Genomic DNA, 140,545 nt, shown 5'->3' with positions numbered 1-140,545 from the left:
TGCCCGGCGGCCACCAACACCTTCCTCCCTGGGCGTCCCGGCCGCGGCCCCGGGTCCGAGGGGTCCCGGGGAGACCTGTAGTGGGTCAAGCGGCCTTTGGGTTCCCCGGGATGGGCTGAGGCTTATCCCGGCCTTAGTGCCTAGCGCCTGGGGGTGCTGGGAAACCCCGCCCTGCTGCGTGCGCACCCCCAATCAGCGCTCCCCATCTAGCCGCCCAGCTGTGTGACTCCGGCTGTCCCTGCCCCTCTCTGGGCCTCGCTGGAGCCTAGCGGCTGGACTGAGGCTCTCAGGGGGGTCAACTGGGTCCAGCCCCCTTCCTGGAGCGTCCCAGCCTTGGTTTCCCCTACTCAGGTCTGGACCCTCTTTTAAGCCCAGGTTGGGGGTCGTAGGTGCTGGGTCGCGGCCCCAGCCCCGGCTAGGGCCTGGGAATCCCCCGGGGGCTCGGAAAGGGCAGCTCCGATTGGCTGAGGCTGCCTGTGACGTCAGGGCCTCCTCGACGCCCCCTCCCCTCAAGGCACGTGGGGGTGGCCGCCGCAGGGGAGGGGCTCGGGGTCCGGGCGGATTCGGGGTGTCCCCCTAGTCTGAGCCGGCAGCTGGGCAGCGCAGACGCGATTCTCCTCGGACAGATTTTTCACTCGTCCCAAATCCCCCTCCAGCCCCCCCCAGAACGGCAGCTGTTCCGGCGGCAGATGCGCTGGCTAAATCCGCCCAGCTGGTCCTTCCGCAGACCTAACCAACCTAGAGCCCGTGAGGGGGTAGGGGTGTGCGTGTGCGTGTGCGTGTGCGTGTGTGTGTGGCATGGCCTTGACCTATCCCTGCCCCTTGCCCTTTGACCCCTGCCCGCTGCAGGCATTTTGGGGGACTCCTGTCCTCAGATTCAAAAGCACTCCTGGGGCCCTGGGGCACCTGGTGCCCAGAGTGTGGCTCTTTCCCGAAATGACATAGCCACCCCTAGGCCTGCTGCCTGAAAATGACCCATATGATGCATATAGTAATTATTATAATGAAGAGTTAAGTGCTTACTGAGCACTTACTATAAGTAGCCCCCTGATTCTAGAGCCTGACTACGTTTTTTTATCCCATTTTCAGGTGTGGAAACTGAGACCCAGAGAGAAACGACTTGGCCACTCACATAGCCGGGAAATAAAGCTGGAATTTGAACCCCAAGCTTTAAAAAATTTTTTAATTAAATTAATTTCTTTCTTTATGGCCATGCTGGGTTTTTCTTAGAGCACAGGAGCTTTTCTCTAGTTGCCGCCAGTGGGGGCTACTCTCTCATTGAGGTGCTCATGCTTCCCATTGCCTTGGCTTCTCTTGTGGAGCACAGGCTCTAGGGCACGTGGGCTTCAGTAGTTATGGCTCACAGGCTTAGCTGCCCTGTGGCATGTGGAATCTTTGTTCTGGATCAGGGATCGAACCCGTGTCCCCTGCATTGGCAGGCGGATTCTTAACCACTGGGCCACCAGGAAGGTCCTGAACCTCATGCTTTTAATCATTTACAAGGACTCAGGGACCTCCTAGCTTGGAAGTTTCTTAAGGCAAGTGACTTAGGGTCCCTCATTTGAGGTGATCCCAAAGAGGGTCTTGATGACTTCCTCCTCACCCTCTGCCTGCGCACTGCTGAGCCTGACTTTGTTGCACCATGCAGCATGTGGGATCTTAGTTCCCCAACCAGGGATTGAACCAGTGCCTCCTGCACTGGGAGCATTGGGAACATGAAGTTCTAACCACTGGACTGCCCAGGAACTCCCATGGGTGCCTCCGTCATCTGGAAACACTGAGGATCCTGAGGGGCCACCTGGAAGAGGAAACTCCACTCTGAAATGCTGGGGCATAACTGTTAAGGGCTTGATGGTGTCTCTGAATGGGTTTCCCTGGTGGCTCAGGTGGTAAAGAATCTGCCTGCAATGCGGGAGACGTCGGTTTGATCCCTGGGTTGGGAAGATTCCCTGGAGAAGAGAATAGAAATGCACTCCAGTGTCCTTGCTGGGAAATCCCACAGACAGAGGAGCTGAGTCGGGCACGACTGAGGGACTAACACTTTGACTGAAAGTAATTTTTGTTCTGAGCTTGACCTGCCCCAGGGCCTTTGCACTTTCTCTTCTTCACCTGGAGTGGTTTCCCCTCTCCCACAGATATCCATGTGGCCTCTCTGCTCTTCCAAGTCTCAGATCTCAAATGTTACCTCCAAAGCAAGGCCACCCTGACCTTGCACCTCCTGCAACACATTGTCCCTTTCTATCTTCTTACCCTGCTCTGGTTTTCTTCATCCTATTTTTCACAACCAAACATTGTTTATCATCTCCCCCACAGCATTGTTTTATGCCCCGATGAATCCCCATTGACTAGAACAACACCTAGCACTCAGTTGTTGTTCGGCCCCTAAGTGGTGTCCCAACTCTTTGCGACCCCACAGACTGCAGCACGCCAGGCTTCCCCATCCTTCACTATCTCCCAGAGTTTGCTCAAACCCATGTCCATTGAGCCGATGATGCCATCCAACCATCTCAGCCTCTGTTGTCGCCTTCTGCTCCTGCCTTCAATCCTTCCCAGCATCAGGTTCTTTTCCACTGAGTTGGCTCTTCACATCAGGCGGCCAAAGTATTGGAGCTTCAGCTTCAGCATCAGTCCTTCCAATGAATATTCAGGGTTGATTTCCTTTAGGATTGACTAGTTTGATCTCCCCGCAGTCCAAGGGACTCTCAAGAGTCTTCTCCAGCACCAGAGTTCAAAGGCATCAATTATTCAGTGCTTAGCCTTCTTTATGGTCCCACTCTCAGGGTACTTAACAATTGCTTGTTATACAGAAATCTTAGGGATGTAGATGTGAATGGGGGCTGGAGGGCAGAAGGCAGCCCTCAGGAAGGCCCATACAGTAGTTCTTTCTTTTTTTCTTTTTTAGTATTTATTTATTTATTTGTGGCACACAGGATCTTTTAGTTGTGGTGTGTGAACTCTTAGTCGTGGCCTGTGGGATCTAGTTCCCTGACCAAGGATTGAACCCAGGCCCCCTCCACTGAGAGCACGGAGTCTTAGCCACTGGACCACCAGGGAAGTCCCTGGTAGTTCTGGCTTGCTGTGTGCCTAGGAGCCTCAATCATGACCCTGTCTTGTGCCCCTTTCATCCAATTCTCGCCAGGACCCCCTCCATCACTCTGCTTTCAGCCACACTGAATTCCTTATTCCTCAGGGCCTTTGCACTGGCTGTCCCTGCCCCCAGTAGAGTCATTTTTTCCTCAGATATCTAAACGGCTCCCAGTCTCAGCTCAATGTTCCCCTAATCTACCCTCTGTCTAAACAATCACTCCCTTTTCTCTGTTTGGATTCCTTTGCTGTACAATTTTTTAAATTTAATCTTTGATTATTTTTTTTCAGCCACATGGTGTAGCACATGACATTCGTTCCCCAACCAGGGATTGAACCCATGCTCCCTACAGTGGGAGCACAGAGTCTTAACCCCTGGACCGCCAGGGAAGTCCCTGCTCTGCTGTACTTTTTTACCAAGAGTATTTCTTTTATCTATTACTTGTTTCTCTTCCCATTTCCCCCTCCCCACACCCCTGCCCCCAGTCAGCTCTACCAGGTCAGGGCCAGAGTTTCCCTTGGTCATGGCTGTGTCCCTGGGGTCTAGGGTCTGGCACACAGTAAGCATTCAACAAATGTGTTGAACAAATGAGTGAATGAATGAATGGGAGCCTGAAAGCTCTACCTTCATTGTTCAGATGGGGAAAGTGAGCCCATCTGGGCAGGAGCTCTGGGTCCCTCAGTTCCCTAGGCAGCAAAATGGGGCAATGAGGCCAACTCTTCAGGCTTGGGGAGGGGCATCCAGTGAACCAATAACTTCAGGAGCACTTATTAAGTGTGTGCACTGCACAGCTCCAGGTACAATACACATTTTGAGCCAGAGCAAGGATTTCAACCCAGCATGCCTGGCCCCAGAGTTTGCCCAAGTCCCCCTCCAGTGTAAGGGAGAGGGTATGTGGTAGTCAGGCCAGCCTGTATGCATAGCAGGCCTTCAGCCAGGCAGCCAGCCGGGATGGCTGGGGGTTGCCCAGCCTGAGACCCTCTCTCCAGCCCCTTGGACTCAAGGCTGTGGCCTGAACTGACTGTGTGTCTGGCTGGAGCTCCAAGTGCCACACGTACGTCCCAGGAAACAGTAGAGAGAGAAGTGGCAGAAGCCACCGCCTGATTTGTGAGTAAAACTTCAAGCAATTACAGTGCTTTCTTCCTGTCAGAATCAGCAAGCAACATCCCCAGAAAGGCCTGAGTGTGTCCAGGGTCCTCTCAGAAGCCCGTGCTCCAAGGCCTTATCTGCATATGCAAATGAGGCAAGGGGTATCCTGGTCTTCAGAGGAGGAAGTGACACGGGCCTAGGGACCATTGAGTTTCCTGGGGTCTGTCCTGGGGGTGGGTAGGAAACTGAGACACAGAGCGGGCAGTGTCACTTGGGGGAGGGGGAAAAGGTGTCACATTCTCCCTGTTCAAAATCCACCCTCTACTGGGCTTCCCTTTCCAGCCGAGATGACACATGGAGATCCGCCTCATACCAGGGCCTTTGCACTTGCTGTTTCCGCTTCTTGGGAAATCCTCATGTGTTTGGTCAATGTCCTCCTCTCTGAGAGGCCTTTTGTTAATTCATTTTTTTAATCCACAATGGAGTGGTGAGCTGCCCTTCATCAGGAGCAAGCAAACTGGAGGTAGAATGAGCGTGGACTCTGCAGGAAATCTGACAACTCCTGCAACATGGATGAACCTTGAGGAGTGATGCTCAGTGAGAGAAGGCAGACACAGAAGGACACACATTGTCTGATTCCACTCACAGGAGGTCCCTAGAGGAGTCAGATCCACAGAGATGGTGGGGCCAGGGGGTGGGGGACGGGATGGGGAGTCAGTGTTTCACGGGGACAGAGTTTCCATTTGGGAAGATGGAAAAGTTCTGGGCCGAGGTAGTGGTGATGGCTGAACAACAGTGAGGAGGTATTTCATGTAACTGAATTGAACTCTTACAAATGGTTAAAATAATGTATTTTTAGGTATATTATCCCACAATTAAAAAAAAAAACGAAAATCAGAACTGTTATGGAGGGAAAAAAAAAACAGCCAGCGACAGTAAGGGTGTGTGTGAATGACCTCAGCTGGTAGCGGCTTCGTCATTGCCACCAAGGCTCTCGACTCAAGTGATGCTGATGTCAGTGTGGAGGTGCAATTTGTGGGCTCTGAGCTCACCCTCCACACCCAGGCTCCTTCGGCCCCACCTGGCACGAGCTCAGCTCCAGCTACAAACCCTCCAATGCCTTCAGGAGGCAAAGCCGAGTCCTGAGGTCTTGACCCTCGTTGGTCTATTTATTCAGCTGACTTTATTGAGCACCTACTGTGTGCCAGGTTCTGCTGGGTGGTGCTGGCGACACAGTGGTGACCAAGACAGAGCCAGGTCCTGTCCTGGCCTGCTCACAGCTCAGGGCAGGAGTAGATAGACTTATTTAACAAGTATTGATTATCTGTTGGATGCCCGGCTAGTTCTGGTCACTGGGGACCCAGCAGCGAACAGAAGAGACAGAAGTCTCTGGCCATGTGGAGCTGACATCCCAATGGGATTGACAAACAAGAAGCAACATAAATGAGTGAGATCTATTCTGGGCCGGAGGGTAAGGTGAAAAAACTGAGCAAGGAAAGAAGATGAGGGGACTTCCCTGGTGGTCCAGTGGCTATGACTCCAGCTTCCAGTGCAGGGGTGTGGGTTCAATCCCTAATCAGGGAACCAAGGTCCCACATGCTGGGGTATGTGGCAAAACAAGCTTTTTTAAATTAAAAAAAGAAGAAGATAGGGGGCATGCCTAAAGTGGGGGAGATATTTAGCAGGTGGTAGGCAGTGAAGGCCTCATGGAGGAGATGACATCTGAACAGAGACCTGAAGGAGATAATGGAGAAAATCATGGAGGTATGTGGGGGAAGTCAGCTTTGGATCTAGGGAACAGCCAGTGCAAAGGCCCTGGGACAGGACCATTCTTGATCTGTTAGGGGAGGCCTCTGTGGCAGGAGCACCCTGATCCAGGAGGAGAGAGGGAGGAGGTGAAGGTGAGAAAGTGACAAGATGCTGGGGGCAGACCATGCAGGGTCTTATGGGCCGTGGAGACCACTTTGGAATTTATCTGGCTTCTCAACTGCCCCCAGCTTTCATAGACAAGGCACTTGGTCTTGGCCCCAACACTGCCCAGCACAGGCCTGGAACACAGTAGACACTCAGTAAAAACAATGGAGTATTGGCTAAGGTCCAAGTGAGCATCAAGGAAGTTTCCTGGCCCCCAGGGTCCCATGGAGGGATGGGCCAGTCCTCATCCAAGACCTGCTCTGGAATAGCCAGTGAGGCCAGTGGTTCCCCTTGTCCTGCCTCAGTTTCCCCTTCCAGAAGATTCCAGTGCATGATGATCAGAGTGAAGGCGGGAGGTAACTCTACTGATCCAAATGTGTAGTGGGGATCCGGTATGTCCCCAGCATGCCCTGCGGTGGCAGGGGGCCCCTACCCAACCCTCCAACCTCATCCCTCCCAGTCTCCCTCTCTTTCTGTCTCCTCTCCTCTCTGTGTTTCTCCATCTTCCCACCCTCTTCATCTCCCCATCTTGCTCTTTTACTGTCTTGGTCTCAGTTTTCCCCCGGGTCTCCAGATTTATATTCTTCACCCCCATTCCTGCCCTTTTCCTACCTGCCCCCCTACCCCCAAAGATCCCCAAGGGACGGGGGCTGAGACAGCTACCCACCCTCAGCTTCTGGGTCCCTTAGGCCCATAGGGAATTTGTGTGGGGCGGGGAAGGAGAAGGAGAAATAAATACTCATGTTATTTACATAAATCTGCATCAATTAGCATATCGATTACAAGCAGTTTGTAAGGGAAACAGTGACTTTAATAGCAAATAAAGCAGACAGCTTGCCCAAGGGAATGACTTGTCACAGATCAGATCAGATCAGATCAGTCGCTCTGTCATGTCCGACTCTTTGCGACCCCATGAATCGCAGCATGCCAGGCTTCCCTGTCCATCACCAACTCCCGGAGTTCACTCAGACTCATGTCCATAGAGTCAGTGATGCCATCCAGCCTCTCATCCTCTGTCATCCCCTTCTCCTCCTGCCCCCAATCCCTCCCAGCATCAGTCTTTTCCAATGAGTCAAGTCTTCACATGAGGTGGCCAAAGTACTGAAGTTTCAGCTTTAGCATCATTCCGTCCAAAGAAATCCCAGGGCTGATCTCCTTCAGAATGGACTGGTTGGATCTCCTTGCAGTCCAAGGGACTCTCAAGAGTCTTCTCCAATACCACAGTTCAAAAGCATCAATTCTTTGGTGCTCAGCCTTCTTCACAGTCCAACTCTCACATCCATACATGACCACTGGAAAAACCATAGCCTTGACTAGACAAAACTTTGTTGGCAAAGTAATGTCTCTGCTTTTGAATATGCTATCTAGGTTGGTCATAACTTTCCTTCCAAGGAGTAAGCGTCTTTTAATTTCATGGCTGCAGTCACCATCTGCAGTGATTTTGGAGCCCAGAAAAAGAAAGTCTGACACTGTTTCCACTGTTTCCCCATCTATTTGCCATGAAGTGATGGGACTGGATGCCATGATCTTCGTTTTCTGAATGTTGAGCTTTAAGCCAATTTTTCACTCTCCATTTTCACCTTCATCAAGAGGCTTTTTAGTTCCTCTTGACTTTCTGCCATAAGGGTGGTGTCATCTGCATATCTGAGGTTATTGATATTTCTCCCGGCAATCTTGATTCCAGCTTGTGTTTCTTCCACAAGCCCACCTATTGTACAGACAGGGGAAGCCCACGGAGGTGAGGTCTCTGGCAGGATCTCTGTCCTCTTGGGATACCCATGGACAGACCACAAAGAAACAAGTGAATGATTAAAAAATAATTTCAGATCATTATGAAGCCCAGGAAGAAATGAAGGTGAAGAGCAGCAGCTGACTGGAGGCATCAGGGAGGGCTTCTATGAGGAAGTGACTTTTGAGCTGAAACCTGAAGAACTAGGAGCCAGTCTGAGGAAAAAGAAATAGGGGAAGGGTGGAGAGAACAACATGTGCAAAGACCCTGGGACAGGATCATGTTGGAGGAAAAGTGAATAGGTCCCTGTGGCTGGAGCAGAGTGAGGGAGGGGGGAAGAGGGAGGAGGGGGAGCAGTGGGTGTTGGGGACATGGGGAAAAGTTTGGATTTTATTTCAAGGGCACTAGGAAGCCATAGGAGAGTTTATAGTGAGCGACTGAGATGATCTGATTTGACTTTTTAAAAGGTCCCTCTAGTTTGACTTTTTAAAAGCCAGCCTGGCAGAGAACGATGTACCCAGGACACGAATGGGCCCCAGGGGAGGAGGGACTAGTCTAGGGGAGCAACATGGTCTAGGGGAGCAACATGGGGACCTAGACCAGGGTAGGGAGTGAGGAGGTAAAGAGAAATAGGCAGGTTTGAGAGGCATTTTAGATGTAAAGTCACAGGACTTAGGGAACCAGGAAGTGGGAATAATCCAGGAAGACTCTGAATTCCTTTCTGTGTAACCTCCTCCTCTGTCTCACTCTTCTCTTCCCATCTCTCCCATCTTCCATGGGGTTCAGCTTATGCCACCTCCTCCAGGAAGCCCTCCCGACTGCCTTGGCCAAGTCGAAACTATGTACCAGAAGTTGGTCCTGCCAGCTTTCCAGCACCCAACACAGCACAGAAACCCTACATGTTCCCTGAGAAAGAGAGAAGATTCTAGGGTCCTGGAATTTGAAGATTTCTACAAACCACTAACATTCGTCTCTGGGTTTAGCATCTCATGTGGCCCTCCCAGGGGCAGGCTCAGTGATGTCCTTTTTTTCTTAGTCCCCTGGCAGGGGAAGGGGAGAGCAGAAGAGGTTTGATTTCACTGGGGGAAACTGAAGCATTGCCAGCTTCTTCTCTCACTGTTTTCCTGTAGTGGTCCCTGTGGCTGGGGGCTTCAACCCTGCTACTGCAATATGAATGAGCCTAGCTGGGAAGGAGCTGGAGTGGGAGAGAGGAAAGGCCGGGAGGGGCTAGAAAAATGTCTATTTTTCCTCCTGCAGCTGTATTTATAGATTCCCTTTGATGTCCCAGCGGTTCGTTGACCTGGTTCTCTGCCACTGCGGGAAGACAGGTTCTCGGAGCTGCTTCTGGGAGCTGTGCGGGGGGTGCCTGAATGTGGAGAGCCAGGTGTATAATGACTGGGCCCCTGGGCTCGGGATGGGGGAGGCAGGGAGCTGGCCTCAGTTTCCCTCTTTGCAAAATAGGGCTGTCACGGTACTGTTCTCAGAAAGTTGAAAATGTAACTCATTTCAATGTAAATTCTGGTCAATGATTAATTGACTCATTATTCAGGGAACCAATTAAATGGTCAAGTTGGTTCTGAGAGCATTTAAGGGACTGGATATTTGTCAGGATCTTCCTTCCTTCCTTCCTTTTTTCTTTTTTTGATGCAGCATACAGGATCTTAGTTCCCTGACCAAGGCTTGAACTGGTGCCTCTTGCACTGGAAGCACGGAGTCTTAACCACTGGACCACCAGGGCAGTCCCCAGGATATTTCTTTCTTAAGAAACTTAGAATAAGATTAGGCTGGATACAAACTAGTGAATGGCCTACATGCAACAAAACCATAATTGGAGGTTTCTTTTTCCTACCAGCCAGAAATCTACAAGTTAACTGTAACTTACCAGGGACTGGGCTCCTAACAGACAACAGAGAGCAAAGTCAAATAGAAGCATTTGCTCATAGAGCAATGCTCATCAATAGAACTTTCTATGATGATGTGTGTTCAAAGTTATACAGCTCTGTGGGTTTGGGCAAATTGTTTATTGTCTCTGGGCCTCAGTTTCTACATCTGTAAAAAGGGACTTGTGTTAGTGGTCCCATGACCTCATTTGGTTTTGGGGAGAATTAAATGAGCTAATCCATATAAAGCAGGCACCCAGGCACCCAGTGAGCACGCAATATGTGCTATTGTATTGTTGCTCAGTTGCTAAGTCATGTCCAGCTCTTTGCGATGACCCCATGGATTACAACACGCCAGGCTTTCCTGTCCTTCACCATCTCCCGGAGTTTGCTCAAATTCATGTCCGTTGAGTTGGTGATGCCATCCAACCATCTCGTCCTCTGTCACTCACTTCTCCTCCTGCCCTCAATCTCTCCCAGCATCAGTCTTTTTCAGTGAGTCAGCTCTTCATATCAGGTGCCCAAAGAACTGGAACTTCAGCTTCAGCATCAGTCCTTCCAATGAATATTTAGGGTTGATTTCCTTTAGGACTGACTGATTTGATTTCCTTGCTGTTCAAGTGACTCTCAAGAGTCTTCTCCAGCACCAGTGTTATTGTACTGGGTTAGCCGAAAAGTTCTCTCTGGTTTTTCTTTAAGATTGTGCAGAAAAACCCAACCAAACTTTTGGCCAACCCAACAGTGATTACTCATTGGATCATTTCACCCTGTGAGTCATATAACCTTACTCTGTGCCTCAGTTTTCAATCTTTAAAAGGGGGTCAACAATACTTGGGAACTCAGAATCCTGCTAGAAGGCAGAGTTCATTCACAGAAAGGCTCTAAACATGGCCTCAGGCACATCATATGCACTGAAGATGTGTCAGCTCTTATTATTATTGGTGGTGGCAGTAACCAGAGAGGTTGACTGACATTCCCAAAGCCACACAGCTGAGCAACGCCAGAGCTAGGAGTTGAAGTGGGGTCTTTCTAGCTAAGGTTGGGAGCGCTGCCAGAGCTTTCTACGGAGTCAAGAGGGATGATGTTGGGCCTCTGAAGACCCGGCGCCCAGGCTCCAGGGTTAAGCCCCCATGGCAGCTGAACTTCCGTGCATCTACCCCTCTGAAATCCCTGGGAAGCAAGGCATCAGGTGTTCCGGAACAGGCGCCTGCTCTTGACAGGCGGGCGCACACATGGAGAGACAGCTGGTGGAGGACGGGTGGGCCTGGGGGAGGGGCCCAGCGGACAGGGGCACCTTGGCCAGACAAAGAGGTCACAAACTGCCCCAACCCACCCATCCCCAGGCAGGGGCCGTGAAGCCTTCTCTTTCATGACAACCCTCTAGAACTGCAGTTCCTTCATCAACATTTGGCAAATATTTATGGAGCATCTCTTGTGTATCGGGTGCCCAGCTGAGCCCTTCCGTTGAGCGCTGGTAACAATGAGAAAGAAATAGTCACTTGTCCAGGTCACACAGCAAATAAACAGCAAAGCTGGGACTGAAAGCCAGGGGCTCTTGCTCCCGCCTCAGGGCCTTTGCACTTGTGGTTCTCTGCTAGGTACACCCTCTCTTGGGCCCTAATATCTTTAGCCTTCAGTTTAGATGACACCTCCTGTGGGAAGCCTTCCCTCTGGGACCCATCACCTCCCTGACCCCTATTGCCCCCCCATCACAGCCCTCTAACCTCCAACACCCCACTATCTTCCCCACTGGTCAATGAGCTATATCCCCAACCCCCAGCACAGGTTTGCAGGCGGTAGGTGCTCATTCAATGTTTGTTGAAGAATATGAATGAAAAAATTAATGAAGTTAGGATTTCTACCCATCACCCATTTCAGAAATTGGCTCCTGGGTCTGGGAAGCAAGGGAGAGGTCTAAGGCAGGGACTTGAAGGGGGTGTGCCTGCATGAAGTTCTTTCTGGTCGTTTCTGATAGGGAGCCTAGCCCCGGACTGGGTGTTGGAGGTAGGAGATAATCGGGCACGAGGAGCTATCGGGGAGGGCAGAACCCCAAAAGCTCCGGCTGTTCTAGTCACAGAATATGAGGGTGATACTGCAGATGAGGAGGAGCCAGGGTAGCCCCTGCCAGCCAAGGAGTCAAGTTTCTACCTGGAACAGCCGGAAGGGGCTGTCCCAGGACACCTCTCCCCACTAGGAGCTGAAAGGTGGCAGGGGGTGCTTAGAAAGGGGGAGCTGAGAGAGGAGGGGCTGAGACAGAAGAGGAGACTCAGCGAGGGGAGGGGGCTAAAGATGAGGAGAGGGCGACGGAAGGGGAGGGGCTGAGAGAGTGCAGTGGGCTCAGACCCGGAGGCGGCTCGGCGAGGGGGCGGAGCTCGGCGAGGGGCGGTGCTTATATAGGTTATGGACACGCCCAGTTCTGCCCACCCCTGGGCCCCCAGGACGCCAGGGTCCGGAAAGTAGCACGTCACCGGGTTTCGCATCCTCCCAGAAGCTTGGCCGCGTCCCCAAGCTCAGGGTCGCCCGCCATCCCGCACCCTACGTCCCACTTCTCGGGTCCTTCAGGTCCCCTCCCCCTAGTCAGCTGTGACCGTATTTATAGCGGTGCGGGGCCCCGATGCCGCTTCACTTCCGAAAGGGATTGTGCCCCTTCGTCCTGCCTTCAGAACCCCCGACACCTGTTCCCCGCACGAGCCCAGTGGCTGGGGGGGAGTAGGCGGCCCCTCCTCCCGGAGCCACCGTTGGGGAGGGGGCTAAGCTCCCCGGCCTCCGCGAGCTCCCTCCTGGTTGGGTGCGCCTCACTCCCCGCCACCCGCCCCGAGCTCCCACTCCTCCGGGAGCCTCTGTCTGATCGCAGGACCCCCCTCCCTGCACACCGACCCCGAGCCGCTCGGTTCCCAGGCCCCCCGAGGCCCCAGCCCCGCCTGTCTCCCCTCCTCCCCTCGGCCTGCCTATTGTTCTGGATCCGGGGTCCTGGGGCCTGGGCGGGCAGGGTTCTGCGTGCCGGGGGCGAGGGCCAGCCGACAGCCCACCCGTCTCTGGGCAACGCTGAGAAACCTGGAGAGACGCTGGCCCCGCGCCGGACACAGAGGCGGCGCTGTCCCTGCGAGGGGCCGGAGGGCACTTAAGTGACCGCCAGGGAAGGGGATCTCAGGCCGGGGGGTGGGGATTGGGAGCGGAGGGCGGGGGAGGGTGGCAGATTTAACTGTCCCAGGTTGGAGAGAGGTTGACTGACGGGGGCCATGGGAAAATTTTTCCCAGCCTCCGTCCCTATTGTGTCCTCAACTCACCCAAATCAGACCCTCCTGTTTGGCCAGACCCCACAAGGGGCTCTTTACAAGCCTGCTGGCACGTGGTCCTCATAACCTGGGTTCTGCAATGAACCCCACCTAAAGGATGCTGAAATAGTGCCCGGGAGAACCTTTGGTGACTGGAGTGGTTAAGAGACCAGGTTCTGGGTACCCGACTTGGGACTGGAGCCCCAGTCATGCTGTCTCCTTCCTAGCACAGCCCAGCAGCCCGTCTGAGCCTCAGTTTCCTCATCTGCACCACTAGTGGATAATAGAACCCACCTGGTGGATGGTTCTGTGGATCCCACTGTCCCTGCATGGGAAATAAGATATTTAGCACAGGCAGGCCTCTCAACTCAAAGAGTGCCTACATGCCAAGTCACTCAGTCGTGTCTGACTCTTTGTGACCCCATGAACTGTAGCCCACCAGACCCCTCTGTTCATGGGGATTCTCTAGGCAAGAATACTGGAGTGGGTTGCTACACTGTCCTCCAGGAAATCTTCCCCACCCAGGAACTGAACCCCTGTCTCTTATGTCTCCTGCATTGGCAGGCGGGTTTTCTTTTTTTCACCACTAGTGCCACCTGGGAAGCCCCAACTCAGAGAGAGAAGGGTTCAAACTCAGGTTGCCACGTACTAGCTGTGTGACTAGCCCGGCGACGGCGTCTCTCTTTGCCTCCGTTTCCCCAGTTGCTCTTAAAATTGAAGCAGTTATGATACAAACTCACTAGTATGGAATACACCTTTCGTAAGTGTTAGCTGGCTCTCCAATTTTCCCTCTTATCCTGTGTTCTTCATGAGAGAGGCTGGGTGTGCCTGTGTTTGTGTGTGAGGGGTGGAGGGGGGGAGGGTGTGGTCATATGCCCAGGGCTTCCCAGGCCCCAGACTTGGAGTCAGGGGTTGAGGTAGGTGAGTCTGAGACTGGGCCTGCTGCCTGGCAAGTGGTCCCCTATCCCAGAACCCTCCAGGGCAGCCTCCCCCCGCCAGCAATCTTCTTATGGGGCAGCTGCTGTTTCCTCCTGCCAGGCAGTCACCAGGGTGGGTGCCCCTGGCCAGGGGCATCTTTTCGAGAATGCAGATTCCTGGTGTGGGGGCCCTTAGTGGGGAGGAGATCCTGAAGGGGATGGGAGGAAGATGAGTGTAGACAGCGGACTCTCAGAAACCGGGTGGTCAATGGAGAGGAATGTGGGATCAAGAAAAGGGTTTTAGGACTTCCCTGGAAGTCCAGTGGCTAAGACACCATGTTCCCAGTGGAAGGGGTTCGACCCCTGGTTGGAATGAGATCCCACATGCTGCAACTAAGAGGTCTCATGTCACAATGAAGATGCAACTAAGACCCGGCACAGCCAGATAAATAAACAAATATTAAAAAAAGAAGAAGAAAGGGTTTTAGGGACTTCCCTGGCAGTCCAGGGGTTAGTACTCTGTACCTCCACAGCAAGGGGGTATAGGATTGATCCCTGGTCAGGGAATGAAGATCCTGCAAGCAAGGTGCAAGCAATAAAAAAAATTTTAAGTGATGGAAAACAAAAGTGGGTAAAAAAAGAGAAGCTTTTATAAAGTGCCTTGAAGGAATTCCCTGGTTGAGAGGTTAGGACTCTGCACTTTCCCTGCCAAGGGTGCAGGTTCGATCCCTGGTGTGGCCGAAAAAAGAAAGTGCCCCAAACCGTGTAAACGCTCACAAAAGGGATGCTGCTAAATATACTTTTATTAGATAATAATTAAAATCATTATCCGAATGACAGTGATTACCAGTTCCCGAGGCTCTGAGCTCCAAAGTCTGTCATCCCCTTCAGCTCACAAAGGAGGGGCTAGAAGCTACAGCAGGCGGCCAGAGGCCTGCAGCCCAAGGTTAGGCCCCAGGTTGTCCATGTGGCGGCATCGATTTCTATTTTCATGTATTGATTTGAAAGCCCAGGAGGCTGCAGATTCCTGTCTCTTGGGCTGGGAGTGGTAATGAGGCCTCTCCAGGGAGGATGAAAAGCTAGGAACAGGTTCTAGAAGCGTGGTGGTGGTGGCTGAGGAGGGGACTGCCCAGATCAAAGCTGGGAGGTGGGAGGGACGCCCCCAGCTTGAACTCCCCCAGCTGCCAGTTTGCAAGTTCTCAGGAGCGGGGCTGAGCCCCAGGGCCAGTGTGCATTCATAGAGCACCCACTGTGTGCTGGGCTCTGGGAACTCAGAGGCAGCTATGACAGATATTAATGAAAGAAGCTCCCTAGTCAAACGCAGCCGTAGCTAGGCGAGTTTCAAGGAGTCAGGGGAGAGAGGGACTCCAAAGGCTACCTGAGGAAGTGACACTTGAGCTGAGGACAGAAGAATGAGGACCTGGAGGGGTGCCTGGAAGTGGGACAACAGGGCAAAGGCCCTGGGGCCATGTGAAGTGTTGACTGTTTCAGAAACTGCATGGCCCCAAATTAAACCCGTTTTTCTTCTGTCTCTGAGCCTCATTTATTCCCTTTGTGAAATGGAAATAGTCACAGAAACTCAGAGAGTGTCTCTCCAGGTGTGTGTGTGTGTGTGTCCACCTGTGTCCTCCCAGCACACTCCAACAATTACTCTCTTATTAGACTCACTCTCCCCCTCCCCAGATTCCATGCTCCCCAGGACAGCGTGTGTGCATGTCAGGTCCAACTCTGTGTGACCCCATGGACTGTAGCCTGCCAGATTCCTCTGTCCATGGATTTCGTGGGCAAAAATACTGGAGTGGGTTGCCATTTCGTACTTCAAGGGATCTTCCCAACCCTGTGATTGAGCCTGCATTTCTTGTATCTCCTACACTGGCAGGCAGATTTTTTTTTTTTTTTTACCACTGGCATCACCTGGGAAGGAACTTATGTGAATCTTGTTCACCGCTGTAATTGCTAGGCCTGGCATGCATTAAGTGCTCCATCAATACCTGTCAAATGCATACATAATAAGCCCTATAGAACCACGTCCTGGGTTAAGCATTTTCTAACTATTAACCTATTTATTTCTCCCCGAAGCCCCATGAATGTGTGTGTGTCGGGGTTGGGGGGGGAGGGGGACCCCATGAATGTGTGTGTGTCGGGGGTGGGGGGAGGGGGACCACTGTAAACCCATTTTACAGGTGGAAAGGCTGAGTCACAGACAGGTTATGCTCCCACATGTCTCACCACCATGTCACACCACCTCTCGGTCTGGATCTGTGGGTTGTGGGTTTGCGCATGTTTGCATGTCTCTGTACATCTAGGTGTGTTCTCAGTGTTACCAAGTATCTGAAGAGCAAACTTACCAAGGGCTTGCACAAGCTGTGAGGGCACCCTGAGCCTGAGGACAGTGGGTGCCACAGGGTCGGAGGCCAGTGAGGGAGGGCGGGTGGGCAGCCTCCAGTGAGACCGAAGGTCCAGCCTTCAGGCCTTGTTTCCCATCCTGGAGCTGGGCTCCTTCCCACCTGCCGTGGTCTGGCCCTGGCCCAACTGCCGACCTCGGGAACTTGAGTCCCCCCAGGGATGCAGGCAGTCAATTAGAACTGGCAGCGCCTGCCTAAGTAAAAGGCCTGCTTTAATGAGGAGGCCGGGAGGGGTGCTTGGAGCGGCAGGCACCAGGCTCAGCCAGGCCTGGCCAGGAATATGGGGTCCTGCAGCCACCAGTGCCCACCCGCCTGCCAAATCTGTGGGTCCCTGTGTATGCTAGTATTACATTTATCCTCACCAGGCTGGAGCTATTTACAGACCTGAGTGGAGCAGCCTCCAACTCATGCAGGCTACACATTTATTGGGTGTCGACTGTGTGCTAAGTCCTATGCTAGATGTGAGGATACAGCAGGGACAAGAGACACTTCCTAATGATCTAGTGGGAGTGACAGACATCACTAGGTAACCCACAGAGTGGTAAGAGCTATGATTATGATACAGGTGGCATTGGGGACTAAAGGAAGCATCAAGGTGGGCTTCCTGGAGGAGGTGATCCATAAACTGTAATCTGAGGCATAAACAGAAGCAAGTTCCAAAGGAAGGCAGGGAAGAGGAATACCATGGCATGGTTAGGAATAATCTCCATGTGTCCTGGGAGATTAAAGCTACATAACCAGTTGTGTTAGGCAAAATAATGCTCCCCAAAGAAGGCTGAGCACCGAAGAATGGATGCTTTCAAATTGTGGGGCTGGAGAAGACTCTTGAGAATCCCTTGGACAGCAGGGAGATCAAACCAGTCAATCCTAAAGGAAATCAACCCTGAATATTCATTGGAAGGACTGATGCTGAAGCTGAAGCTCCAATACTTCGGCCACCTGGTGCGAAGAACCGACTCATTGGAGAAGACTATGAAGATGGAAAGATTGAGGGCAGGAAAAGAAGGGGGTGGCAGAGGATGATATGCTTGGATAGCATCACTGACTCAATGGACATGAATCTTAGCAAACTCCAGGAGATAGTGAAGGACAGGGAAGCCTGGCATGGTGTAGTCCATGGGGTCACCGAGTCGGACACGACTTAATGACTGAAGAACAACAAAGATGTCCTCATCTGAATCCCTGGAATCTGTGAATATTAAACCTGGAATGGCAAAGGGGAATTAAAGTTGCAAATGGAATTAAAGTTGCTAAATCAGTTGACAGTTAAATTAAAGAGATTATCTTGGATTATCCCAGTGAGCCCGGTGTAATAGCTATGACGAACATAGACAGCACATTAAAAACCAGAGACATCACTTTGCTGACAAAGGTCTGTCTAGGCAAAGCTATGATTTTTCCAGTAGTCATGTACAGATGTGAGAACTGGACCGTTAAAGAAAGTTGAGTGCCAAAGAATTGATGCTGTTGAACTATGGTATTGGAGAAGACTCTCGACAGTCCCTCGAGCTGCATGAAGATCAAATCAGTCAATCCTAAAGGAAATCAACCCTGAATATTAATTGGAAGGACTGATGCTGAAGTTGAAGCTCCAATACTTTAGCCACCTAATGCAAAGAGCTGATTGATTGGAAAATATCCTCATGCTGGGACAGATTGGAGGGAAAAGGAGAAGGGGGTGGCAGAGGATGAGATGATTAGAAAGTGTCGCGGACTCGATGGACATGAGTTTGAGCAAACTCCAAAAGATAGTAAAAGATAGGGGAGCCTGGCATACTGCAATCCATGGGTGGCAAAGAGTTCCACACAACTTAGCAACGTACAACAACAACCAGTGTAACCACAGGGACCCTTATCAGAGGGATGTAATGGGAGGAAGACTGCACTAGCTGTGAAGATGAAGGAAGGACTCCCCTCCCTTGCCCCTCCCCCCTAACTGTTACTTGAGCCGAGGAATGCAGAAGGCCTCAAGAAGTTGAAAAAGGCTAGGAAACAATTCTCCCCGGAACTGCCCTGCCCACACCAGGATTTTAGCTCCAGAAGTTTAAAAATAATAAATTCAGGCTGTTTCAAGCCAGTACTTTTGAGGCAGCCTTGGTATTCTTTGGCTGATAGCCACATCACCCCGGTCTCTGCCTCCATCATTTTTCATGACTCTCTTCCCTGTGTGTCCAGATCAGCCTCTCCTTTCTCATAAACACACTGATCAGTGAATTTATGTGCTTAGTTGCTCAGTCATGTCTGACTCTTTTCAGCCTCATGGACTGTAGCCCGCCAGCCAGGCTCTTCTGTCCCTGGGGATTCTCCAGGCAAGAATACTGGAGTGGATTGCCACGCCCTCCTCTAGGGGATCTTCCCAATCCAGGGATCAAACCCAGGTCTGCTGCATCACTGCTGCTGCTGCTGCTGCTAAGTCGCTTCAGTCGTGTCTGACTCTGTGCGACCCCATAAGCGGCAGCCCATCAGGGTCCCCCATCCCTGGGATTCTCCAGGCAAGAACACTGGAGTGGGTTGCCATTTCCTTCTCCAATGCATGAAAGTGAAAAGTGAAAGTGAAGTCGCTCAGTCGTGTCCGACTCTTAGCGACCCCATGAACTGCAGCCTACCAGGCTCCCTTGTCCATAGCATTTGCCAGGCAAGAGTACTGGAGTGGGGAGCCATTGCCTTCTCCCTCCTGCATCGCAGGCAGATTCTTTACCGTCTGAGCCACCAGGGAAGCACAGTGGATTTAGGCCCCACCCTAAGTCTGGATCAGAGAAGGCAATGGGACCCCATTCTAGTACTCTTGCCTGGGAAATCCCGTGGACGGAGGAGCCTGGAAGGCTGCAGTCCAAGGGGTCGCTAAGAGTCGGACACGACTGAGCGACTTCACTTTCACTTTTCACTTTCATGCGTTGGAGAAGGAAATGGCAACCCACTCCAGTGTTCTTGCCTGGAGAATCCCAGGGATGGGGGAGCCTGGTGGGCTGCCGTCTCTGGGGTTGCACAGAGTCGGACACGACTGAAGCGACTTAGCAGCAACAGCAGCAGCTAAGTCTGGATGATTCCATCTCAAGATCCTTAATTACATCTGTAAGGACCCCAGTGGCAAATAAAATCCCATTCTGAGGTTCCAAGCAGTCTTGAATTTGTCCAGGAGCAGTGGGAGTGGCAGGGCAGACAGGCACTATTCAATCAGTACCGTGTGTGTGTGTGTGTGTGTTTAAACAACATCAAAAATATGTATTTATTTGGCTGTTGTTGGGTCTTAGTGCAGCAGGCAGATTCTCTGTTGCTCCACGCGGGATTTTTTGGCGTGGCACAGGCAGTGTATAGTTGTCGCAGGATCAGTGGCTCTGGCACATGGGAATCTTTGTTCTCTGACTAGGGATTGAACCTGCACCCCTGAACTGCAAGGTGGATTCTTAAGTACTGGACCCCCAGGGAAGTCCCTACAATGTGTGCCTGATTTTGGTTTCTCTGCTTTAACTCCTGGAGGGCAAGAATTCAGCCCATCTTGGAGAGGACACTGAGGCCTGAAGATGGGGGGGAGTTGTTGAGGGGTACAGATTCATTTGGGCTTCCCTGTTAGCTCAGTTGGTAAAGAATCACCACCCGTGCAGAGGTGAGCCTGGTTTATTATTCTGGGGGCTCTTTAGGGAGTTCATATTTCCCTAGTAAATTCTTTTCTATTCTTTAATTTTTAAGCTTATCTGCATCATTCTTTTTTTTAATATAAAAACATTTTATGATGGGAAATTTTAAACATATAAAAGTAGAGATTAATGCAATGAAGCCTATGTAAGCATTGTCAATGTGAAAACTTATCAATTCATCACTGATCTTGTTTCATCTTCATTAGTATTATTTTGAAGACAATTCTGGAATCATATAATGTAGACATACACAGATCAGTTTGTATCTTTAAAAGATAAGGATTCATGGTTAAAATATTAATATTTCCATAATATCGTCCAGCAATCCATCAGCCTTTAAACTTCCAGTTGCATAAAGTCATAATTTTTTTTTTAGCCATGCTGTGTGGCATGTGGGATCTTAGTTCCCCAACCAGGGATCAAATGCTCGCCCCCTGCACTGGAAACGCTGAGTCTTAACCAGTAGACCACAAAGGAAGTCTAAAAAAAGTTAAAAAAAACAATTCCTACACTTTGAAGTGGATCCAGACAAGATCCACACACATAATTGTTTGATTTCTCTTTATGTTTCTTTATGTCTTTTTTTCCTTGCAATTTATTTGCTGATGATCAGCATTCTGTTTTAGGTGTGTGTCCTCAAAAGAACACAGTGATGGATTTTGTTTCTTTGTTGCTGTTTTTATGTGTCTAATTTGAGAGTCTATGTCTTTCCAGTAGTGAGTTTAATCCATTTATATTTGTTGAGTTTAATCCACTTATATTTGTTGAATTTGCAGATGTATTTGGATATATTTCCATCGCTTTCTATTATAGTGTTTTATGGTCAACACCATTTTTTCCCATTACTTCCTTTTTACCTTCTCTTCAACCTCCTGCTGAACTTGTGGGATTTTCTCTATTTCCTTTTATTATTCTCTCTAGTGGCTTGAAAATCATTCACTCTATTTCTGTCCTCTAAGTAGTCATTCTTATCATACTTAAAAAAAAATCAGGCATACTTAGCTTACCGCAGCAGAAAGTCAATCAGTGTCTCTTTGTCTCTCTCAATAAGACAAGATCTTAGGATTCATGAACACTACAGCCTCCCCTACCCACCACCCGACACACACCCCCACACACACACGCTCTGAATGTCACTCCTGCTGGTATTTGAGTCCTGCCTTGGCACATCCAAGGATGGAAGTGAGCTGGGAGATGCCCATGTGGGTTGTCAGTGTCTGCAGCCGTGGTTGAAGAGGTGCAGATGGATTCCAGAGGCCCTAACTTTCTGTGTGACACGTCCTATTTTGGGCCTTAATTTCCCCATCTGTAGGAAAGTGTTGAGTCCCTCCTATGCTAACATCTGAAGATTCTACCCTCACCTCCACATCTTTATTCCCACCACTCAAAAGACCATGCAGAAAATGAATACAAGACTGAAGTGGGGGACGGGGGCTCCAGGAACTCGCAGGAGATGCTAATGTCATTATTTACTTCACTGAGCTAAATAATCTCGGGAATTGCTCATCAGGGCCTGATAACTCGATTGGATTTACGCACAATTAGGCCTTCAGAGCTGAGGAATTCGTCAAGTTCAGGGAAGAAGCTAGGCTCCCTGCCAGAAAGACTAAGGTGCGTGGGCAGTGACACGGGTGCCCAGCCCCAGGAAATGGCCAACTGTGCCAGAGGGAGGCCTTGGATGTCCCGGTTAGTGGCTCCAGCTGGGGCTGGAGGTGAAGGCCCACCAATCAAATTCAACTTGTCGTTGTTCGTGTATTATTAATAGTTGGTTTATATTTGGGGACTTTTTTTTTCTCTCTTTTTAAACATAAAGTCCAGAGAATACTATTGCATAAGAACCGACCTCAATTAAGGATCGCAGTTACTGTTTCGTCACTTTTCTTTTTCACCTATTATTTTGCTTTTGTTGTGTTCAGTCACTAATCCATGTCTAACTCTTTGCAACCCTGTGGACTGTAGCACGCCAGGCTCCTCCGTCCTCCGCTATCTCCTAGAGTTTGATCAAATTCTATGTTCACTGAGTCAGTATTTTTTTATTGGAGTATAACTGTTTTACAATGTTGTGTTAGGCTCTGTTGTGGATCATGGTGAATCAGCTATTATGTATGTACACATAGATCCTCTTCCTCTTGAATCTCCCTTCCCCACCCTATTTTTCCCCTCTAGGTCGTCACAGAGCCCTGAGCTGAGCTTCCTGAGCTATGCAGCAGGTCTCCACTATTTCACACGTAGTAGAGTACATATGAACCCACTCCAGTGTTCTTTCCTGGAGAATCCCAGGGATGGGGGAGCCTGGTGGGCTGCTGTCTATGGGGTCGCACAGAGTCGGACATGACTGAAACAACTTAGCAGCAGCAGCAGCAGAGTACATATGTCAATATTACTCTCCCAGTTTGTTACTTTTGCCTGAGATTTTTGTTTTTCTTCTCTGAAATAATTCAGAATGATCAATTTAAAATCTAAGTCAGATCCATCCTCCCTCTGCCCACAGCCCTTCAGGGCTCCCACCTCCCTTGAGATAAAAAACCCAAGTCTTCTCCATGGCCCACAGGGCCCTGGGTGACCTGCCCCATCCCCTCCCTCCCCTCTTCCCTCTCTCCTTTCTCTCACTTTGCTCCAGCCACACAGGTCTCCTCCCTGTTCCTCCAACACACCAGGCAGGGTCCGGCCCCAGGGCCTTTGCACCTGCTGTGCTGTCTGCTAGGATGCCTGTCCCCCAAAATCTTTTCTTCCTAGTGATTGGTCACCAATTTATCTTTTAGTGCCCCTGTTCCAAGTCCCTCTTTGGTGCAGCCTTAATTTTCCCACCTAAACCAGAGCCTCCTCTCTCCTCACTGCCTGGCTAGGAGTCGGGGTGGGGGACAAGAAAGGGAAAGAGACCTCCCCAAGGTCACACAGTACCTCGCCTGGGACCCCCTGAAGCCTCAGATGTGAGTCCCACTGGTTCTTGCTTGCTGTGCCCCCTCTTTGACAGTTCAGCTCTCTCATCTGTATGGGGGAAGATGAGGGTGATGATTAAGATCAGTGGGTGATGATTAAGCAAATCTGCGCAGAGAAAGCGCTTAGAACACATGAAAGATGGAGTCAGAGGGATCACTATAGACTTGGATGATCCTGGGAAAGTGGAGAGAGATGAGGAAGGGCTGGTTTGCATTGGGACCCTCATTCAGAAGCCGATTTGATTCAGAAAGGGTGGCCAGGGGTCTAGGGGCTAGTGGGGAGGAGGTGGGCTGGTGGGACAAGCTAGTCTGTTCTATTCCAAGAAAAGAATGTGGATTAAGGGGCTGGGGGTGGGGAAGTCAAGAGCATTGGGTTGCCTAGCAACAAAGATGAAGCTGACAGACAGGATCAAGACCACTGATGTCCCAGAGTCTGAGGCTGGGGGTGGAGGTGGCATATAAGAAAAGAGTTGACATTCAGGATTTTCATCAGGGAGAAGACATTAAGCAAAGAATCTGTGGGGAGGGGGCATGTTTGTCTAAATTCATTTGTTCAGTCCATTTTTATTGAGCACCTACTGTGTGCCCAGGTGATGGGAATTCAGCAGTGACAGAACAGACAGAAGTCCCCGCTTCTGTGGAGCCGATATTCCAGTGGGAAGTGGAGAACTAACAAGATAAATATGTAAAGTCAAATGGTGAGCTGAGCTGTGGACTGAACAAATTAGGGGGGATAGGGGATGGAACGGTGCTATTTTAACAGAGGGTGATCAGGGAGGGCCTCTCCAAGTTTGAGCACAGATCTGAAAGAGATAAAGGAGGGAGCCATACAAAGATATGAAGGAGAGGGCATTCCAGGGAGAGGGCATAGCACTTGCAAAGGCCCTGAGGCAGGACCATTACTAGATTATGAGGGATAGTAACAGGGTAATAGTAACAGGGTAATATTCCTTTTTCCTTCTTTTTTACAGATTTCTCACCTCCCTTCTCTTCTCTCTAGTTTTATTTATTTATTTTCGGTTGTGCCGGGTCTTCACTGCTGCACACAGGCTTTCTCTAGTCGCTGACAGCGAGGGCTGCTTTTCATTGTGGGGCACAGGCTTCTCACTGCAGCGGTTTCTCTTGTTGCAGAGCATGGAATCTAGGTGCATAGGCTCCAGTAGTTACGGCACCTGGGCTTAGCTGCCTGGCAGCATGTGGGATCTTCCTGGACCAGGGATCGAACCTGTGTCCCCTGAATTGGCAGGCAGATTCTTATCCATTGTACCACTAGGAAAGTCCAACAGAATAACATTCTAACTCAAAACTCCCCTATCACTTTCAACAGCTGTGTAGGGTTCCACAGCATGAGCCTGAAGTGATACCCTTAATGAAGCCCCAGTTCTAGAATGGCCCTCCAAGGATCCCCACCTCCTCCTTTATCACACTTTGTTCAATTCCCTCCAACTGGGTGTTAACGGGGTCTCTGACACTTCTTTTTTTATAATTAATTAATTAGGCTGTGCTGGGTCTTAACTGTAGCACGCAGGATCTTTTTTGGCTGCATGCAAACTCTTAGTTGTAGCACGCGGGATCTAGTTCCCTGATCAGGGATCAAACCTGGGTCCCCTGCATTGGGAGAGTGGGAGTCTTAGCCACTGGGCCACCAAAGAAGTCCCTCAGACTCACTTCTAAACAACAGAGTATAGCAAAATATGATGGGATGGTACTTCTGAAGTCCATTAAATTACATGAGATTGTAACTTCAGCTTTGTTATTTCTTTCTGTCTCCCCACAAGCCTGCCCCGATGGAGAAGGCCACCTGGCAGGACTCCAAGCGCCACTAACAGCTTGCAGCCAGTCTGTAGGGCTGAGCCTGCCCCAGTTGTGCTGCGGATGAGATGGGGTCCTCAGGTGTCTCCTTGAATGAAGTCTCACCAGACCCTGAAGAAAGGCATCTGGCTAAGCCGAGCTGGGTTCCTGACCCACAGAAACGATGGGCAGTGACGTGCGTTGCTTACAGTCTTTACATTTGGGGTCATTTCTTGGTCGCCAGCGTGTGTGGTTTCTTTAGGCTGGAAGGCGGTTTTCCCAACCCGGGCAGGAACACAGCGCGGGGCAAGGAGAGAGTCTGTGTCTTGCTGGCAGGGCAGTGGGGACCCATGGGCGTTTGGGGGCAGCGTGGGATGGGACGGAGCTGGATTTTAACTTGGCCATTCTCATTACTCGTTATGTCTGTGCAGGGACAGAGCTGTCGGGGGGCAGCACTGGAGAAAGTGGGGAACCCAGGATGGGACCCCAGAAGCCTTCTGTCCCAGCAGGCCATATCGTGTAGCTGCTCTGGGAGTTTTACCTCTTCCTCATCCTCCACCCCACCCCACCCCCATCTCTCCCTGCTCCACTCCCTCTGCTGCTGCCCATGACGGAAAATGGAATTATATTTTTGTAACTCCTTGTTTTTCCCCTGAACTGCGTTCCATGTGCACTGGGCTAAATTTAAAATCAGATGGATATAGGGTGATCGTGTTCACGCTTGCTCTCCTTTGGGGGAAAAAAAATAAGCGCTTCTATTCAGGTGCTGTTTCTCTCAAGGCTGTGGGGAAGTGGGAGGGGGCATTTTTGCTGTGGTGGGCTGAATTGCCACCCCTAGAGACCCCCAGAACAGCCCTGCTCACCCTGTGCTGCAAACCACCTGTTTATATGTTTGTTGCTCCCCCAGGGCCTCCACCCTTTCTGTTCCCTCTGCCTGGCACACATTTCCCACACACCTCCAGGGCCAGCTCCCCCTTCAGGTCTCAGCTCAAGAGTCACCTCCTCCGAGAAGCTCTTCCTGACCAGCTGGCTCAAAAGGCTGCTTGGCTGCTTCCTATCGCATCATCTTCTTGCATTTTCTTTATTTCTTTTGTCAAACAATTTAACAAGAACAATTTATTATTTAAAATGTTATCAACAGACACCGAAGAAGATATAATTAATTTCATTATTATCTGCATTTTCTTTACAGCACTTGTTATCACCTGGGATTCTCTTAGGCTGATGATGGCCTCTCCCAAGTCCAAATGACAGGCTGGCAGAGGCCTATCCATCCCCCTCAGCTTCTCTATGACTCTCAGCAAACAGGTGTTAAGTGGCTACTGCACTAGACTGTGTATTCAATGGTTCCTGACAATGTGCGCATGCTAGAATCACCTGGGACATATTAAACCCTGCCACTGTCCTCCACCCTGTCCCTGCTTGCCCTCAGGTTCTGAGTTAATTGGTCTGAAGTGGGGGCTGCATACATGACCCAAAGGTGCCACCAGGGTGTAGAATGAGAGGTTCTAGGTTTCCTCATTTCCCCAAAAGACCGAGCTCACCGCTGCCTTCAGGTCTTCACCAGCTTCAGCTGCTGCCTCTGCCTGGAACTTCCTCCCCTCCCATTTAAGTCCTCCACCACTAACTTTTTCTCTTCCTTATAATCATTTATTTCTCATTTTGAGAAAAGTGCACAGATGAACATAGCAAACACCTGTGTGTCTCCCAGCCAGGGCTGACAATGAATGGTTAACCTTTGTCATATCTGCTTCAGGTCGTTTTTCATTTTTTAAGAAACAAACAAAATGTGGGAGTGCTTATATCTGTATGTTCTCTCAAGCACATTTATATCCAGGAACAGTGAATAGGATTATTTTGTGCATTAAAAAATGCAGGGAATTCCCTGGTGGTCCAGTGGTTAGGGCTCTGCATTTTCACTGCCAAGGGCCTGGGTTCAGTCTTTGGCTGAAACTAAGATCCCACAAATTGTGCAGTGCTGCAGAAAAAAAAAAAAGACATTAATGTACTCATGGCATATATAATTGTGCAACTTATTATTATGATTTTACTAACATTGTATTTTTGACTGCCTGGGTTCGAATTCAAGCTCTGCCATGTAAGAATCTGTGACTTTGGGAAAGTTCCTTAACCTCTCTGTGTCTCAGTTTCCTCACCATCTATTGCAGAATAACGAAATATTCTGAAACATAACAGTTTAAAACAATGAACACTTATTATTGTCTCATTTCTAAGGGTCAGAAATCTGAAAGTGGTATAGCCAGATGGTTCTGGGTTGGGGTCCCTCATGAGGTTGCAAAGACACTGATTGGGGCTGGATCATCTGAAGGCTCAACTGGGGCTGAAGGAGCCACTTTCAAGGCAGTCCATGCACCCCGCTGCTGGCAGGAGGCCTCAGTTCCTCTCCCTTGCTATAGTGCTGCTTGAGCATCCTCACAGTATGGTGGCTGGCTCCTCACTCCCTGCCCCCATCAACTGAGTGATCCAAGAAAGACACCAAGAAGGAAGCCAGAGAGCCTTTTACATTCTAGTCACTCCTGCCTTATTTTATGCGTGAAAAACCAGTTGCTGAGTCCACTCACCCTCAGAAAGAGGAGAACTGGGCTCCACCTGTTGAATAAACTGTCAAAGAATTCAGGGACTTCTTTTAAAATTGCCACATTTGGGAAAATACAGATACTGATACTCTCTCCTTTTCAGTGGGTACTCTTTAGTAGTCATTTTAGGATTGCTTTCTAAGAGTTGCTGTGTGTTATTACACATAGAGTGCTTAGCACAGTACCTGGTACATAGTAGGTGCTCAATAAATGTTAGAAATCATTATTTTTTAAAAATTCTTTTTGGAGAAGGCAATGGCAAGCCACTCCAGTACTCTTGCCTGGAAAATCCCATGGATGGAGGAGCCTGGTAGGCTGCAGTCCATGGGGTCGCTATGAATGGGACGCGGCTGAGCGACTTCACTTTCACTTTTCGCTTGCATGCAATGGAGAAGGAAATGGCAATCCACTCCAGTGTTCTTGCCTGGAGAATCCCAGGGACGGGGGAGCCTGGTGGGCTGCCATCTATGGGGTTGCACAGAGTCGGACACGACTGATTCGACTTAGCAGCAGCAGCAGCAGCAGCCGCAGCAGGAGTATTTATACCAGAGAAATCTGCAATTGCTAAAAGGCAGGATTACTTCCAAAGAGCTGCTTTCCCGGAATATTACTGTGTATTTTGAACCTCCCTCTCTACTGTTTGACTTAAAGTTTGAGAAGAGGAATTGACTTCTGTATTCAACACTCAAAATACCAAATACTGAGATCTTTTTATCTAATAAATATCAAATGAAACACTAAAAAAAAAAATTCTTTTTATTTATTTAATGAATTTATTTGGCTATGCCAGGTCTTTGCTGTGCCATATGGGCTCTTAGTTTCCTGACCGGGGATTGAACCCAGGCCCCCTGCACTGGAAGCATGGAGTCTTAGCCATTGGACCACCAGGGAAGTCCCTAGAAATCATTATTGTATGGATTTAATTATGTCCTTTTTGACTATTCTACACTATTGCATTGTTAGAATATGCCCTAATTTACACTATGGATTTTTTTAGGTCAATTCCTGCTTTTCTGTTGTTGTTGTTTTAATTATATGAAGTTCCTTTATTGTTATTATTATTAAACCTTTTATTTTTCTATTGGAGTATAGCTGATTAATGGAGAAGGAAATGGCAACCCACTCCAGTATTCTTGCCTGGAGAATCCCATGGACAGAGGAGCCTGGTGGGCTACAGTCCACAGAGTTGCAGAGAGTCAGTCACAACTGAAATGACTTAGCACACACACATCTCTTTATGTATTAGGCAAAGTGTTTCCCTGAGGACTATGATTAAATATGGAATCAGTGGGTCATTGGGTGGATGCACTCGGCAACATCAACTCTCCTCCATCATTTCCCAAATCCACAGTTCTCTAGAGTTAATGCCTCAGGGCCTTTGCACATGTGTTGACTGCCCAGATATCTACACAGCTTCCTCCTCACTTCCTTTAGGTCTCTGCTCAAATGTCATCTCCTCAGAGAAGCCTTCCATAATCACCCTGTCCCTCCAGCAATTGGCTTCATGTTTGATGAAAGAATTTGCCATTGTATTATGCGTTTTATTGAACTGTTGATTATACGTCTTCCCCACTGAAAGGTCAGCCCTTTGAGGGCAGGGATTTATCTGTTTCCTCCACTGCTGCAGCCCCAGCATCCAGAACAACGCCTGGGAGTAAACACTGGCTGAGTGGACACCAGATCTGGGTGGCGCTCTCCCCGGTCCTGACTCCTCTTATCTTTCCACTGGGATCCATCCTGAGCTCCCCTGAGCTGAAATTAAGGATTTTACTCCTTCTGGAGGCTCTAGGAAAGAACCCACTTTCTGGCTCTCCCAACTTCTAGAGACTGCCTGCATTCCTTGGCCCATGGCCTCATTCTCCATCTTCAAAGCCAGCCAAGACTGATCACGTCTCTCTCAAACTATTGCTCTCTTTCTCACTTTGCCTTTGTTGCTTTGTTATCACATCTCATTCTGAGACTCTGGCATTTCTGCCTCTCTCCTGGGGTGACACTGAGCTCACCCAGGTAATCCTGGATCACCTCCCCATCTCAAGATTCTTAACTTAATTGCATCTGCAAAAAGTCACTTTTGCCACATAAGTTGATATATGCAGAGGCTGTGGGGATTAAGATGGGGACCTCTTTTTTTGAGGGGGAGTTATTATCCTGCCAACCACAAAGAGATGCAGATGTGGATACATTCATTACTTCCGCCAACATTATTGAGCACCTACTGTATGCCAAGCTGTCTTAGGTACTGAAGACAGCAGGCAACAAGGCAGACAACCATTCTGGCCTTCATGAAACATAAGCTCACTGAGAGAGACAGAAAACACAGTCAAGGAAGCAGACAGAATATCTGATGTTTGCTACCAGGATGAGTCTGCCCAAGGGAGTGATATCTTTGCACCTGACCCTAGAATGGGGAGTCAGTGTTGCCCAGAGCTGCATGCCCCTTGTTCGAGAACAACATGACTTCAGAGGGTGCTCAGCAGAAATAACCTCAAACTCCAGCTGCAAAGAGACTCTTCTTAAACGTCATTTCCATCTTCCCCAAGTCTTAGTTGGGTCCTGGGGGAGGGGGTGTCTGTTACACATTTTCTACCTGCTAATCCCGTCACAGGATCAGTGCTCCTGCAGGCATCAGTAACCAATGAGATTCAGATTAAATTGGATTTTCAGTTACCTTCTAGATATGATGAGAAATGCTGATCTTTCTTTTATGTTTGTGATTAAGAGAAAAGGACTTTGAAAAACTCATACAGGGAATTTCTTGGCAGTCCCATGGTTAAAACTTTGCCTTTCAATGCAGGGAGTGCTGGTTCGATCCTTGGTCAGGGAGCTAAGATCCCACATGCCTCCTAGCCAAAAACCCAAAACATAAAATAGAAGTAATACTGTAACAAATTCAACAAACACATTTTTAAAAAAAGAAACCTTAAAAAAATCCATACAGGTATTGATGTTTCGATGTGAGCAGGTGTAAAGGAAAATCTTAATCAAACACTTATGGGTGTAGGGAAAATTGAATATGTAAGGAGTCATTGGCATAGGTTTGCGAAATGTTACCTGTCCATAGCTGCACTCAATATGCCAGCAAATTTGGAAAACTCAGCAGTGGCCACAGGACTAGAAAAGGTCAGTTTTCATTCCAATCCCAAAGAAAGGCAATGCCAAAGAATGCTCAAACTACCGCACAATTGCACTCATCTCACACGCTAGTAAAGTAATGCTCAAAATTCTCCAAGCCAGGCTTCAGCAATACGTGAACCATGAACTTCCAGATGTTCAAGCTGGTTTTAGAAAAGGCAGAGGAACCAGAGATCAAATTGCCAACATCCGCTGGATCATGGAAAAAGCAAGAGAGTTCCAGAAAAACATCTATTTCTGCTTTAGTGACTATGCCAAAGCCTTTGACTGTGTGGATCACAATCAACTGTGGAAAATTCTGAAAGAGATGGGAATACCAGACCACCTGACCTGCCTCTTGAGAAATCTGTATGCAGGTCAGGAAGCAACAGTTAGAACTGGACATGGAACAACAGACTGGTTCCAAATAGGAAAAGGAGTATGTCAAGGCTGTATATTGTCACCCTGCTTATTTAACTTCTATGCAGAGTACATCATGAGAAACGCTGGGCTGGAAGAAACACAAGCTGGAATCAAGAATGCCGGGAGAAATCTCAATAACCTCAGATATGCAGATGACACCACCCTTATGGCAGAAAGTGAAGAGGAACTCAAAAGCCTCTTGATGAAAGTGAAAGTGGAGAGTGAAAAAGTTGGCTTAAAGCTCAACATTCAGAAAACGAAGATCATGGCATCTGGTCCCATCACTTCATGGCAAATAGATGGGGAAACAGTGGAAACAGTGTCAGACTTTCTTTTTCTGGGCTCCAAAATCACTGCAGATGGTGACTGCAGCCATGAAATTAAAAGACGCTTACTCCTTGGAAGGAAAGTTATGACCAACCTAGATAGCATATTCAAAAGCAGAGACAATACTTTGCCAACAAAGGTTCGTCTAGTCAAGGCTATGGTTTTTCCTGTGGTCATGTATGGATGTGAGAGTTGGACTGTGAAGAAGGCTGAGCGCCAAAGAATTGATGCTTTTGAACTGTGGTGTTGAAGAAGACTCTTAAGAGTCCCTTGGACTGCAAGGAGATCCAACCAGTCCATTCTGAAGGAGATCAGCCCTGGGATTTCTTTGGACGGAATGATGCTAAAGCTGAAACTCCAGTACTTTGGCCACCTCATGCAAAGAGTTGACTTATTGGAAAAGACTCTGATGCTGGGAGGGATTGGGGGCAGGAGGAGAAGGGGATGACAAAGGATGAGATGGCTGGATGGCATCACTGACTCGATGGACGTGAGTCTGAGTGAACTCCGGGAGTTGGTGACAGACAGGGAGGCCTGGCGTGCTTCGATTCATGGGGTTGCAAAGAGTCGGACACTACTGAGCGACTGATCTGATCTGATTTGATAGTAGGGGTTCCCTGATAGCTCAGACAGTAAAGAGTCTGCCTGCAGTGCTGGAGACCCAGGTTGATCCCTGGCTCGGGAAGATGCCCTGGAGAAGGAAATGGCAACCCACTCCAGTATTCTTGCCTGGAAAATCCTATGGATGGAGGAAACTGACAGGCTACTTTCCATGGCGTCGCAAAGAGTTGGACACGACTGAGCGACTTCACTTTGCTTTAACCCTATCACAGATCTAATACTTTGGCCACTGGAAAAGACCCTGATGGTGGGAAAGACTGAAAGTAGGAAGAGAAGGGGATGACAGAGGGTGAGATGGTTGGATGACATCACTGACTCAATGGACATGAGTTTGAGCAAACTCCAGGAGATGGTGAAGGACAGGGAAGCCTGGTGTGCTGCAGTCTATGAGATAGCAATGAGTTGGACACAGCTGAGCGACTGAACAACAACCTGTCCATTTTACAGGTTGAAAAAGAGAGTCCTCAGAAAGAGGAAGGACTTCCTATGATCACAACCCACTGGTGGGCTGAAGGTCTTTTCTCCAGGAGGGGAGGGGTGAAGGAGCAGAAAGCTTGGGCTTTGATCTCTGGGAGGAGGAAGACCTGGAGGGCTGTGGGCAGAGGAGGGGCGCGGCCTCACTCAGGTGCTCATGGGCGCCCTCTAGCAGGCGCGGGGAAAATGCATTGAAAAGGGAGCGCAACGGCCGAGGGGAGACCAGTCCCAGCTTTGTCTCTCATTTGCTCTGTATCCCCAGGCGAGTGAAATCCCTCTCTGGGCTCAGTTTTTATCTGCTAACGATGGACCATAACAACTCCTCCTTCCTGGGGCTGCGGCAGGGACTCAGATAACGCGCAGAAGGTGCCTGTTGCCCCAGATTCTGGCTGGGTGTGCTGCCGCTGAGTTATTTTAGGGTGTCAAGGTTAGGCTCACACACCCTCTCGAAGGTGGGAGGATGAGGTCAGTGGCACCCCCAGCTCAGGCCCCGATGAAGTCACCAAGAGAGACGGGTGGGTGTAAGGACAGCGGCGGAAATAGATTCCCCACCTGCGCCCTGTGTCTGCTGGAGAGGTGAGGATGAGCAAACCAAGGGGAACATCACACTCCACAGGCTGTGAGATGCAACCCTCAGCACACTTCGCTGCCCAGGAGACCCCTCCTGCAGGAAGCCTTCCCAGTTGTCCTGACTCTCAGGGGTCTTGCAGGGAGCTGTTAGGGGGAGGATCTTAGAGAAACAGTAGGGACCCAGAGGCTGGTCAGATGGGGGAAAGGATAGTCAGAGGACCACGAGAAGTGTCCAGAATGTGCGGGAAAGCAGGATCGGAAGTTAGGTTTGAATTAGAATCCTAGTTCAGACTCATTCGCTTTGAAACTCTAGACCAGTCCTTTCTGGACTCTTGCTTTCTCAGCCACAAAGTGGAGAGAAAAGTCTCCTCAAGGAGCTTAACAAATATTTAGTGAGTGCCTACTGTGTACTAAGCCCTGTTTGGGGCACCAGGAACACAGCAGTGAACAAGATAGACCCAGCTCTGCCTTCCCAGGGCTCTCAGGCTGGCAGAGAGAGACATGTCACTGGGCTGCTAAGATACATGGGGACTATGGTTGTGGTGGGGGGCACCTAGGGTTCTGTGAAGCCCAGAGGAGGACCAGATTCAGCTTGGGAGGGAGATCAGGGGGGAAAGCTCCTTCTGAGACAACCTCTGGGGAGTGAACAGATCTCCAGGCCAAGGGGTGCAGAAGAGGGTATCTGGCAGCAGGCTCAGCATGGGCAAAGGCCTGGAGAAGAGAGAGAAGTTCTGCATGATGTGGTGATGTGAACGCACCTGGAAGAGAAGTGGATGAAGTTGTGCCTGGTCACGGACAGATTATATATATATATATATTTGGACTGTACTGGGTCTTCATTGGGGCACATCCCATGGCATGTGGGATCTTAGTTCCTTAGACCAGGAATCAAACCCACATCCTCTGGCTTGGAAGGTGGATTCTTGACCTCTGGATCACCAGGGAAGTCCTCACAGGGCAGATTAAACACGAAGATCATCCTCAAGTCCCCAGCTCACAGCAGCAGCCCTGGTTTCTAGGCTGTGAGCTTTCCAAGGGCAGGGACTGTCCCCAGCTCTGTCCCCAGAGACTATTTCCAGCCAATACCAGGCCTAGCACACTAAGTGCTCATTGTACAGATGACAAAATTGAGGCTCAGAGAGTACAAATGATTTGTCTGGAGTCATACAGCAAGTAGCTGGCAGAGCAGGGATTTGAACCCATCTAATGACGGTTTCCCCTCAGCTGCCCCTAAGCGTGGCCCAGAGGAGCTACCCCTCACCCAAGGTCAGGGGCGGCGGCTGAGAGGAGCTACCCCACGTCCAAGGAGGGGTGGCTGCACGGGTGCAGGAGGGCCGAGAGGAGCTACTCCACTTTCAAGGTCAGGAGGGGCGGCAGTGAGGAGATACCCCTCGTCCAAGGTAAGAGAAACCCAAGTAAGACGGTAGGTGTTGCGAGAGGCATCAGAGGGCAGACACACAAACCATAATCACAGAAAACTAGTCAATCTAATCACACGGACCACAGCCTTGTCTAACTCAATGAAACTAAGCCATGCCCTGTGGGGCCACCCAAGATGGGCGGGTCATGGTGGAGAGATCTGACAGAATGTGGTCCACTGGAGAAGGGAATGGCAAACCACTTCAGTATTCTTGCCTTGAGAACCCCATGAACAGTATGAAAAGGCAAAATGATAGGATACTGAAAGGGGAACTCCCCAGGTCAGTAGGTGCCCAATATGCTACTGGAGATCAGTGGAGAAATCTCCAAAAAGAATGAAGGGATGGAGCCAAAACAAAAACAATACCCAGTTGTGGATGTGACTGGTGATAGAAGCAAGGTCCAATGCTGTAAAGAGCAATATTGCATAGGAACCTGGAAAGTCAGGTCCATGAATCAAGGCAAATTGGAAGTGGTCAAACAGGAGATGGCAAGAGTGAACATCAACATTCTAGGAATCAGCGAACTGAAATGGACTGGAATAGGTGAACTTGACTCAGATGACCCTTATATCTACTATTGTGGGCAGGAATCCCTTAGAAGAAATGGAGTAGCCATCATGGTCAACAAAAGAGTCCGAAATGCAGTACTTGGATGCAATCTCAAAAATGACAGAATGATCTCTGTTCGTTTCCAAGGCAAACCATTCAATATCACAGTAATCCAAGTCTATGCCCTAACTGGTAATGCTGAAGAAGCTGAAGTTGAATGGTTCTATGAAGACCTCCAAGACCTTTTAGAACTACACCCCAAAAAGATGACCTTTTCATTATAGGGGACTGGAATGCAAAAGTAGGAAGTCAAGAAACACCTGGGGTAATAGGCAAATTTGGCCTTGGAATACGGAATGAAGCAGGGCAAAGGCTAATAGAGTTTTGCCAAGAGAACGCACTGGTCATAGCAAACACCCTCTTCCAACAACACAAGAGAAGACTCTACACATGGACATCACCAGATGGTCCACACTGAAATTAGATTGATTATATTCTTTGCAGCCAAAGATGGAGAAGCTCCATACAGTCAGCAAAAACAATACTGGGAGCTGACTGTGGCTCAGATCATGAACTCCTTATTGCCAAAATCAGACTTAAATTGAAGAAAATAGGGAAAACCACTAGACCATTCAGGTATGACCTAAATCAAATTCCTTATGATTATACAGTGGAAGTGAGAAATAGATTTAAGGGACTAGATCTGTTAGAGTGCCTGATGAATTATGGACGGAGGTTCGTGACATTGTACAGGAGACAGGTATCAAGACCATCCCCATGGAAAAGAAATGCAAAAAAGCAAAATGGCTGTCTGGGGAGGCCTTACAAATAGCTGTGAAAAGAAGAGAAGCAAAAAGCAAAGGAGAAAAGGAAAGATATAAGCATCTGAATGCAGAATTCCAAAGAATAGCAAGGAGAGATAAGAAAGCCTTCCTCAGCGATCAATGCAAAGAAATAGAGGAAAACAGAATGGGAAAGACTAGAGATCTCTTCAAGAAAATTAGAGACACCAAGGGAACATTTCATGCAAAGATGGGTTCGATAAAGGACAGAAATGGTATGGACTTAACAGAAGCAGAAAATATTAAGAAGAGGTGGCAAGAATACACAGAACTGTACAAAAAAGATCTTCATGACCAAGATAACCTCGATGGTGTGATCACTCACCTAGAGCCAGACATCCTGGAATGTGAAGTCAAGTGGGCTTTAGAAAGCATCACTACGAACAAAGCTAGTGGAGGTGATGGAACTCCAGTTAAGCTATTTCAAATCTCAAAAGATGATGCTGTGAAAGTGCTGCACTCAATATGCCAGCAAATTTGGAAAACTCAGCAGTGGCCACAGGACTGGAAAAGGTCAGTTTTCATTCCAATCCCAAAGAAAGGCAATGCCAAAGAATGCTCAAACTACCGCACAATTGCACTCATCTCACACGCTAGTAAAGTAATGCTCAAAATTCTCCAAGCCAGGCTTCAGCAATACGTGAACCATGAACTTCCAGATGTTCAAGCTGGTTTTAGAAAAGGCAGAGGAACCAGAGATCAAATTGCCAACATCCGCTGGATCATGGAAAAAGCAAGAGAGTTCCAGAAAAACATCTATTTCTGCTTTAGTGACTATGCCAAAGCCTTTGACTGTGTGGATCACAATCAACTGTGGAAAATTCTGAAAGAGATGGGAATACCAGACCACCTGACCTGCCTCTTGAGAAATCTGTATGCAGGTCAGGAAGCAACAGTTAGAACTGGACATGGAACAACAGACTGGTTCCAAATAGGAAAAGGAGCACGTCAAGGCTATATATATTGTCACCCTGCTTATTTAACTTCTATGCAGAGTACATCATGAGAAATGCTGGGCTGGAAGAAGCACAAGCTGGAATCAAGAATGCCGGGAGAAATCTCAATAACCTCAGATATGCAGATGACACCACCCTTATGGCAGAAAGTGAAGAGGAACTCAAAAGCCTCTTGATGAAAGTGAAGGTGGAGAGTGAAAAAGTTGGCTTAAAGCTCAACATTCAGAAAACAAAGATCATGGCATCCAGTCCCATCACTTCATGGCAAACAGATGGGGAAACAGTGGAAACAGTGTCAGACTTTATCTTTTTGGACCCCAAAATCACTGCAGATGGTGATTGCAGCCATGAAATTAAAAGACGCTTACTTCTTGGAAGCAAAGTTATGACCAACCTAGATAGCATATTCAAAAGCAGAGACATTACTTTGCCAACAAAGGTTCATCTAGTCAAGGCTATAATTTTCCAGTGGTCATGTATGGATGTGAGAGTTGGACTGTGAAGAAAGCTGAGCGCCAAAGAATTGATGCTTTTGAACTGTGGTGTTGAAGAAGACTCTTAAGAGTCCCTTGGACTGCAAGGAGATCCAACCAGTCCATTCTGAAGGAGATCAGTCCCGGGTGTTCTTTGGAAGGACTGATACTAAAGCTGAAACTCCAATACTTTGGCCACCACATGCGAAGATTTGACTCATTGGAAAAGAGTCTGATGCTGGGAGGGATTGGGGGAGGAGAAGGGGATGACAGAGGATGAGATAGCTGGATGGCATCACCGACTCGATGGATGTGAGTCTGAGTGAACTCCGGGATTTGGTGATGGACAGGGAGGCCTGGCGTGCTGTGATTCATGGGGTCGCAAAGAGTCGGACACGACTGAGCGACTGAACTGAACTGAACTGAATGACGGTTTGTTCAGTGAAGAATTGGCAATGAGTTCATGGTGATTATGGGCTGTACTTGATGTCCATTTAGAGCCCCTAAATGATTATGGGCTCTACTTTACTTGGAACTCCTTTGAGGCTCCCTTTTGTGTTAGAGAGTATGATAGGCAGTATATTGTCACTCTGCTTATTTAACTTATATGCAGAGTACATCATGCAAAATGCTGGACTGGATGAAGCACAAACTGGAATCAAGATTGCCAGGAGAAATATCAATAACCTCAGATATGCAGATGACACCACCCTTATGGCAGAAAGTGATGAGGAACTATAAAGCTACTGGATGAAGGTGAAATACGAGCATGAAAAAGCTAGCTTAAAACTCAGCATTCAAAAACCAAAGATCATGGCATCCAACCCCATCACTTCATGGCAAATAGATGGGGAAACAATGGAAACAGTGACAGACTGTATTTTCTTGGGCTCCAAAATCACTGCAGATGGTGACTGCAGCCATGAAATTAAAAGACACTTGCTCCTTGGAAGAAAAGCTATGACCAACCTAGACATCATTTTAAAAAGCAGAGACATTACTTTGCTGACAAAGGTCTATATAGTCAAAGCTATGGTTTTTCCAGTAGTCATGTATGGATGGGAGAGTTGAACTCTAAAGAAGGCTGAACACCGAAGCTTTGATGCTTTTGAACTGTGGTGTTGGAGAAGACTCTTGAGAGTCCCATGGACTGCAAGGAGATAAACCAGTCAATCCTAAAGCAAATCCATCCTGAATATTCATTGAAAGGTCTGATGCTGAAGCTCGAATGCTTTGGTCACCTAATGTGAAGATTAAATCTCAGGTCAAGATTTCTTTTTTTTTTTCTGTCTCTATAGTTATGCCTATTCTGGGCATTTCATACAAATAGAATTATACAATATGTGCTCATTGTAACTGACTTCTTTATTATGTTTTTAAGTTATGTTCTCATAGCATATATTTGTATCTCATTCCTCTTTATTGCCAAGTGATATCACTTTGTATGGATATACCTACACACTTTTATTTATCCACACATTGGATATTCTTTGACTATTATGAATAAACCTGCCATGAGCATCTGTATGTCACTTTTTAATTATATCATATGCCAAACATAAGTTTTAATTTTGAAGAAGTTCAATTTTTCCAGTTTTTCTATTTTTTTGCGTATAGTTTTGTGTTGTATCTAAGAAACCATTGTCTTACTCAAGATCTTAAAATTTTACTCTTCTGTTTTCTTTTGTTTTCATTCTGTTTCTGGAGTTTTATAGCTTTAGGTCATACATTTATGTTTGAGTTCCAGTTTGAGTTAATTTTTACATATACCTTTGAGCATATAAATTTATTTTACATATAAATTTCAGCATATAATTTTTACATATAATAATAAGGCTGAGGTCCAACTTCAGCCTTTGGCAGGGGCATATCCAGTTGTTACACATTAGTTGTTGAATCTCAGGTCAAGATTTCTATGGTTCCTGTGGATCCTTTAACTCAACCATTGTGAGTGAATTGCTGTTTTCACACCTTTAAGCCTTTTTTCCTGGGATGGCCCCTCTTCCTGGAACACTCTCCTTTTCTGCTTCTATTTTATCTTCAAAAACTCCTATTCAACCATCAAAACCCTAGCTCCCATGCCCCTGCTTCCATGCAGCCCACTAGGACCTTCACAGGCAAACTCTTTCTCCCTTCTACTGCCTGAGCTCTGGAGCCTCCCTCTTCAGGAAGAGTCTGAGTAGAGCTCTGTTTTCCCCCAGAGTGGGGAATCTTTGAAGCCTATGTCTGGAGAATGAAGCCACTCTGGCTCTGTGATCTCCTAGTACAAGGCTGGGCACATAAAGAGAAAGGGAGTTTACAGTGTGAAAATGAAATGAATAAAGACAGTTTTAAGGTTTTCTTTTCTGGAGGTCTATAGTGCTATGAACTTTTCCCCTGATTCACAGCTCCTGCCCTCTACCCTATACATACATCCTATGAGGTGCCAAGAAGATGTCCTTGGCTGGATCTACAGGTTCTAGATGCTAGAAAGTCCAGGGGCTTCAGGCATAGTTGGAGCGAGAGCCTCAGAACTCAGTCTCCTTCTCTGCCTTGGTTCTGCTGTCCTCCATTGTCTTCTGTGTCCAGCAGACTGACCTCTCAGCTGATCTTTAGCAGCTCCCAGCTCTTGTTTCCCCAGTTTAGAGATTCCTGTCTTATAATTATCAATCACGTCCCAGGGCGGGTTCCCCTTGACTGATACTGAGCTGTGTGCTACAGCAGATGCCCTTGGGGCCCTGTGTCTCTGCAGCACTGGCAAATACTTATAAGGCTCATCTTGAAGTTTTCACTCTGCCCAGAGCCAACATTCCTGGGAGCAGCCTCAGGCAATGCTGGTTTAGGGCTGGAGGATGACTATCCCAGCTCCTTCACTGTTGGGGTGGAACAACTCTGTGGGGTAGTCTACACTGTCTTCCAGAAGCTCAGCACGACTGAACCTCAAGTGGGTCATGACAAATCATACATCAACTGACCTCTCTATCTAATTTTCTACTCTCCTACTAGTGCTGAGCAGACACCAAGACAAGGCTGCGGGTAGTTTATCTGGGAGATGGTGGTGTTTTAAAAATATGCCCACAAGGACTTCCCTGGTGATCCAGTGGCTAAGACTCCACACTCCCAGTGCAGGGGGTCCAGGGTCTATCCCTGGTGGGAGAACTAGATCCTGCAAGCCACATCTAAGAGTTTGCATGGCACAACTAAAGATCCCACATGCTGCAACTAAGACCCGGTGCAGCCAAATAAATAAATAAAAATATTAAAATACACAGTTACTTTTAAAATAAATTAAAAATGCCCCCGAATTCTTTAACACACCTCCCTTCAGAAAGGGAAGCCTAATTCCCCTCCTCTTGAGTGTAGGCTGCATTGAGTGACTCACTTCTAGAACATGGCAGAAGTGACAGTGTGACTTCTGAGATGAGGTCATACACACAGAAAGCCAGGGCTTTCTCTTGGCTCTCTCTTGCTCTCTTTCTGCTCATCCATTCTGGGGAAAGCCAGCTGCCATGTTGAAAGGACACTCAAGCAGCGCGTGATGATGGGCAAGTGGCAAAGAATTGAGGCCCTCCTGCCAACAGCCAAGTGCAGAAGTCAGCTTGGAGGCAGGGCACGGACACGGGGACATACACACCAGCTATGTGACACTCCCTCGTGTGTGCACACAGGCCACTTCCAGCCTCATATCCAGCCCTTTCCAGAGACATGTCAGGACATGGACTGGTCAGATCAGGGGATGTGGGGAGGCCCGGAGGTCCCAGAGGAGCAGCTGACATTGAAAGCTGAGGCTGTGCCAGGACAGGAGAGAGATCATCTGATTAATTTCAGAGTCACACCTACCTCTCCACCCCAACCACACCAGTGCTCTGCTAAAAGCACCCACGGCCCCCTGCTCTTTGCCTTTCTTTTTCTCTTTTGGCGTAATTTAGATTTACGGGAAAGTTGTAGTGATAGTACAGTTTCTGCTCTTCACTCAGCTTTCCCTAATGTTAAAACCTTAACATCTGTCCTAATGAACAAAGCAGCCTGGGCACGCTAAGATGCACAGATGCTCCTGATGTCCTTTGGATGTCTCCCTTTATTCCATGAGTGCCCTTTTTTCTGTTTCAGGTTCCAATCCAGGATACCACATTGCACTGAATGTTCACTCCCTTTTAGAATTGCACGATGCAGTTTTTTTGTTTAAGATATATTTATTTATTTATATTTTTGGCTGTGCTAGGTCTTCCTTATTGCCCACGGGCTTTCTCTAGTTGCAGAGATTGGGGACTATTTTCCGAGCAATGTGCAGGCTTCTCGTTGCAGTGGCTTCTCTTATTGTGGCACGGTATTAGTTGCACCAGCAAGTGGGATCTTCCCAGACCAGGGATTGAACCCGTGTCACCTACACTGGCAGGTGAATTCTTAAGCACTAGACCACCAGTGAAGCCTACAATTGCAGTTTTGAAATGATTTGCATTATCGCTGTTTCAAGCCCCTCTGGGAAGTCAGCTTTGTGAAGGCGGTGGATAAAAGAAACCGAGGTTGATGGGACTTCCCCAGGGGTCCAGTGGTTAAGACTCCACACTGCCAATGTAGGAAACACGGGTTCCATCCCTAGTCAGAGAAGTTCTCCATGGCCACCCTCCCCCTCCCCCCGCCACTGGAAAAAAAAGGAAAAGAAAGAAACTGAAGCTGGTCGACAGATAGACAGTCACTCCAGTCTGAGCCAGAAACAGCTGGGTCTGTGTGATGATTCAGGAGCTACACCTGCTCCCTTGCGGAGCTATCTCACCCGCTGAGAAGGGTGCGAGGAGGGTTCTGAAGGTGGAGAGAACCGCATGAGCACTGGCGTAGCAGTGTGTCCTCGACAAACCAGGAAAACACTATCAGGCGGCAGGGTGATGGGGTTGCGGGTGGGGGGAGGGGAGGCGATGCGCCGGGCACTCCGGGATAAGGTCTGTAGGACCCTGTTAGATCCGCTGCAGGTGATGGTCTGAACGAGGGCGGGGGATCTTGGGAGTTTCTTATCTTCTTGCTGATCAGGGCCAGTCTAGATCTGTGGGAGGAGGGGGTAAGGGGAGGGCGGGGAGGCAGATTCTTTGGATGTGGGGTTGACACAGCCCGGGGAGGGAAGTAGGTGGCCTGCGACAATCCGGAAGAGGTAAATCCTGGGGAGACTGTGGAATCTGGGATCCCTAGAGTCTGGGACCAGGAGTGCTGGGGGGCGGGGAGCGGAAATCATAGAGGAAACAGGCTGAGCCCTAAACTCCACTCTTTACCCACCTCTCTCTGCCTTTACCATATCCTCACCTCCAGTCATGTCCTCAAACATCTGGATTCCAAATCTTGCCAATGACCTCCCAACTGTCCCTCACCCCAACTATCTCTCCCAGGAGAGACAGCTCAGACTGGCCTCCGCACCCTGGTGCTGCCTGCCGGCTACCCTCCTCAAGATCTCCAACAGCTTCTCCTCCTCCTCTCTGGGGTGCAATGCGGGCAGGGCATCCCAGGGCTGCCCCCTCCTTCCCTACAGCCCCCTCCTCCCTGGCGTCCCAACTCCAGCCTTGCACACTGCTGTCTACCCACACTGGCCAGTGGAGAGATATTTCAATATTCTCATCTCATCCAAGCTCTGACATCTTCTGAGGCTCCCCATTGCCCTCAGGATGGATTCTGGATTCTTCTTATTATTTTTTATCTTTTGGCCACCCGCGTGGCATGTGGGATCTTAGTTTCCGGACCAGGGATCGAACATGTGCTCTCTGCCTTGGCAGCGAGGAGTCTTAACTACTGGACTGCCAGGGAAGACCTGAATTCTGGATTTTTATATCCAACGTTTGATGTCCTGAAGGTCTCTGTGGTCCCATCAGCACACACGCTTTTCCCTGTCAGCCCCTAGACCTTCCCAACCCCCTTGCCCTTGTTCACGCCTGGGGAGGTTTCCATCATCAGCACTTCAGCCCTTTCTACTGTCCTTATTCCTCCAGAGCCTGGGAGTTCCTGGGGGCAGATGATAATAACCCATCCTCACACTGGGTTGAGCACTTCCCTACATCCTCTCAGGAGTCTTTGCAACTGTCCTGCAAGGTGGGTATCATGAGTCTGATTCACAGATGAAGACACAGTGGCTCAGGGACTTCCATGGTGGTCCAGTGGTTAAGAATCTGCCTTGCAACGCGGGGGATGTTGGAGAACTAAGATCCTATGTGCAGAGGAACTAAGCCTGCGCACCACAATTACTAAGCCCTCAGGCCACAACTAGAGTCCTGTTCCGCAACAAAAGATCCTGCATGGGGCAATGAAGATCGCTCAGGCTGGGACTAAGAACCCAAGCAGCCAAATAAATGAATGAATAGTAAAACAAAAACAAAAACGGGGGTGGTGGGAAGAAAGTAAAAGAAACAGGCTCAGAGTGGACCTATGAGATGCCCAAAATCAGTAAGCCAAGAATAAAAGAGACCCTCCTTCCAGTTTCTTCCCTGTGACTGACTTCTGCTCTTTCTTTAAGTTTCAGCTCAGCGGTCACCTCCCCCTGGAAGCCACCCTGGTTGCCAGATGGGGTCAGGTACCTCCTCTAGGCCCCCAAAGCTGCCTGTGCTTTCCCCATCACAGCTCTGACATGATGGCCCGGTGCTGTGAATCTGTGCACCCATCTTCCAGATGGAGCAATTGAGACTCTGGTAAGAAGTGAAGCTTCCTCCAGCCGGGAGTAACGGAGGGAGGGTGGGGCTCACTACCCTCAGAAGCAGCAGCAGATCCGGCCCTCCCCTCCCCCACTACACGCGAACCCACAGACCCACACCTGACCGTTTATCTCCGCAGACGCCCGCCTCCCACACGCAGGCGGCCGACTGGCGTCTGCGCGGCGGACGCTTGTAAACACATTCTAGCGCTGGGACTGACTCGCTCCTGCGCTCCTTCACTGCCACGGGGAGGGAGATGTGGGGAATGCGGAGGGCGGGGAGGGGGGCTCGGGCGGGGTGGGCAGACGCAGGCAGAGGGCTGAAATATTGGCTCTTAGGACCTTGCGGTCCCACTTTCCTTCTGCTTCCCTGATTGGGCGGGGAGGCGGGGGGATGGGTCGACGGGCCCTGAGCCCCCACTCCCTGCTGAGCCCGTGACCCTGGGATGAAGACAGCTCTCCACGCTCAGTGCCCTTGGAAAAGTTCCACAGGATTTCCTGGCCTGGCCAGGAGGCTCAAGTAAGGTCCGCCCCTCCTCCCGTCCTCCATCTGTGTCCAACCACCCACTCCCTTTCCTAAGTGGCCTTGGGAGGGGTCTTGCGGGACAGATTGATGGGCTGGGGACAGATGGATCGCGGCACGTGGGAGTTACGCCTGGACTTGGAGCGCGGGAGGGTGGCGCGCTGGTCACCGCCACCATCGGCGGTGGAGCGCTCCGGCTGCGAGGAAGCCGCCAGGAGGAGGAGAAGGGGCTCCCGGAGGTTCCTGGAGAACAGGCTTTCCTACCTCCCATCCTTCCATCACCCCCGCGGCCGCCACTACTGTGGTCCCATTGCGCAGGCGCGAGGAAGAGACCCAGAGAAGGGGGTCGGCCGTCGCGAGACACACAGCACCGCCGAGTGCGAGGTCTGACCTCGGGGTGCAGATGACGCTGGGTGGGTCTAGGATCTGGGGGGACTTAGACTTGGGTACCCTGTGTCGTGCATTGCATATCCCGCCCACCAGGGCGACCATTCCCAGGAAAGCCAGGGCTCAGCCGGCCCTGGCTGTGGGCAGAGCACGCCCCCTGCTGGGCACGGCCGGAATCCGCGCAGCTACGAACATTGGTACCCTGGATGGAATCCCCCACTCAAAATTGAACACCCACCCAGCTCCCCGCTCCCCGGCTGAAACTGACCCCTGATACAGAGCTCCCGAGGCTGCACTGAGCCCCAACTCTGAGCTAAGCTCTAGACCTCAAGTCACTGGTTTCAGGCTTAGCCTCCAACCCCGGATAGAGTCCCTCGTCTGTTCAGACCCTCACTCCCTAGCGAGACCCCTAAGGATGTCCGACCACCTAGAGGAGCTATATCCATTGCTCCCGCCTCACTAATCCCACCTCTGCCATGACCTGGCTGAGTGCCCTGAGACAAGTTACTTGTTTCCTCTGAGCCTCAGTTTCATCATCTGTGAAATGAGACACCTGTAGGGTGTCACAGCATTGTAGGGTTGCCTTGAGAATTTGGTGAGTTAATGTATGTAAAGTGCTTAGGGACTGGAACGTAGTAGGTACTCAGTAAATATTAACTATAGTAGTAATAGTGTCAGTCGCTCAGTCGTATCCGACTCTTTGCGACTCCATGGACTGTAGCCCACTAGACTCCTCTGTCTATGGAATTCTCCAGGCAAGAATACTGGAGTGGGTAGACATTCCCTTCTCCAGAAGATCTTCCTGATCCAGGGATCAAACTCAGGTATCCTTCGTGGCAGGCAGATTCTCCATGGTCTGAGCCACCATGGAAGTCATCAACTATAGTATTATTATTATTGCCAGATATACTGCTGGGCACTTTAAAAGAAAAATAATTTTGTCGAGACATAATTTATATACCACACAATTCACCCACTTACAGCATACAATTCAGTGGTTTGGTATGTTACAATATTCATTTTCTAAAATTATGGCAAATATATAATAAAAATTACCAATGTAAGTCTTTTTAAATGCACAGTTCAGTGGCATGAAGTACCTTCACAATGTCGTGAATCCCCACCATCATCTCCAGAACTTTTCCATCAACCCTGACACAAACTCTGTCCTCATGAAACACTAAGTCCCCATTCCTGTCCCCCCAGCCTCTGGCCACCTCTATTCTACTTTCTGTCTGTGGATTCTCTGATTTGAGGTCCCTCATATAAGTGGATCACACAATATTTATCATCTATTTTTTTTCTTATATTTTGACTGCACCTCATGGCATGCAGATCTTCCCTGACCAGGGATCGAACCTGTGCCCCATGTAGTGAAAGTGAGGAGTCTTAACCACTAGACCACCAAGGAAGTACCGAATGTTGATCATCTTATGATCGGCATCTTAAACCTATTTTTTTTTTTGTCTGAAATCTTTGTTATGGTAATATTTTTAATATTTCCAAACAAGAAAGAAATACAACATGTATTCAGTAGCAGATGTCCTTAAACCTATTTTTAAGGTTCAGAAGGCAATGGCACCCCATTCCAGTACTGTTGCCTGGAACATCCCATGGACGGAGGAGCCTAGTAGGCTGCAGTCCATGGGGTCGCTAAGAGTCGGACACGACTGAGCGACTTCACTTTCACTTTTCACTTTCATGCGCTGGAGAAGAAAATGGCAACCCACTCCAGTGTTCTTGCCTGGAGAATCCCAGGGATGGGGGAGCCTGGTGGGCTGCCGTCTCTGGGGTTGCACAGAGTCAGACACGACTGAAGTGACTTAGCAGCAGCAGCATGTTAGCATGAATAACTTCCTTCCTTTTTATGACTGAATTATATTTCACTGTTTGGAGAAGGAAATGACAACCCACTCCAGTATTCTTGCCTGGAGAATTCTATGGGCAGAGGAGCCTGGCTAGCTACAGTCCACGGGGTTGCTAGAGTTGGACACGACTTAGTGACTAAACCACCACCACCACATTTCACTGTATGGGTGGATTGGGTTTCCCAGGTGGCTCAGTGGTAAAGAAACTGCCTGCCAATGCAAAAAACGTGGGTTTGATCCCTGGGCAGGGAAGATCCCCTGGGGAAGGAAATGGCAACCCTCTCCAGCATTCTTCCCTGGGAAAGTCCATGGACAGAGGAGCTTGGTAAGCTATAGTCCATGGGGTCGCAAAGACTTAGCAACTGAACAATAACATATGGATGGATAACATTTTGTTACCCCTTCCTCTGTCGATGGACATTTGGGTTATTTTGTCTTTCAGTTCAGTTCAGTTCAGTCGCTCAGTCGTGTCCGACTCTTTGCAACCCCATGAATCTCAGCACGCCAGGCCTGCCTGTCCATCACCAACTCCCGGAGTTCACTCAGACTCACGTCCATCGAGTCAGTGATGCCATCCAGCCATCTCATCCTCTGTCGTCCCCTTCTCCTCCTGCCCCCAACCCCTCCCAGCATCAGAGTCTTTTCCAACGAGTCAACTCTTTGCATGAGGTGGCCAAAGTACTGGAGTTTCAGCTTTAGCATCATTCCTTCCAAAGAAATCCCAGGGCTGATCTCCTTCAGAATGGACTGGTTGGATCTCCTTGCAGTCCAAGGGACTCTCAAGAGTCTTCTCCAACACCACAGTTCAAAAGCGTCTTTAGGCTAGTGTAAATCATACTGCTATTAAAATTGTTATGAAAAAATATACTTGTTGAAGTCCTTCCTTTCAACTCCTTGGGGTATATACCTAGGAGTGGAGGCCTGGCGTGCTGCGATTCATGGGGTCGCAAAGAGTCGGACACGACTGAGCGACTGATCTGATCTGATCTGATCTGATGGTAATTCTAGGTTTAGTTTTCTGAGAAATGACCAAGCTATTTTCCACAGAAGTTTCACCATTTTGTATCCCTACCACAAAGTGTGAAGGTTCTAATTTCTTCATATCCTCCTGGACACTTTTCTTTTTTGGCTGCACTGCCCAGCATGTGGAATCTTAGTTTCCCAAGATCGAACCCATGCCCCCTGCAGTTAAAGTATGGAGTCTTAACGACTGTACCACCAGGGAAGTCCCTCCTGGGCACTTCTTATTCATTCTTTTACTTTTTGGCCTCGTGGCTTGTGGGATCCTAGTTTCCCGACCAGGGATTTAACCTGTGTCCACCCTGGTGAAAGCATGGAGTCCTAGTCACTGGACCACCAAGGAATTCCTTTTATTCATTCTTATTTGTGGGCTTGTAGGCTTTATTTTTTAAAATTTTATTGTTTTAAATTACAAAAGTATGATAACACATTTATAGGAGACTTGGAAAATGCAGAACAAGGTTACATATAGTTCCACTATATATTACAATTATTTTTTTAAGTAGATAAAGAATTTTAGTTGGAGTTTCAATATCAAACTCTCAAAAATTAATAGAATGAATATACAGAAGAGTAGAAGGATATGAAGTGAAGAAGTGAAGTTGCTCAGTCGTGTCCGACTCTTTGCGACCCCATGGACTGTAGCCTTCAAGGCTCCTCTGTCCATGGAATTTTCCAGGCAAGAGTACTGGAGTGGGTCACCATTTCCTTCTCCAGGGTATCTTCCCAATCCAGGGATCGAACCTGGGTCGCCCACATTGCAGGCAGATGCTTTACCATCTGAGCCACCAGGGAAGCCCCTGTAGAAGGATATAGTAGACCTGAAAATCACTATGAACCAATTCAACATAATTAAGATTTATACAATTTCCACACAACAGTATGTCAGTGCATAGGAATGCCAATACACAGTGTCCCGGATGAGAAACTAGTACCTGGCTGTGAATGGGAGGAGGTGGGACAAAAATTACTGGGTTAAAATCCTGGACCTGCCACTTTCGCTTGCAGGTCCTCAGGCAAGTCACTTCCACTCTCTGGGTCACAGTCCCCTGATTTAAAAAAAACAAACAACAACAAAAAAGGATGGGATAAAGAGACATTTCATCTCTTTTTGCCTCCTGAAGTCTGTGCCAGGGTTGTGTGTGCCCCACGTAGAGGATAGGACTCAACCTGCACAGGTTGTGCAGCCTGCTCTGGCTCCCCCTGGTCCTAGCTGCAACTGGGACTCAGGGTTGGAGATTCCGGGAGGAAATGGAGCGGCAGGGACTCTGGGAGCTGCTCCTGGGTCCGGTTCCCAGGACTCACAGCTGCATCCTCCGGGGGCCCCAGCTGGCCCCACCGCCCCACCCGCCAGCGGCCTGGAGGCTCCTGCAGATCTCCCTGGCTCATTCCCACGGACATCGTGCCTGGGTCTGGGAAGTCCCCTGGTGGGATCTCCAGGGTCCATCCGCGTAGCGACTGAATGAAACCTAACCTGGAGAATTTATCTGCAACCCAGAAAGATGTATCTTCAACCTTGGGTTAGATTCAGCTCGTCTGGAGGGTACAACAATCTACATTTTTAATGGGCTCCCTGGTCATTCTGTAGTTAAGGGTTCCCCGGGGCCGTTCTTTAAACGGAGTCCCAGTGGGAGAAAGGGGCAGTCCCAGAGCCACAGAGTTGTTCTGTTTTTCTTTTTGGCTCGCTTTGTCTCCATGGCCCTCATATCTCTGTTTTTGACTCAAGTCTCCTTCCTCTCCTTTCTTGGACTGGCCCGGGGTTGGCCTCTCCGCTGGCATCCGGCTCCTTTCGTGATTCCGGAGGAATCCCCCAAGCCGCCTGGCCCCGCCCCAGGCCCCACCCCTCCCGCGCGGCAACCTTCTCCCATTGGACTCTTCGTACACCGCCCGCGCTGCCATTGGCTGAGCCTAAGTCCTCGCTCGCCCCCACCTCCGTCGGCCCCACTGCGGCCCTTTTCGGGCGGGCGGGGGCGAGGCGGGGCCGCAGAGAAGGGCGGGGCAATTGGAGGGCGGGACCGAGCTTCCTGCCCCGCCCCGCCGGGTCCCAGTCCTCCGGCACGAGTCTCGCAGCCACAGCAACGGCCCCTCCGAGGCGGCCGGACAGAACCTCGACGGTCGAACCAACGACTGAATCCCAGAGAACAGGTAAGCGAGCGGTGCTGGGCCGCCCCGCATCTCAGCAGATCTCGGGGGCCACTTGGTCTCTCTGTTTCTCTCGCTCCCTCTGCCCTGACAATCCCCCTTCAATCAGTATTCCTGCCTCAGTTTCCATCTCCCTCTCTCTTCTCCCTTTCCCTCTGTCTCTCTTGCTCTGTGGGTCAGGGGAGGTATATCTGATCTGCCTCCTCCCCACCCCCCGCATGGGTAGTGCTCTGAGACCAGAGCACACCCAACAACAAGGACTCTGATGGACTCTGCCCGTTTCACAGTGCAGGGTGCCAGGTCCCAGGGCCAGAATCCAGAGCCAGGAGGGCATTCCAGGTGTGGGCAGCCAGGCCAAAGACGTGGAGGTGAGGATGTGTGTGACTTCTGGCTGATCCAGGCAGCTGAGGGAGTGCGGAGCCAGGCCCACCCAGACTGGCCACCTGGGAGTCCCCAGTAGCCTGAAGCCTTGGTCTCAGTTTTGTCAGCTGTGAACTGGGGCTTCGTCACTGAGGTAATTGGCAGTTGACCTGACCCAGATCTGTGTGCATCACCACTCCCTGTAGCTGGGGGGGCTCAGCTGGAGGAGGGGCAGCCCCATCTGTAAACAGGTCTCTGAGGTTACTTCCTGAGCAGGTCTCAGCCCAGCTGGGGGAGATGAACATCCTGGGTTTGAGGGTGGGTGGGTAGCATAGCAGGGTGAGGGCAGTTCAGCCCAGTGGTTGGGGAGCTCAGAATTTGGAATCAGACAAACCGGAGTTCCTGCTCTGCCACTCACCACCAGTACCTTGAACAAGTTGATTCCATTCTCCCAGCTTCAGTTTCCTGTCTGAGGGACATAATAACTCCCCCAGGGGTGAGGGCAGCTTGCAGGATTAAATACAGGAACATGGGCCCTGCATGTCTCTCCCCTGGTCCCCACCTCCTCCTCCTCACCCCCCTCACTCACTCTGCTCCAGCCACACAGCTGCCACACTCCACCAACGCACCAGGCACCCTCCTGCCTCAGGGCCTTTGCAGGAGCTGTTCCTTCTACCTGAATGCCAGGTGCCCAGGAGCCAGCTTTAAAACATAACAAGTTGCCTAGATGGGCCGGGCCACGGGCCGGCGGGGCCAAGGCTGGGCAGCTGGGTGGCTGGGAGGGGCGGAGGAGGAGCCGACCCAGGGACGCTGTACCTATGGAAACCAGAACAAAGAACTGTCGTCCCAGCCACAGGAACACCTGGGCTGAGCTTCTCCCACTTGGCAGGCCCAGTGGCCTGGGACGTCAGTGGTGGGTGAGTGCCCAGATCTCTTGAGGGGAGGCAAACTGGGGACTCGAACACCACTCTGATGGAGGGTGGGGGTCCCTAAGTTAAAAGACCAGTCAGGCAGGTACAGGTTGGAGGCCCTGTGGTATCCCTTTCTGCTGTGTGGCCTTGGGCAGGTCAGGGGCTGCCTGAGCCTGTTTCCTCATCTGAGGCCTGGGGAGGGGAGGAGCCTCTTGGTTGCTTGGTGATCTGATGTGATGGATTCAGAAGGTCTCAATGTCCCTGTCTGTCAAATGGGGCCACAACAGGGTGCCTAGGACAGAGCTCCTGCTATTGTCATGCAAATAGCTCCAAAGGCAGGTGCTGAAGAAATGACTCATGCTTGTGCAGGTTCAGCCCCAGGTGTTACAGACTGAGATGACCTAGAGACAGGCAGGACTTGGCCTTACAGAGAACTCGGGCTTTCACCCCAGAATCCCCCACATATACCCCTCCATCAGACGACTTCCTCCAGAATCTCACCACGTGAGGCATTCAGGAGGCACCTCTGGCCAAGTCCTTGGGATCTTCCAAGGCTCCATCCTCTTGGCCTCACTTTTCCCTTCTGTCCAAAGGGGCGGTGGAGGTTGGGGAGTGTCCACCTGGAAGAGACCCTTCCAGAAGTGTTCGTGTTTTGCTTCTATGTGACCTTAGGATATCTGTCTTTCTCTTTGCCTCAGTTTCCCTGGCTGGATAGTGGGGCCCTTGGACGACATCTCCGACTTCCTTTCTGGCACCGAAAGGCCATCTATTCATTCAACAAACTGGTTCTGGGTGCCTACTGTGAGCCAAGCCTGGTGCAGGGTGCCTAGGACCCAGCAATGACCCAGGTCCACGTGGTGCCCCCCTCCCTCCCACCCGGATTCAGCTCACAGACATTCATCCAGAGAAAGTCATTAGGCTTAGCTGTAACTGCATGAAGGACTGGAGAGACAGATGGATGGGGAAGTTAGTTGAGGTGGGGAATTTGGGAGGGACTCCTGAGAAAGTGAGATTTGAATTGAAGCTCAATGGCAAGAAAGAAATAGCCATGCAGAGACGAGGGGCAATCCAGGCAGAGGGCACAACCCATGCAAAGGCCCTGGGGCAGCACCAGGCTCCATGTGCTGGTGGAACAACCAGGAGGCCTGTGTGTCAGGAGCAAAGTGAATGAGGGGGAGAGAGGAAGGAGGGGAGCGCAGGGAAGGGATGGAGAAGGTCGTGCATGGCCTTGTGGGCCACGGGAGGACTTGGGATTTTACTTTGAGGGGGGTGGGAGCCCTGAAGGGCTGTGGGCAAAGGAGGGGGACTCGGGTGTTCACTAGCGCCCTCTGGCGGCTTCTCCGGAGAGGAACCCGGGACAGGGGACGGGGACCAGAGACAGGATGGAGGCTGCGGAGAGGTGAGAAGTGGGTGGAGCCGGACTCTAAAGGGCTGTGTCCACAGTCCTTCCTGGTGGGTGACCCTCGAACCTCTGCCACTTGCTGTTAAAAATCAGACTGAGTCCCAGCCTCTCCTGTCCTTCTCTGCAGTGGGGTGGGCTTCGGTCTCCCAACATTCATTTTTGCCCATCCATTCTTTACCCCCAACCCCCGTCCCTCGCCCAATCCTTGATCTTTCTTCAGTGGAGATCTGACCACTGTGGAAAGTGTCTCAGTTTTTGCCGCAGCCTGGCAGGCAGGCAGAGCCTGCCCATCCTTGGGGTGGCCCCCGAAGGCTCTGGGAAACCCGGTTTGAGAACCACTGGTATCCCCTCCCCAGCCCCCACCTCAAACAGGTAGCCCCCAGCCCCACTTTCTACATATCCAAATGGGCGCCAAATGTGAGGTCTGAGTGATGGTTGATAAAGGGCTGGAAGCAGCGGGTACCCTGGTGTTGGCTGGAAACAGCAGGTGCTCTGGTATTGGCGGAGGGTATGGAATGGGAACAAGGATCGTGGGGGCATTTACCATGGAGGGCGGAGGCCCGGAGCCCCCACCCCAACCCCAGGCTTCCCTAGGCCCCTGCAGCCGGGGCTGAGGGAGAGAGGTGGGGTGGTAGCCCTGGCCTCGCTGAGCAGGCCCATCAATTATTGATGCCCTTTGTTGGGACATGAAGAATTCATGTGGAGGGCAGGCTGCTCCGTGGACCTGTGGCATGCCGGAGCCAGCCTCACCCCAATCATTGGAGTCACTTGCTGTACTGTTAGGAATTTTGCCACCCAGTTGTTAATATCCCAATTTTGCCACCCAGTCGTTATTAAAAATGACAGACTATCAATAAAACTGGAAGAAAAAATAAATTTTAAATAATGACAGGCTGTGAACTTACAGTCAAATACATTATATTTAAAACAAAGGTATGGATGGGAATTCCCTGGCGGTCCAGTGGTTAGGACTCCCAGCTTTCACTGCAGGGGACCCAGGTTCCATCCCTGGTGGATAAATTAATGGCACAAGCTGCATGGCACTGCCAAAAAGAAGAAAAACACCCACAGAGCTACAGAATACTATCCAGCCATAAAAAGGAGTGAAGGCCTGACACTTGTTACAAGGCAGATAAACCTTGAAAATGGGATGCCCAGTGAGAGAAGCCAGACACAGACTGTGTGATTCCATTTATATGAAAAAATAGGCAAATTCATGGAGATGGAAAGTAAATTAGTGGTTGCCAGGGCCTGGAGGAGGGGATGGGGCGTGACTTCTGATGGGGATGGGATTTATTAAAAAAAAAAAAGGGACTTCCCTGGTGGTCCAGTGGTTAAGAATCTGCCTTGCAATGCAGAGGACACTGGTTTGATCTCTGGTCTAGGACGATCCATATGTCTCAGGGCAACTAAACCCGTGCACCACAGCTACTGAGCCTGCTCTCTAGAGCCTGTGAGCTGCGAATACTGAGCCCACGTGCTGCAACTACTGAAGCCCAAGCACCTAGAGCCTCTGTGCATCAACAAGAGAAGCCACTGCAATGAGAAACCCACACCCTGCAACCAAGGGTAGGCCCCACTTGGCGCAACTAAAGCCCAGGTGCAACAATGCAGATCCATCATTCCTTCTCCCAAGAAAGAATAATAAATAAAATATATAGATATAGATATATTTTATTTACTTGGTTGCACTGGGATCTTTGAACTTTGCTGTGGCTTACAAACTCTTATATGCCATGCATGCGGGATCCAGTTCCCTGAGCAGGGATTGAACTGGGTCCCATTCTTGGAATCTTAGCCACTGGACAACCAGGGAAGTTCAAGGGCTGGGGTTTCTTTCTGGAGGGATGAGAATGTTTCAGAATTAAATAGTGGTGATGGTTACCCAGGTCAGTGAATATATAAAACCCACTGAATTGTACACTTTAAAAGCATGGAGTTTATGGTATGTGACTTAAATACTTCAAAATAACTTATAAAAAAGCAAAGGTCATAAATGGTCAAAAATCCTTTCAGGACTTCCTTGGTGGTCCGGTGCTTAAGACTCCGACCTTCCAATGAAGGGGGCACAGGTTCCATCTCTGGTCTGGAAACTAAGATCCCTCATGCCAGGCAGTGCAGCCAAGAAAAGAAAAAATATATCCTTTCTAATTATTTTACTGCATTGTGCAATGACCTCTATGCTCTCGAGGTTATTTCTGTTTGGTGGAAATGGTGAGCAGTTTGTTCCAACTCCATGGTCAGGTTGGAAGCTTGAAACTGGCCATGGCAAGAGAATTTACACCATGGATATTGGCAGATGCTACAAATCAGGGTTTGATGTATTGTTCAGTCATCATCTAATCCAGAGGTTGGCCAGCCTTTTTCTATAAAGGGCCAGATAGTAAATATTTTTGGCTTTGCAAGCCGTACAGCCTCTGTTCCCTCTGTTCAAGGCTGTGCTTTAATATGTACACAAATTGGCATGGCTGAGTGCCAATAAAACTTTACAAAAACAGGCAGCTGGCCAGGGTTTGCCACCCCCGGTATAATTCCAGGTAATGTCAATAATGAAAATTAAAGGGTGGTGTGTCTCTAGTTGCTTGCTTTCAAATAGCACAAAAAAACCTTGAAGGGATATTCCCTCCTATAGGAAAACCACTGTTGGATTCTGCAAAAAAGTCTGTCACCTGGCTGACGAGTAAGTGAAGTCCAAGTTTTCTCTGTATGAAAGAGAAGATCCAGGAACATCCATGTCAGAACTGCTTTCATTTATCCATAGCAACCATAGATTGGCTATTGGTACCAGTTTTACAATTGGGGTTCCCTGGTGGCTCAGTGCTAAAGAACCCGTCTGCCAATTCAGGAGACATGGGTTCGATCCCTGGGTCAGGAAGATCCCCTGGAGGAGGAAACAGCAACCCACTCCAGTATTCTTGCCTGGGAAATCCCATGGACAGAGGAGCCTGATGGGCTGTAGTCCATGGAGTCACAAAATAGACACGACTTAGCGACTTAACACCACCACCACCACCGCATTAGGCAAAACTCACTGAGAATGTTTATTGAGCATCAACTGGCTGCATGAAATTTACAGCGAGGTTTGCTATTTTCTTAAGTTGCACGGTACACATCCTTTATGTCAGGAAGGTTTATGGAAAACATACATATGTACCTACACGCCTACATCCCCCCCACCCCCAACCCCGGAGAGCTGGTGGCTCTTTCCAGCAGGTGGTGAATGGGATGAGATGTAGCATTCCCAGTGCGCCTAGGAAGGGCCCCTGGGAGTTGGGGCGGAATCCCCATCACCCCCATGTCCAGAGTCCAGCACCGGGAATGTGTGCATGGAGAGGCCACCCGCAGCGTGCTCAGTTCAGGTTGGATGGAGGGCTGTGGGGAGAGTCTCCCCACCTGGTGGAGACCCCAAGGCTGGACAGTGCCTAGCATGTTGCAGGGACAGTGAGAGAGGAGATGAACTGGGGAAGGTCACTGATGGGGCAGGGATGGGGGTTGGCCCTCCTCCAGAGTTTGGGGACTGAAAGGATTGGGAGGAACAGATCTGCCAGGCTGGGTGCCCTTCCCCTCTGGGAGGGTTCACAGAGTCCTGCCTCCCTGCCCCTGCCTGGGCAAGGAAAGGATGCTGCATGTCTAGAGCAGTCCGAGGCTCCAGGTCAATGTCTGGTCAGTTTAGGAGCTGGAGTGTCCAAAATGGGGGCAAGGACAAAGGTCAGAGCCAAAGAGACAAAGTGGGGTTGGCAGAGGGCAAAAGTCTGAGGTAGGGATGGAAGGCCAGGGTTCTGAGAAGAACATAGAGAACAGGAGTTGACAGAGTCAGGGACTCAGTGACTGGACACTCATTTCACAGATGGGAAAGCTGCCCTCGGGGGCTGGGGCTAGTCTGGAGTCTCGGTGGGGAGACCTCAGAGCTGTGGGAGGACTTGGACAGTGGGCTCCTCGGAGGCTGGGGACCAGCCTTCCGTCTCCTCTCTGCACTGCCCTGCCCCAGGGCCTTTGCACCTGCTGTTCCCTCTGCCTGGCTCACCTTTCCTCAGACCCCGCCCTTCCAGTCCCAGCTGCAGGGGCTCCTCCTCCAGGAAAACTTCCTGACCACTGGCCTAGGTCACCTGCCATCCCTGGCTGTCACTGCTTCCCACCCAGGCCTTATTCGTCTCTGAAATTATCCTGTTTATTCCACGTTCATTGGTTCCTGCTGTCTCCTCCTTCCAGCAGGGGTGACCCCTCTTAGGTGGCTGTTTTGGAAATTCAGAGGGCTTTTCCCCCCACTTGTGATAATAACGGGATGTGCTTGCATTCCGGGGGCAGGGACCAGGGACACTAGGCATCCAGCCATGCTCAGGGCGGCCCCTCAGCTCACAACTTCCTCACGTCCTGGCATCTACCAATGTACTTTCTATGAATTTGACTATTCTAGGTATAAGTGGAGTCAAACAGTATTTGTCTGCACCTGATGTATACTGGAATGCATTTTTAAGGTTAACCTGCCATATGTCCTACAAACAGATGGTACCTTTGGAGTTCTTTTTTTGATAGAAATTTGTATCTACATGTTCACTGCGATGCTTCATTAAGGGGCAAACCTCTGACAGATTCACTCCATCCTTGAGTGCAGTGGGCCTGAGGTTTTCTTTTTTTGAAGACTTTTGTTTTCTTATGTGGACCGTTTTCATTTATCTATTTACTTTATAATTTTGTTTGTTTTTGGCTGCGCTGGGTCTCCATTGCTGCGCGGGCTTTTCTCTAGTTGCTCCAGTGCTCGGGCTTCTCATTGCAGTGACTGCCCCTGTTGTGGAGGTTGGGCTCGAGGGCGCTCGGGCTTCAGAAGTTGCCGTTCCCGGGCTCCAGAGCACAGGCTCGATGGTCGTGGCTCATGGGCTTAGTTGCTTCGCGGCATGTGGGGTCTTCCCGCATCAGGGATCAAACCCATGTTTCCTGCATTTAGGCAGATTTATTATTACTGAGCCACCAGGGGAAGCTCTTAAAGTCTTTGTTGGAATTTTGTTACAATATTGGTTCTATTTTATGTTTGGTTTTTTTTTGGCCATGAGACATGTGGGATCTTAGTTCTCCAGCTAGAGACTGAACCCACACCTCCAGGATTAGAAGCACAGAGTCTTAACCCCTGGACCATCAGGGAAGTCCCAATTTATTTAACATTTTTTTAAAATTATTTATTATTTTTGGCTGTGTTGGGCCTTTGTTGCTGTGTGGGCTTTTTGTAGTTGGGGCAAGCAGGGGCTACTCTCTAGTTGAGGCGCAGGCTGCTCATTGTGGCGGCTTCTCGATGCAGAGCACGGGCCCTAGGGCGCATGGGCTTCAGTAGCTGTGGCTCGTGGGCTCAGAAGTCACAGCTCCCAGGCTCTGGAACACAGGCTCAGTAGTTGTGGCACGTGGGCTTAGATGCTCCCAGATCAGGGATCAAACCCATTTCTCCTGCATTGGCAAGCAGATTCTTTACCACTGAGACATCAGGAAAACCCTATTTAACATTTTTAAAGTGAGGCATTATATCTATATAGGCTTCCCTGGTGGCTCAGCGGTAAAGAATCCGCCTGTCAGTTTGATTCCTGGCAATCCACTCCAGTATTCTTGCTTGGGAAATCCCATGGACAGAGACACCTGGCGGGTTACAGTCCAGGGTGTCACAAAGAGTCAGACACAACTTAGTGACTAAACAACAACAAATATATAGTAAGGGGCACAAAGGTATAAAATATGTCCCCTGGATACAGGCGCAGTGAGTGTTCAGCTTGATGATGTGTAATTCACGTATTGTAAAATTCACTAAAGTGTTCACATTCCAAAACATTCTTCTACCCCCAGAAGACATCCTGTTTCCATTAGCAATCACTCTCCATTCTGTGCTCCCCAGCCCCTGACAACAGGAACCCACTGTGTCTGCGGATCGGCCTGCTCTGCACGCTTCCCGTCAGTGGAGTCACACCCTGTGCGTCCTTCTGTGTCTGCATCTCTCACTGAGCACTGTGTTCCCAGGGTCCATCCATGTGGTAGCGAGTGTCAGGGCTTCACCCCTTTTCAGGGCTGAGTGATGCTCCCATGTGTGGAGGGACCACATTTGATTGTCCATCTGTATGTGGGTGGGTGTTTGTGTCATTTCCGTGTTTTGGCTAGTACAAATGTGCTGCTATCTATGCCCACGTGTGTGTACGTTTCTACGCGAACATATATTTTCATTTCTTGGGCGAGGTTGATGCTTAGGAGCAGAATCGCTGGGTCATGTGCTAACTGTGTTTGTTCGAGGACCTGCCAGAAAACAGTTTCCCATGGTAGCTGCACCATCTTCTGTTTCTACCAGCCTTGGATGAGGGCTTGTTTCTCCCAGCCTCGCCAGCCCTGTTTATTGTCTGTATTTCTGGCAGTAGCCGTTCTTATGGGGTGAGGTATTATATTATGAGCTCGACTTCCATTTTCCTCCTAGCCAGTGATGTTAAGCATCTTTTCACCTGCTTATTGGCCATTTGTATACCTTCTTTGGAGAAATGTCGGGTTTTTTTAAATCGAGATCTAATTCATACCCCATAAAATTCACCCCTTGAAGGTTTACAATTCGCTGGGTTTTAGTGTATTCACATTGCTTTGCAACCACCCACTCTAATGACTTTTTACATTCGTGTAAACCCAGATGGAGGCACAGAACCTGAAACACTCCAGGGACTTACCTTGTGGTCCAGTGGCTAAGATTCCTAACTCCAAATGCTGGGGGCACAGGTTCTATCCCTGTTTGGGGAACTAAGATCCCGCATCCTGTGCGGCATGGCCAAAAAAAAAATTTTTTTTAAAGAAATATTCCAGAGTTCGCCTGTACAATCCTGCTCACTGTTCTCACCACCTATTAATTTTATTTTTATACTGGTGGGTGGACAATGCTGCCTGTGGACTCTGTTTCAGGGAAGTGAGGGCACCCAAATTATTTTGGAACAAGGAGGTGGCACGGGATCTAGCAGGCCTGGGGAGGCAGGGACCCAGTCTCTTCTGGTCCAGCTATAGAATCTGCCTGACGAGCAGGAGAACCGGGTTCAATCCCTGGGTCAGGAAGATCCCCTAAAGGAGGAAATGGCAACCCATTCCAGTATTCTTGCCTGTGAAATCCCATGGACAGAGGAGCCTGGAGGGTTACAGTCCATGGAGTCACAAAGAGTAAGACAGGACTGAAGCGACTTAGCACACATATCCCCAGCCCTGGGACACAACTGGTGCTGAATAAACACTCACTGAGAACCTGAATGAGCGTTCCAGTCGAGCCCTGGCTTCATTGGGCATTTCTGGCTCGTGATGGCAGTGGGGTGATCTGGCATTGGGTCCGCTGGGCAGACCCTGGGAAGGCCCTGCCCCCGCCAGGCCCCTCCCGGCTGGCCTGCCCTTGGACCTGGATGAGCACAGCTGGCAGGAAGGAAGGCTGGGGTCTATTTTGGTCCCCAGAGTGCTCCCCCGGGAGAGTAGTCATCTCCCTGTCTGGCTGCTTAGAGGGGGTGGCGTTTCTGATAGAACAATGGATGGAGGAGAAGGGCGGGGCTACCATGCAGCTGGGCTGGTCCAGGTGTCACAGATCTGGGGACTGGCCGGAGGGGCTAAGAGTGTGGAGTCTCCCACTCCACCCCCCACCCCTCTTCCTCCTATGCTTGGCAGGGTAGGGTGGGGTGAAGCCAGTAAATAGGACCAGCCTCCCCTCTGAACCAACATGCACAAGCTCAGGACTTGCAGACTGGAAGGTCAAGGCCCAGAGAGGGGCAGAGCCCTGCCTGGGGTCACACAGTAATGGAATAGGGCAGAGTGCCAGGGTTCTTGGGATCTAGGGAAAGGCCTTCTCCTGTCTCTGAGACTCAGTTTGTCCATTTGTAAACTGGGGGACCCAGGGTGTTGGGAGTTCCCTCTGGGTTCCAATGTCTGCAGACATCCCTCCCCTTATTCATTCAACACACACTTACTGGGTGCCTGCTGGGTACTAGGCCCCAGGCTGGCCGCCAGAGCAAGAAACATACAGCCCCTGCCCACACCCTCAGGCCTGGCGTGATGGACACTGAAACCAAGCGCTCAGGGCTGCAATGGAGGACGGACACCCATGGAACCATGGGAGCCAAAAGGGCACCCGGCACAGCCTGGGACATCCGGGAGTCTTCCGGGAGGAGGTGACAGTAACTCTGAGACTTGAATGGGGAGCAGTTTACAGGTGATGAGAGCAGGAGGGGTGCCCATAGAGGGAACAGAATAGAATGCCCTAGAGACTTCCCTGGCGGTCCAGTGGTTAAGACTCTGTGCTTGCAATGCAGGGGGTGTGGATTTGACCCCAGGAACTAAGATCCCATATGCCACCTAGTGTGATCAAAAAGAAAAAGAATAGACTGTTCTAGAGAAATTGTTGAGAAGGCATCCTTGCTGAGAATATAGAGAAATAGGTCTTTTCAGAGAGCTAAAGGACGCAGAGCTTGAAGGTCAGAAGTCAAGACAGTGGTCCAGCCTCTTGCCCAGGGAAAGCTCACAGCCTGGGGGTTGGGGGGGCTCTCAGGTTGGCCACAAGTTTCTGCCCTGGGATGGAGTCAGTTCTCCATCCTGACAGTCACCATCTTCCATTTTACAGAGGAAACGGAGGCATAGGGCAGTTATGTTGCTTGGCCACATGGTCAGAGCCAGGAGCAGGCCTCAGATATCAGGGCTGGTTTTGTCGCAGGGGATATCTCCCAGCACCCCAAGACTGAGGCTGACTCCCAGGAATCAACTAGGAAAGGCAGAGGTAGCTGGGGTGCAGAGAGGGTGGGGCAGGCGGTCCCTGTGTTGCTGTGTGGCCTTGGGGAAATGGCTAAGCTTCCCTGAGCCTGGTTTCTTCTGCAAATGGGCAAGCTCAGTAGAATACCAGGCAGAAGTTGTGAAACAGGCACCGGCCACTGCTCAGGGCCTGCCATGTGATGCTGAGTCACTCGCACCCCGCTCTGGCCCCAGCCTGTGGACAGGGTCTGAGACTGGTGTAGGGGGCAGGGAGGCCCAGGTCATTCATCACCAGGCCTATCCTGACCTCTGTGGGCAGCAAGAGGGCGGCCGAGGGTTGGACTCCTCCCGGCGTCTGAGCTCACACAAAGAGGGGCTTTGTGGGGGCTCCCGTGGCTGAGTGGGCACCCACATGGCATTCCTGGTCTGGCTGGCCTGCAGCTGGGGTGGGGTGGATTCTGACCAGAGCCTGGGGCAGCAGCGGGGGAGGGCTGGGGGCGGGTCTCAGGCTACCTCATTCATTGGACAGATGTTTCTGGAGTCTCCAGAAACAGAGTGGATAGGGAATCACGCCATTTTGTCCCCTGGGACCTGTGGTGAGGCAGACCACTGAGGCAGCAAAGCCAGGGTGTGCAGCAGGGACGGGGGATGCCTGGGTGCTGGGTGACTCATAGGAGGGGCCTGTCAGTTTGGCTGTTCAGGGATGGCTTCCTAGAGGTGGTGTCCAGGCTGAGCTGAAGGATGAAGCTGCCAGGGGAAGAGGCAGGGGCTTGGAGGCCAGGGCTTTGGGGCATATATATGAGTCCACCAAGGAAGAGGCAGGGGTTTGGGGGCTAAGGTATTGAGGGATGTATAGGAGTTCACCAGGGAAGAGGCAGGGATCCAAATGGAGTGTGGGGCTTGGTCTCAAGAGCCATGAGGAGCTTCCAGCTGGTTCTTAGAAGGAAAGGACTATGCCCAGATGTTCAGTTTAGGAAGAATTCTGGTGCTGAGGGGGAGGCTTCAGAGCCTGAGAAATCTGGAAGATGGCCATGGTAGGCAGGACATAAGGGACAGGCAGAAATCCAGGCTTCTGCAGTCAGAGGCGTGGCTGCTATTCCAAGAGCACCAGCCTGCCACTCACCTTGGCCACCTGCCCGGTCCTTTCCTGGGTGGAAGCTGATGCATGTCAGTGTTTCTGTATCAGAGGAGTCATCAGAACGCTGTGCTTCCAAAAACCCCACAAATGGCCCTGGGGAACCCCAGCCAGCTGCTGCCCTCTGACTCATCCAGGGCCTGACTAAGGCCTTAGGGATGTCTGCTGTAAACTCACGGGGTTGGGGAGATGGGGGGTTGCTAACTGCGCTCCTCCTCCACCCTGAACAGCCTGAGGCTGGGGCTGGGACCCTGTCTCATGGAGCTGTGCAATGAGGCCAGGACCCCCTGTACTCACTCATCCTGAGCCCTTCTCAGCTCACAGCAAGGCTACAGTGGGTTTGTGAGGCTGGAGCCAGGGCTCACGTGTAGTGGGATTCAGAAGGCCCTACTCATTAATATCCAAAATACATAATCAGTTCATACAACTCAGTAACAGAAAAAACAAACATCCCAATCAGAAAATGGACAGACCTAAATAGACATTTCTTCAAAGACATTCAGATGGCCAATAGGCACAATAAAAGATGCTCAACATCGCTGATAGAAGAGAAATGCAAATCAAAACTACAATGAGGTATCACCCCACACCTCTTAGAATCAGTTCAGTTCAGTTGCTCAGTCCTGTCCAACTCTTTGTGACCCCATGGACTGCAGCACGCCAGGCCTCCCTGTCCATCACCAACTCCCGGAGCTTGCTCAAACTCATGTCCATCGAGTCAGTGGTGCCATCCAGCCATCTCAGCCTCTGTCATCCTCTTAGAATGGCCATCGTTAAAGGTCAATAGTAAATGCTGGACAGGGTGTGGAGAACAGGGAACCCTTCCATACTATTAGTGAAAATGGAAATTGGTGCAGTCGCTATGGAGAACAGTATGCAGGTTCCTCAAAAATCTAAAAATAGCGCTGCCAGATGATCTAGCAATCCCACTCCTGGGCACATATCTGGACAAAACTATAACTCAAAAAGATACATGCAGCCCAATGTTCATAGCAGCCAGGACATGGGAGCCACCAAATGTGCGTCAATAGATGAGTGGATAAAGATGTGGTTTACATATACAATGGACTATCACTCAGCCATAAAAAGAATGAAATAATGCCATAGGCAGCAACATGGACAGACCCAGAGGTTCTCCTACTAAGAGGACTAAGTCAGAGAAAGACAAATACCATGTACGGTACCACTTATATGTGGGACCTATGGCACTAATGAACTTGTCTACAAAACAAAGACACCAAGGGGACATTGAGAGACACCAAGGGGACATTTCATGCAAAGATGGGCACAAAAAAGGACAGAAATGGTATGGACCTAACAGAAGCAGAAGATATTAAGAAGAGGTGGCAAGAATACACAGGAGAGCTATACAAAAAAGATCTTTATGACCCAGATAATCATGGTGTGATCACTCACCTAGAGCCAGACATCCTGGAATGTGAAGTCAAGTGGGCCTTAGGAAGCATCACTACAAAGCTAGTGGAGGTGATGGAATTCCAGTTGAGCTATTTCAAATCCTAAAAGATGATGCTGTGAAAGTACTGCACTCAGTATGCCAGCAAATTTGGAAAACTCAGCAGTGGCCACAGGACTGGAAAAGATCAGTTTTCATTCAAATCCCAAAGAAAGGCAATGCCAAAGAATGTTCAAACTACCACACAGTTGCATTCATCTCACATGCTAGTAAAGTAATGCTCAAAATTCTCCAAGCCAGGGTTCAACAGTATGTGAACTGTGAACTTCCAGATGTTCAAGCTGGATTTAGAAAAGGCAGAGGAACCAGAGATCAAATTGCCAACATCCACTGGATCATCGAAAAAGCAAGAGTTCCAGAAAAACATCTACTACTGCTATTATTGACTATGCTTTGACTGTGTGGATCAGGACAAACTGTGGAAAATACTTCAGGAGATGGGAACACCAGATCACCCTACCTGCTTCCTGAGAAATCTTGTATGCAGGTCAAAAAGCATCAAGTAGAACTGGACATGGAACAACAGATTGGTTCCAAATCTGGAAAGGAGTACGTTAAGGCTGTATATTGTCACCCTGCCTATTTAACTTATATGCAGAGTATATCATGAGAAATGCTGGGCTGAAGAAGCACAAGCTGGAATCAAGATTGCCGGAAGAAATATCAATAATCTCAGATACACAGATACCACCACCCTTATGGCAGAAAATGAAGAACTCAAGAGCCTCTTGTTGAAAGTGAAAGAGGAGAGTGAAAAAGCTGGCTTAAAACTCAACATTCAGAAAACTAGAATCATGGCATCTTGTCCTATCACTTTATGGCAAATAGATGGGGAACATGGAAACAGTGACAGACTATTTTTGGGGGCTCCAAAATCACTGCAGATGGTGACTGCAGCCGGGAAATTAAAAGACGCTTGCTCCTTGGAAGAAAAGCTATGACCAACCTAGACAGCATATTAAAAAGCAGAGACATTACTATGCCTACAAAGGTCTGTCTAGTTAAAGCTATGGTTGTTCCAGTAGTCATGTATGGATGTGAGAGTTGGACTATAAAGAAAGCTGAGCGCGGAAGAATTGATGTCTTTGAACTGTGGTGTTGGAGAAGACTCTTGAGAGTCCCTTGGACTGCAAGGAGATCCAACCAGTCCATCCTAAAGGAGATCAGTCCTGAATATTCACTGGAAGGACTGATGCTGAAGCTGAAGCTCCAATACTTTGGCCACCTGATGCAAGAACTAACTCACTGGAAAAGACCCTGATGTGGGAAAGATCGAAGGCAGGAGGAGAAGAGGAAGACAGAGGATTAGATGGTTGGATGGCATCACCAACTCGATGGACATGAGTCTGAGCAAGCTCTGGGAGTTGGTGATGGACAGGGAAGCCTGGCAGTGTTGCAGTCCATGGGGTCGCAAAGATGGGACATGAGTGAGTGAATGAACTGAACTGAACGAAACAGAAACAGACCCACAGACATAGAGAACAGGACTTCCCTGGTGGAGCAGTTTAAGAATCTGCCTGCCAATGCAGGAGACACAGGTTCAATCCCTGATCTTGGAAGATCCGACATGCCATGGAGCAACTAAGCCTGTCTGTCACAACTACTGAACCCTATGTGCCTAGAGCCCAAGCTCAGAAAAAAAAGAAGCCATCGCAATGAGAAGTCTGTGATCCGCAACTAGAGTAGCCCCCACCTGCTGCAACTAGAGAAAGCCCACGAAGCAACAAAGACCCAGAACAGCCAAAAATAAAGACATAGACAACAGACTTGCAGTTGCAAGTCTGGGATTAGTTGGGAGTTTGGGAAAAGTAGGTGCAAAGTATTGTTTACAGAAATGGCTAAACCACAGGTCCTAGGGTATAACACAGGGATCTATATTCTGTAATAAACCATAACAGAAGGCCCTGCCCAGATTTCACCACTACACATTAATTCCTTTAAGAAACAAATTCCCTTAGGTCCCTTAGGGTCCCTTGGGTCATTATCTCTTCAGTGTGAATGTTGTTTGTTTTTACAAGCTTTTCCTAAAAATAGCTTTTGCTATTTGTTCACAAGTTTCTGCATCCGGTCCTCCAACAACTCTGAATTTCTCTTCCCTAGGCCTTGGAGCTCCGTAATCTTCCTGCCTGGGATTCCCTCCCCATCTTGTTACCTGTCCCTTTGTCCAGGGCCTTCTTGATCTGCTGAGGAGCCCCTGCTAAGGGCTCTTGCAGCATCGCAGATGGCGGCACTTGCTGTGTTTGGTGCAGGGGGGAGGAAAGGTCTCCCAGTCAGCTCTGCACACCCAGTACCTCTGTGGTGTGGGTACGTGGGCTCCCCTGGGGATAGGCTGGTGGCGCGCGCCCATTTCTCAGATGGGGAAGACAGATCTCCAGCATTAGCTGCCTGCCCCTGAAAGCCCCTCACAGCTGGGCCCTGCGGGCTGACGGCAGGTCTGTGTGTCTCTCCTCGCAGGACAGATGGACACCTTCAGCACCAAGAGCCTGGCCCTCCAGGCCCAGAAGAAGCTCCTGAGCAAGATGGCCTCCCGGGCAGTGGCGTCCGCCTTCATTGACGACACCAGCAGCGAGGTGCTGGACGAGTTGTACCGCGCCACCAAGGAGTTCACCCGCAGCCGCAAGGAGGCCCAGAAGCTGGTCAAGAACCTGGTCAAGGTGGCGGTGAAGCTGGGCGTCCTGCTGCGCGCCGGGCAGCTGGGCGCCGAGGAGCTGGCGCGGCTGCAGCGCTTGCGGCAGCAGGCTCGCCGCCTGGCCATGACCGCTGTCAGCTTCCACCAGGTGGACTTCACCTTCGACCGGCGCGTGCTGGCCACCACCCTGCTCGAGTGCCGGGACCTGCTGCACCAGGCGGCCGGCGCGCACCTGACCGCCAAGTCCCACGGCCGCATCAACCACGTGTTCGGCCACCTGGCCGACTGCGACTTCCTGGCGGCGCTCTACAGCCCCGCAGAGCCCTACCGCTCCCACCTGCGCCGGATCTGTGACGGCCTCACCCGGATGCTGGATGAGGACAGCATATGACAACCTCCGAACCGCTGCGGTTGCTTGCAGGGGGCGCAGCTTTAAGTGGGACGGAGCTAACCCTTTCCTTCCTGTCTGACTCTGGCCAATCACCCCTCGCCCAACACACACACACAGGTGACTGTGCAGCTCCAAAGACCCAGCTCCCCTGTCCTCGGGCCCAGTCTCACCGGGCTTAGAGCCCGGCTCAGTCTGCCTGTGCCTGCGGCCTCTCCCAGGCACCTGGAGACCCCTGCCTGCTCTGGCACCATCTGAACTATGCCCCTTAAGCCACCGTCTGTACCCCTCAAATCACTGGGTGTCTCTGACAGCTGGGGGCTTCTCACTTAAGTGTTACTTGGGCTTTTTCATTCCCGCAGAGAGGGTCACAGGGAACCAGGAGAAAGGGGGTGTTACAGAGTGAACTGTCTCACCCCACCCCACCTCCTATTTCCCGGATGAAGTCCTAACCCCTGGGACCTGTGAATGTGACCTGATCTGAAAATTGGGTGATTGCTGATGTAATTGGTTGCCATGAGTTCATATTGGAGCCAGGCAGCCCCTAATCCACCATGACTTGGGGTCCTTTTGAGAAGGGGACATGTGCACAGAGTCAAGAGGGAGAATGCTATGTGAAGGTGGAGGCAGAGACTGGGCGGATGTGTCTATAAGACAAGGAATGCCAAGAGCTGCAAGCCAGCACCAAAAGCTGGGAGAGAGCCTGGGACACCGGCCCAGCCCACACCTTGACGTCGGGCCTCCTGAGCTAAGCAAACAAGCTTCCGTTGTCTCAGCCTCCCAGGCTGGGCACTTTGCTCCGCAGCTCAGAAAATGACGCCAGGGAGCCGTGGTGAGGGCTGTGGTGGGCTCAGGCCTACTGGTGAGGATGCCCCTCTGTCTGCTTGGCATCGTGGCCCTGACTCCCAGGAGGGAGTGGTCAGAGTGCGCCTCCGATGAAGGCCGTTGGGAAAGCCATCTGAGACACATGCCTGTTTTTAAAGGATCATTTCATATTTGGAAAACAAATACACATAAACACTTGTTTTTATAAGACAGGCCTCAGAGACAAAGCTCAACAAACCTTGGCTTTGCCAACACCCAGCAGGTGGGACAATGCTTAACTTGGGGCATGGATGGACACGTGGGGGTGTGGGGGGTGTATCTGCAATCTGTTGGTTGGAAGTGGGCACAGGTTGTAAAAGATTGTGAAGCCCCCTGCAGGTCTGGCTGTGTTGGGTTGTTTTGAGCACCCCGAGGGAGGGGGAACAGTGTCCATTTCTGTAGAATCTGGTCTGTTTAGGGGAAACACTGCCAACAGGAGGGCTGCAGGCCGTATTAGGTGAGAAGATGGGTTTGCTTAGCCTCATTCAGTGTTTGAGACATTTGGAATTAGTTGCCAACACTTGAAACCAAGGAAATTGCATGTCCCAATCTATCAGTGGATCTTGAAAACTCTAGAAAACTCACCTGCACTGCCCGTTGGTGAAGCTGCAGAGGCGGCCTGTCTTTGCTCTGCCACAGTCCTCACCACTCCCTTTTGCCTCTCCATGGCCTGCTGGGCTGGCTAGTAGATTAGGACCCCAGATCCAGGGCAGCATTTCTGTTTGGTTTCGGCTGCCCTGAAAAAGCCAAAGGCTTCCACCCAACAGTCAGCTGTTCCCCTCTCTACCTTCGACTTCCAAAGCAACTTACCCCCTTTGTGTGCCAAGAGACAGATCCTCAAGTTCAAGAACAAACGTGTATTTTGATTACACCGAGAAGCCCCAGATGAAATTCTTTGCCCTCTGCTCTGCTGGCTGAAGGACATCCACGTGACAAGGCTTTGGACTTGTTGTCTTGACTCTTTTCATACACTTGAGATTTAATTTAGAAAAAAAAAAAGAACCGGGACTTCCCTGGTGGTCCAGTGGCTAAGACTCCACACTTCCAATGCGGGGGCCCGGGTTCAGTCCCTGGTCAGGGTACTAGATCCCACGTACCACAACAAAGACCTCGTGCAGCCAAATAAAAAGAATTTTAAAAAGAACCAAAGAGAACTATGTAAATAAAAGCATCTGATAGCCTTCTCTCACCTGCCCGGGGTTTCTACCTATTAAAAATCAAGTTTGGGGACTTCCCTGGTGGTCCAGTGGTTGAGAATCTGCCTTCCAATGCAGGGAACACAGCCTCCATCCTTGGTCCAGGAACTAAGATCCCACCTGCCACAGGGCAACTTAAGCTTGAGCATGGCAACGAAGACACAGCACAGCCGAAATAAAAAAAGAAAATAACTCCAGATTGCACACAAATGTCATAGGTTCACAGGCTGCTGGCAGGCTGAATTCCCGCTGGGCTTGATGACACCCTAGCAGAGGTGGCACAGCTTGGCTTTGGCAGCACAGAGGGGGCTTGGTACCGCTCCTCACTGTGACCTGCGGCGGGGCGGCTCTGCTCACCAGGCCCTTGGGGTAAAGGGGAGGCTTCTTTGTGTCCAGAGATGCTCTGCCCTGCCCTGCCACATCGCACCCAGCGCTCTGCCTCTCTGCTAGCACCCAGGATGTGGAAGTGGTAAGTGATTCCCAACTGACCGTACAAAACTCAGTACCCCTCTTGGCTGGGGTCTCCTCACGTAGCTTAGGCCCAGGGAGCACCATTGCCTCTGGCTCTGTCCTGCTGCCTAGCTTCTGCAGGCAGCCCCAGGCAAGCGTCTCCTGGCCCTGTTGAAACCTGCAGGGTGCCGTGCTCAGTTAAGCGAGCGTCCCCAAGGACTTGTGTGCGTCCAGAGCTGCTCTGTTGTACTGTCCAGGGGGCGACAGGACAGAGGACGAGATGGTTGGATGGCATAACCGAATCAATGGACAGGAGTTTGAGCAAGCTGCACGAGATGGTGAAGAACAGGGAAGCCTGTCATGCTGTGGAACATGGAGTCACAAAGAGTCAGACATAACTGAGCAACTGAACAAAAGAGGTGCTCCCGAAATGGCACAGGTCATGTGCACTTGACCATTGAGGCTGCTGGTTCTTTCCTCAAGTCCTGTGGGCCCAAGGTCGCTGTCAGTCATTACTGGTTCTGAGTGCAGCTGTTTTTCTTGCTTGCACCTCCCTTGGAATGGCTCCTACACCAGTAGTGCTGGAGCCCTGGGGCTGGATCCCATGCCCTCGGTCAGCGGCTTCTTCTCTGGCTGGCGGGGTCCCAGCAGCACCTGGCTCCTCAACAGCACGAGGGGCGGGCCAGGTGAGTGACAGACACAGAGAGGCCTCAGCCAGCCCAATGCGGTGATTCTGATCATCAAGGACCCGATTCACAGCCACAGGTTTCTTTCCTCCTGGTCAGAGGCCAGGCAGACAGTCCAGTGGGGGTCAGACTCCCAGGCCCTGCTGCTAGGACTGGCTGAGGCATTTGGGGATTTCATTTATTTATTTTTGTTTGCCTGTGGGTGTTTTGTTATTTTTTTTAAGTCACTGAGTTTGCAATCCAGCTTCCAAAAAAATAAGCAGAGCCAACTATAGGGCACAGAACAGATGGTCTGGGAACTTGCCTGGTGGTCCAGTGGTTAAGACTCCACACATCCAAAGCAGGGGACGCTGGTTCAATCCCTGGCTGGGAAAATAAGATCCCACATGCCATGCCAAAAAAAAAAGAAGAGCCAGTCTTCCCTGGTGCATTCCCCTTCAGCTAGGAGTGGCCCCACAGGTGAGGCCATGTGAGCCTTGGTGAGGCTGCCTCAGGTCCAGTACATCTGCACCTGCAGGAAAGTCCTACCAGGAGGTTCCCTCTGCCCGGGGGCGACTCAGTTCGCCCGTCTTCAGCAGCAAAGGAAAGTAGGGGATCCCAGCCCTGCAAGCCCAGCCGGTGGCGGGGGGGAGGCCACCAGTGCCGGATGCCAAGACTGTGGGTGCTTTTTAGTTGTCTTATTTATTTAAATATGAAAGAACATTTCATTGCTGCCCAGTATGAAAGTTGGTCCCCTGGGGAGTGAGAAGGCGGCTGGTGTGGGGTCTCAGGCGGCTGGGGGCTCCCCCACAGAACATCCTGGAGCCTGGCCTGATCCCAGCGGGGAGGAGGGGATGCCCTGGCTTCACAAAAGCCATGATTCCAGGGAGACGCCCCCCTGTTCCCCTGGCCATGTGTTCTGATGTCTCTTCTGATGAGAAGAGCAGTGGGTCTCAGACCCACAATCTTCAGGGTGAGGGAAGGTGGGAGCCAGGTGAGTCCTAGCCCTCCAGACTCCATTCTGGGGCCTTAGCTGTCCTCCAAACAGGGCAACATCAGCTGGGACAGAAAACCAAGAGCCCCCCCATCCAACCTAGAAAACAAGTACTGGGCCTTCTGGGGGTCCAGCTCCTTGCGGAGAGAGGAGGAAAAGCTACCCTCAGAGGGGCTTCAGGTCACAGTTCACTGCGTGTTGCCTTGGCCACGATCACCAGCTTGGACAGCTCAGCCTTGAAGGCCCCAGGCCTGTGGAACACTGCAAAGGAAGAGACCCTGGGTTGGCGCGCGCCTCTGCAAGTCCTCTGGGTCCTGAGCTGGGGGGTGGGGTGGGGGCAACAATGTGGGCAGGGCAGTGGAGGGGCCTCCAAGTGGACTCCATAAGGAAAGGCTCCTGGCCCTGAGAGGCTTATGGGTGATGGACAGGGAAAGGTGGGGAAGTCGAGGGCCTGACTGGAGGGAAACGAGAGGCCACGGGAGAGGCTGAGGTGGAAAAAGCTGTGATTATTTCTGCCACATTGAGAACAGCTGGGCGTCAGAAGTTTGCCCTGGCAAACTTGTCTGGCCATGCCCTGCTCTGCAGTCCCAGCCTGCCTCCCATTCCCTGTCTATCCTCCCCATTGGTGCTCCCTGGGGCTCAGGGTCTGCCAGCATCCCAGGCCCCTCTGTCCTTGATCTCCACTCTGAACAGGCCCTGTTCCCTGGAGGACCTGTGGGCAGGGCGGGCCTCCTTCCAGGCCCTCCTAAAACCCCCAATCACACCACCACATTCCCTCCCCTCCCACTCTCCACTTTGCTGCCTGGTGACACCCATGGCCACATGGGTTCCTCATCTCACTTCTCCCCTGTCCCTCAGGACTCTCAGGCTCCCTGACTCAGCTTAACTCCATGTCCACTGTCTCACTCACTCATCCCCCATTGCTCTCACCCCTCCGAGCCCCAAGTCTAGCACCCACTCTTTCTGTTCTGCATTTGGCTTGCATGGCTGTAGCTGAACAGGGGTCAGAGGTCACAGGGGTCTCGGAGCCTCAGGATGTGACGCCCTTGCCTCTCCAGTCATGCGGCGCACATGAGGTCCCAACTTCGATGCCTGAACCTGTCACAGGGCCCAGGACGCCCCCTCCCCCATACCCCACTGTGGAGCTGAGCAGACTTTTACACCCTCTGTTCTCTGCAAGGGACGGGCCAAGCGTGCCTGCCACCTGTGAGCAGTGGCTTCTACATTTATAAACAGAAATCAAAGGGAACACGGCATCCTGTGGTATGGGAATGTAGTATGACATTCACAAGTCAGTGTTCACAAAACAAGGTCTTATTAGCATGCAGCCACCCACATGCATTGATTGACTAGTGGTTCATGCCTGACTTGGCCCTGCGAGGGCAGATCAAGTTATTACAAAGGGGGGTGTCTGCCCCTAAAACCGAAAATATTTACCAGACGGCCCTTTTTACAGGAGGGATAGCCGCCTCCTCTCACCAGTGGTCCCTGGATCGACCCCTCATGGGGGTCTTGTCCCCTCTCTCACCTTCCCTGCTAGAGAACCTGGTTTCCAGCCCCACAAACCCCTCCACCTACCTGCTGTTTTGGTCACCTCAAACTCCTCATTTTTCAATGGAACGTCACTCTCTTTCTCAAAAGCAGCTTTCGACTGAAAGAGAACAAGTGGAAACTTTTCTAATCAGGAAAGAACACGGCTCGGTTTCTTCCTGGAGCAGCAGAGATGACAGACTTGAGATGCTTTTTTAAGCACAGAAAAGAGAATCCGGTGGAAGTGGCGGGTTAATCCACTTACGAGATCATCAACTGGCTTCAAACCTCATGCCTTGCTGCAAATCCAAGGAGGGAGGCATCTAATTCAGTTTTTCCCTTTAGCTGATGTATGGAAATGGCATACAAGCATGGCAGTCTCTTGAATGTAATTTTTAAAAATCAGAACTGTGTCTTTCTCAGATCAGTTAGAATAATGGAGTTTTATAGTAAGAATAGATTACTTTAGACACAATTTTGTGGTTGTTTAGTCACTAAGTCGTGTCTGACTCTTGCGACCCCATAGACTGTAGCCTGCCAGGCACCTGTTCTTTAAGAAGTGGAGTTTCCCAGGTGGTGGAGTGTTAAAGACTCCACCTGCCAATGCAGGAGAGGTAAGAGATGTGGGTTCAATTCCCTGGGTCGGGAAGATCCCCTGGAGGAGGGTATGGCAACCCACTCCAGTATTCTTGCCTGGAGACTCCTCATGGACAGAGAGGGGCCTGGCAGGCTATAGTCCATGGGGTTCCAAAAGATTTGGACGTGACTGAGCATGAATGCATGCAAAGTGAGAAGAGACCCAAGAGAGTGATGAGTTAATAGACTGATGGTCAGTCTGATGTGTCAACTGGAAGGAGCCGTGGTAGCATTAGGCAATCAGACCCTGGTGGGGGCTGCTGGGGCAGGGGGCACTGCTGTGACAGAGGTTCATCCTGAGCTAACTTTAAGTCAAAGAGACGGTCCTTGATGCTCTGGGGATGCCTAGGGGAAGAGCTGAGGCTCCCCTGGACGAATCCCCGCCAACAGCCAGGCCCCCACAGCAGAAGCCAGTTCCTACAGTGAATCTCTCATGTCTGTCTCTTGTTGGTTCTGCTTCTTGGGCTGATAAAGTGGTTTTCAAACTATTCCCAACTCGGATGCAGAAGCAGTCATGGGCTCTGCAGAGTGGCTGGGCTCTGAAGGGGGTTGTGTGGGTCAGGAGCATGGCGGAAGGTGCTGGCTGAGCCGTGAACCACAGCTCACTGGGGCCAAAGGACGTGGGGCCTCCCAATACCAGTGAGCCTGCCCTCTGGGCCCACTTCCGCCCCATCCCCAGATCTGAGCCCCCCTGCCTCCTGACTTCCTGCCAGCTTGGCCAGCAGGGGACGTAAGCGGGAGGCTGGTAAAGCCTTACTGGAGGAAGACTGGTCTCTAGGGGCCAACTGGGATCCCCTCTGGGTACTGCAACCTGCGACCCCCAGGCCTCCCTCTAAGGGCTTGGTATCCATCTCCTCATTATTGCCGCCTCCCCACCCCCCACCTGGGGGTCTTCAAGGCACAGTCCATGGTGGGCCAGCCAGGCAGGCCCCAGTCTGGGCGACACTCACGTAGGCCATGCCGTACTCGATCTCGGCACCCCGCACCTCTGCCTTGAACTGCGTGAAGTACAGGTAGGACTTGCCCTGGGGCCTGCGAAGAAAGGTTGGGAGACAGATCAGCCTGGGGCTACGTGTCCCCCGCTCCCTAAGAATCTATTTGGGGATTCCATTTTGGGGAAGGACAGACTGGGTGCCCTCAACATGATCTGCTCTTTGCCAGAACATTCTTCCAGCTCCACGATGGACACGCCTCTTCCCTTTCTGCACAGGAGCTGTTTGAGGACAGGAACACTTGCATCCATTTGCTGAACACTTGTCATCCCCTGGACAACATCCCAGGTTTGCAGTGGGGGCGGGGCGGGGCAACATGCCCAAAGGGTGAGAGTACAGGGGTTAACTAGGTAGCAGAGGAGGGTGTCTACAGCTGAGTGTGTCCCTAAGGGCTGCTGCTGGGTGGGTCAACTAAGAGGCTGCAGGATGAGGACCCTGCTCTGGGCCTGTGTGGCCCAAGTCTGTGCCCAGCTGGAGGGCTGGCACTCCCAAGCCCATGTGAGATGATGGTCTACAGGCAGGGGGATGCAGCTTGGATGACTAACCTGTAACGAGGGGGCCCCACCCCAGCTCCTCTCCTCTAGATGCTTCCCTCTGAGGCCAGGAAGGGGCACAGATAGGGTCTCAACAGGGCTGGTGGTGGCATGTTGAGGACATGAGGTTCCCACCCTCACACTACTCGGTACCCTGGAGTGGGGTACTGCTGCTGTGTGTAAGGTATCTCGCAGGAGACGGGGACTGCACCGAGGCCAGCACGCGTTTTCTTTGATTAAATGTCGCCCTCTCTGCTCTCTATCATATCCCATTTCTTGATCTGTCCCCTGGATTGACTCCGGTCCCTGACGGTGAGAGCGTGGCTGGGACTTCTGCTGTGTTGGACACATGTCAATGCTTGAGAAATTGGTTCTACGGGACCTCTCTGGCAGTCCAGTGAGTAAGAATCCACCCGCCAATGCAGGGGATGCCAGTTCGACCCCACATGCCATGGAGCAACTGAGCCGTCATGCAACTACCAAGCCTGTGTGCCACAAGAAGAGAAGCCCCTGCACCGCAGCAAAGATCCTACATGCAGAAACTGAGACCCAACACAGCTAAAAAAAAAATCAGTTCTGCTCAGGTGATCCATTCCAGGCCACAGGGCCCAGAGGAGAAGGGCCAGGATCCGATGACACTGTAGACCCTCCTCCCCATCAGGGGGCTGACCACCTCCTTCTCAGGCTCCTCGAGCTGGGCTCCAGGCCGTGGGGTTACAAGAAGGGTGGGCATGGTGTCAGCCCCAGGGCAGGAGATTAAGCCCTTGAATGATGAATGTAACTGAGGGTGAAGAAGAAGGGGGCAGTGTCTGGGGAGCCCGACCCCTCTCCCGGGGGCTGCAGCCCCTGCCTCCTGCCCCCTCAACCCCTTCTCAGCCTCAGTGTCAAGGTGATCTCCTGGGGAGCCCTCCCAGGGAGCTCTCCCCACCCTGGAGGGCCGCAGGACTCTGTCAGCCTGTGGGCTGCCTAGAGCAAAGGTGCCTCATCTGAGGAGGGGGTAATCCCACCCCCAGGACCCTGGCTTACCTCCAGATGGTGCAGGTGAAGTGCTGGTGGTCTTCGCTGGTCCCCAGACTCATCTGCCACTTCTGGGGAGAGAGGACAGACAGGTCAACCCAGGACACACAGCCTCACATGGTACACAGCCTGCACCGCACCGGGAGTGAACCCCGATGTCAACTCTAGACTTGGGGTGCTGATGTGTCAGTGCAGGTTCACTGACCCTCACAAATCCACGTGATCAGGGATGATGGTGGGGGGACAGGGATACAGGAAATCCCTGTGCCTCCTGCTCAATTTTGCTGTAAAAAATAAAGTCTGTTGGGAAAAATAAAAGAAGGAAAGACAGTATCCTCCTGCTTGCTTGTGTAAGTGCAGAGCAGTTCTTAGAGAAGATGCAAGACTGCAATAACCATGGTGACACACAGGACGTGGTGGGGGCTGGGCAGATGGAAGGTGCCGGAGAGCTTTTCATGGTTTTTTTTTTTTTTTTCTCTTTCTGAATGACACGTATTAGCTTTTTTAAAAAATTAAATTAAGAAAATAATACTTTAGGGACTTGCCTGGTGGACCAGTAGTTAGGTCTTTGTGCTTCCACTGCAGGGGCACAGGTTCGACCCCTGGTCAGGGAACTAGGATCATACTTTAAGATGGTTCCAAAACACACCACTACCAGTTTATTCTCATTTTCAGGGCCTCCGAAAAGTTGGCCAAATGCAAGGTCTGGTGGCCTGAGGTGTTTCTGAGCTTGACTAGTAAAATGAGAGTGTCTTATCTTTCTGAAAGAGAAAAGATGGATTCCAATTGCTGATAAGCTGTTTTAACACTAGAGCTTTTCCACTAGTAAAAACAAGGCCGTTTTTACGTTAATTATGATGGGAATAAATGGTCACTTAGAAGCCTCCTGCCTGCAGCATGAAGGCTGGAGCCAATCACTTAGGTGGGACAGGCAAGGCAAGTGGACTCATATATTCATTTTCTATTTAAAAACTACTGGGACTTCCCAGGGGGTCCAGTGGTTAAGACTCTGCACTTCTACCGCAGGGGGCGTGGATTTGATCTCTGGTCGGCGAACTAAGAACCCACATGCTGCACAGTGTGGCCAAAAAATAAAACTGGACAAAACAAAGAGGAAAAAAACTCCTGCCCACAGTTTCAAGGGCTCACAGTTTTATGCTGTGAAATATCTCTGGGATGGTGTTCTATAGCTCTTAAAAGTTCCATGACAGGCAAATCTTTAAGCATTTTTTTTAAGACTATGAAAGCAAACTAAATTAAAACCAAGCATTTCTTAGCAATATGGCCAACCTCCCTCTGAGTTGTTTGTTAAATGAACTTGACTGTGGCCTTGAGGCTGCAGGCTAGGGTGGGCGGTAGGTGCCCTTGGTGAGGCTCACATTTTGGCATCAGATACTCACATGAGGGTGTGTTTTGAGGCAGCCCGTTCAGACAGAGCCTCTGTGACCTTCCCCGGAAGGCTGGGGAGATCAGGGCCTAAGTGCCCAAATGGTCACCGCTATTGTTTTTCATTAAGATATACTGATAAGTAACAGATGGTGAAATGGGCCCATTTGTGTATTTTTTTAAGATTTTTGGATGTAGACTATTTTTAAAGTCTTTATTGAATTTGTTACAATATTGCTTTTGTTTTATGTTTTGGTTTTTTGGTCAGGAGGCATGTGGGATCTTAGTTCCTCAACCAGGGATTGAACACTCACCCCCTGTATTGGAAGGTGAAGTCTTAACCAGGACCACCAGGGAAGTCACTGTGTCTGTTCTGAGTTACCCAACTGCGACACAAGTCAGTTCTGTCTCCCCAGCTGTCTATTCACCATCCCTGTGCAGTCATTCCCTTCCTGCAAATCCCCAGGCATCACTCATCTGCTCTGTCCTCATAGCTGTGCCTTTGCACAACGCCGCCTGAGCGGAATCACACAGGCCACGATCTCCTGAGTCGGTCAGTCTGACTCCACCTAACACATGTCTGATTAATCTGAGTGGTTGCATGTGTATCAACAGTTCACTCACCTTTAACAGCTTTATTGAAAAACAGTTTATATAATACACAATATGCTCTTTTTAATTGGACACTTCAGTGTTTCCTTGTACTTTCAAAGCTGTGCAACCATCACCTGTATAGCCACTCTCTTTTCCCGGGGATCTTCCTGCCCAGGGATCGAACCCGGGTCTCCTGCATTGCAGGCAGATTCTTTGCTGTTTGAGACACAAAAGAAACCCCTATCCAATTCTCACCATCCCCCAAAGAAGTCCTAAACCCATGAGCAGTCACCCGCACTCACTCCCCCAGGCCCTGACAACCAGGAAACCACTGTGTCTGTGGATCGGCCTGTTCTGGACGTTTCCCACCAGTGGAGTCACACCCTGTGTGCCCTCCTGTGCCTGCTTCTCTCACTGAGCATCGTGTTCTCAGGATCTGTCCACGTGGTAGCGAGTGTCTGGGCCTCACCCCTTTCCATTGCTGAGTGATGCTCCTGTGTGTGAGGGACCACGCTGTGTTCATTCATCACCTGTTGAGGGACACTTGGGTGGCTTCCACTTGTTGGCTATGGCAAATCATGCTGCTCTGAACAGTCACGTGCGAGCTTTGTGTGGACGTAAGTTCTCATTTCTAACAGGCAGATACAGAGGATCCAGTGGGCTGTTTTCTGCCACCGGGGCAGTGGGCCAGCAGCCAGAGAGCCTGTGGGTCACACTGTCGTGTTCCCACGCTCTGCTGGTGGCCCGCAGTCTCTGATGACCAGAGTTCTGGCTGGTGCTGCTGGAACAGGTCATGCTGGACACGTCTGCTCTGAGGTATTTCCTTTGGGAAGAATTCCCTCATCCAAAATGGAAGAACTGAGCCTGTTGCTGGCTCAGAATCTGTGACCCAGCCGCTGTCCCAAGAGTGAGCCTGGCTCTCCCGTGAACTGTCCACCTGCAGGGTCCTGTCAGGGAGGCACTGCTGGTGATGCAGGCTGTGTCCCACCTCAGGGTAGTAGTCAAAGGTCTGCACCTTGGGGACCTCGGTCACATTCCAGTTGAGGGGGCCTGGGTCCTCAGCCTCAGAGGCTGCCATGTCCTCATGTGCGAAGTGGGATAATGACAGCCTCCCAGGGTTCTGAAGATGAAACGCGACATGTGCCTGGCTTAGCACCGCTCGGTGCGCCTGGTAAACTGCTAGGTGGTTGGGGACATCACGATTTTATTATCCTATGAACTGACCATGGACACAACCATGGGCTTCCCCGGTAGCTTGGACGGTAAAGAATCTGCCTGCAATGCAGGAAACCTGGTTTCGTTCCAGGGGTCGGGAAGATGCCTGGAGAAGGAAACAGCAACCCACGCCAGTATTCTTGCCTGGAGAATTCCACAGACAGAGGAGCCTAGCAGGTTACAGTCCATGGGGTCGCAAAGAATTGGACATGACTGAGCAACTGACAGTTTCACTTTCACAACCAAACAGGCAAGGAATGCACTGATGAGGAGAAGGAGCCCAAGAAGGGGCATGGCTCTACCAAGAGGTATGGACCGGGGTAGAATGTTCTACCACATGTCACCACCCCACAGTGGACTGGACTGCTTAGAGAAGCAGCGAGGCCTGGAGGTGTCCGAGGGAGCGGTGGACAATCCCAGGATGCCCATGGTCCTGGCGGCAGGGGGAAGGGCTGCAACGACCCTTGGTTCCCCTGGGAAGGGTGTCACCAGGTGGTCACTACATTTCATTACAATTCTGTTGCTGGGGGACATTTATTTATAAATCGAATGTATCCAAAATCAGGAAAGTGGATTTCATGTCACTTTTTAATTTTAATTATCTATTTATTTATTTGGCTGCGCTGGGTCTTAGTTGGGGCTTGTGGGATCTAGTTCCCTGACAAGAGATTGAACCTAGGTCTCCAGCATTTGGATCACAGAGTCTTAGTCACTGGACCACCAGGGAAGCCCCAACTTCATATCATTCTTGCCCAGTGGCTTTCGCCTGGGGGTAATTTTGTCCTCTAGCGGATACTGGAGGACATTTAGACATTGTCTAAATTCACAGGTTCTAGGAAGTAAGATGTGGACACATCTTTTTTGGAGGACCTCATTCAACTCACTACATTATGTGAAGAATTACCACAGATTTAATAGCTTGAAAGTGACACCCATTCATTGGCTTACAGTTCTGTAGGTCAGAAATCTGGGCGTAGCAGGGCTGCGTTGTTTGTTCAGTCTCACAAGCTAAATCAGAGTGTCAGCCAGGGGCTTCCCTGGTGGTCCAGTGGTTAAGACTCTGCCTTGCAATCCAGGGGACGTGGGTTTGATCCCTGGTTGGGGAACTGAGATCCCATGTGCTGCATGGCCCGGTCAATGAAATAAATGAAATAAGATTGGAAGCCAGACTGCATTCCCAGCTAGAGATCTGGAGATTAGGGTCCTCTTCCGACGCACCTGGTTGTGGTGGGGTTCAGTTCCTTGTGACTGGAGGGCTGAAGCCCTGATTTCCCTGCTACCAGCCAGGGGCTGCTCTGAGCTTCTAGAGGCCACACATCCTACCTCCTCAAAGTCAGCTGTGGTGCACTATACCTGTCTTGTGCTTCCAATCTCTCTCACTCCATCTTCTGCCATCAGCTGGAGAAACCAGCCAGCAAGGAACTGAGGACCTCAGTCACACACCGAAAGGAACCAGGTTCTGCCAACAACTTGAATCAGTCTGGAAGAGGGTTCTCTCCAGAGCCTGCAGGTGAGAGCCCAGGCGGGCTGACACCTTGATCTTGGTTTTGTGAAGCATCCAGCTGAGCTGACAGGGACTTCTGACCTTTAGAACCATGGGACAGGGACTTCCTCTGAGGTCCAGTGGATAAGACTATGCTCCCAAAGCAGGGAGCCTGGGTTCTATCCCAGGTTGGGGAACTAAGATCTCACATACTGTAACTAAGCCCTCGTGCCACAACTACTGAGCCCTCGTGCTCCAGAGTCCATACACCACAATTAGAGAAGCCCACATGCCCCGACAAAGACCCACGGTAGCCAAATAATTGAAAAAAAAAAAATAATGATGCAATAATAATTGGGCACTGTTTTAAGCTGCTCAGTCTGTGTTACTCAGCACAGATGAACACGATACTGCTAAGGGAGGCTCGTGAGAACGGCAGATTCAGGTCTCACATCCCTCTTTCTGTCCATATGTCTGTTCACTCTATGGAATTATGAGTAGAATCTGCCATCACCATTGGACTTGAGCACTGTCTTTTATCGCTTAGGCAAGAATAGTCCAGTGTCCTCTAGATAGCATGTCTGTATGACAATGGATGCTATCATACTAAACTACATGGAGTTTTGAACAACTCACCTCATTGGTCCCTCCTTGAGATGCATAGGTGAACACACAGGTGTATTTGTCCTAGAGAATGGAAGGAAAAAACGTCTCGGTAGTAGATAATTGTTAGCGCTGGAGCTTCAGGGTCTCTGAATGTCCCTCTGAGATCCAGAATCAAGATCCTGCTTTTGAGTATCTACACTTAGGGGGAGGAGGTAGAGTCAGAGCCTTCTGGCTGATGTCCCTGGAGGCCGATGTCCTTGGAGGCCTGAAACTCCCCCACCAGCCTCCCCGCTTGGGGATCTCCTGGCTCTGGACAAACAACCCATGTGGCTTCTAGAAGGGGGAGATCACATCTCTTCCAGCACCCATTTAGGAACATGAAATCTGGAATTAGGGACCCCTGGGGTCCCTGTGTCCACATCTCTGCTCCGCTGTGGGCCTTGGGCAAGGGCAAAACTTTCTGTTTCTTCACCTGGAAAATGGGCCTCACATAAAGAATCTAGCAAAATATCAGGTTATAAGAAAGAAATAAACAAATAGTGACTATTGATATCATTGTTAGACTGGAAAGAGGGACTGAGAGAGGAAGCAATTTCTCCAACAAGCTGAGGATGGGCTAGACTAGACCTAGGCCTGCTGCCTCTAGATAAGGAGGGTCTGGCCTCAGATTTCAATGAAAAAGATGGGGGACCTTGTGCAATGGAAGGAAAAGCAACATCTGTCCACTTCCTTCCTGGTCAGAGCTGAGGCAGAACGACTTTCTGTGGGGTCTGGAAGCATATGCCCCTGGGCCTCCAGCTCTCCTCTCCCTACCTCTGGGCCCATCCTGCCCTCCAATAAGGAGGGGCTCACTTGAGTCTAAACCAGACAATCCTGAAGGAAATCAACTCCGAATACTCATTGGAAGAACGAATGACTGACACTGAAGCTGAAGCTCCAGTACTTTGACCAACTGATGTGAAGAGCCGACTCATAAGAAAAGATCCTGATGCTGGGAAAGATAGAAGGCAGGAGGAGAAGGGGGCGACAGACGACGAGATGGTTGGATAGCATCACTGACTCAATGGACACGAGTTTGAGCAAACTCGGGGAGATAGTGCAGGAAAGGGAAGCCTGGTGTGTTGCAGTCCATGGGGTCGGAGACTCGGACACAACTGAGCGACTGCAGAACAACACTTCAGTCTGAGGGATGGGGCTGCTTGGGCACGATGGGCAAGTGAGATGAGTTAGGGACTGAGGCTAGAGACTCAGCCCCCTCAAAGAAGCCAGCCCCCAGGAGCCTCACCTCCTCTTAATCCAAGTCCCGCCTCCTACCCTCAGGCCCTGCCCACGCCGGGGCCGCCCCCCGGTCCCGCCCCCGACCCCGCCGGTCAGCTCCCCCTCCCCAGGCCATGCCCCGGCTAGCACCATTCCTCAAGCCCCCGGGGTGTCTGAGGTACTTACCCCAGGGCCCACGTTCTGGGAGAAAGAATGCACCACGCCGCCAGGCCGCACGTCAAACGCCACCGTCGTGGGCTCGGACACCGTCTCCACCGGCCTCAGCGCCGCGGCCGCCAGGAGCAGCGAGACCCACAAGTTCGCGCCGCCGCTGCCATTCCTTCTTCCGCTGGGCGCTGCCATCTTGGAATCAGGTTCGCGGGGGCAGGAACGGCGGACGGAGCGCGGCGAGGGACACGTAGGGAGTCTGGCGGAGGCCACGTCGGCGTCGGGCGCGACCACGTGATCCGAAAGGCCCCGCCCCTCCCACCCGGGCTGCCATCTTGGGGCGGGGCTTGGAAGTCCCAGGAGCGTTCTGGGGCTGAAGGAATTGGAATAGGTTTCTTGGTTTGGGGTCCATTTGTCCCTCACTAGCCAAGTGACTGACCCTTCAACTCTTCTAGTTAGTACGTGTACAACGAATGAAGGATATAAAGGAGCACCACTGAAATTCAGGTTAATACATGTAGGCAGAATGAGGGAAATGGAAGATCACCATTGAGCAAACAACTCTGATTGTTACTCCAAGATTCGTGGATCCATGCTAAAAACTGGTGGGGAAGAGGATTTTTGCATTATCTCAAAGTATTCCCCCCCCGAGATACATAACAGTTACAAAGAGAAAAGTAAGTAATTTTACAGGGGTGACACCATCTTTAGCCCACTGAGCAGTCAACGTCGTTAAAAAAAGACAGTGACTTCATGGAGTCACCACGGGATACAGAGGACATTCTGAGTGGCATCTCCTTGGAATTTCTGTGCAAAATGCACGGCCTTAATCTGATAGAGCAGATACCAGAGAAACCCAAGTTGAAGCATGTTCTACCTAGGTAGCTGGCAGTTCTCTTTAAAAATGTTACGAAAGACAAAGGCTGAGGAACCATCACAGAATGAGGAGACTAAGACGTCGAAAGGCAACTGGGATCTAGGATTGGATCCTTGCCTTAGTCTGGGTTGTTATAACAATATCTTAAGCAGACAGGCTGGCTTAAACAACACATTTATTTCTTACAGCCTGTTCTGAGTAGGGGGTACTTGCTCCTGTTAAGAAATGCTTCCCTCTTTGCAGTCGGCTGCCGTGGACCTGTTAGGAATTGGCTCCATAAATCGGAGGACGGCAGACTATTTGGTGTTTTCACACAGCACAGTTCTTTTTATGTCTCCATTTCCCTACTTCCCGTGTTTGACCTTCAGTGGGTCCGTATGAAGGATTCAATTAGTGGCCAAATGCTGTAGCTGACAAGGTATTTGGTTGTGAGTGGTTTTGAGTTTCCTACTCAAGAGGGGTAGGTGTGTGTATGTGTGTTTTCTTCTCAGACTGAACCCCAGCCTCTTGTTTCTGTTTTTCCTTTTTGCCTGTAAAACAAAAACCAAAATAGGAACAAACAAAAAACTTAAGGGATTTAAAGAGAAAAACCATCATTCCCAAGATTCTGCTATTTAATCATGACATGAAATCTAGCAGTCAAAAAATATTTGGTAACAACTACCACGGCTTCTGTCTCCATGGTCAGGACACCATAAACAGGGTGGGTGTGGACATCATAGAGTGTGAAGGAACTCCCTTGTGGTGAATTAACAGCTCTGTATGTATGTGTGTGTATATATATATATATATTTTTTTTTTTTTTCCCCTGCCATGAGACATGTGGGATCCTAGTTCTCTGGCCCAGGGATCAAACCTGGGTCGCTTCAAGTGGAAGCTCAGTCTTAACCAACAGACTGACCACCAAGGAAGTTCCCAACAGCTCTGTATTTTGACTGTGGTGGTGGTTCTAGGAATCTGTACAGGTGACAGAGTGGAATAGAACTACACACATATGAGTGCCTGTGAAAGCTGATAAAATCTGAATAAGGTCTAGAGTTTAGTTCATTGCGTTGTATTCACATCATGTTCCTGGCATGACAGTGTATTAGGGTTAGGTAAGATGTACGCTGGATGAGAGTACACGAGACTCCACACTGTTTTTGCAACTTCTTATGTGTCTGTGGTTAATTTAAAACAAACAAACAGGAACTTTCCTGGTGGTCCAGAGCATGTTTACACCGCAGGGGGCACTTGTTTGATCCTTGGTCAGGGAACTAGGATCCAGCATGTCACAAGGCAGCTCCCCCCACCCAAAAAAAAAGTTTCTGCTTGAGATGGTTGTGGGTTGCCAATTGCCAAGCCTCCTGGGCAACTCTAGTGACTCTTTTCTCATCAACTTCTGTCATTCTGTGACCTGTGATTAGTTGCCTCTCCACTTTCACAGTGGATTACAGGCAAGATATATTCTTATTCCTGAGATGATTCTTAGCATTCATTGGCTGAGCTTCCTACCCATCAAACATTTTAAAATCAGCAACATTGTTCAGGTTGCAACATGTATGACAATGCACTTATTTCCTTCACATATAAAGAGGGTCTACAAATGAATGAGGCCAACATATCAAAAGGTGGGCAAGGAATTCCCTGGTGGTCCAGTGGTTAGGAATCAAGGGCTTGGATTCCATTCCTGGTTGGGGAACTAAGATCCTGCAAGCCAAAAAGAAATTTAAAAAGTTGGCAAATAATTAGCAGTAAACAAGTGCCTTAAAGCATGAAAATATTCATACACACAGAAATATGAGTTCAGAGTACAGTGAGCTGCTGTGTTTCACTCCCTAAGCTTTTCAAAAATAACAGGTGGTACTGAAGACTCTTGAGAGTCCCTTGGACCGCAAGGAGATCGAACCAGTCAATCCTAAAGGAAATCAACCCTGATATTCACTGGAATGACTGATATTGAGGCTAAAGTCCCAATACTTTGGCCACCTTTTCCAGCCGACGCACTGGAAAAGCCTCTGATGCTGGGAAACATTGAAGGCAAAGGGAGAAAGGGATGATAGAGGATGGCATCATTGGATGGATGGTTGGATGGCATCATTGACTCAATGGACATGAACTTGGGTAAACTCCAGGAGATAGTGAAGGACAGGGAAGCCTGACATACTGCAGTCCATGGGATCACAAAGAGTCAGACATGACTTGGCGACTGAACAAGAGCAACACTGAAGGAATGGAGCAAGGGGCACATTTCACCAGGAGGTGTGTACATGGAGGCATTCTCCTTAGAAGGCAATATTGCAATATTGTTCAAAATTAAAAATGAATATGCCTTTTGATAATTCTAGGAAATTATCCTATAAATTCAGACATGCCCAAAACATGTACAAGGCTGTTTGTTGCAGGATCTTTTATAGCAGAGGTTGGTCATTGACAACTTGTGGCCAAATTTGGCCAGCTGTGTGACTTTGTAAATAAAGTTTTATTGTCACACAGCCACATCCACTCATTTATACATTATAATTATACATTATAATGTATACATTATACATTACCCTTGGCTACTTTTGAGTTGCAAGGGCCAGAGCTGAGCAGTTGGAACGGAGACTAACTGGCCCACAAACCCTGAAATATTTACTCTCTGGTCCTTGACAAAGTCTGTTGACCCCTGATTTATACAAAAAGCCCAGAATAACCTTATCCCTTGATAAGTGTCTGGCAAAATAAATTATGGCATTCCCAGAGCAAAACAGAAGGCAGGTATTAAAAAGAGACACTGGGGGACTTCCCTATGGTCCAGCGGTTAAGAATTTGCCTGCCAATGCAGGTGACACAGGTTCAATCCCTGGTCTGGGAAGATTCCACATAACATGGGACAGCTAAGCCTGTGAGCCAAAACTGCTGAGCCCAGGTGCTGCCAACATTACGTAAGCCTGCATGTTCTAGAGCCCATGCTCCACAAGAGAAGCCACTGCAACTAGAGGAGCCATTGCTTGCCACAACTAGAGACACCCTGAGCACATAAACGAAGACCCAGCACAGCCGAAAATAACATTTTCTTTTTCTAAGGAGAGACTGGGGAGGGGTTACCGCCCCCGGAGGTGGGGAGGGCATCGTTTTCCTCTCTATACCCTTTTGTACTGGTTTATTTTTGGCCACACTGCGGCATGTGGAACTTCCCCATCAAAGGATGGAACTTGTGCCCCCTGCAGTGGATGCATGGTTTCTTAACCACTGGACCACCCAGGGAAGTCCCTGTTTTATTCTTTAAGCCATTAAATATAAAAGTGGACCTTCACAAAGGATGGAGCGGGTGATGGCCCTGGGGCCAAGGTCATTGTGCCATTAGAAACTCAAGTACCATGAGTGCCCTCAGCTCGGGCAGGGTCTCCAGTCTCATCTCTCAGCTGTTGAGACAGACTTGAAGAGTCTGCACCCTGCCCCGACTTGTCGGTGTGTCCTGATGCTCCAACCACTGAATCAAGCCTCTGGATAAGGAAAGGTGCAAAAGGAAGTCAGGGCCAGGCTGCCCACGACAGCCTGGGCTGGGTCCCTCAGTGGCACCCACGAGCTGCCTCAGGACCTCTGAGACTGTCCTTTGGGCATCTTCCAGCCGTGGCATGGGACCCCCTGCTGTTTTGTGCCAGGGCAGCAAGGCTGAGCAAGCAGCCCCTCTCCTACCACTGCCAAGACTGCCCTGCCCTTGGCTCAGCTCCCTCCTGGGACTTCCCTGCCCACCCACGGAACCCCCATCACCAGCCCCGGGGAGTTTAGCTTAGAAGGAACCTCAGGCAGGTGGCAATGCTTCCATCTGGAATTGTTTAATGTGTCTACTTCTTACACGCATAATTATAAAAGAATAAGAATTGACAAAAATATTTTCTTTCCATAATATGTAGAGGTGGTTCGGCTCTCTGGTGGGATTTTTTTGTTGTTGGGTTTTCTTTTTTTTTTTTTTTAACCCGCCCCTGGCAGAACTCTTGGCGGGAGGGAAAGGAAGAATAAGGATAACCCTGAGGCGGGGAGGGTTCCACTCCCAACCCTGGAAGCCCGGTTAGTGCGGGCCAGGCAGAAACGTGGGACCAGATGGCCCGGCTGGAGAAGGGGCAGCAGCCGCTGGCCAGCAGAGCCCCAGCCGGTCACGTTTCAGAGCCTGCCTGAAAGCTGAGGGAGAGCCGGGCCGGAGGGCTGCCCGCTCCCCTGCACACTTGCGGTCTGCTGGGTGCACAGCTCCTGTCTCGGGTGCTGGCTGGGGTGAAACCAGCGGCCAGCGGCAGACCCAGATTCTAGATTTAGGCACCCCTAGCTTTCTGTCTTTTAAATAATAAAGAAAAACGCCCCTCCCACACCCCAACAAAAAAAAAAAACACAAGTGGGCGCGGGTGGGGAGGACAGGCAACCACATGCTTCTGCACCGCTGGCTGGGCTGAGCCTAGGCCTGGCCACCCCCACCCCACCCTGCCCCCGGGGCGAGCAGTGCAAAGGCCAGGCTTCTTGGAGTCTCTTCAGGCCTCCACATTCAGTGGAGTTGAGGCTCCCAGACAATGGGGAGCAGTGGGATGGCTTGAGGAAGTGCTTTGTGGACACTGGCCTCAGCGCTCCATCCTGGCAACCCTGAAGCAGCAGGCAGAAAACCCAGGAGCATGAACAAAAACGATCAAAGGCGTGGGGGTGAAGGTGGTGGCTCCCGGGGCGGGCAGTCCCGCGGGCCGGTGGGAGGAGGTGCGGTGCGGGGCCTGCGAGGCCACTCGGTCCCTCCTGCACCCTGCATGCGCGATGGCGGCTGTGGAGCCACTTGTGCTCTGACTGTGCAGGCCCCTCCCGAGGTGGCCCCGGGCTCAGAGGTGTTCCTGAAGAAAGTGCAGCAGTGTGACTTCATAGTGCTCACCGGACTCGGGGCAGCGGATGCTGTGTCTCTCGTTGGGGTAGATCTGGGTGGAAAGAGAAGGCAAGGCTGGTGGCACCGAGGACCCTGCATCCTGAACCTCACCCTCTGAGTCTGGCTCCCAGTGTGTCCCCTCAGGGCCTTGGTCCCACCCTTGCCACCCTGGGAAGAGGTCTTGCTCTGGAACTGAGGGACCCAGGTTTGAATCCCTCCTCCATGGACAACTTGCTGGGCAAGTGACAGCCTCCCCCCATGAAGGCTGAGTGAAAAATTCAGACCTTGTAGGGTCTGTGTGGCCTGGGCCAGCTAGTGCAGATACGAAAGCACATATGCAAGCCTTGCGAACCTGTGCTGCTCCTCTGTCCCCCAAACCCAGGGAGCGTGAGGAACTCATATCCGCAAAGGGGCTGGGGCTTCAAATCATGGAGACATTTGCTGCCCTCCACTTGAGCCACTGCATTTTACCAACAGGCCCCACTGGGGACTGGACACACCAAGGCTCCAGAAAGCCCTTGCTCTAGGAGGGCCTCCCCCCAGGCTTTGCCAAGTGCTTCCTGGGCCCTCTCAATAACCAAGGGGGGACCCTCCCCTGAGAGAAGTGGCAGTGTGCTGGTGATAGGGCCCACGCCCAAGGAATCACCCAGTCCCTGAGACCTGGCTGAGTGGAAGTAGGCTCTCAGGTGGATGGTGACAGCGAGGCAGGTCTTGCTTCTGGCCATGGAGTGAGGGTTCCTGGGGCAGGTGTGAAACCTGCTTCACACCCTAGGAATGCATCTAACTGCTCAGATATCTGCCCTCCTCCACCCTTGCCTTCAGTATTCCATCCTGGATGAATCACAAGTCTCACCATACTGTCCCCAGCTCAGAGGAGTTGCCAGGCTGAGATCAAGACCTGGACTCCTGGGTCCTACTGCTCCCAAGGCTTCATAGGTCCCACTCCTTCAGGGCCCGGGGCAGTGGCACAACCTGGGAGAGACACCCACCCCTCTATGCCACCCTGGGTCCTGGGTGCTTGGTCACTTCCTCTTCCTGGGTTGTGAGGGCAAGGAGAGGCTCATCTGGCTCCCCACTCTGCTCCCAACCCCCAGTCGTGGGCCTGGTCTGCGGCAACAATGTGAAGTGTGAACAAGTTTGGCCTGTCAGCCTCCAAGCCAAGTGTTTCAGGGTGTCTGAAGCGGAAAGTGGGTGTGCTCCATCCCCCCTCTCCCACCCTCCAAGGGAGCATCCTGTCTCACTTTCAACTTCCCCTGGGAGGCAGAGGCACAAGTCTCCAGGCCCCCATGTGCCCAATGTTTTTCCTGAGAGCACTCATTTGACCCTCAACACCTCTCAGAGGCAGGGGTCATCAAGCCCATTTCATAGATAAGGAGACCAGGCCCAAGGTTAAAGGACCTGCCCAAGGTTAAATGACCTGTGGTCATTCAGGGAGAGGGGCTACCCCAACCAGGAGACTCAGGCCTTCAGGCTCAGAAGGGATACTTGAGGATCCACCCTGGCCCTGCCTGACTCCTCAACTCTGATACGCAGCTGCTGCTGGCCTGTGTTGGGGGTGCATGTGGGGTTGGGGGCAGGGTTGCTCCCAACAGCTCGTCACCCTGTGGGAGCCCCGCCGCCCTCCTGCCCTGTCTGGCCAGTGCATGCACAGCCATAGATCTTGAGGCCTGTCCCTCCTGCCTGATGACCTTCAGTTTTTCCATCTGTTGAATGGCAACGTGTCCTCCCCTGACAGGACTGAGCACGTGAAGGTGCCCAGGATGCAAAAAGACTGCGTGGCGGCTGCAGGTAATCAAATCTGTCCTTCTTACCTCCAGCATCAGGCCTCCCCCAACCACCCCCCTCACCCTCCCACCCCCCCCCGACCACGTCCCACCCCTGGAGTCCACCAGGCCTCTCGCTCCTCACTCCCGGCCCCTTTCCTGCCAGGACAACTGACTGGTGCATGTCCCACTGGCCCCATGGGCCTCTGTCTACACGGCTGCCTGAAAGATGACCAACCTTTCCTCACCCTTAGAAAAAAATACAGCCCTCCCCTGAGACCCACTCCCAAAGCCCGGCCCTTTACCACAAAAGCCCCACCCTTACCACCGAAGCCCCACCCTCTCGTGAGGGCCTGCCCTCGCCTGAGACCCCGCCCTTACTGCTTAAGCCCCGCCCACCACTGGAGGCACTGCCCGCCTGGCCACGCTGGTCACTCGGCCCTGGTCCTCAGCTCTTCTGCTGGCTGCAACCATGCTGGTCTCTTGTCCCTGAGCTGCTCCTTTTCACTATCTCCTCTGTCTAGTGTCCTCCACAGCCGACCCCTAGGCCTAGCTGAATCCCCACTCACTCATTAGTATCCTTAAATGTCACCTCCTCAGGGAATTCCTCTCCAACCACTCCCCCCGTGCCCCTCATACTTTCTGGGTGGGGTTCCGAACTTCAAAGCAAGCTTCTTGGTTTAAAATAACGCATGTGCTCCTGCAGTAAGAGCGTGTGCTCCCCCAGTTCCCAGAGGTGGCCAGCAGAGGGCGGAGTGGACTGCGAGGCATCTACTGAATGGACTCGGGGACCCAGGGAGCCAGGGTAATTACCAATTACCGTGAGGAGCCAGGCAGTCAGATATGAGGATGGGGGCAGGGACATGGGTTTCCTCCCACTGCCCCCTCCCCACCCACGCTGCTGCCCACCCTGCGAGCTCCTGGGAGGAGCCACTCACCTGGAGCTGGTAAGGCTTTCCTGCGCGGATCAGCTGGGAGACGAGGAAGTTTGTATGGAAAAAGTGCACGTTCTCATCCAGGAAGCCGTGCAGGATGAGCAGGCGGTTAGGCCTGGAAGACAAGGTTGGGGTGAGGGTCTGGGACCGAACCCCCTTCTCTCACCCTGCCCCATGGCAGTGAGGAGGCAGAAGCAGCAACTTGGCAGCAGATGGTGGAGCAACCCAATGATCTGGCATGACTGGCACCTCTGGGAGACACCTGGCCAGGAGGGGAGGGTGTGGCCAGTGGTACCTGGAATGCCCTGAGGTCCCAGAAGCTTCTGGAATGTGCTAGACCTGCCTCACCCTACACCACCAGTGGCTACCAAGCACTTGACATGTGGCATGGGTAGTGGAGGATGATTCCTTTTGAAATTTTGACATAAAAATAGCTTACTGAGGTGATACATGATCTAAAATTCACTCATTTTAAAGAGAACAATTCAGGGGCATTTGGTGCATTCACAATGTCAAGTAGCCATCACCTGGATCCTAAGTTACAGGACATTTCCATCATCCTGAAGCAAACTCTATACCCATGAGCAGTCGCTCCCAGTCCCTGGCAACCACCAGGCTTCTGTCTTTTATTATTCCAGTGAACTGAGATGAATGCAAAAGTGGATGGAAGTGGCTGCAGAGCTGTGGGTTCTGAGCTTGGCTGCACCATGGTGGCCCCTGGAGTCACCCTCTAGACTGAAGAGAACGGCCTCGCAGGGAGAGGGGCCAGGGCGGGGTCAGTCTGGGACAAGAACCTTGGCACTAAAGGTGAGGCCAGGGTGGACGTTCACCAGACACAAGGTACATCAGAAATGGCCACGCCATTTTCCTTCCGATGGGAAAATCAGAAACCAGTGCCCAAAGCATACATGGAATATCAGAGCTGGGCCAACACACGTAGGTTTTACAACCACTGTGGACCTGGGTTCTGAGGCAGAACCCACAAGACAGGCGGTTAGGGTTCAAAACCGACTCACAGGGCCCACGGCAGGCTACGTGCTTAGGAGCCAAGGGATGCCAGGGTGTCCAAAGTAGTATCATTCTAGAGCTTCCTCTCCATGTTTCTGGGGGCAGGGCTGGGGGCTTCCCTCTCTCCTTGGGCCAAGAGAACCCGGGGGCCTGCTTTCTGTGAGGCGGATGGAGGAAGGGGAGGGGGCGCCGGCGGACAGAGAAGCAGGTGTGGAAGCCACGCCCACCCGGCCCCAGGAGGACCCAACTTCAGGGAGGGCCGGCCTTCGTGATCTGGCGGCAGGGGGCCTTACTCATTGGGCAGCTTCTCCACGTGCAGGGCCACGGAACCCGCCTCGTAGCCAAGCTGGTTGTTCTCTGGGACATCCATGTAGCGTTCTGTGTAGCCCGTGTCGTAGGCCATCCACACTGTGACCGGGGCGCCTGCGATGGCCACCTGGGGGCCACCGTGGGTGAAGGGGTGCAGAGAAAGAGAGAGAGACACACATAGGGGTCACGTCCTGGGAGCCTGCGTTTGGCCTGTGGTCCCGGGGCCTCCCCCGGAGAACATGAGGAGCGGGCATGCACACGGGGGCTGGCGGGGAGGGGCCCTCCGTGTGTCTCCCCCGTGGACCGTGCACTGTCGTGGGAGGGTGGGTGAGCTAGGCGAGCGCTCAGGCTGAACTTGGCCCCTCCCTGGGCCCACTGCCTTCCTGCCTCCTCCTCCTCATCGCCCTGGCAGCGCCGCCGGCCTGGGGGCCCCTCCCCCGACGCTCTCCACACCATGCCCCACCTCTGCCCGTCCGGGGCCGGGGTCCCGAGCTCAGCCTCCCACAGAGAGCTGCTGGCGGGGTTTTGTGCAGCCGGACGCCATCCTGGGGTCAGCAGTGGCGGGCAATGAGGAGGGGGGCTCGTCCCCGTGGGGCTGCTGCGGGGAGAAACAGCCACGTGGCAAGGCCCCTGCCAAGATGCCTCCCCCAGGGGGGGCGGGCTCCAAGGGGCATGAGGGCGCTGGCAGACAGGGGGGAGAAGGCGGGGCGGGACCCACCTTGAACACCTGGGGCTTGTGGATCAGCCCCATGAGCGAGAGGAAGCCTCCGTAGGACCAGCCGTGGATGGCCACCCGGCTCAGGTCAATGAAGCCATACTTCTCGGCCACGAACTGCAAGCCCTCCACCTGGTCCTCGATTTCCACCTGGCCCTGGGGAATGAGGCCAGGTACCCCTCAGTGGCCTCCTCCCAGGCCCATGCCCCACGGTCTCCCTTCCCTCGCAGGGGGCCCTCTCTGGAAGTCACCCTCTCTCCAGGTCCTGTGCAAACCTCTCGGGGTGGTGGTCAGCAGGACCTGGCACCAACCCTGCCCTGCCATCTCCTGGCTGGCTCTGATAAAGTTACATCCCCTCTCTGGGCCTCAGTTTCCCCATCCCCAAAATAAGGAGGTTAACATGAAGAGTACGGATTTTACAGTGAGTGTGAGGATGAAATGAAATGCAAGGTATCCTGTATTCAGAGGCCTGGTGTGTGCCAAGACTCAAACAGCTGGTGTTATCACCACCACCAGCACCACTACCTCCATCCTCAACACCACCATTATCACCATCAAATTCCTCATCATCACCAGCATCACCCCCACCACCATCAATATCCCCACCATCATCACCATCCTCACCACCACCGCCACTACCACTTCCACAGCCACCAGTGCCTATCTGGCCTAGCCCTCGGGGCTTCCTGCTGAAGGGGCCTATACTGACATGCCTGGCTGCATCTGGGTCTTAGGCACCAGGTAGGGTATATGTATACCTGTCTCCCCACGGGGCACCACTCAGAGCTGAGCAGCAGAGTGGACATTCCTCTAGTTCCATAGGCTGCCCCATAGGACTGACACCCTGGCCAAGACTGTCCTTGAGGAAGGTGCCCCAGGGCCTCCCCCAAACCCCAGGTCCCCCCACCTTCACCACACAAGAAGGGAATGGGAAAAGACATTACCATCTGGTTTTTCAGAGCCCCTTCGAATCGAAGCCCTCGCTGACAGGAGCCCCTGCCGTCAATCACGACCACAGCATAGCCCAGGGATGCCAGGGTGTTGAGCCGCAAGTACTTGATTCCTTTGAAGGAGTTATTGACCAGCTGCACCTGTGGGGAAGGCAAGGCAGGTGTGAGTCTAAAGATGAGGCCTGCACTCTATCATGAAGACTATGGATGGCACGGAGAGGAAGGCCCCTGCCCAAGTTCCTCCCTGGAATTACTCCCTTATTTCTTCAGCTACATTTTGCCTCTTTTCTACCCCTCTATTTTATCTACAAACAGACACAGAAGCTGATGGGGAGCGTGGCAGGCTGGTGGTGCCGGGTGGTGTGTCCCCCAAGTAATGTGGCTTATGCTGGTCCCTTACTTCGGCACAATTCATGTTTGGGGCCTCCTCATCTTCTGGGTGGTGTCCTGCTGGCTGTAGGGTGTTGACAGCACCTCTGGCTTCTACCCACTAGATGCCAGGAGCACCTCCACCCCAGCTGTGATGACTACAAATGTCCCCAGATGTCACCAAGTGTCTCCTGGGAGACAGCCACCCCAGCTGAGAAGCGCTGTCTTAGGTGCACCTGCTTGCCAACCTGCCTGCCTGGCCTGTCCCCTTCTCAGAGGGCTGGGCCCAGAGCTCCAAGCTGCTGACCAGGGGTAAGAGTGGGTCACTGCTGGGTGGGTGGCCCAGACACACAGACGGGGTTTAGGGGGGCTTCCCAGAGGGACAGGGAGTATCACCAGGTGAAAGGGGGAGGCTGTGCAGTGAGGTCAGTGGGGATGGGCAGCAGCGCTAGGAGGGGCCCCGCGAGCCCTGGATGGGGGGTATGGGGGAGGGGCGTGCCTACCTGTGGGCCTCCATACACAAAGAGGACAGTGGGGTGCTTCCTCCCTGGCTGCACGGCGTGGGGCTTGTAGATCATGCCATAGAGCCGCACGTCGGACCGCGTGTGGAAATGGAAGATTTCCGGAGGCACGTAATCGGGGGGGCAGCCTATGGAGACAGAGTGGCTGTGGCTCCGAGGGCCAGGGTGAGCCAAGGCAGGCTCAATTCTGAGCGGGGCCCACGTCTGGCCGAACCCACACTCCCCCAAACCCAGAGGGTGGACCAGAAGCACCCCGTCTTCTGTGCTTCCTGGCAGTTATAACCAGGGGGCCCTTTTTAGTGAGTGATCCCCATGGCGGGGTGCTCTGCATTCAGTTTACAACTCGTGGGCTGCCACGGGGCCATTCAGTAGGTAATGAAACATTTAAGAGAGATGAAGTGAACTGACTGGCATTCGCTTCCGCAGCTAGAATTGGAACCTGGGGTCACCCAGGTGGAGGCCTGGCCGCCCTGGAGGCTCCTGGGTTAATTAACCAGCTTCCTCCCACTCCCCGAGGCCCCTACCAACCGACCCCAGGCAGGGGCCATCTGCTCTGCACAGGTGCACTTGGCCCTGTGTAGGGACCCCTCTGGAGAAGGCGATGGCACCCCACTCCAGTACTCTTGCCTGGAAAATCCCATGGATGGAAGAGCCTGGTAGGCTGTAGTCCATGGGGTCACTGAGGGTCAGACATGACTGAGCAACTTCACTTTCACTTTTCACTTTCACGCATTGGAGAGGGAAATGGCAACCCACTCCAGTGTTCTTGTCTGGAGAATCCCAGGGACGGGGGAGCCTGGTGGGCTGCCATCTACGGGGTCGCAGAGTCGGATACAACTGAAGCGACTTAGCAGCAGCAGCAGCAGGGACCCCTCCACCTGGCAGAGCCGGCTCCTGCCCTTTGCATGTGCTCTCTCTGGGACAGCAGCACAGAAACTTGAGGCTGTCTCGGGGGCCCCACAGGACAGTTCAGGGCTATGGTTACGCTCGATTGGTTCTTGGGGCTCTGGGCCGCTTGCTGCCTTGCGCTCACCCGCGTTATTCACCAGGGCTCAGCCGGCAATGCACGCGGTCTAGGTCCCAGGGGTCTGGGGTTACTCACTGGCTGCCTCCATCATGCTGGCCCAGAACCGGGGCTGCTTGTGTAGAGGGTCGTCGTCGGGGCCGCTGAGCTTGTAGACGTGCACGCAGGGTGGTGTACCCACGCTGCTATAGTGGCTGATGAACATGTCGAAGTTCTGCGGGCAGGATGGGGCACTGAGACCGCGGGGCGCCTCCCATCACCCCCACTGTGCTGGCGCCTTCCCCCATCACCTCCACCTGCATCAACTGCCTGCCGTCCATACCCCGTGTGGTGTGTTTGCTCGTGTGACCCTGCTGTTACCACCACCCCTACCCTGAAAGGTGAGAGGAGCCTGTCCCCTGACCAGGGGGGCCCTGGGTGCTGCTGACTGAGGGACCTGGGGGCGGGTTCAGACCCAGACCTCCCCATCTTGCTGGTCCTACAGCCAGCAGACTACACTGCCTACTTGTCTGGGTCGGGGGTGGCCCTGTGGTCATGTTCCAGATTGCTGCCTGATATTTTGGAATGTTCCAAGGGAGGGCACGTTGGGGAGAGGCCCACCTGGCTCATGGAGCAGCTGTGGGAGAAGCCGGGTGTGGTGAGGCGCACGATCTCGCCAGCCACCTCGTAGCTGACCACATAAAGGTGGTGCTCCAGGGGCGTGTCCTTCGTGCCTTGGAAGTATACCAGCTTCGTCTCCTCGTTGACCCAGATCTGCAGGTGGCACAGGAGCTCCTGGTGACATGGCCCCCGGGGCCTCCCTCCCCGCCCCCAGGGAGGGCTCAGTGTTCTATGAACAGGGAGGACAGTTCTCCCAGAGCTGGCTTCAGCCCGCCGGCTGGAGAGCTGTCTGGGAGACTGTCCTGGATCCCGCAGGGAAGAAGCCCACTCCACTAGAGCTGGGCTAACCACATGTTCTCTGGTCTGACTTGGAATCAGAACTCCCAGTCTGGACAGCTCCTTCCAGGTGGGCCCAGAGCCACCGGAGGGGGACTGAAGGCACAGTTGTGGGGGGATACCGAGGCCGAGGGAGGGCCTGTCCTGGGTCCAGCAGCCCCCAGTCCTGGTCCCCAGTGGGGACAGCCCACCCTCTGACCCAAGTGCTCAGGGTTAAGAAGTGGTAACTCCCTGCCCCGCTATTTCCTGGAGGAAAAGCCCGTCAGGCCTGGGTGTGGTTCTCAGGCAAGGACCTCAGGAGGAGGGGGAAAGAACCTCGTTCTGGGGACGAAAGAGGCACTGCCTTGCTGGGCTGACCGTGCAGCACAGATGCTCTGAACAGGCCTTTATGCCCCTGGGGACTGCTCCCAAGGATGGCACTGGAGGGGCAAATTCCAAATGAAGGCACAGCGATGCCCCAAGTGCTCTTCAGATGAGAGAGCTGATGATAGCTGAAATGTCCTAAAGATAGGCTGGCTCCACCCTTACAGCACACCTCTCTGGGGCCACAAGAAGCCATGCAACCCTACAAACCCTCTAAAATACTCATGTTCCTGTGCAAACAGGAAAGACCTACAGTGATTCCCCACTGTGGTCACTTCTGAGGATGGAGGCAGGTCACGGGGGCCTGGGTGAGGATGGAAGGGGACCGTATAGAGAAATTCAATTTTTACAACCAATGCTGGTATGTTGGTTATCATGCGCTCACTGGAAAATAAATGCAGGTTTTCTGAAAATGGAGGATGTCATTAGAAAATCCCAAACCACCCATAGTTAAGTCGTGTGCTGGTTTTGTTACCAAGTCTCTGTAAGAAGCTGTGTGGGCGGGAAGGAGAGTCTGCAGGTGAGGGACCCACCCAGACCCGGGGCACAGGGGTGGAGCATGTGGCTGTGGGCAGTGACGGCAAAGGAACGGCAAAGGACATTCTTTCCCTTTCTCTATCTTAAAATGTTGCTTTTTTATTTTAAAGAAAATTTCTAGGTAAAAAGATAGGGTGTGCAGAGGATTAAACTCTGACCATGGAGAAAGTTTTTTTTTTTTTTCCCCCCAGCCGTGAGCACGGCATGGGGGATCTTAGTTCCCCTACCAGGGACTGAACCCAGGCCCTGGCAGAGACAGCACTGAGTCCTAACCACTGGACCACCCAGCAAGTCCCCAGAGAAAGATTTTAATATTGTCCTGTGTGTCTGCCAGCTGCTAAAGGCCTTCAAAGTACTTTAAAACAGGGTTCTCACCTGGGGCCGCTCTGTGCCCCCGGGCCATTTGGCAGCCTCTGGACACATCTGTGGTCATCACAGCTGGGGTGGGGGCCAGGGAGGCTGCTCCACACCCACAGTGCTCACAGTTGCCCCAAGTGTCCACTGATGTGGAGATGGGAGGGTTGGAGCTGTTTGGCCCCATGTCGCAGCAAGGAAACCCAGTCTTAGTGCCTGGCTGGCTGGGCCAAGCGAGGCTATGAGCCCAGGGGTGCCTCCAGCAAGACTCAAGCACAGCAGAGCCACCCAGTAGGGACAAGTGTGGTCCCACTGTCACGGGCACCGTGCCTTACATTACCTGGGCCCAAGGAGGTCACTTGTCTCCTGATCGAGTGTTTTCACATTGCTGTTTCCTACCATATCAACAGTGCACACTTGTGTGCTAACCTGAGCGTGTCCCGGGTGGTCTCGCCTAGAATGGGGGCTGTCAGGTCAGATGAGGTGCAGGTTGACACTGTAATGGATGCCCCCTCTGCTCTCTGCCCAGGGGTGCCAAGGCCCCTTCCCTTGGCAGCACACGGGCCACCCAGCTCTGGGCTTTAAAAAGGTTGGCCTACATCTCCTCTTGGGCACTTGGACAGTTTAGGTCTGTCTGAGTCTTTGGACCAGGAGACCTTTATAAAAGCTGGGAGGGAGGGAGGCCTCCAGGACGTCTGATTAAGGGGTCTCTCTGGAAAACTGAGAATTTTGCAGACCTGGCCCCCAATGATGGATGCAGGGCAGTTCCACGGTGGGCCCCACCAGTGTCCACAGGTAGCTTCATGCAGCGGAAGGAGCCCAAGTGGACGCTCCTAATGGCAGGGAGAATGGGCCAGGTCCCACCCACCAGGATCCAAGGAAACGCAGACAACCCTGCCTCCAGACCCAGGATCTCCTGCTGGTGGCAAGTGCAGCCCCCATGGCCCTTAGTTGCAGAGCAGGAGCGGGTGGCTAGGTGCGGGGCATGGGGGTGGAGAAGAAAGCCACAGGCGCCCAGGGTCTGGAGGGGTCAGGACCATGTGTGTGTGTCTGTGCACATGTGTGTGTACAGGCGTGTGTGGAGACTCGGGTACCTTGGAGCCGTGCCTCGCCAAAACCTCCCACTCGCCGCTGGTCAGTGCGATCTCCTCCTTGATGGGACATTTAAATTCATCTGGAAGGATAGGAAAAGAGGTGAAGGGGGCCCGGGGAAGCTGTGACACAGACTCAAAGCACAAAATGGACTTGCTGCAAAACCCAGGCAGCTGGGAGACAGGCAGGTGGACCGGCTGGGCCCCTGCCATGGGACGCAGACCTGAGATCTGCATTTTTATCAAAAGCATCCGATTTTGGGGACTTCCCTGGAGGCACAGTGGTTAGGACTCTGAGCTTCTCCTGACCCCAAGCTTCCACTGCAGGTGGTATAGATTTGATTCCTTGTCAGGGAACTATTGATAAAATTCCACATGCAGACTGATAAGGCCAAAAAAAAAAAAAGGTACCCAGTTTTAGAACCCTGCGGGCCAAACCACCTCCTTCCAGGCCTTGAACTTGTGACTGGTTAGGACAGGTTGGGAACCAGGTCTTGACTAAACTCTGGGACTGACCAAAGGCTCAGGGGAGTTACAGTAGGTTTTTTTGGGTGGGTAGGTCTCTCTCTTTTTTTATATATTTATTTACTTATTTTTGGTCATGCTTGATGTTTGTTGCTACACATGGGCTCTCTCTAGTTGTGGCGAGTGGGCTTCTCATTGTGGTGGCGTCTTTTGTTGAGAAGTATGGGCTCCAGGGCACACAGGCTTAGTTGCTCCGCAGTATGTGGAATCCTCCTGACCCAGGGATTGAACCTGTGTCCCCTGCATTGGCAGGTGGATTCTCAACCACTAGACCACCAGGGAAGTCCTCGCTTTAGAGGTCTTATCAGGTAAATAACAATATGTAATGTTTCTTGCCATGTGTTTGAAATTTTATATTAAAAACAGTTTATTAGCAGTGGCTACAGATCCTTTCTATTCTCTTGGGTCTGAACCAAACTACTGTCAACGTATCCTATGGAGGGGCAGATGTCCCCACACGGATCCACAGGGCGTACAGAACAGAGACCTGGGCTAACTGACCATCACCAGAGGACCCAGGAGGGACAGCCACTCCTCAGTCCCTCACTCACTGCAAGGTGGGTGCGCCACTGCCTGCCCCCAAACCTTCCCCGATGCCCGCACCGTTGGGCCCACATGGGGAGCCGAGTCGCACAGGCCTCCTCTGGGGCTGGCGGCCCTGCCAATGCACTGCTCCAGCTCTATAGCCTCTGTGCCCCTCGTTACCAAGCCACCCCCGTGAGACCCCCAGCAGGCCTGGGTGATGGCACAGCCTGCTGGTCCCCCTGCCTTGCTCCAACTCACTCTGAGCTCCTGAACCTTCTTCTGGGTTCAAGCCCATGCTCCTCACGGCCTAGAGGGTCCCACCGACCACACCAGGCCTTCCCTCCCTTACCCCGCCAACTACTCTGCTCCAGCCACATGGGCCTCCTCACTGTCCCTCCCCAACACCAGGCCTAGTCCTGTCCCCAGGCCTTTGCACCGGCTATGCCCTCTGCCTAGAGCACTGTGTGGCCACCTCTGCCACAGGTTTCTGCCCTGTGTCACGTTATCCACTGATGTGCTCCGGGCCTCCTGGTGTCTTTCACCGTCTCTTGATGTCTGCCTGCCTCCCCTCTAGAGCAGAGATGTCCACACTTGTCTCTTTATACAGTGACCCTCCCTGTGTGCAGGGCAAGGCAGCTTCTCCTATAAGGGGCCAGATGGCACAGCCTTGGTACACAAAGGGCCTTGGCATGCAGTTGGTGCTGGATGAACCCTGCTGCCAAAAGAAACCAGTCATGGCTGTGATAGCCCTTCCAGACCAGGAACGGCGTTGGGAAAGGCCAGTCTCTTAATCACAAACACCCACACCCTGTGGGGTGGGACCCGTGAACAAGCCGTGCACTGAACCACTGGCTTGAACTGCAGGCAAGAGTGGTGAGTAAGTATTAGTTGGGCTTGCTCACCATCCCCGGGGCTGAAGGGCTGGGTCCAGTCATAGCCGCGGGGCCGCAGGACAGCGGTGACTTTGTACAGGTGGCAGAAGCCAGTCTTGCACTCGTTGGCACGGATGAAGCAGAGCTCGTCCACTCCCTCTGCTTGGGGGAAGGGGTAGAAGATGTCGTGAACCTGTCGGGGCAGAGAGAGGTGTCATGAGTGGGGGGTGTGGCAGGAGCAGGTGCGGGGAAACTCAGGCTGTGTCTCTTTGAGAAAGCGGAGGCTTGGACAGTCTGGCCAGAGGGCAGTCCCCGCCAACCCTCCCTCCTGAGCTGGCTTCCCCACACTGAGGAGCTGGGGGCCTGGGGGTAGGGACATGGGAAACCAGGAGGTGCGCGAGGACAGGGCCCCACACCCCAGCTCTTACATTGATCCACACGTCGGTGACCTCCTCATACACCACGTACGGCTGGACATCCCTGGGCACAGCCCTGGCGAAGGCCGCCCGCTGCTCCTCGTTGTCGGTGGTAGGGATGAACAGTGCTGGGGGCAGGAGGACCAGCTGGAGGCGCTGCTGGGGCCGGTCCAGGAACATGGCCCAGGCACTGGAGGGTGAGATGGGAGGACGGGAAACTCAGGGCCTGGTGCAGGCCAGCCGGGGCCTGACACCCCCTGCCCATGCGTGTGCATGGTCAGAATGGCTCCTCCTCTGTCAGCTTCAGTGACACTCGAGCAAGTGACTACGCAGTACATAAAGCCTCCCTGGCTGGCAGGCATGCCCAGGAGGGAGATGGGGGTGGTGGGGACGGGGCTGGGTGCTGACAAAACTGTACGATCCGGCTGTTCTGCAAACACCTCGCGTCACTGGTGAACTTGGGCAACTTCTGCCAAACCCTCGGCCCTTATTTGTCCTTTGCTTCATATCTTGCTCTAAGTGGACAGTTAGCTTAAATCTTTTTTCTGTTTGTTTCTTTTTTTTGTCGTAATGCACGGCATGCGGGATCTTAGTTCCCAGACCAGGGATTGAACCCTCGCCCTCTTGCAGTGAAAGTGCGAGTCCTAACCTCTGGACTGCCAGGGAAGTCCCAACTTCAGTGTATTGTGGACAGAGATCTACTGGCATCAGAGGTGGAAAAGTTGACTCTCAACAGAAAGACAGACCAGGTGCCCTCATTGCAGGCCACTGTTCCTTTCTCAACTACTCAACTCTGCCTGTGTGGAGTGAGTGGCCACAGAGGTGTGGCCATGTGCCAATAAAGCTTTATCTCTGGACACTGAAATATGGATTTCCTATCATTTCCATGTGATGAAATACTCCTCTTTGGATCCCCAGCCCCTGCATCACTGGAAAATGGAAAAATCATTCTTGTGAGCTGCATGGTGATGGGCAGCCGGCCAGGTCTGGCCCCCGGGTATGCTTTGGGGCTCTGGTGTAGTGTGTCTGGCCCAACCCAGGGCAGAAGTGACTGTGAGGGGTGTCTTGGATTCTGAGGGATGACACTCACTACTTGCCGTCCTGGGTCCAGCCGGCCCTGGCGAGGTACTCGACCTTCGGGAACAGCAAGCTGAATGGCTGCACCAGCTCCTTCTCCTGCGTTGACACGATCTAAAGGGGAACAGACAGACGTGGGTTACCATCCGGCCTGGCCGTGTGCTGCCACTGCTCTGAGGTGCTGTATCTCCCCAGAGCCACACACTGGAGCCCTAACTCCTGGGACCTAAGGAGGGGGCCTGACTTGGAAATGGGGCAGTTATACTGAGGTCTGGGGTGTGGGGGCCCAAACCCACAGGATGAGCGTCCTTATAATAGGGGGAGATGTGGACACAGGCGCCATGCATCCTGTCTTGTGACACGACGCAGGGAGAAGGTGGCATTCCCAGGCCTCGGATAGCCAGAGACAGGTCTTCTGCCAGGCCTCCGGAGGAAGCCGCCCTGTCGACACTTTGGTTTCAGACCTTCAGCCTCCAGAACAGGAGATGACAGCCTTTGGGGACTAAAGCCTCCCAGCGGTCTTTGCTGTGACAGCCTGCTGACTGGAAACCAAGGGTTCTGGCATGGCTGTTGCTGAAGAGCCAGGTGGCCTTGGGCAAGACAAGCCTCTGGCCCCTGTGGCTTCCTGGAGGTGACACAGGGCTAGTGGGGCATCTCCTGAGGAGGGTGGATGGGAGAGAGGCCAGCAGGGCCCAGCACATCCCACACCCAGGCCTGCCCCCAACCTCTGCATCCCCCAGCTGTGGGTTAGTAGGCAAAATCCCCCAGCCATCTCAGGACCCTGCTCATCTGAGGGAGGGCCTGGAACCATTTACAACAGCTGGTGGGGCTCAGCAAAGCCGCTTAGTGCAGGTCCCTGGAGGATCCACCAGAACATTCTGGTCAGGAGTGGAGAAGGGGCTTGGTTAGGGCCTGCTGCTGCTGCTGTTGCTGCTAAGTCGCTTCAGTCGTGTCTGACTCTGTGTGACCCCATAGACAGCAGCCCACCAGGCTCCCCCGTCCCTGGGATTCTCCAGGCAAGAATACTGGAGTGGGATGCCATTTCCTTCTCCATGGTTAGGGCCTACTCGTGCCCAAACCAAAACCAACCCCTAGATCGTGAAAATAAGTGTAGTTTATCTCAGGTACTTTTCTGAAATGTTACACAAGAAGCCATTCTGGCCAAAATACAAGGGGCTTCCTGGCTCACCAGCCTGCTTTGATCTCTGACATGAGGGGCATCCCCCCAACATCCTCACATGGAGTTGGGCATCGCCTCCACCCTTCTCCCCACAGCCTCCCCTGCCCTCCTGGCTATGGATCCTGAAGAGTGACTCCCTGGGTGATGAGGACCCCCATCTGTGATGCTGACTAGGTGATGGAGAGAAGGATCCGGAACACTGATGCGTCTGCTGAAGTGACAGATGAGGAACTGCCCAGAGGCGGGGACAGGGGTACCCTTGGTCGAAGGTCAGATCCTCCAGGTGACTGCACCCCCGCCCTTCTGGGCACCCCAACCCCTGCAGGGCCTCCGCTCAAAGCTCACTCACAGGGGTCCCCTCTCCACACCCCAGGGCCACTCCCTGTCTGAATCCAGGTTCAGGGTGATGGATGGAAGGGTGTGGCCTGGAAGCCGGGGCTCTGGGTGGAGCCTCTTTTGGGTTCAGTTGGCCAGAGAAGCACCTGCCCTGGAGTGCTTCTGATCTGGCCACCTGATCTCCCAGCAGAGACCCTGGCCTCCCCTCCTCACCTGGACGCTTCTTCCAGGTGCCCCGGCCACATTTACCTTGCCCTGACTGTCAGTCTGGAACTCAGCCAGTTTCAAGGCGATCCTGGGGTTCTTGCTGCCTGCAGAAATGAAAGCAAGGTGGACCTGGCAGGTGGACCAAGAGGGCTGACAGGAGGTGCTGGGGCGGCAGCTGGGGGTGCAGGGGATGCTCCCAGGCTGTGACCCAGCTGACATGGGGGGAGGGGAGGAAGACACCAACTGTCCAAAGGTCCCTCTGTGGGTGTGTCACCCTCTCTGGCCTGGGGAACAAAGGCCCCCAGGCAGGACTGACTGTGAGCCTGGACCATGGGCCCAGTGGTGATGTGGCTACAGATTTGCTGTGTAAGAACAGAGATCAGGCCTGGGCTGGTCGGGGGTCATGGAGGGACACAAAACAGGAGGAAGATATCTCCCTGCCTCGGGAGACCTTGAAAGCTGGGTGCAAAGATGGCACACGCCCCTAATAAAAGCACCCATGACGCAGAAACAGGGCCCATGTCTGGCAACAGCTGGTGCTCAGCAGTCAGGAGGCAGGCAGGCTATAGGCTGGGGTAGCCGAGACAGGTTCTCCAGGGTGGGATTCAGTTCCTATGACATGTCTCAGCTCTGGCCCATGGCTCTAGCACCCTGGCAGGTGGTATCTTGGAGCTCTGCTTCCTCACCTTTCCAGCAAGGGAAGGAAAAGACTGACCTCCCCATTCACACCAGGGCCTAGAAGTCTCCCCAGGAAGGCTCTGTCTAGCACAGCCCACAGTCGGCAGGAACAAGTCTCTTGGAGGCTTCCATGGGGGCCCCAAAGATGCCAAACCTGGCCTGCATGAGTATTTTGTGTGGCTCACCAAGTTTGTTTTTCTTTTTAAAAATTGTGTGACTGTGCCTAGCATGGCATGTGGGATCTTGGCTCTCCAACCAGGGATCGAACCTGCACCCCCTGCATTGGAAGGCAAAGTCTTAACCACTGGATGCCAGGGAAGTCCCACTAAAAGTATTTTTAAATAATTTGAGACATGTTTAAGAATTGGTAGATTTCTGGGACTTGGTAGTTCAGTGGTTAAGACTCGGAGCTTCCAATGCAGGGGGTGCAGGTTCGATCCCTGGTCAGGAGGCTAAGATTCCACAAGCCTCTTGGCCCAAAACTGAAATATAAAACAGAAGCAATGTTATAAAAAAATTCAATAAAAACTTTAAAAATGGTCCACGTTAAAAAAAAATAAATTGGTAGACTTTGTGGGTGAGTCTGGATTTCTGGCTTCTCTTGAGACACGGGGCAAACTGTACTCTCACAAGGCAATGAGTGTCCGACACGCCTTCAGAGAGGCCACACCCTCCACTACCTCCCCAGGGCTCCTGTTGTCTCCTGGGCCCCAAGGCAGGACGCCAGTCACCACTGATGCTGGCGCTGGCCCGGCTGTTGTTCCCGAACCCAGCCTGCTTCTCTGGGTCTATTCCTGCCTGGGTCCTGTGGGCCCATCCTGGTTGGTGCCTCACCGGGTTCCACGAGGCTTCAGACATCTCCAAGCTGCCCTGACCTATCCCAGGCCCTCACCTGTCCGGGGGTACCGGTAGGAGTCCGTCTTCCTTTCCTCCAGCGCAGGGGAGGGCACATGGATGATCTCCACCTCAGACTCGTCCACTTCCTCGTACAGGATCCGCAGCGTCTTGCAGCCTTCTGACCCTGGGAAGGAGCCGGGCACCTGCTGAGGGTGCCAGGCATCCCCCCGCTGCCCCCCACTCCTGCCCACACAGGATTCTGCTCCACCACGGTGGGGCCCAGACACCCAAAGCTGCCAATGCCTCCACCTAGGACGTCCAGTCTCCAAGCTGTGACGTCCAAGCTGCCCATCTGTGGGACTTGGTCACACCCACCCGAGCAGACCAGCATTCGAGGCCGAGGCAAGAAAGGGTGCCGTGAACATTGTCATGAGAAGGAAGCGAGTAGCCAGGAGCTGCTGGCTTAGCAAGCGGCATGGGGGCTGCCAGTGCCAAGGTCAAGGGATGGAGCCCTTAGCCATTCCTTTCTCGGTTGCTGAGAAGGGTCCCCTCTGCATCTTATACCCTCATCTAACTCGCTAGGGTAGACCAACATCATCCACCAAATGTGGCTAAGCCCACTTGGCCTGCAGATGTCCACACCTGCTCTGTAGGGTGCTGGTTACAGCAAGCGGAGTGAGTGCCCCTGGGCTCCTGCATGCCGGGGGCTCTATCTGAGGGTTTCTGAGCTGCTGAGAATAGTAGAGTGAGAATCCTGACGTCATCAAGGCCAGCAGATGACAGCAGGGGTCATTCTGTGTCCCCAAGGGACCTATGCCATGTCCGGAGACATCTGTGGTTGTCATGAAAACTCAGGAGACCACAGCCCCCCCACAGAGAAGAAGCCCACCTCCATGCCCACAGGGACAAGGGGAGAAGACCTCATTTTATAGACCATGATGTCGAAGGGTGGGACAGTCACCTGCTTTTGACAGGCAGAGTCATGAGCAGAGTGACCTGACCCGACCCCGACTTCTGACCTAGAGCCCTTCTCCCTGGTGGGCCTCAGGCACACCAGGTGTTACAGTGATGAAAGACACTGGCCAGACGGAGGAGTGTGGACAGTGTCTTCCCCAGAAACACGCCGATCCCCGCCAGGTCTTGGGAGTGCCAGCAGCCTACCCAACCCTGACAATCCAACCTCTGCCTGGGTGCTGGCTAAAGTGTAGGGCACTGGTTTCTCCCCACTGCACAATTTTCAGGCCAAGCTTGTATTCACGGTTGGACCATGAAGTTTTCTTTACAAATCAACTTAAGGAAAAGGTGAGCTGATGTAAAGGTGGCTGTGGATGGCCGATGGGGTGGTGCAAGGCTGGGGCGGTGGACACCAACGCCTGGTCCCCAGGATCCTGGGTTTTGTGGCCCCATGCCCACTGGCGCTCAGGTCAGAGGGACTCTGAGCAGCAGAGGCCTGGGCCAGTTCTGCTCATGCTGTGGAGAGTCTGACACTACTCACTGGCCCCGGAAATGACTGTTCCCTCCCTCAGAAGACAGACTGTGCTCTGCTGAACAGGGAAAAGGTGACACATCCGGCCTTAGGCACAACTAAGAAAAACAGATACAAAAGGGCCCACTGCTCTGGCTTCTTCCTAACTTGTTGGCAAAACCCACCAAACTTCTAGGTGCATGTAGCTTCAACTCATCTCTCTTCCAGCTGGGAATTTCTCTAAGGCGGGATTTTCTTTTCTTTCCTCTTTTTATTTTAAATTAATTTATAGCTGTGATAGGTCTTCACTGCTGCAAGTGGGCTTTCTCAAGTTTCAGCTAGTGGGGCTACTCTCTAGCTGTGGCACCCAAGACATCCACAGGTAGAGGACTGATTCTCCGTGTTCTGATTGCAACGGACGGAATGTGTGCATCCCCCCAGAATTCAAATGATAGATCCTAGCTCCCCACCACTCAGTGTGATGTACTGGAAGGTGGGGCCTTCGGGACGTGACCAGGTCATGAGGGTGGAGCCCTCATGAAGGGGATTAGTGCTCCTTACAAAAAGGAGATCTCAGAAAGCTCCCTGCCCCTTCAGCACGTGAGGACAGGGAGATAAGATGGCACCCGGAAGCTAGGGAAAGTCCCTCACCAGCAACGAATCTGCCTTGGTTGTGGACTCCCAGTCCCAGCAACAGTGTTGTTTATAAGCTGCCCTGGCTGTGGTATTCTGTAACAGCAGCCTGAGTGTCACCAGCAAGCTAGCCGAGGCCGATCTTAAATGAAAGGTGTGAAGGGTAGACTAGCATGTATACTGTGCTTCTATTAATAGAAGAGCATTTGCAGAAGTGTGTTTATTTTTTTGCAGCACCTTGCAGCATGAGGGATCTTAGTTCCCCAGCCAGGGATCAAACCCACATCCCCTGCAGTGGAAGCGCAGAGTCTCAACCCCTGGATCACCAGGGAAGTCCTGTGCACAAGTGTTTTTAAACCAGAGAGGCACTTACCCTCCCAAGAGGCTGTGGGGCACCACCAGTAGCCAGTGAAGCGGTCAAATTCCTCCTGGATGACAAAGGTGGCCACACCTGCAGACTTGGGGTCATCGAGGACACTGGACAAGCCTGGAGAGGACAGAGCCAGATGGGAGATGAGGAGTCTGGTTCAGAGGAGGGCTGCTCTCCTGGTACTGCTGACGGTGGGGGCCATTCTGGGGGCCGTACTGGGCACCATGGGGTGTAGGGCAGTATCGCCACCTCACCCACTCCATGCCAGGTACATCCTTTCCCCATTGTGACAGCTAACAATGTCTCAACACATGGCCAGTCCCAGTCGCCCCAGCTGAGAAGCTCAGGCTTATCGAGAGGGCACCGGGACCTGGGGCAGGATGGTAGGCAGGGATCAGCCATAGCCCTCGGATTTCCACAGGCGTCTGCACAGGGGTGCCATCACACAGGGCAGGCAGGGGCCTGAGGCAAGCCCGGATCTGGTGAGCTCTGGGCTGGAAGTGTGGAGGCGGACAGGAGGGCAGGGGTAGGAAGGCTGAGATGGGCAGCAACTAGTGGGCAGGCCAGGTCCCCATGGCCCGGGTGATTCACAGAGAAGAAAGCCAGGCAGCTAGACTTTGTACAGGGCTACGATGGGGGTGGGGTGGGGGGTTGCAGTGGCTGGGAGACCAGGCTCTGAGCAGGTGCTGGTGGTCTGGTGGGGGCGCATGGTGGGGCAGGGGTCTCCAGCAGAAGCTGGAGTGGTGGCTGTGGGGACTGACCACAAGGGGGAGCGGGTTCCCATCCGCCACCCTCCACATAGGGACACAGGGAGGGGATTGGTAGGTAGTGGTGGTGGTGTTCTGGTCGCTCCTGAGTCCACCCCCACCCCACCCCCCGCCCAGCCTCACCCTTGTGGCAGAAGGTCAGCCTCCGCTCCTCGCCCGTCTCAATGTTGGCCACCCACAAGTCACTGTTGTTGATGAAGGAGAAGAAGGCAGGGTCGGCGGGACAGATCTTAGGGTCCATCCGTGGCCCCGAACACTGGGTCTTGATCTCCAGGGGCTTCATGGGGGACACCTGCAGAGAGAGGGGCCTGGCTCAGCAGGGTGGGATGCCCCAGCCATTCCCCCGCCCTCCCCACCAGCAAGCGCAGCTCACCATGAAGCCATTCTTGCCGCCGTCCCGGCAGTGGAAGAGGCTGTTGCTGGCCTGGAAAAGGAAGAGGCCGCTCTCGCTGTGGAAGTCGTAGGAGGTGATGCCAAAGACGCCCAGGCGTTTCCGCTCCCGCAGCAGTTCCTCCTCCCGGGAGTAGACCCCGTGGTGTGGTGTGGCCTGGGGACACAAGGGGGACATCGGCGTCAGCAGCTGAGGCCCCGGCCCCCTTTCCCCACTGACTCTCTCCCAGACAGATGGGGCCGGGCCCCCAACCAGTGCCACCCTACAGAACCCCGCCCTCCATATTCGATCATAGCCCCTTTCTGCAAGAACATTTGAGCTCATTCCACCCACCACCACACATTCCCACTCTCTGCACGGGGGAGGGGACCAGCAGATTCAGGACCACCCAGATGCCTGACCTGGGGTCGGGGGGGCAGCTGGCAGGTGAGCGGGTGCATTATGGGGGACACCATGCAGCTGCCCCACGGAGAATTCTGAACATCACGTGGGAATTCAGAGAAACATTAAAAGGAAGAAACACATTTTTATTTTTTAAATTTCTTTTTCTGTGGCAGCGTTGCAAGGCCTGCAGGATCTAGTTCCCCGACTAGATATTGACCCTTTGCCCCCTGCAGTGGAAGCATGGAGTCCTAACCACTGGACTGCAGAAGAGAGATCCCAGAAATGTGTTTTTAAAGAGCAGAATCCAAAGCAAAATGAGCACCCCTCCACCCCCACCCCTGCTGCAAGGAAAGCCATGCAAATAGGAGCTGGTGGGCTTGGTGGCTTCTGTCCAGGACAGGCGACAAGCAGAGAGGAGAGAGCTGCATGGGTCCTCTCCCCAGAGTACTGTCATATGTTTATGATCCAAAAGCAGTCAGTGTAAACCAGTACAAGAGGCACTCTCCCCACTCACCAGCCACATCCTCTTTGGAAGCGAGATGAATTGGACCACATGGGTCATTAGTTAAACGTCTATAAAAGGGCCTCAAGCCCAAGTTACTCGCACGCTTTTGATGAGGCTTTTAAAGGGAGAGGTGCTTCCAGCAGGCGCTGTCATCACCAGCCTGTGCTGCGGTTCGGGTGCCCAGGGGGAAGGGGAGGGCGGGCGTAGGGCAGGTGTCCAGGGCCAGGCACTCCTCCCCAGGGGAAAGGCTGGGACCCCCTCAGAGGCCAAGTGCACCTGCCCGCCTCAGCCACAGGGAGGGCCCAACTCAACCATGGGGCTCACCTGGAAGTGATCCAGCATCTGCTTCCACGACAGAAGCAGCAGCGCCTCCTTGCGGACCTTCCTGGGGATCTCGGAGTAGAGGAGGGAGTTCTCTCGGCTGCCATAAGGCATCCCTTGTGGGGAAGAGAAAAAAGCAGAGTGGGCACCCTTGCCAACTCTAGCCTAGCTCAGGGCAGGAAGAGAGCCTCAGGTGGGACAGTCCTAGGACCTAGACTCCCCACGGCTCCTGGGACTGGGCCCGGCTGGCTCCTCCCGCTTCTTCAGCCCCTTGGCCACACGTCCCTCCCCAGAGAATCCATAGACAGAATTTACACTGGCCAGCAGGAGCAGCAGGCTCTTCCACCTGAAATGTTAGAGCCAAATATGTCAGCCTCAGTTACTGAACAAAAAGCACCCAAGAGGACAAAGGGGGGTTAGTGATCCCCAACTTCCCACAGGTTGGGCTCCGGTCATGTATCCTGCTCTACTATGGGCTCTTGCAAAGGCCAGGAATTAGTCTCGGATCAGAGGAAGGGCAAAACTCCAAAATGACAGGAAGAAGTGTATTCAAGTCCAGCCCCTCCCCCTCTGCAGTGCTGACACCAGGTTGGTCAGCTTCTGCGGGGCCATCCTGGGCACTGGAGGGTGTGAAGCAGCCTCCCTGGCCCTACCCTCAAGAGCCCCATCAGTGTGACAACCACAGGATGTCCCCAGACACGACTGAGCATCGTCTCCTGGGGCAGGAGCACCCGACTGAGAGCTGCTGATCTGTAGAGCAGAGTGGCTGCCTGGGGAGAACTCTGTGTGGGTGAATGAGGGAAGAAATATAGAGCGCTCAGCACAGACAGCAGCAAATACGGCAAGGACACATCTTCCAACCTGAAGTGTCTTTGCCTTGATGGACAATGGCATGATGGCTGTGGGAGCAGGATGGTTCTCTCGGGGAGCCTGGGGGTCCCTGCTCTCCAGGTACCACGCTGGGGGACTGAGGCAGGGCTCCCTGGAAGCAGGTTGTGGCCAGGAATGCACCATGACCGACAGTGGATCACAGAGAGTGGGCGCCTCTCTTTGACCCCTTTTCAATCCCAAACTCCTCCAGGAGGAAGACTGGGTTTGGTACTGGTCTCCTGGCCTCATATGCACCCTCACTTCTAAGACTGGAGGCTGGGGCCCCAAGTTTGGTGCCTCTAGAGCTAAACAGAGCTTCATAAGTAATACCCATCCCACCACAGTGACTCTTATAGGTAGCTTCTCAATACAGCAAGCGACTTGCATTTTCGACTCGTGACAGTTTACTCATGAAGTATAGCTGGTAAAGAACTGAAAATGCAAAGCCAACTTGGACGTACAAGTGAGAAGTGTTCACAATTCAACACCTAAGGACTTTAAGCCAGGGGTCCCTAACCCCGTCTGGAACCAGGCCTCACATCAGGAGGGGAGCACTAGTGAGCAAAGCTTCATCTGTGTTTACAGTCGCTCCCATTGCTTGTGTTACCACCTGGGCCCTGCCCCGTGTCAGATGAGCGGCATTAGTCTCTCAGGAGCAAATCCTACTGTGAACTGCACAAAAGAGGAACCCAGGTTACAAGCTCCTCATGAGAATCTTCCTGAAACCATCCCACCTCCAGTCGGCGGAAAAACTGTCTTCCATGAAACTGGTCCCTGGTGCCAAAAAGGTTGGGAACCGCTGCTCTAAGCTGCCGCAGCTAGACTCACCCTCAGCTCAAGACACAGACTCTATACCGCCCACCCAGGCCACCCACGGGGACATCTTCCTTCCGAAGTTCACAAGACAAATGGGGACGGGAATCATGTGGTGGGTGACTCCTTTCTTGTAAAATGTCCAGAACAGGCAAGTCCAGAGACAGGAAGCGAGTCAGTGGTTGCCAGGGCTGGGGGCAGGGATGGGGAGTGACCGCTCATGGGGATGGGGATTGCCTTGGGTGATGGAATGTTCTGGAACTAGACAGTGAGGATGGTTGCGCAATCCTGTGACTGACTGTACCCAAAACCACCGTGCCATCTGCCTTTAAGAGAAGGGATTTGATGGGACGTGAATTACTTCTCAATTAAACAACAAACAAGGCCCAGTGTGGGGGCCAGCATGGACAGCTGGGAGGGGGCAGGTGGCCATTCTCAACCAAGCACCATGGGCTCTGAACAGCCCCGGTCCACAGGCTCTCTGGGAGCCCGAGCCTTCCAGACAGGAAGTTGGTGGTGCAGCCCTACCAAAGAACACCAGAGACACCTCCCCTCCCCACTGACTAATAAGTACTGACATGAAAAGGGACATGCGCTCTGGCACATTCCCTGAAGCAGCTGCCCAGGCCCTGGTGTTGGTGGGGATCGGTGTGCACAGTGAGGGTCTGGGATGGCTGAGCACGGCCCCTGACTTCTGCTGTCACTTCTCTTACCAGCTCCACCATCTCAGCACCCCATCCCAAAGCCCCCCAGCATGTCAGGTGGCCCAGGACCTGGACACAGAACACGAGAGATCTCCCTTACGCCTGAAGGGACTCCCAGTGCCATCTGGGGCCCAGTGCCTTCCTCCACTGGACATGTGACACCCATTTGCAGCAGGGAAGAGCCAACCCACTAAGGAGCAGTGGAGCCCTGGAACCGGAGCCCGTCTTCCGGGACAGCAGCAGGCATGTTCTCTTCTCTGCTCTGTCCCACACGCACTGGACTCCAAGAGAGACTTCCCAAAGGGTGGTGATGGGGCTCGCCAGGGAGGAAGGGGTCCCGGAGGAGCAGGGGCACAGGCCACATGCTCAGAGCACCAGAGCAGGCTGGGCATCAACCTGGGAGGTCCTTTCTGTTCAATCCATAAATGTGTCTTACTACCAGGACTCCCCCAGCACTGAACTATAAATACACGGGGGCTCGGGGGAGACCTGATCCAGGAACCTGGATGTGACGTGAGGTCAAGGGCACCCCAGGGTGCTGAGTGATACACACTGGATCAGCTCAAGGGTGATCTAGCCCAAGAGAAGCGGGATGGCTCTGGGCTGTTCTGGGCACCTTTCGGGGTCTCAGTGGCTCTACCGCCCTTGTCTGGAGCTGGCCCAGACCCCTGGGGTGGGCTCTCAGAACCTTCTGCAAACCCCAGGCCCAGACCCGTGCACAGGCTGAGGCCGACCAGAGGAGTGGACATCTGACCTACATGGAGCGAATCATATTCAGAGAAAGGTGGTCAGTTTCTGCTGGTGGCCGGAACCAGGCATGCGATCCTGGGAGTGTGGCAGCAGAAGGCAGGTGGGAAGTGAGAGTGGAGCCGCAGAGAGAAACACATGAAGCGGATGCCTGGACTCCATTTAGCTCAGGCTTCTCAGTGTTGGGAGGCACGGGGCGGGCTGGAGGAGGTCCCTAACACCCACATCTTTACTATGAGGCTCAGAGTAACTCAGAGCGTTTCTGCCCTTTCGGCAGCTCTGTGGTTGGCTTAATGATGGCTCCCAAAGACGCCCAGATCCTAACTCCGGGAGCTGGTGAGCATGGTACCTGCCTGGCAAGAGGGCTTTTACCATTGGGATTATGGTAAAGATCTCGAGATGGGGAGATTGGGCTGGATTATGCAGGGGGGCCCTAATGAGCCTGATAAGAGGGAGGTGAGGAGATTTTAGACACACAGGAGAGAAGGCGATGTGACCAGGGAGGCAAAAACTGCAGCAATGCAGCCACAAGTCGAGGAACGCCGATGGCTGCCAAGAGCAGGAAGCGACAAAGAACACACCCCCAACCCCTTGAGCCTCAGGAAGATGACCAGCTCTGCAGACGCCTGGCTCTCGGTCAAGAAACTGATTTCAGACTTCTGCCTCCAGCACTGAGACAAAATACACTTCTGTCATTTTAAACCACCAGGTCAGGGGTCACTAGTGTCAGCAGCTGTCCTGGGACACTCAAACAAGTATCTTGACCTGGGAGGGCAACTTGAACTTGAGCAAGCTAGGGACCCAAGTGAGACTGCATGCAGGATAGGGAAGGGACTGGGAACCACGGAACCACAGGAAAAAGAAAAAGAGAGGCTGTAGCTTGCCACGGTCACAGAGTCTGGGCCGCATTCAGTTCTCTCTTTTTCCTCTCCCCAGGGTAAATGAAACCTGAAGCCTGCCCTAATCTCTCCTGGCAAACTTTTTTCCATAGGGGCCAGAGACAGTAAGTATTTTTGGCTGTGCAGCCCACATAACCTCTGTCCCAGTTACGCTCGAAAGCCGCCCGAGATGGTCTGTACACCCACGGGTGTGGCGGCACACCAGCACAACTGGATTTCTAAGAACAGCCAGCCGCCGCTCACCTGCCCTTCTAGACCATTCTCTCTGACTCCGCCTGCCAAACTGCCATCTGGTCTCCACGTGGGCCTCTGCAGGGAGGGAGAGCATCCGGCAGCCCCCACGGTCACTGTCACAGGCCTTGGCATGAGGGCAGCACTGGTCAGGGTCTTGATGTGGGGGCAGCATGGGGGCAGCATGGGGTGGGGGATGACCTTCAATTGTACGTTCGCTCCATCACTCATTCCAATACTGACCAAGGGCTGACTGGGATCAGGCTGAGGGTATGTGGAGAGTGACCTGGCCCCGAAGATTCAGAGCTGGGGTTAAAAACCTGCCTCGGATCAACAATCACAGGTCAGGCTGTGTCCAAAGGAACAGGACTGGTGCCATTCTTTCTTGGCCTGGAAGACCCTCAGGCAATACTCATTTGCTCAATAGGTTATCTGTCATCCACCTCCTAGGAGCCAGCCCAGGGTCCGGCTGTCCAGGCCACAGGTGTGCATAAGGCCACACCATGCCCCAAAGGCCAGCGGGGAACACAAGCGCAGACCTAACTGCCGATGACGTAGGAAGCCCTGCATCGAGGCACACCCCAGGAGGCGGAAGTGAGCAGCAACTGATATGCTTATCCGGGGATCCAGGGCTGGGAGAGCAAACCCCCAACCATCCGCCCACGGTGATGCAATCCTGCCACCTCTCTGTGAGCCTCCGGGTCCTTCTCAACATGCCATGAGCCGGCAAGGCTCCACGGGAGTGACCTTCCACTCCCACTGTGGGGAGTCACATTGCTCACCAGCCACCCCGGCCCAACCCAAGCCGCTGGGAAGTGACTCAGGGGGCGGGCCTAGCTGACAGGCCCTGGAAACAATCTCAGGGGTGTGGGCACACCTACCAGGCCCAAACCTGGAGCTGCTGCTCCATGGCTGGGGCAGGACTGCCCTCTGTGCTGGCCTCCACACAGCTGAGGCCCTGGGGGACCCTTGCCCCAGGCTATCACTGCTCACAGTTGTCACCTGTGGGTGGGACCACACCATATGCGGAACAGCTTGCCCCAGGCCCAGACCTCTGTCTGGACCTTCTGACTCACTGGACTGGCTGACCTCTGGGGACCAGAGGACGGCGTAACGGCTGGCCCAGCAACGTGGCAGGGGCGGGGAGCCTGGGGCCTTACCCAGGTAGTAGAGGCGGTGGGAGTGGGGGCCTGACTCGTCAGTCTTCTGCACGAACTGGAAGTCGTGTGGCGCCTTGTTGACCACGAGGCCCGAGTTCTTGCGGCTACCGTGGATGATGCTGCGGAGCCCCTCCCACGAGTGCTTCTGCACCTGGAAGCGGGAGGCCGGGTCCTCGGTCTCCGCCGCGTCGCCGCGCTCAGACGTCAGCGCCCCGGTGGCCATCCTCTCCGCCCCCTGGGAATTCAGCGAGAAGCTACGAGGAGAGTGGGGCAGGGAGACAAGGACAGGCGGGAAGACGATGAGAAGCAGGGTGGCACCCAAGTTCCACCCAAAAGCTGCCCCCTACCCCCGACTCCCCTGGCCAGGCCCAACCTTGGGCACCCTGCCCCGCCCCTGAGGACACCTCAAATTCTTCCACTTCTTTCCAGCCATGAACCCGCAGACCCCTACCACCAGCACCTCCTGGCTGAAACACTGCCACTGTCTCCCAGCTCAACCTCACATGTGTTGCAAATCTGACCTTGCGACTTAAAACCCTTCCTTGGTTTCCCACACACACCTGGGATAAGACCAAGCACTCACATGGCCTTTGCTGGCTTTTGTCCTCTGACCTCTGCCAGGCCTTCAAACCTCACCCCCTTCATCAATCTAGGCCTTCTCTCAGCTTTGCAAACAAGCCAGGCTCCTTCCCAGCCCACAGCCTTTGTCTGTGCTAGCCTTCTTCCTGGAACACCTCTGCCCCACTCCACACTGGACTAGCTTCTAATCAGATCTCAGCGTGTCTGTCAGGGCTGTGGATGGCCATCTGGACCAAAATTGTCCATCCATCTTTCACTTGCCCCCTGGCTGCTCCACCCTCAGAGTGTTTTGTCATGGTGACTGTTCACGGATCCCCTGCCTGTTCCCACCTGCCCTCCCCGCCCCCACGTTGTCTGTCCTGGCCATGGCAGTGTCCCTGGAACCTCACACGGCCCCTGGCGCACAGGAGGCATTCCTTGGAGAGACACAGAGTGACAATCTCTACTGGGAGACACTCTCACTCCCCAAGAACTGAGCCTAAGATGCAGATGGGCAGATCTCGTGGCCCATGCTGTCAGCTCGCCAGCCAGCAGGGGAAGCTGTCCTGTCTCACCAGAGGGGCTCAGAGAGCCAGGCAGACATCTGCTGGTCATCAGAGAGCCTCAGGTGAGAGGATGGACAGGCACCCCCTTCCCCAGAGGCCACTCCACTCTCTCCACCCACTCCAGGGAAGGTTGCTGCTGTGTAATCCCTCCCCACCCCCTGCACTAGCGGCTTCTTGACTGAACTAGACTGGCCAGGCAAATATTTATTTTATGGAAATCTAAACACAGCCTCGGTGACCTGGTTCTAGAAGAGCCAGGGTCGTCTGGTGAGGCCAGCCAACATGGGCAGGCCAGCCTGGATTTCTTGTGAGGGCACCAAATAGCCAGAGGTCTTGCTTAGACTCCGGGATACCTCATCCTCTGGGATTAGCGCCTCTGTGGGCACATGTACATGTTCCCTTGTAGGAGGAACTGGCTTTCAAGAAGTTGTGGACAGAGCTAGGGTTCCACCTTCACGTGGGGGCCTTAAGACTTCCAGAAGGCTTTGCTCCTTGCTAGTACGAGATCCCTTGCCCGCTGTGAGAGGCGACAGAAGAAAGAGATATGGCAGGCACCCATGGCTGCTGAGCACCCACTGCAGGCTGATCTTCACTCCTCTTTCCAACTGGGCCCTGCTTGGTCCTTTCTGACCCAGCTGAGCTGGGGGAGGGGCAACAAACTGCTCCCCAGACACCAGCTGCCCCCACTCTGGCTTTGAAGACATGGACCACAGGCCATCAGAGCCTTTTGGGGGCCTCAGGTCAAATAAAGCAAACCCTGGCAGGATAGCACCCTTGCCAAGGGGCGCCCATGGCCTGTCCTGGCCTGCCACAGAGCTGCGGTTCACCTTCACGGCAGCAGGGGCCGTGGGCGGGGCTGGGAAGGGGCTGGGCCAGGACCAGCTGGGCGCTACAGAGCCCACGCAGCCCCAGCACTGTTGGCAACAAGCTCAGAAAACCAAGGCAGGACAAGTCCCCTAACCGCCAAACCCCCCGCCTCGCCCCCAGCCCCACGCTGCCATCACAATTCCAGCTGCAATCACGGCAGAAAAACAAACTGGCCTCGGGTGCTCCCATGGGGGACCCCAGAGGCAGAAAGCAAACCTGGCAAAAACCCTCATGGAATCTCATGGCTTATATCCACAGCAAAGGAAAATAAAAATGATCTTGCCTCCGATCAGTGCAGAGAGCCCAGGAAGCAAAAACACGATCCAGGAGATGTGAAACGAAATGAAACATCGGGAGGACCTTCTAGGAACCTTCTAGACGTGGCTTGGCAGCCCAAGCTCGCAGGCAGGCCAACACTTGCTGCTGGGCCTTGGCCCTCGGCTCGCCTCTCTCCTCCCCAGGGGTAGAAAGAGAGGCTCGGAGAGGGGAACAGGTGAACAGAATGCAGCCCTCAGGAAGCAAGCCTGTGCCGGCCCTGCCTCATTCAGCGTCAGCTGGGGCTCGGCTTCTTCAGTCAAGAGTTTACACAGCTGGGGAAATGAAAGCGGATTCCAAGCCACCTAGGCCAGACCCACCTACACCTTTTTTTTTGCCAATCGATAGGACTGCCCACAGCCCACACCACCACCAGCACCCAGGTCGGGCCCTGCCAGCAGGGACGCTGTCAAGGCCCGCTTGGCTTCTGAGATTTGACTGAGCCAGCGCTTCTCAAGCTGGAACCACCTGCCCCTGGAGTATCAGCCAGAGTCCCAGGTGATGAGGGAAGCAGGTGGAAGGCAAGAAGGCAGGAGGTGCCAGACGAAGGGAGGTGGGGCCCAGTGCCACCACGCTCCAGAAATGCCTGGGAGTGGCCTCAGGAACCTCATAGCACCCCTCCTTTTGGGGGCTCCCCGGAAACAGCAAGCCATCCTCCACTCTATGAGGGCCACCCCTAGCACCGCCCAGGCCTTCAGCTTCTTTGAGTCCTTGTGCAGCCCAGCCCATGCCCACCCCAGACCCGGTGCACAGGGGAGAGGAGACCCCAGCCCCACTGTGGACCGGAGCCTGAATGCACAGGCACCACACCGACTCAGGGCCGCTTCTGGGTAACAAATCACGCACTTAATGCCAGCCCTGTCTTCCAGAACCGTCTTCTGTTCCCTGCCTGCCGTCTTCTGCCCCGATCCTTGCACTCACTGAAAGCAGATGAGCCTACGGATCAGAAAACTGATACTGACAGAGATTGGCTCAGCTGAGAAATTTTCATGGTCACTTTCTCTTGTGCCAGGCCCCACATGTAGAACGGATGAGTGACTGGGCCTTGTGAGGATAACTGTATTTGATCCTCACTGAAACCTTGGGAAGTGAGTTCTCCCTAAAGGTGACTGGAAAGCAGGCTCTGAAGTCAAGTGGCCCAGCCAACCTTCCCCACAAAAAAGGGCAGAAGCCCCAAGCCCACATCCTGACCATCTGGCCAGTGGTTCTCAGTCTCCTCCCCAGGGGACACTGGGTGATGTCTGGGGACACTTGGGGTTGTCATGACTTGGCGGGGGGGGGGGGTGGATGCTCCACTCCTGCAATGCCAGGGCAGGCACTGAAGGACCTAGCCCAGTGGCGAAAATACCAAGGCTGGAACTTCCACATTCCCAGTGCAGGGGGCCCGGGTCGATCCCTGGCCAGGAACTATATCCCTCATGCCACAACTAAGAGGTTGAAGGCCACAACTAAGACCCGGCACAGCCAGATAAATAAATAAAAATATATTTTTTAAATGCCAAGGCTGAGTAACCCTGCTGGCCCATGCTGCCGCCCTCACAGAAGAGCCAGAAGCACACTTTGGGGAAAACCAGAAACCTGGGGACCACCAAGGTTTGTCTTAGACCCTCCAGACCTAAGATTCCATTAGAAATTTGGGAACCTCTGCGATATCCCCACTGACCAGGGATCCCCAGGCGCCCCTTACCTTCTCCAATGTCCTGTGTTCACGTTGTCCAGCCGCAGCTTCTTAACCTTCCGCATTAACCACTTGGCTGACCTCAGGGTGGGTGAGCCTGAGAGGGGGGAGACCGCAGGGCTACAGCTCTGGCAGTGTGGAGGGGCGAGGTCTCGCTCCCCTTCAAACACAGCCCTCCCGGGACTTTCCTGGCTATACAGTGCGCTCGAGTTTGATCCCAGGTCAGGGAACTAAGATCCCACATGCCATGTGGGGTGACCAAAAAAAAACCACAAAAACCCAAAGGCAGCCCTCTGGTCTGCAAAGAACACTCAGCACCAAGGGCCTTCTCATGCTCAGTCGTATCTGACTCTTTGCCACCCAATGGACTGTAGCCTGCCAGGCTCCTCTGTCTATGGGATTCTCCAGGTAAGAATACTGGAGTGGGCAGCTATTTTTCTTCTCCAGGGGATCTTCCCGACCCAGGGATCGAACCTGTGTCTTTGTATCTCCTGCATATACAGGGGGATTCTTTATCACTGCACCACGAGGGAAGTCCTTCTCATGGGGCTAACATTAGAAATCTGAAGGCCTATCCAGGTATTTGCCAGGAAGCGGGCAGTTCTCCCCAGTTGAGAATCCTGAGAAGACGCAAGTTTCACATGACTAGGGACATACCACCCACTGCACTTTTGGGGAATCAAATAAACCCACATTCGCCACTGTGGTTGCTCCCCGATGGCTGTTCCGACCCCACTCCTCCCAGATCTTGACCACCATCTCCAGCGACAATGGCCTCAACCTCCCTAAACATTCAGGCAAGCCCACCTCCGGGATTTTGCACTCCCCAGCCCCTCTGCCTAGAACACCCCTGCCCTGCTTTTTGTAAGACCTGCTCCCTCTTGTCCTTCGGGTCCCAGTATCAGCTCTTCAGAGGTCGTTCCTGGTACTCGGTCCAAAGTGCTACCCTGTCAGCCCCATCTCAATGCCTGAGCATTTCTGCAGGCACTCATTCTAAGACAGTAGTTCTCAGTGGGAGTAATTTTTGCCCTCCACCCTTGCCCAGGGCATCTTTGGTGATGCCTATTGACATTTTTGGTTGTTCTGATGGTGGGGGGGGGCGGTTACTGACACCTAGTCAGTGAGGTCTGGGATGCTACTTATCACCCTACGGTGTCCATGACAGCCCACCCCCACTCTCTCCAAGAATGATCTGGTCTCAGTGTCCTAAGTGCCAAGGGGAAGAAACTCTGTGTTTACTGTCTGGGGGGCAAAAACTGAGTAAGATTCTTAGCCTCACACTAGACATGAAAGTAAATCACCTGTGGTTTAGGTGGTATACCAGGGTGGCCCCCAGGGCCTGTGAGTCACCCCTTCTCTGTTTGTGTGCTTAGATGTGTGCAGCCTCCCAGGGCCTCTGCAGGTCAGGTGATCCTGGTACGCAGACGGGTCTCAGCGAGGCCCAGTGTCCCCAGAGGACAGTTTTGGTTGTCAGGACTGGGAGGCAGGTGGCTGGCATCTGGTAGGTGGAGACCAAGGATGCTGCTAAGCCCCCACAATAAGCAGGATAAACCCCCTCCCAACACAAAGAATAATCTGGCCCCTAATGCCACTAGAGCTGAGGCTGAGAACCCCTCTCTGGGTAGATGACCACTCCCAAGAGGATGTCAGCTCCATGGAGGCAGACCTTCACTTGTCTCTTTCCCACTGTGGTCCTGACAGACAGGATGCACTCAACAGACATCTCAGGTTGAATGAACAGGTCCTTGTCCTCACTTGAATGCTGTCTAAAGTCAAAGGGACCATTGGTGTGGGGGGCACTCCACCACCTTCTTGACAAGACAGGCGCCCCGATGGTTAAAGAAAAATAAAGCAGTGGAACTTCCCTGGTGGTCTAGTGGCTAAGACTCTGTGCTCCCAACACAGGGACCCAGGGTTCGATCCCTGGTCAGGGAACTAGATCCTGCATGGCACAATGAAGATCTGGCTCAACCAAGTAAATATTTGAAAGAGAAAAAGAAAGCAGCGCCTGGTCCCAGGATAGAGAATCACCTGGAAGTGAAGCAAAACGTCACTAGAAAGCAGCACCGATTTCACCGCAGACCAGGGATGAAAACTGTGGGCTCTGTGTCAGAGAGGTGTGGGGTCAAATCCTGATTCCACCACTCGTGGGCTCTGGTGTCAGAGAGGTTTGGGGTCAAATCCTGATTCCACCACTGCGACCTTGAAGGAGTCGCCTAACACCCCTGTGCCTCAATTTCCCCAGTTGTAAAACAGGATCAATGCCCTGTTTGTTGGCAGGGCCAATGCCTAATGCTACTGTGAGGATTGAATGAGATTACAGGGGTTATTAAAATCACACACATAGAAACCACAGGGCAGTTAATACTGTCATCTGAACAAGTTATTTAAAATCAATAGTTACTTAAATAACAAGTACTTAATAACAAAGTAACAAGTTACTTAAAATCTCCAAGAGGAGAACTGGACTCAAGCCCCTTTCAGAGCAAGAATCCACATCATTCCAGAACCCAGTGCCAGGCACCCTATCAGATGGGGAGTGGGGGGTGGAGGGTGGGCGTGGTGTGTCTGTCTGCATGTGTAGCCACACATCCACCAAACACTTTTTTTTCTCTTCCTGAATAGAAAGAAAAGTCTCCAACCAGAGCAAAGCTGAAGCCACTAGCCTGGGGCCAGGCTAACTGTCCCCCAGGGCTGTAGAAAACCACTTCCTCCCAGATTCTATATCCTGGAACAGACAAATAAACCCCACTCACTCATACCCAGCACTCCAGCCGCCCCACCCCACTGACCTTCTAAAGGGTCCAGAGAGCCTCCATTTCAGCTGCAGATGTGGTTCACAGACCTTGAGAGAGTAAATGTGTCATTAACGCGGCGACTTAAAAGATGGACTGACTAACCCCCTCAACGCTCCTGCCACTGGCGAGTCCCCAGTGGTTGGGCCTGATTCACTGTACCCAGTAGATCTTAATGATGCCTCACAGCCCCGCAGCGCTGTGTACGCGTCCTGGACCGCACCCCGCAGGAAAGTCCTGCCACCAGGTGCCAATTCGACCAGGATCCAGCAAGGGACTACAGGGACTGGTGACCACACTGCACCCTTCCTGGGCTTTTAGTCCCAGCTCCTGTAAAGGTTTATGCTTGCCGCTCAGGCAAGCGACTTCCTCACAGTCCGGGGCAGGGATGCGCTCAAAGGAACAGGAGCCACTTCTGCCGCACAGATGGGGAAGTGTCAAGACTCTGTTGGAAGAGGGTGGATGGCTGGACAGGGCTGGGAAGGAGGCTGAGGGAAGCGGGCTGGACCCAGTGGGGATGTGGGGTGAAGGGGTGGGGGCCGGACGCAGGGCGGGGCGGTGGCCTCTGCTCTCATATAGGTAGCATGTGTCTGTATAAAGAGAGGTCAAGGTGGGCACCTCCAGAGCCGACGGGGAAGAGAAGGCATTATTGAGTGCGGCCACCCCGGGAAAGGGGTCAGAGCCCGGTAGCCCGGGCAGCAACGGGATGCGAGAGGACGTCGGGTCAGGCCGGGCAGAGGAGAGATTGAGAGCTGGCCGGGCAAGCGGAGGGAACTGGCGGGAGAAGAGTGAGGAGAGAAGCGGGGCGAAGGGGAAACGGAGGCGAGGACTGGAGGAACCGCGCGTACGGTCAACGGCCGGGCCGGGGAGCGCGGGGGCGGGGACGGAGGGCCCCCGGGGAGGCCGTTCCACGTAGGGTCCAGAGTCGGGACTGAAGCGGAGCGGGTCAATGGCGGGTTCAGGGTTGCGGCCGAGGCCGGACGGGGCGTGGGGGTGCTGCTCACCGGGACTGGGGGCCGGCGCGAGGACGGCAGCCGGGCTGGGCAGGGCGTCCCGGAGCCGGCGGCACCTTATACTCGCGGCTCCATGCCCGGGACTGCGGCCCCGGAAGTGGCGGGCGCGGGGCACAGCGGGGCCGGCGGACACGGGGTACCCGGCAGCCCAGGCCCCTTTGACCCGGAAGTCGAGCGGCCCAGGCGGCGGCCTGGGATTGGTTGCGGCCCGGCCTGTACCAAGAAGCCCGGGGCGCTTGGGGGAGACGCGTCAGCAGGGCCCCCCGCAGTAAGAGGGGTGAGACGTGCCACGGGTGGCGTCTTCCTGTGCGAAGAAGGGACGCTGGGAAGAGACACCCCTGATAACTTGGTATCACCCAACCAAACCGCTAATACTTTTACTAAGGGCATTGTGAGAAACCCTCACTTACTGGGGCGTTGGTGGTATAGTGGTTAGCATAGCTGCCTTCCAAGCAGTTGACCCGGGTTCGATTCCCGGCCAACGCAAGGGTTGCTTTTTTTCTTTTTTTACTGTCTATTTAAAATTTCCTAAACATCAAGCTAGTATTTCTATTACTTTGCAATAACTTCTACAATTCCAGAATAGCTTAAAAAAAAAAAAAACAAGAAGAAATTTGAAAAGCCCCTAATCTCAACTTCTACTGTAGTAAATTTTAAAGTCCCATAGTAAAGATATCTAAGTGTTTCCGTCTGGGTTTTGAACCAGGGATCTTTCTTGTGGGAGGTGACAGTGATAACCGCTATACTAGGGAAACGAATAAGAGTCACACTTCTTGAGTTTATTATAGACAATGTCACAGAAGTTGTTACATTGTCGCTCCTGAAATGACTATCATTTGGTTCGGTCCCCCCACGTTGATTTCCACTCTTCCTAAATGTCCATCACTCTGCCTGACGCCGTGGAAGCTGCTAAGTCACTTCAGTCGTGTCCGACTCTGTTCGACCCCATAGACGGCGGCCCACCAGGCTCCGCCGTCCCTGGGTTTCTCCAGGCAAGAACACTGGAGTGGGTTGCCAGTTCCTTCTCCAATGCATGAAAGTGAAAAGTGAAAGTGAAGTCGCTCAGTCGTGTCCGACTCTTAATGACCCCATGGACTGTAGCCTACCAGGCTCCTCCATCCATGGGATTTTCCAGGCAAGAATACTGGAGTGGGGTTCCATTGCCTTCTCCGGCCGTGGAAGCTAGGAGGAGGAAAATAACCCCCTCTCAACAAGCACAAACACACTATTAAAACGAACAAGACAGAAATTGCTCTCAAACCCATCCTGAAGTCAACGTTTCGTTAGTTCGTCTCATGAGTCCTTATTCTAAACCCTTTCCTGTCTACAAATATTAACCATGCTGTTTCAGCCCAAACCACTTTCTACAGTAATTTTCTGTAAAAGATCTAGCTGCTGGGTGCATCGAATTTGGAAGCGGAAAAAAAAAAAAAAAAAAAAAATCAGGACATAGAAGTTAATTGAAGATAATTTAAATGAGTTTTCATCTTGACTGGAGTTAACTCATTTTAGAGCATTTCTTTTTTTAAGAGAGATAGTGGAAGGAAGGGAGGTAATCATAAGGATTTAGATTCAGATTACTAAAATCTGCTTTTTTTTTTTTTTGCCCCTTGCAGGGCCAGGATTAGAAGAAGGAAAGTGAGGCACAGACCTCAGGTGCAAAAATTAAGGTGGCTCTAAAAAACTCAACAATCAAGATAAATAATATTTTAGTACATTATCCTAAGATAGTAATATCAAATTAATGGCAAAAAGCAACCTCACAGTGGACAAAATATCAAAATGTTAAATCAAGACAGGTTTTGGCAGTGTCTTACCAAGCCATATTGCAGTCTGAAGCAAGAACAAAAATGTGTGTCCTTCTATGTCTGGTTTTACATATTTTTAAGTCCTATTTCCCCCCAGAATATCATTGAAAATATTGAAACTTTAAAGTAGGTATATTAAAATTCACAACATTAAGAACTTATAATTTTATGTTTCTGTGTTTAATGGAAGCAAACATATGGATAACACTTTCAACATAGGCTCGAGGCGGGGATTTACTATTAAAAATTGCTTAAAACATACTGAGGGACTTCACTGGTGGTCCAGTGGCTAACTCTCCAAGCTCCCTGTGCAGGGGGCCCCAATTTGATCCCTGGTGACACAGGACAGCAAAATACATAATCTTTTTTAAAATCACACTGAAAAGCACACAGTTTTCCTTTTCCTGAACTAGGTCTTAGTTGCAGCACACAAGGTCTTTGATCTTTGTTGTGGCATGTGAACTCTTAGTCACAACAAGCCGGGGTCTAGTTCCCTGACCAGGGATTGAACCTGGGCCCCCTGCTTTGGGAGTCTGGAGTCTTAGCCACTGGCCCCCCAGGGAAGTCCCCTCTTCTCCTTACAAGGATCCATTTGATTATGGTAGGCTCACTCAGATAATGCAAAATAATTGCTCCAGCTCAAGACCCTGAACGTAATCTCACCTGCAAAGTCCCTTGTGCTCCCATGGAAGGGAGCATCTGGGCATTAGGTTCTGGGCATTAGGATGTGGACATTGTGGGGGGCATTATTCTGCCAACTACACCTTCCCTTGCCATTAAAAATTCTTCTGCAGCATCCTTTTTGACAGCTGCATAGTATTCCGTCTATTCATTCATTCAACAAGTATTTGCTGACTACTTATTATGTGACCATCTCTCTCATCCTCCCCCTCATGGCCCATGTGGACCAGTGTGGTCACCTGCATCCCCGCAACCCCCACAGCACGTGGTTTCTTACAGCAACAACTGCACCTGTGAGCACCCGACTCAGGCCCCACCACTCCTCTACCCACAGCCCTCCAGGACTCCCATTTCCCTTGGGATAAAAGTCCACATCCTCCCATGGCCCATAAGCTCCTGCACAACCTGCCCCATCCTCTCCCTGCCCTCCTCTCCTTCTCTCCTTCCCCCTCACTCTGCTCCAGTCACATGGGCCTGCTCGCTGTCCCTCCACCATACGAGGTATGGTCCTGCCCCAAGGACCATACAGCTTTGCACAAGCTGTGCCTGCCACGTTCTCCTACTTATTTCCAGGGCTCGTTCCTTCCTCTCCTCCAAGTCTTGGTTTTAATGCTACTTCTGAAGAGGGGCCTTCCTTGAGCCCAGCTAACCTTAATCATCTCCCCTAACTTTGACAGCCATAAATTCACTCCCAATCGTGTCACTGTTTCTTCAATGACTTATTGGTCTCTGAAACAACCCCATATGTAGATCTGTTTACTTCTTTCTCCTCTGTCTACCCCACTGGACTGTAAGCTTTACCAGTTCAGGGTTTTTGTTGTTGTTACTTATTTGTTTATTTGTTTGTTTGAATCTATTTTGTTCCCTACATGTCAGTATGGGCTCAGGAAACATGTGTTGAAATTACAAACAAATGAATAGCTGCTCAGAGGAGAGAAAATACCAAGGGATGGCGTGAAAATACCTGGTTATGGGGATGGAGTAACACAGGTAGGCTTCCTGGTGAAAGACAAAACCTTGCAAAGCCTGTTCTTTCCTGCATCAAGATCTGAGAGGTCACTTATCTGCAAACAAAACAAAAACAAAAAACAACAAAAAGAAAACCTTCTTTAAAATTATTTCTTGTACTTCCCTGAAGGTCCAGTGGTTAAGATTCCGCCTGCTGGGGCTTCCCTAGTGGCTCAGTAGTGAAGCGTCCACCCGCCAATGTAGGAGACTCGAGTTGGATCCCTGATCCAGGAGGATCCCACATGCCGCAGAGCAACTCAGCTCACTGGCCACAGCTATTGAGCCTATGCTCTAGATCCCGGGAACCGCAACTACTGAAGTTCGGTGCTCTCGAGCCTGTGCTCCACAACGGGGGAGACCACTGCAGTAAGAAGCCTGCGCAGTACAATGAAGAGTAGCCTCTGCTCGCTGCAACTAGAGAAAAGCCCACACAGCAGCAAAGACCCAGCACAGCCAAAAATACATACATTTTTTAAATTATTAAAAAAAAATGAGCCTGCCAATGCAGGGGATACAGGTTCCATCCCTGGTCCAGAAAGATTCCACATGTCACAGGACAACTAAGCCCACACGCCACAACTACTGAAGCCTGCGTGCCTAGAACCTGTGCTCTGCACAAGAGAAGCCACTCAATGAGAAGCCCACCTACCCCAACTAGAGAGTGGCCCCCACTTGCTGCAACTAGAGAAAGCCTGAGCACAGCTATGAAGACCCAGCCCCGTCAAAATATAAATAATTTTTTAAAATAAAAATAAAACATTTTTAAAAGCTCATTGAAGGAGTTCATTAAACAATCATTTCTTGTGTCCTTCAAACTGACTCAAGGCAGCCAGTCTGCCGTGTGACGCCCAGAAAGTCGCTCCCCTTCTCTGAGTCTGTGCCCAGTAGATGTCCTTGAGGAGGCTAGAAACTCAGGTGCCTCGAATGAAAATGACGATAGTTTCATCTTTCCACTAGGTGTCAGCAGGAGCCCAGACCACAGGCACCTTTCATTATCCATACCACCCCACCATTATCCCCTTCCTGCCACACATCCCATCCTTCCTTCCAACTCCTCACTGAGGCCTAGATTTCTCTCCCCTAACACCCACCCCCAGTACTTGCAGAAGTGTCCTTGTCCCCAAGCAGGCAGCCTCAGCAGGCAGAGTCTATTCTATCAAAGTGCTCAGCCTTCCAGGGGCCTTCAGGAAGGTTGGAGGGAAGAAGAGGAAAGAGGAAAGAAAGAAGGGAAGTGGGTAAGGATTCAATGTTTTCAGTCTGGGAAACATCTCTTGTAAAGGCTGTCTGCAACAGATCCCTTTTACCTCCAGCAAATGTGAGCTCAGAACCTTTCTAAGAAAATGTCACATTTTATACTCTTTTAGGGGATTTCCCAAGTGGTCCAGTGGCTAAGATTCCAAACTCCCAATGCAGGGGACCCAGGTTCCATCCCTGGTCAGGGAACTAGATCCCACATGCCACAACTAAGATCTGGCGCAGTCAAGTAAATAAATAAACCCCCAACTACCCCCCAGAAGCTCCCTTTTTAATGGGTGAAGAGACCCAGGCATAGAGAGTTTAGTAACATGCTCAAGGAGACACAGAGAGGTTAAATAACTTGCCCAAGGTCACACAGCTTATAAATAGTTGTTTCCCAGATGGCTCAGTGGTAAAGAATCTGCCTGCCAATGCAGAAGTGGTTTCAGTCCCTGGGTTGGGGAAGATCCCCTGGAAGAGGAAATGGCAATTCACTCCAGTGTTCTTGCCTGGGAAATTCCATGGGCAGAGGAGCCTGGCGAGCTATAGTCCATGGGGTCTCAAGAGTCGGACACGACTTAGTGACTAAACAACATCAACTTGATGATAGACTAGAGATTCAAAGACAGGTGGTCTGGCTCCAAAGTTCATGGCACAAAACTAGACTGCATACTACATAGATGAAGTTCAAGGTAATCAAGATGACTAAAGATAAAATAAAAGCTCATTGAACAGGAATCAGCGACTGGAACATTCGGCCTGGGCCCTCCCAGGGTCATTCATGAGAATATTAAGACATAGTAGACCAAGAGCTTTCTGGGCAAAAGAACAGAAACCAGGATTCCCAAGTGGCTACATGGCTAAGACTTCGTGCTCCCAATGCAGGGGCCCTGGGTTCGATCCCTGGTCAGGGAACTAGATTCCATATGCCACAACAAAGTTTGATCTGACGTGTCACAATTAAGATCCAGTAAGAGGAACTAACGGAGAAGGCAATGGCACCCCACTCCAGTACTCTTGCCTGGAAAATCCCATGGATTGGAGGAGCCTGGAGGGCTGCAGTCCATGGGGTCGCTGAGGGTCGAACACAACTGGGCGACTTAACTTTCACTTTTCACTTTCATGCATTGGAGAAGGAAATGACAACCCACTCCAGTGTTCTTGCCTGGAGAATCCCAGGGACGGGGGAGCCTGGTGGGCTACCATCTATGGGGTCGCACAGAGTCGGACACAACTGAAGCAACTTAGCAGCAGCAGCAGCAAGAGGAACTAAAAAGCCTCTTGATGAAAGTGAAAGTGGAGAGTGAAAAAGTTGGCTTAAAGCTCAACATTCAGAAAATGAAGATCATGGCATCTGGTCCCATCACTTCATGGGAAGTAGATGGGGAAACAGTGGAAACAGTGTCAGACTTTATTTTTTTGGGCTCCAAAATCACTGTAGATGGTGACTGCAGCCATGAAACTAAAAGACGCTTACTCCTTGGAAGGAAAGTTATGACCAACCTAGATAGCATATTCAAAAGCAGAGACATTACTTTGCCAACAAAGGTCCGTCTAGTCAAGGCTATGGTTTTTCCAGTGGTCATGTATGGATGTGAGAGTTGGACTGTGAAGAAGGCTGAGTGCCAAAGAATTGATGCTTTTGAACTGTGGTGTTGGAGAAGACTCTTGAGAGTCCCCTGGACTGCAAGGAGATCCAACCAGTCCATTCTGAAGGAGATCAGCCCTGGGATTTCTTTGGAAGGAATGATGCTAAAGCTGAAACTCCAGTACTTTGGCCACCTCATGTGAAGAGTTGACTCATTAGAAAAGACTCTGATGCTGGAAGGGATTGGGGGCAGGAGGAAAAGTGGACAACAGAGGATGAGATGGCTGGATGGCATCACTGACTCGATGGACGTGAGTCTGAGTGAACTCCGGAGTTGGTGATGGACAAGCAGGACTGGCGTGCTGCGATTCATGGAGTCGCAGAGTCGGACACGACTGAGCGACTGAACTGAACTGATAGCCAAATAATTTTTTTTTTTTTAAGAGAAGAAACAGCCCAATTGTCCACCCACAGCTGTGTGATAAATGAGAAGACCCTTTATGTTCTGAACTGGGGCAGTCTGGGCAACTGTATGGCCTATGCCAGCGTTTATCAAAATAATCACAACCCAGAAAGGACACAAATGTATATGAACATGGTGGGGTGTGCCCACAAAATAGCCCTGGAAGGAGCCTGTGAAATGGGCAGCAAGGGTAACTGCCTATGACCTCTGGGTGAGAGGCTCCTGTAGGCTGGGGGCTGGGGGTTTGGGCAAGACTGACTTTCTTTTTTTTTTTTTTTCAGGAAAAAATGTATTTTTTGTTCCTGAATCTGTCATTTTAAAAAGCAGCCAAATTCTAGAATTTTTTAAACTATAAATATTGAAAGTAAGAGGGAGAGGCTCTGTGCTGCTAATTTTGAAGCAACATGTGGTCTTTTCTTACTTTCTCTCATTAAACATCAGTCATAAGATGTTGGGGGAAAATAATCACAGGAGTATTTATATTTTCATCTTGAACCACTTAACGAGTTAAACAGTTGCAGGACTAAGTACACAAAATGGAAATATTATTGTAAAATTGTAGAAGTGGCAAATAGTATCTGTGTTTACATGTTTATAATAATTTTTATCCTGTTTCAAATCCCTATTAAGCCTTGACAGGCAATACTTTAAAAACTGCCAATAGAGCATATACTGCTGCTGCTGCTAAGTTGCTTCAGTCGTGTCCAACTCTGTGCGACCCCATAGACGGCAGCTTACCAGGCTCCCCCGTCCCTGGGATTCTCCAGGCAAGAACACTGGAGTGGGTTGCCATTTCCTTCTCCAATGCATGAAAGTGAAAAGTGAAAGTGAAGTCGCTCAGTCGTGTCCAACTTTTAGCCACCCCATGGACTGCAGCTCACAAGGCTCCTCTATCCATGGGATTTTCCAGGCAAGAGTACTGGAGTGGGGTGCCATTGCCTTCTCCAAGGACTGACTTTCTACTCCTCAGCTTGTGTACAAGTTGTATCCCTATTTTGGAAACCATTCCAAACATACAGAAAAACTTGTGGGACAGAAGAATCGTGGCTCTAATGCAAAAACCTTTTATTTTATTTTTTTTTTTGGCTGTTCCACTTGGCAGGTGAGATCTTAGTTCCCAGACCAGGGATCAATCACATTTTCGATTAGAAATTAGTTTACAAAAATCATGATAGTGAACTACTAGCTAATGAATTGGTTAACTAGTAGTTAAATAATGATAGTTAAGGTGCCAGGTCCTGAACTAGTTTTTTTTTTTTTATTATTGTTAAATAATTTTATTTATTTATTTATTTATTTTTGGCTGTGGCGGGTCTTCACTGCTGCATGGGCTTTCCTCTAGTCAGAGAGAGCGGAGACTCTGCTCTAGCTGTGGTCGAGGGCTTCTCATTGTGCGGCTTCTCTTGTGGATCACGGGCTCTAGGTCACGTAGGCTTCAGCAGGCTCTCGAGCACAGGCTCAGTAGCTGTGGCGCACCTGCTTAGTTGCTCCGAGGCATGTGACATCCCCCCAGACCAGGGATCGAACCCACATCTCCTGCCTGGGCAGGCAGATTCTTTACCACCAAGCCGCCAGGGAAGCCCCTGAACTACGTGTTTCCGTAATTTCTTTATCATAACTCTCATTATGTCCATTTTACAGATGGGGAAACTAGGCTTGGTGATTTAAGTTACACAAGAAGCAGTGTACTGGGGAGACAGACACCCAGAGAGATTAATTTCATAAACAACCTCGCTCACTTGTTTTTTGCTATGGAGAAATATTTTTAAACTATTTATTCCCTAGGTGTTGGAACCACAACAGTCATGTTTGAATGAATCAATTCTTTGACTGATTACCTGGGGAGGTTTGCAGTAGCTGGGAACTCCCCTGCCCACCTTATCTTTATAATTTCCATCGATTTATGAAATGATGCCTTCTTGTCTGCAGCCCATGTGGATTCCTCCCCCGACCCCTGCCATCTGAAGACAATCCCTAGTGCTGGGGGTGGGGGCTCCCATAAATTCTTTTTTTGTTAATTTTTAGATTTTTTTAAACTGGAGTATAATTGCTTTACAATGTTGTGTTAGTATCTGCTGTACAACAATGTGTCAGCTATGTGTATGCATACATCCCCTCCTTCATGAGCCTTCCTCCCACCCACCCCCATCCTACCCCTCTAGGTCATCACAGAGCAGCGACTTGAGCTCCTGGTACTATACACAGAGAGGGAGGTCCTTAAATTCTATTCCACCCATCACCATTACTACAACTGCAGAGAACATTAAGGGAAGACCTCGTAGGCGCTGGGTGCACTTCTAACCTACTTCATCCTTGTGACACTGAGAGGTATGATCATTAATCCCATCGTATGGATGGGGAAACTGAGGCCCAAAGAGATGAATTCATCTCAGCCAGCTGGGGAGCACCGACTCTAACCTGGCATTCTGACTCCAGAATGCACGATTCTAAACCTCTCCATGGCTAACCTAGAGCCTATAAATATAGACAGGACCTTCTCCGTCAAGAGATGATGACACAGTGAGCTTGTTATTTCTGTCATGGGGAGGCAGGGATGGCTGATGGGAGAAGCAGAAGCCTTGGGCTGCTGGCAGAAGCTACAGAGTGGAGAGCTTTGGCACCGGGGTGGGGGGCATGTGTGGATGAGACCTGCCCTTTTCCCCGCCTCCTTCCTACAGGCTCTGCCTCTCACCTCCCTGCAGTTCCAGGGTACTTTACAGTTGGGGTTATTCTTAGCTCTGCACAATCAAACCGTCATTCTCTGAAGGCTAAATGTGGGGGGAGATGGATGTGGTGGGGGCAGGGTATAGAGGGATGCGAGAAAGATTTTCTCATTCCCCAGATCTGTCTCCCTGACCCTCACACACACACACACACACACACGCACATAAGTATCCTACTGGAGTTTGCCCAGGACTACACTCCTCTCTTACTCTCTCTTGGGCAGCCTGGTGAACTCAGCCTCACTGTGTGCCACTGGGCAGGTGGTTTTCACTCTCTGAGCCTCAGCTTTCTCATCTATGAAACGGAGATGATAAAAATAGTACTCCCTCATGGATGGCCGTGTGTGTGTGTGTGTGTGTGTGTGTGTGTGTGTGTGTGTGAGCCGTGTTCAACTCTTTGTGACCCCATGGACTGCAGCCTGTCAGGCTGTTCTGTCCATGGGATTCTCCAGGCAAAAATACTGGAGTGGGGTGCTATTTCATTCTCCGAGGATCTTCCCAACTCAGGGATCAAACCCGAGTCTCTTGCATCTCTTATGTTGGCAGGCAGGTTCTTTACCACTAGCGCCACCTGGGAAGCTGTGAGTCCACAGCAAAAAAGTGCAGGAAGGGTTTCCTACCACAGACCCCTGGCTCCTGGCGAGTCAGTGGAGTCCTTTCTCCTGTTGCTCAGCTCAGTCCCCTCCCCACTTGTGCCCTGACCTGTCTCCACTCAGGCAGGGAAACACCTCAGTCTCCAGATTGTCCCTCGGACATCTCCTTGTCGTTTCTGCTTCTCCCCAAGCATTGCCTACCTATCTGAGCCATGGCTCTGTCCATGGTACACAGCCTGTGGTATTCAGGAAGGACATTAACTGTGTGAATGAATGAATGAATGTTTTGTGACTTCCTTCTAGAAATCTCTTTCCTTTAGCCAACTTGCCCATGATTCTACTACATTTAAAGTTCATCCCCAGAACCCCTGGTGGTCCAGTGTCTAAGACTCCTTGATCCCAATCCAGGGGGCCCGGGTTTGATCCCTGCTTAGGGAGCTGGATCTCACATGCCACAACTAAAGATCCCACATGCTGAAACTAAGAACCTGCGCAGTCAAGTAAATAAATATTTAAAAACAAAAACAGCCCCCCTAAAACAAAGTCCATCCCCTAAGGCAAGTTCATCCTCTAAGTTACTATAGCATAATGGTTAGGAACTTGGGCATTGAATCCCTAAAGCCTTGGTTCACATCTCAACCTTGCCCACATCCCCCACCTCTTTTTTTTTTTGGCAGCACCATGCAGCTTGTGGGATCTTAGTTTCCGACCAGGGATAAAACCCATACCTCCTACCGTGGGAACTCGGAGTCCTGATCACTGGACTTTGGACCTTCTTGGAATTCCCTCAACCTTGCCCCTTAATTGCTGTGTGACATCAGATAAGTGTCTGACCCTCTCTGTGCTTCAAGCCATCATCAGGAGTGGTTTCATGTCAGGGTTAATTTATGTGAGGGGAGGAGTACCCAGTCTGGTGGGTCCATAGTCCTTTCCCAGATTCCCAGACCTTGACCATGATTTGGGGGGGATGGAGTAAGAGAGAGTCCACTAAAGAATGGGGCCCACTGGTGTGTCTAGGACATGGCAGGGTGCTGATTTGAGCAAGCTGCTGCTGCCCACACCCAACCCAAGGTGCAGGGGAGACAGATGGGCACCAGCTCCTGGGGACCCATGCTATAACCATTTCCTAGATGGTTGAAAGGAGATCCAACTAGTCCATCCTAAAGGAAATCAGTCCTGAATATTCATTGGAAGGAGTGATGCTGAAGCTGAAACTGCAATACTTTGGCCACCTGATACGAAGAACTGACTCATTGGAAAAGATCCCGATTCTCCGAAAGATTGAAGGCGGAGGAGAAGGGGATGACAGAGGATGAGATGGCTGGATGGCATCACCGACGCAATGAACACGAGTTTGAGTAAACTCTGGGAGTTGGTGATGGACAGGGAGGCCTGGCGTGCTGCAGTCCATGGGGTCGCAAAGAGTCGAACACGACTGAGCCACTGAACAGAACTGAACTGAGACGGCAAAACTGAGGCTTGGAGGCCCTGTCTGTTTTCCTGCACTCTCCTGGCTGTGGGAAGGGAGAGGAACAGAGCAGCTGGGGGGAAGGGTGGAGGCAGGATGGAGGGAAGCATGAGACAAAGGAGGGTTGGGGTCTATTTATTAGCTGTAATCGCTGTCTCCGGGGCTGAATTAGACCAAATTACAGCAGCCCGCCCCTAAGGACAGCAGGCTTCCAGCATTGTCTGCAGGAGCAAGCAGACAGCAGCGGGAGCGGGCGGTGGCTTGGGGGGGCCTCCTCTCGACAATGAAGCCCCCCAATTAGCCAGGGAGGGAGGCGGGAGAGCAGCAGCCAGGCCCCACCTCGCAGGGCTGTGCAGAGTCCCAATGAATTCAGCTCCACAAAAGCCAATTAAAGACGGCAGGGGGCCGAGGAGGAAGGGGGAGGGAAGGGGGGTAGGGGATCATGTGATCCAGGGTGGGGGCACACCAGGCCCACAGGGACTGTGCAGAGGGGGCAGTTGGAGCACAGAAGGGCACAGAAGGAGCCAGGTTCTGTCCTTGGCCAGGCCTATTCCCTCAGACATTACTAGGAAGACAGGGATGCCCTGGGGACCTGGAAGGGCAACAGGGCTCCTTGGGGAAAGGTCCACAGGACAGCCTTGGCAAGTGCGTGCACGCGCGCGTACACACACACACACACACACATACCCCTGAACAGGACACGGGCTTTCCTTAGTCAACAAGGGTCAGCTGGTCAGTCCCTTGGTCATTAGTTGGTGGGCTCTGGGGTCCACTCTTTCAAGCTGGGAGGTGGGGTGGGAAGGACTCTCCCAGGGGGAAGCAGGCCAGGCCTCCTGGAAGCTCTCCAGGATTGCTGCAGGCCCTCTCTGGGGAGTCTTCAATCCTGGGTGCTGTCTCCTCCCCACTCTCTGTGATCCTCTTTCAGAGCCCCCTCCCACTCTCTGAGCTCCTCTCTGACTTCCCCTCTCTGTGCTCCCTCCACTCCGAGTCCCCTCTGTTTCCAGAGCCCTTTGCCTCCTCTTCCTCTTCCTCCTCCTAAACACCCTACCACCACCACCAGCCTCCCTGCCTGGAATCCTAAAGATGGAGTCCTCATCCTGGCCTAGCTTGAGAGGCCTCACGATCCTCCCTCGGCCAGGTTTTGGGGGTTTTGAGGGAGACGGGCTCCCATCCATTTCCCCTTCTTGGTGTCAGAGCAGGCCACTTGTGGGTCTGCAGTCCACACTTCGTGGGTGAGATGGGATGGGGGCTGCCATTTACCACACTGTGACTGTCAGCCGTGGGTGAGTCCTCCTGGGGATTCAGTGGAGGGGGCGGAAGAACTCCGCTGTGAATGAGTGTGTGTGAGGCATCAGCCGCTGCCATGGGGACCCCACCCCAAGGAGGTGCCTTTTGTACCAACATACACCCAGCACTGGCTGCCAGGGAGACGCAGAGACTCCAAGACAAGAAACAGAGAGACAGGGGGAAAGCTGGGAGACCCAGGATGGGGGAGAGAGACTGGGAGAGAGGAGAAAGGATGCTCGCCCGGCCATAAGGCCAAACTGCTGCACCCACGCAGGGCTCTCACGTGCATGCACACACACACTGGCACACTGCCGCGCCCTCTCACCCATCCTCTGTGCCAGGTGCCTATATTTGGGGTCTTGCTGCTTCTCCCCTTTCCCTGATCAGCATCAGTGTCTGATGATCTCATGGGCATTCCCCAGCCACCCACAAATTCAAAGCACGTACTAGGGACCTGGGACAAGTCTGTGTCCATCCATTGCTTTCTGTCGAATCCCGAATCCCTCTCTGTTTCTCTCTCTTTCCTCAATTCTTTCTCTTTGTCTCCGTCTCCACCTCCCCGCTTTGACCACATCATGGGGCATAGGAGAGCTTAGTTCCCTCACCAGGGATGGAACCCATGCCCCTGCAGTTGAAGCGAGCAGTCTTAACCACTGGACCACCAGGAAGTCTCTCTCGCTGCCTTTTTATTCCTACCTTGACTCTGTCTCTCCCCATCTCTGGTGCCCTGTCCTGAATTCTCAACCCAGACTCAACCCAGACTGCTAGGTGCTCGGGATCACAGGAGGTGACATTTAGGCACACAGCTGTGTCACAAGAAGCAGCCTCCATGACTATCTGGAGGTGGGGCTGGAGCCAGACGACCTGGCTTCAAATATAGCCCAGTGACTCCAACACTCCATGCAGTATCTTCCCCATCTATGAAATGGGTATAATAAGCATTGCTGTTTAGTCCCTAAGTCATGTCCAACTTTTTTAGAACCTGTGAGCTATAGCCCACCAGGCTCCTCTGTCCATGGGGATTCTCCAGGCAAGAATACTGGAGTGGACTGCCATGCCCTCCTCCAGGGATCGAACCTGTCTGCATTGCAGGCAGATTCTTTACCATCTCAGCCACCAAGGAAGCCTAAGAATGCTGGAGTGAGTAGCCTACCCCTTCTCCAGGGGATCTTCCCAACCCAGGAATTGAACTGGGGTCTCCTGCGTTGCAGGTGGATTTTTTACCAGCTGAGCTACCAGGGAATCTCCGTGTCCAAAGGATATCAGGAGGGAAAGGCAGTCCGTGCAGACAAGCTCTGTGAGGCAGATCAAGTGCTTGATGTACACTGAGCGCAGTCATCATGGTGATGATTATGAGTGTGACCCTCATGGTGAAGGGACATGAAAAGATTTTAGGTGAGGGAGGGCAGGACCACACTTCCCATTTGAAAGATTTCCCAGGACCCTCTGGGGGAGCCCCAGAGTGTTCCACACAACCAGCAGGATGGTGGTTACAACATCTACACACGTGTGGTCTCAGTACGCTGAACACGCAAGATTTGTCTGCCTCACATGAGCAAGTGATGTCTCCATCCAAAGTAGAAGAAATACCACAAAAGGTATTCCTTCATACAAAGAGAGCTGTTTGGCCCCAAGGAGAAGATGGGGGTATTGTCCCTAGAACCTCAGTGTCCTTGCCTTGCTTGGTTACTTTTATGTCCTCATCCTGAGTTTGGGGGGGATTGGAAGTGTCAGAAGCCCACAGTGCAGGAGGAGCCTAGAAGCCTGGAGCCGTGAAGCCAGGCTTTTTTCCTGACTGTGTTGCCAATAATCTGGGGCCATCTGCCCACACGCCCCATTTCCCTGCTTGCACTGCCCCCAGCCCAGAAACTCGGCCCCATCTTGGCTGGAGGAGTCAAGTCGAGGGCTCTAGGAGAATAAGGCTATGGAGAATAGGTGAAAGGTCCTCCTTTCTGCCTTTTTGAGTCTAAAATGCTAACAGTGCTAAGATTTCATTGTTCCCAACACAGGGGGCCTGGGTGCAATCCCTGGTCAGGGAACTAGATCCCACCCGCCACAACTAAAAATCAAGCATGCTGCAACAAAGATTTAAGATCGTGTGTACTGCAAGTGAGACCCAGTGTGACCAAATAAATAAATATTTTAAAAAGTTAACCCTATGTAGTGGGTTTGATGTGTCCCCCCCCCAAAAAATTTGTAGCTACCTCGAACCCCCAAGTGTGACCATTTTTTGGAAATTATATCTTTGCAGATGTAATTAGTTGAGACGAGGTCATGCTGGATTTGGGATGGGCCCTGGACCCAAGGGCCTGGTGGCTCAGATGGTAAAGAATCTGCCTGCAATACAGGAGACCCAGGTTCAATCCCTGGGTCTGATCTCTGGGTCAGGAAGATCCCCTGGAGGAGGAAATGGCAACCCACTCCAGTATTCTTCCCTGGAGAATTCCAAGGACAGAGGAGCCTGAAGGCAGGCTACAGCCCATGAGGTTGCAAAGAGTTGGTCACGACCGCAGATCCAATGACTGGTGTCCTTCTAAGAGGAGGGGACCCCCAGGGAGGCACAGAGGAGAAGACGATGCTAAGCTGGAGGCAGAGATTTGACGGGTACATCAATACACTGAGGAACACCGAGGATTTGGGGAAAGCACCAGAAGTTAGGAGAAAGGCATGGGGCAATTTCTCCCCACGCCCTCCAGAAAGAGCCAACCCTTCTGGCACCTTGATGTAGGACTTGTGGTCTCCAGAGCTGTGAGAGGAGACATTTCTGTTGTTGTAAGCCACCGAGTTTGGGATCATTTGTTACAGCAGCCGCAAGAGATGAATACACCCTGTTTTCCCCTAAAGTCATAGATATTTCTTGTACTAATAAAGCCTTTAGGACATACAGATTTTATTTGTTTATTTATTTAAAAAATTTTAAATTATTTATTTATTTGGCTTTGCCAGGTCTTGGTTGTGGAATTGCAGCACAGGATCTTTTTTTTAAAGTTGTGTCATGCCCGATTTTTAGCTGCAGCATGCAAACTCTTAGTTGTAGCATGTTGCCTGCTACAAACATGCAAACTCTTAGTTGTGGCATGTAGATCTAGTTCCCTGATAAGGGATTGAACCCCTTGCGTTGGGAATGGAGAATCTTAGCCACTGGACCACCAGAGACGTCCCAGATTTGACTTGGAAATATAGTTGGGCACACCTGGTCTCTAGCTGGGTGTCCCCGAGGATAAGTCATTTCACCTCTCTGAGCCTCAGTTTCCTCATCTGCAAAATGGGATAACCATGCCTGTTACAGGGAGCGGTTGTCCAGATAAAATAAGATAAACCATGTACTAAAGGGCTTGGTGCTGAGAACACAGCAAACACTCAAATAGTAATAAAAGCTTAAAGTCTACAGCCGACAGACACTGAGGTAAGCACATTTTAAAAATAAATTTTAACGATCATTATTACCAGCTATACCCAGAAGAAAATAGCAGGCACTCCTATTTCCACTTCCCACTGGTAACTTCACCCCCGCCCCCCACCACACTGGTAACTTTTTGGTGAGCATTCCTTTAGATTAAAAAAAAAAAAAGAAACCATATTCCAGCACCATATGTGGGCTATTTGAACAAACCAACTGTATAAAAATGTTATGAGCTCTAACAGGCTCCTAGTCCACACTATTAAGTTTATTAAAGACTATTGCCAGCTTTTAAAAGAGTGGTGATAATACTAGGATTACATTTTTTTTAAAACAGCCCTTATCTTTTATAGACCATTAGGGTATTTGTAAATGAGATGTAATGCCTGGAAACAGCCACAAAGGCTTCCCAGGTGGCTCAGTGGTAAGGAATCCACCTGCCAATGCAGAAGATTTGGGTTCGATTCTTGGGCAGAAGATCCCCTAGAGAAGAAAATGGCAACCCACTCCAGGATTCTTGCCTGGAAAATCCCTTGGACAGAGGAGCCTAGTGGGCTACAGTCCATGGTGTTGCAAAAGAGTTGGAGACAACTTAGCAATTAAACAACAACCAATAACCACAAATTTGAGACAGGGACAGGGAATGGGAACTCACTATTCTGTACTCTTTGTTTTGCCTGTGTTTTGAAAATTCCCCAAATCAAATGCTTTTAAAATGCCATGACCCAAGGACTTCCCTTGTGGTCCAGTGGTTAAGACTTTT

General features: G+C 51.9%; 3 protein-coding genes, 2 long non-coding RNA genes and 3 other non-coding genes across 21 annotated transcripts in view; 5 read left to right on the top strand and 3 right to left on the bottom strand.

The window, feature by feature from the left end:
• Positions 1–1,207, top strand: part of LOC104969103 (uncharacterized) — a 1,211-nt gene extending 4 nt beyond the window's left edge. The window contains exons 1-2 of the long non-coding RNA XR_807692.4: positions 1–351; positions 1,090–1,207. The exon at positions 1–351 is cut by the window's left edge and continues 4 nt beyond it. This is a non-coding gene — a long non-coding RNA (uncharacterized lncRNA). The remainder of the gene's footprint in view (positions 352–1,089) is intronic.
• A 9,162-nt stretch (positions 1,208–10,369) lies between these two features.
• Positions 10,370–10,425, bottom strand: MIR2285BY (microRNA mir-2285by). The gene has a single exon (NR_162314.1). It is a non-coding gene; the product is annotated as a microRNA mir-2285by (primary transcript).
• Positions 10,426–23,164: 12,739 nt separating this feature from the next.
• LOC132345714 (uncharacterized) lies at positions 23,165–25,301 on the top strand. Its single transcript, XR_009495200.1, has 3 exons — positions 23,165–23,566; positions 24,647–24,855; positions 25,091–25,301. It is a non-coding gene; the product is annotated as an uncharacterized lncRNA (long non-coding RNA).
• Positions 25,302–43,972: 18,671 nt separating this feature from the next.
• On the top strand, positions 43,973–75,836 carry TNFAIP8L1 (TNF alpha induced protein 8 like 1). Of its 10 annotated transcripts, none has more exons than XM_059888238.1 (4): positions 49,504–49,609; positions 66,069–69,822; positions 74,172–74,241; positions 74,912–75,836. In XM_059888238.1, exon 2 carries the CDS (start codon positions 66,069–66,071, stop codon positions 66,627–66,629), a length of 561 nt encoding a protein of 186 aa, XP_059744221.1. In that variant the 5' UTR covers positions 49,504–49,609; the 3' UTR covers positions 66,630–69,822; positions 74,172–74,241; positions 74,912–75,836. The 10 variants fall into 10 exon arrangements, with proteins under 10 accessions (XP_059744226.1, XP_059744221.1, XP_059744222.1 ...); XM_059888239.1 differs by adding an exon at positions 49,894–49,974 and having other exon boundaries at positions 66,064–69,822; positions 74,172–75,836; XM_059888243.1 differs by lacking the exon at positions 49,504–49,609 and adding an exon at positions 43,973–44,186 and having other exon boundaries at positions 66,064–69,822; positions 74,172–75,836.
• On the bottom strand, positions 70,485–82,417 carry MYDGF (myeloid derived growth factor). Its single transcript, NM_001001164.1, has 6 exons — positions 82,231–82,417; positions 80,818–80,868; positions 75,513–75,574; positions 73,912–73,993; positions 72,374–72,446; positions 70,485–71,056 (listed from the first exon to the last, which is right to left on the bottom strand). Exons 1-6 carry the CDS (start codon positions 82,405–82,407, stop codon positions 70,977–70,979), a joined length of 525 nt encoding a protein of 174 aa, NP_001001164.1. The 5' UTR covers positions 82,408–82,417; the 3' UTR covers positions 70,485–70,976.
• Positions 82,418–86,868: 4,451 nt separating this feature from the next.
• On the bottom strand, positions 86,869–123,699 carry DPP9 (dipeptidyl peptidase 9). 5 transcript variants are annotated; one of them, XM_059888654.1, is made up of 24 exons: positions 123,519–123,699; positions 122,512–122,564; positions 121,021–121,217; positions 120,194–120,339; positions 119,729–119,816; positions 115,736–115,989; positions 110,315–110,427; positions 109,084–109,257; positions 108,834–109,002; positions 107,947–108,060; positions 105,531–105,659; positions 104,003–104,064; positions 102,251–102,351; positions 101,173–101,350; positions 100,775–100,937; positions 98,826–98,905; positions 96,142–96,294; positions 95,620–95,755; positions 94,500–94,645; positions 93,622–93,768; positions 92,681–92,833; positions 91,947–92,089; positions 90,649–90,760; positions 86,869–87,999 (listed from the first exon to the last, which is right to left on the bottom strand). In XM_059888654.1, the coding sequence occupies exons 5-24, from the start codon at positions 119,782–119,784 to the stop codon at positions 87,907–87,909; spliced, it is 2,676 nt and encodes an 891-aa protein (XP_059744637.1). In that variant the 5' UTR covers positions 119,785–119,816; positions 120,194–120,339; positions 121,021–121,217; positions 122,512–122,564; positions 123,519–123,699; the 3' UTR covers positions 86,869–87,906. The 5 variants fall into 5 exon arrangements, with proteins under 5 accessions (XP_059744637.1, XP_024850765.1, XP_024850764.1 ...); XM_024994997.2 differs by lacking the exon at positions 120,194–120,339; XM_024994996.2 differs by lacking the exons at positions 120,194–120,339; positions 121,021–121,217.
• TRNAG-CCC (transfer RNA glycine (anticodon CCC)) lies at positions 121,582–121,654 on the top strand. The gene has a single exon. It is a non-coding gene; the product is annotated as a tRNA-Gly (tRNA).
• A 242-nt stretch (positions 123,700–123,941) lies between the features above and the next one.
• On the top strand, positions 123,942–124,013 carry TRNAG-UCC (transfer RNA glycine (anticodon UCC)). Its single transcript has one exon. It is a non-coding gene; the product is annotated as a tRNA-Gly (tRNA).
• Positions 124,014–140,545: the final 16,532 nt, after the last annotated feature.

This window comes from Bos taurus, chromosome 7 (assembly GCF_002263795.3).
Source record: "Bos taurus isolate L1 Dominette 01449 registration number 42190680 breed Hereford chromosome 7, ARS-UCD2.0, whole genome shotgun sequence".
Lineage (NCBI taxonomy): Eukaryota > Metazoa > Chordata > Mammalia > Artiodactyla > Bovidae > Bos > Bos taurus.
This window is presented reverse-complemented; position numbering and strand designations above follow the sequence as displayed.

Bases quoted from the DNA above. Each gene is read 5' to 3' on its own strand.
- MYDGF (NM_001001164.1), bottom strand. From the start codon at position 82,407: ATGGCAGCGCCCAGCGGAAGAAGGAATGGCAGCGGCGGCGCGAACTTG. The intron at 75,575-80,817 runs GTGAGTTGTTCA...CTCTCTCCCCAG, and splicing joins CTCAAGGAGGGACCAATGAG to AAGTGGCAGATGAGTCTGGG. The intron at 73,994-75,512 runs GTAAGCCAGGGT...CTTTCTTCGCAG, and splicing joins TTCACCTGCACCATCTGGAG to GCCCCAGGGCAAGTCCTACC.
- DPP9 (XM_059888654.1), bottom strand. From the start codon at position 119,784: ATGCGGAAGGTTAAGAAGCTGCGGCTGGACAACGTGAACACAGGACAT. The intron at 108,061-108,833 runs GTGAGGCTGGGC...TGTCCTCTCCAG, and splicing joins GCTGACCTTCTGCCACAAGG to GCTTGTCCAGTGTCCTCGAT. The intron at 105,660-107,946 runs GTAAGTGCCTCT...GCTCCTTCCCAG, and splicing joins CCCCACAGCCTCTTGGGAGG to GGTCAGAAGGCTGCAAGACG.
- TNFAIP8L1 (XM_059888243.1), top strand. From the start codon at position 66,069: ATGGACACCTTCAGCACCAAGAGCCTGGCCCTCCAGGCCCAGAAGAAG.